The following is a 136,596-nucleotide window of genomic DNA, read 5'->3' on the forward strand; positions in this document are numbered from 1 at the left end:
TGAGCGATTATGTGTAACTTTCGTAATGAGAGGTCGATAAAGTTGGCACCCCTACTTTGCCCAAATCAAGTAAAAATATGACTATAATTTAGGACAAATCCAAGGCTAATTTGTACCCACAAAATTAGAATTTGTGCCCGAGTTTGTGCCCGAGTTTGTGCCCGCTTAGTTCTGCCGGAAAACCGGTTTTTAAAGTGGGGATGCTAACTTGAAATCAGGTTAGCACTCCCACTTTTCCCGATTGAAATTGTTTTAGTGGCCGCAAAAACGAATGAAAGACTAATTTATAACCAAATTAGATTTTCATTGTTTAAACAATTTATACATTTTTTTAAAACAATTTTACTATAAAATGGAAATTCTCAGAATTAATAAAAAGAAATGGAACGTATAAAGTAAAGACTAATTGGTATCCTTAACATTAGAATTTGTACCCGCTTGGTTCCGCCGGAAAACTGATTATAAGGTAATAAACCTGGCCGCCTGGCATAAATTCAAAATATCCGCTATATAATGCCAGAAGATTTTAGAAAAATTACTTCCGTCGACACTCCATTTTAGAGATATTCACATTGCAGATATTGGCAGTGAATGTTCTAACATCACGAGCAGATGTGTCTCGGTCAGACGTTCCCCTTGCCCTTTATGAGTATCCCCTTCTGATACTTTGCGAGATATTCGCTCTTAACTTTGACATCACTAATGAAACGTACCAATCGCCCTTTGTGAGTACCTCCTCCGACACTGCACTCGAGATATTAGTACCAATCACGTTATGGGTTCGAGGTGGAGAAAAGTGGTTGTTAGAAACTAATTCCTTTCATTGAGACATTTCATTAGAACACCAATGAAAGATAAAATAAATTTCTAACTAAAAATTACGTAAAAATAGAATGGACCGTTCAATAGACGTATGATATAAGTTTACACGCTAGTTCTAACTTATGTAAAGACAGACCGCTAAAAATCATCTCCTAAAATCTGTCAAAATCTCTCATATACAGTTATAATTTTAGTTTTTATGTGCTCGATTTTCCGTCGTGTGTCTGTTCGATCGAGACTCGGCTCCTCGGCCACCTCGAGACTTCGGGTTTTTGCTATCCATGTGAGTTTGTCATCAACTTTATAACCTCCAGATCTTCACGCATCCATCATTTTTATAATAACTTTTTGGCCCAATAGTATACGTTGCTGAAAAACCATAGCGACCTTTCTTATATTCTTAAGATCATGTTTACCAATTTTCAAGGCGATCGGGCGTTTCTAAACAGTTATTGTTATTGTGCACAACTGCACATGGACAGAGATACAAACGGACAGATAGGCAGACCGCAATACAAAATTATAAACTATTTCGAGGATCGTTACTAATTCAACACACTACATTCTTTCGACCTGGATATTCTCTCCCAATATACGCCCTGGCTCAGACGACTTCCTAGCAATATAATTTGTTTACAAAAAAATGTTAGTTCTTAATTTATACGTTGCATTTCTTTTTGCTAATTCCGAGAATTGTCCTTTCTTAGAAAAAAAATAATTATATAAATCGTTTAAACAATGAAAATCTAAGTTGGGTACAAATTAGTGTTGAATTCATAGTTTTTAATGCGACTAGTAGTCTAGGCGATAGAGACTGTAAAATTGGCAAACTGGACATTTTGAGGTGGAAAAGAAAAAAATGGTGGAATATGTTCAGTTAGGTGTCAAAAACAACATATTAAAAATCCCACCCTCCAGACCCTGTGCTAAAGGCTCCAGCCTTGAAATTTTTTTAGCTGAAAATATTTCTCGGGAAATTTCATACAAGGTAGATACTCAGAAGTTAGCCTAGGTGTACCTCTTAGCCTAGGAAATTCATAAAAGCGGCGAAAATCATCAATTTTCGTGTTTTTTTGCGGTGTTTTGCAAATATATCGCGACCTTCTGGGCTAGATGAAATAATATGTTTAGCTGAAAATGCTCTTCGTGCAATTTCATACGAGGTAGGTAACTGAAGAGTTGGCGTAAAGTCACCTTTCACCTTCAACTTTCATGTGTGAGGAAATCATTCATTGCAAAACAATGCCTGATTGCTAATTTTCTCAGGTTGTCTTCATATCCCCCCCCCCCCCCCCCCCCCCCCCCCCCCCCCCCCGATTACAGAATTTACAGTGTCTACAACCCCTTACAAGGTTCCTAGCAGCAAATTGATTTTTTCCAATATCTCTATGTACTTATCTAGAATTTTAACTAATCCAATGTCACGTGTAATATTGTGATTAATAGTAAGAAATATGCATACACTCACTGCTTTTCATTTGCAAAAAAAAATACGTAAGCATTTGCTAGCGTTACCTTCCTTCCGAGGACTTACCAGGTTTTCTTTTCTAATCCTTTGTCGCGATCTGGTAACGGAATTAGGGATCACTCCTGCGTTCTTTGTCGTGCAACATTTAATATTATTTAGCGATATGGCATACTTTCGACGTTTTCCTAAGTTGTGGAAAGGGGTGGTATTTTAATTTTATTAATTTCATAAATGCTTAGACTACAACTCCTTTTACTTTATTTGTCGCCGCGCTTGCTTAGTTTGGAAGATTCTATGCGACCTTTTGCTCTCTGTAAAAGTTGAGTAACGGGAAGCTTCAGCAGTCAGCACTGCTTAAACCACATAACACTTAAAAAAACAACACAAGAGACACATAATCTATTAGCATTTTACTTTATTATGAGAATCTATGACCGTGCCCTACACTTAAGACAAAGTACAGTTCTCCAGGACAAACTCAAATACTGTTTATTTCCTTCTGCCTTGTCCCCGCTGCGGTCTAATGCAAATGTCAATTTAACTACAACATACGACAATCAAAAACGATTAGAAATTTTAAACGGCGTACATTCAAAGATTAAGTGTGATCTAATAATGATACTTCAAAAATTAGGAGAGTCCGTCAACCGTCGGCGCCGATCTTCTTAACGCAATGTACGAAGGATGACCTCTAAGCGTCGGTGACCACCACATGTTTCTTCTCGGATCGCTCTGAAAAGGCGCACGATACTGACGGTCCGTCCAGCCATTTGTGGTTGTTTGATTTCTTGAGTGCATAAACCATCCCGAAGTTAAATTGTCCTAAACGTTGGTAAACTTTAATTATCCTTTGAAGGTCTATACACAGAAAGGTAACACCAAAAAATGTGGAAGAATAACATTATTTACAGTTAATTGTAAGCATGCTTCAGGCTGATTGAAAACAGGTGGACAGATAGTGACATTTTGTTCATTTATTCTTGTAAAGGTGACATGGTTAATATGTACACTGAGTGAAGACAGAAGGAAATAAAACAGCGATCAAAAATACACATGGTTTATAAATGCAAGAGGTATTGGTCAGCTGAAAAATTTCAGGGGAATACTGCTTCACACCAAGACCGTAGCCACATTTAAAGCATTGAAGTGTCGTTGTGTCCACCGCAGCTCAGTTTAAATAACAGGTTATCCAAATATGCTTTTTATTTACTTCTCTTTGTTTTAATTCTTTCTCAATTTACATCATTTGTACTTCCAACTTTATTAATGCATCATACTATTTCCAGCATAGTAATCTTACATATATTCTCTAAACTCTCTATTTACATTGAAGAAGATAAAAAATTATACAATTTACAGTTATTCTTGTTAGAATTTGATATGAATAATAGTTTATGTTACAATGAACATTATTGACATGTGATATAAGTAGTAAACCGGATGTATAGAGTGTTAATATTGAGAGATTGTCGCTTGTCGAACATACATTACTTTGAAATCGAAATTTTTTACGTTTTTTTTTCTTAAATTTTTTATATTTACATTTACTGGAGACATAAATTAACGACGAAACAATTAGTAGTATTTTAATGTAACATGTAGTCAATTGTGGTGTCAATGGATACGGTCCATTATGCGAATCTAGGAATATGTGGAATCTGATAACCAACATGGACTATTGGGTTTAACTATAAAACAAGAGTGGCAGCTAATAGAGCTTATTTAGGTTTTATGTCGGTACTTCCTAACCACAAAATGAGTTTAGCATTTATAAGATTTCTTTTCACACTTCAATCACCATGTTTAAAACAACGGAAACACTGCATCAATTTTTGAGCCTACCATTTAGTGAGAAGTCACTCAGTAATTGAAAATTACTATCAAACAGTTACTACAATGTACAGATAAAACCAAGAAAATCAAGATTTAGTATTGAGAGGTACAACCTTATTATTTTGTGAGCTCATCAAAGATCTAGGTTCAACTACTCCAACAATCCTTACTCAAAATCCCGAAAAAACTGACTTAGTACATGAAACAACCAGGAATCCTCGAAGGTCTTCGGATACGTTTACTAAAAATTAGTTGCATTTTGGACATTTTTAATCGTCCCTCTTTCAAATATAGCAACTATTGGATATTCTTGGATAAAATAACGTACTACATATCTGTTAAAAAATTGTCGGAAAATGGGTCGATGGATGGATCGCCTCGAAAGCTGATGAGGAATTCTTCCGATAGCTTTGCCTGAAAGACGGGTCAAAGTAATGGCTAAAGATGGAAATTATTTCGATGATTAAACTTTATTTGGTCCTTAAGAAAAAAATATTCTTCTTTTGGAAAAAAATAACCGCACTTACAACTTTCCTTATCCCTTTTTTTGGATTTGAACGTGCAGCTTTTTCTTCCTGAATTTGAATTCCATAGGAGCGAATATTCTGGTGATTCTTTTTGGTGATAAATATATCGACAGGGAGCTTTCAGGGACAATTTTTGAGTGGAATTCTCTTTTTGGACTTGATCAAATAATATTCAGAGACGAACAATACTTCGGCATTCTTGACATGAGCGGATTTTCTGGATATTCTCCAATATTTTATATTTCTATCTTAGTTTATGAGAAGAGAAGACAGCGACAAGTCAGTCTTTTTCAGAAGCGGCATGAAAATACCACAATTCCCTCAAACGTACGAGGACCTGGTAACAAGCACATGGTCGAATAACGAAACCGACTCCGAAAAACACCTAATAAAGTCATATTTCCCTGCGGCAATAACCTAGGCATGTTAATTGATAGTGAAAGGCACAATACTTCGGGAGACGATCCAGGCATGACAATGGGCGACCTTAGCTCAATACTTAGGTATATCAACAACCACAAAGCCCCTAGCTACGGGGACACTACGGCTAAAAATTTTCGTTCCGACATTAAAGGCGACGCGTCCCCGGAGCTTACGCTCAAAGACGGTAAAACAAGACCAACGTTAGGGGTAGATATTGCTAAAACCAAAGTTTACATTTATTGACCACGTAAAAATGGTAAAATAGAAAACGGCGAGGGTGTCAAGTCGACTTTTCCACATAACCGGAGAAGGTTGGGGTGCCACGCAAAATACGCTAACAACAATATATCTTCGCGCGCTGCGATCAGCCATAAAAAGGTTGATTCTCGCTTGCACTGCACTCTCCAAATGTCGTTACACTAGTGTGCATTCCCACTATATGGGGCAGTAGAAAGCTGTGACGCTCGAATAAAGGCAATACTGGACTCCGTCCAGAGGACATTCCGCATCTTAAACACCACCGCCACGCGGAGCCCCCAGGTTCTAATTAATATTAATATATTAATATTAATATTAATATTAAAAGAACACAGGACACGAACAGGACACTAAGGCGGCCATGGTGCCGATGCCAAATACGAAAGGCTGTGTAATGAGGGTTGTGGAATTTTTTTAATACGAGTAAATAGGATAAACGATCTGTTTCTACCTTACTTAACAATCTTTGTTCATCAAAAGGGCCTCGGACTTTTCCTTGAATCGCCCAAATCATCGCCCTAGATTTTTGTACTTGTAGGGGTTTTTACTTTGTTTATTGGGACGGGGTATTAAGAGAACAATGCGCGCGTGTGAAATTTCGTATTATTTGGAGTTAAATGCAACTAAAATGATTTTGATGCTCTAAACTGTTTTCAAACGCCTTATTTGAAAATGTAGGTACTAGTGAAAAATCAACAGCAAAATAGCATTCTTATAGTTTTATATAAACATGATCTTTGTCTGCTTAAATTCACCTGATTTCAAGGTATGACACACTAATTTACCTAGATAGTAATCTAGGTCTCTGATGAGCAAAAGTGAAATTCAGTTTCACTTATGAAACAGCCCCTTTTAAATTTTTGGAGAAATCGTATGCATACACAAGCGTCTTCTCTTAAATTTGAAATACAATAGTGTAGGAATGTGAAAACGTCGAACCATTTTTAGTAATAAAGCATCCTGTCGTTATCCTTCATAAATTATGTAGCCTCGGGCAAAATACATATTCAGAAGCAACCCAACCAATCCAATCTACAAAATAACTACTGATGTAAGGACGATTCAAAATTTATTTAATAACAGTTTAAGTTCAAGGTTCACACTACGATACAAGCAAAGCTCTGGTGCAGTTGTTTTAGAATACAGAGTGGCCCAACGAGAAGTACACAGAGGGCTTTTAGGGTATTAAATTTAGAAATTTCGAAAAATCCTCGAACACGTCAATTTTGTATTCGAGGGGGACAACTTTTAGAATACAAATCACGAACCCAAGTCTTTACCCCTCTACGTAGGGAGCTTAACCCCTAAAATTTTAAATGGAATCCTATGGCAAATACTAATTTTTCGGAGAACTGACAGGCTCACTTAAGTTTAACAAACAAATTGAAGCACCAAAATAGAATTTTAATACAAGGTGACTTAGATCGCATTTGTTTTGGTTTAGAAAAAACCATTTCAAATGCGAATTATCTCCGAAACGAATCAATAGAAATTTAAAAAGCAAAGCAGATTAGTAATCACGATTAAATTGGCTTTCAAATAATGTGCCATTTGCCATAGGATTCCATTTAAAATTTTAAGGGTTAAGCTCCCTACGTAGAGGGGTGAAGACTTTGGTTCGTGATTTGTATTCCAAAAGTTGCCCCCTCGAATACAAAATTGACGTGTTCGAGGAGTTTTCTAAATTTCTAAATTTAAGACCTTAAAAACCCTCTGTGTACTTTTCGTTGGGCCACTCTGTATTTATGTTACTTAATAAACAAAAATTAGCGTGACCAAGAGAAGGAGGATAAAATGATGTTGCTCTGACTCTATTCCTACTCAAACGAACGTCACCATAACCACAGATAAAATCTGTGCCATAACTAAAGAACTGGAAGCTAAGTTTTGTATAATTCTAGTTAGTAGCTGTTTACTCAAAAAATGATCTAAGGTTTAACTAGCTGGAGAAAAGTAAATTTCGAAACTGACAAAGGTTTTTTGTCACCTGACGTCTTGTTTGGTCCCGCCTGCGGTTGCCAAACAACGCGCGGTCAAAGTGCCAAAAAAAACCGTTGCGGTTTCAAAGATCCACGCGGTTATCGTATTCCTCATATTCCAAGGCGAAACTGTGAAGAAACGGCGAATAAAAAATTACGTTTTTTTTCTTTCACATTATACGTTGAGCACAACCAATTTTAGTTAAAAGTTCTTACACACGAATCACAGTATAGTAATCTTGATTGAAAAGGGTGGCAATAAGTCTTTACGTACACATGAAAATTCTAAATTCGACTTGGATGTAAGTTGTCGCAATTTATAAACATTTGAATTATTTTAGATTGACATATAAGATTGCATGCATTAAGTATTTTAGACACAATGTGTTAAAAAGTAGGTGGCATGTAAATTTATTATTAGTGTGTAAACGATTGTCAAGGGATAGCTTTGTATGTAATTAGGGCACATCTTTTCAGGATTGTATGATAGTTAACATTGTCTTATCAACCCCTAGGGATCGCATAATTGAGAGGAAAACACTGCGAATGAACACACGTAACAGTGATTGATAGGGCCTCGCATTGTGTGCTGTCGCCTGTGATTGTCGCTCGATAAGCCGCTTCCGATCTTCCTCTGTATATCCACAAAATGAAATATACGTAAATCATGATAAACGAATGAACTCAAATCATCATCATGGTGATTCTTATTGGCGGCCGGAAAATAGGTTGTACTGGAACATCAAAAAACAATTAGGCGAAGGGCTGTTGTGGTCCTTTTGCATTATCATAACTATCCTTCTTTACTAATTAAGGCAACAGCCCCCGCTGGTGAGTGATTATGCACGACAGAGGTAAAATGAGTGTGGGAAAGCAGGAATGTGAACGTTATTATCGTCGTTCATACGTACGTACATTCAGCTAAATGTTATGTTCAGGGAAGGGCATTTCCTAACTGTGCTACTAGTCAACATTCTGCCGTTGGCCTGATGGTGTGAAGAGGTGAGTCTTACCATGCCGGAGCCCAGTTGCTGTAGTAGACCTGATCCTTGCGACCCGCCAAAGACGGCGGAAGGCCTACGTGATCTGATGCTCTGCATGCTACTACTAAGTAGATATGGCACGCTGCTGCTGGTGTTCGGCATCGAACCTCCCTGCAAAGAAGCGTGTAGAGCGCTGTGCGACAAAGTCTCATAGTGCACACTGTGTTGATAGTGAAATGCATGATGGTGATGGATCCTACTTGACTATATTAAACAGCAGAAGCTAACATAGGAAAAACAACGTCTAAAACAGTGTTCAGCGTCGTGTATTTTGGAGTACTACAAAAAAAATTGAACTCTCCGCCTATCGGATTACATCAAAACAGATACTCACTATCATGCTCCGTGCAAGCTGAATAGAGACAGAGCGCAATCAACAAACGGCATGTTCCAAGCGGTCGGACGGCACAAATGAGAATGAAAATACAATTAACAAGGTGGCATGAATGACATGTGATGTCGTGCAGGGGGCCGTGGGGCGGCCCGCAGGTGAGCCACGCCACGGGGTGCACATTTTTCGCGTCATTATAATAATAACAGATAAACTCACGCGACACACACCTCTGCACTTACATATGTAGACGGCACAGACAGGCTCGAGCCCCCTCGGGACACAGAGCTGTAGCCTATCGCGCCCTGTGCGAACAATCGCTATCTCAGCATCGAATTATAATGACATCTATTTTCAATTAATTACAATTGCAACTTTAGGGTACTCTCTTAATACAAACATTATAATATTTAAAGTTGAATGAAATATTACCGTTGGAGGAGAGAGGTTTACTGTTGAACCTCTCCGCTCCTGTGGTCCAATACTGGAATGGCGCCGAATAGGTAATCCACCGCCCGGAGTGCCGCCCGGCGACGAAGCGCAAGACGGAGCGATGCGAATTTTTGGTGTCATGAGCGTATTATCCGATAGTCTGCGGTTGGGGAACGCATTCACTACCCGCAGGAAGTTGCTGTCGGGCGACGAAGGTGAACCTCCGAACCACCACCCGCCCAACATACCACCTACAATCAAACCAAAACTAACACTCCTTACAAAAATTACTCGTCATTAACACACCCCCCAAATTTGATCTGGTTAACAACAAACTAGCCTTGTTTGTTGTCAAATAGATTTAAAAAATGATAACTGAGGGTATAATCTTTCTCCAAATCTACTGTCGGCGTAAAAATTATGTGGACTCAAGTTTGAAGTCTAATAAAAAATAACCGTTCGACGAATTTATAAATTTATTAACAATTAATTCTATGTTTTTTAGATTTAAAGAAATCACGGGCACATACGGCAAAAAGTGCCCTTATTTTCTGAGTTTCCCGCACCTATACAGCTTCCTAACTTTTATTACTGGCGTTATCCTTAGCAGGTGGTTTCCACATAACCTTTCAGTAGTTTTTGGAGATATTCTTCATAGACTATTCCGTGCTCAGTTTTCCTAAGCCTATCTAAAGATTCTTAAAATATCCTTCAGAATCTCTTCAAAAATTACTAAAAACTGCTCTGGACATGTTTAGAGTTTCTTTAAAAGTATCTTTAAGTAATCTTCGAGATTCCCTAATGATTCTTCCGTTACTATTGAATCTTTTAACTCTACGATGCTCACTCTCTGAATCTCTGTAAGAGTCAAAGCTCAAAGGCAAATCAACTTTAAAAAAAAGTTTGCCATTGAAATATAAAATATATAACACAATTGTTGGCTCTGGTTGTCAAATGATTCATATTCTTCGCAGTGACCCCTATACTTGATGTTGAATAAAATCTGCTCGTGCCCCAATTGTGTGGTAATTTTGTTCTATTTTTCTATCATAATGCTCTTTATAGAGCCTTCAAAACCTCTACAAAGATATTCCTCATACCATTTTTCTGATTCAATGGGAGATACTTTAATTGTACCGTGGAAAATCTCTAAATATCTCCGAAAATGTCACTCCTGGATGTGTAAATTCTGAAAGAACTTATCTCAAAGGTTCCTTACAATAAGAAGTCCCACTCGTGTCTATATATTTCAACCAACTCGACTGTGAGAGAGACGCAGCGATCGAAGCACAGTGGTAAAGAACCCTATTTAATTTTTATTGATGATTCTTTAAAAAATAAATGTCATTGCTTGTTGGCTAAAAGAGATGGGTGTAAGCAAAATCATTGCATCAGCAAAATCACTTGCTCCACTCGCTCGCAAGCTTGCTCGTGTCGCAAACGTAACTCTACTGAATAATAGGCGTCATAAGATGCTCGTAGTACTATCAAAGGATATGTGCTAGAATTTAAGATTGGAATTAACAAAGGAATTGAGCACTAGCATGTGAGTACCGTATTCGCGACTTAAATTTGCAGGAACATAAACAAATATCTGTGCTGCCACCTTAAGTACCATTTTAAAACAGCTTCGGAGGCTGCCACTAAGGATTTCCGGAGAACAGTCAGAGGTGCTTAAATTAAAAAATTTTGAGAACGTTTTAAAGCATTGATTGATTCTTAAAAGTTTCATCATATAGTGTAGGAGCATTTTCCATAAATATTAAATTAAAATCGCTCGTAGTTTAACGGTTTGAATCTTGTTGAGATGTCTAGGCCGTAGTTGATAGTTTGATGTTAATCATTTTGGCATTCCTCGTAAGACAAATTCGTCATTAAAGTTGAAAATAATTCATCCTATTTTTCAAAAATGGTCCCAAGAATTGATAAATTATTTGGTTGTAGAGAAAGAGTATTTTATATGTAACGCGTTTTATAAACTTCTCTAGGAATACGATACTAACACTCGCTGCTCTCGTTCCTCACATAAAATCATATCTAAATTGTCGTTTATAAAATTTGATGCATAATATACTATTTTATGATCTTTAAAAATCCATTCTATTCTTAGCTCTTTAGAACATTTAGACGTTCTTTGGTAATTCTTAAAGAATCAAGAAACCTTTTTCAAGGACCCGTTAAAGAATCTTTCGACACGTTCACTTAATGTTCTACGGAGAATCCTTAGAGATTCTTTACCTACTTATTTATCAGTATGGTTTACACACTGTTCAGAGCTTGATGATCTTTTCATATTCTTACAAACTCAATAAGGGTGTTCATTTTTTGGTCCCTGCTGAATATCGGCAAAAGATACTTTATAAAATTGTGATTGGTTCATAAGTGAGTTTCCGAATATTCTTCATAAATTATTTTATGCTTCTGCTGAGAGCAGAAAATGTGGTTTATGTGAGAAAAAGCACGAAATAAGTACAATAATTAAGGTGGGTACTTTAATTTCACAATATCGAGTATAGGCCCCTTTCAATAACTGTAATAACCCGAAATTTAAAAAAAAGCACAAAGTTTCAAATTTAGCACTTTGTAAAGCTAACAAAGGGCGCTTTTTGTCGTTCGAACCAATAATAACTTTGTGTTTGAGTTTGAAAATTGTTTATTCCACATAAATACCGTATTTGAGTTTTCAATCCGTCGAACGGTTATTTTATTAGTAGTTTGAAATTTAGCTTTAAACGTATGGTATAAAGCAGGCTTTACAAACCTGTCGAATTCTTTCTGGCCATATCCTCCGCGCTAGACGTTTTCCGCTGCTCTATTCGTAAATTTGGTATGTTGAACGGCGGAACGTGCATATTATCCGAACTATACTGGTGCCTTAAGGGCCGATGCCTTTCCGGGCTGGGTAACGATAAGTTATCCAATTTTAATTTGTTACGCTGATTCCTATCTATCTGATCTAACATTTCTTGAAGCACTTCTAATAAAGTCGTAAATTGATCTAAATTCAATGAGGGATTTACTGTTTGTGGCAGTAACGATGGCATTACCTTCGTCGCCATTAAATTTATCGAAAGCCCATATTTTTTATCGCTAAGCATGAGCCTGTAAATATCTAAAAAGAAGCACGCCGTTAGCAATGTTCAAAATTGAATTTGTGGCAATGGGGGCTGATTGTGTGGTGGTGTATACTTACTAACTACACGAAGAATAATTTGCGGGTCCGATAAGCGCACGTCGTAAAGTAACGGTAGCACCTCGTCGATAATTTGACTTTTGTCGAATCGATCTAGTGTCTTTTCCACGCAGGAGAGCACGTTCGATACAATTTTTAAATCGTTTTGATTTTTTTCGTATACCATTTTCGTTTTTGGAAGAACCATACGCCGCACCGACATTTCGTCCAGGTACTCGGAGACGTTTGTAACTGCGACTAGTGCTGCACTCTGAAAAATAAAGCAAGTGGTTAACTTTACTGCCTATTTTGGATTCTGATTTAAGGGGCATATACGATCCGTAAACAAAGAGAGCTCTAAGCCCAAAACATATCACTAATTACAGTAGCTCCGTGCATTTAAGGGTAAACTTGGAAAACATGCTGCAGAAGTGCAGAATACTCAAATACTTTCGGTCCTTTTTAGGGTTAATCAATGATTACAAATATTGGAAGGTTTGGCCACCTTTAATTATAAGTTACGGTGTTTGTTGGTTTCAACAGGATGCGAGAATAATTATGCTGGAAAATGAAAAATATGTTCAATAGGAGAAAGTGTTTTTAATTTTTTTGTGTCTGTTCAAATAATATCAGAAAAAAATAAAATCGAAATCTACAAATCTCGGTTTTGTGGCATATATTCGGTAAGTGATAGGAATTTTCTGGCTTTCTTTACAGCATGAGAATTACTCTTTAATTGCACAACTTTTGCCTAATTTGATTATTGTCGCATCTTGTATATGGTTTCGGAGATCCCCATTGTATACTCGTAGACATCTTATTTTGGCTACAGTGTATTCCCATCGTACCGTAAGATGTTCTTTTCGTAAACTACTTAAATGAATCTATAAATTGCGTCTTAAATATTCAGAGAGGGCACACTTTTCAAGCGATGTCTTACTTTCTCTGTTATGCATTTGAAATAATGCAGAACGGAGTTGCTGCTAAAATCCTCTGGGAACCCGAACTTATTGTTTTTTTTTAAATTCACTTTTAACGACCCGAAATAAGCTCCATTTCCATTTCTTACTTAGTAAAACGAGTTCGTTATATTTACATAGAATATTATACAAAACTATTCATGCAGCTAAATACTAGTATACTACTGAAATACTACACACTAATAGGAGGGATATATGGGATCAGTGTATTACCTGAACTTGTATTGTGCTGCTTTCGAACGCATTATACAGCATAGGCAAAACTTCAGTACGTATATCGTCACGTGGAGTTTTCTCGAGAATAACGTGTAAATTTTCTAACAAGGTAACCGTTGCTTGAATTGATTTCGGAGTCGAAAATACGCTCCTGAAACATTTTCCAATATAGAAATAATCTTTAAACGTTCCATTGCTCACCTAAAGGACGGAAGGATGATGGACTCGTATTCTTCTATTGTTGATTCCTGTATTAAATATAAAATTGGTTGCAAAACTGCGGCTAAAACTTCTTGCGTCCGCATCTCCTGCTGTAAACTAGGCCACACGTGTTGATACCATAGTTTCTGAAAGATGAAAAGCAGAGTACCGATGTGTAGAAACCGTAAACATTTAAAATTTGTCTGTTTAATGAAACGATATAAAATTGCGCAGGAAACGAGCCACATTTGGAAAAATCACTGAATTGAGAAATGCCTTTATACCCACAAACGTATTTGTAACGATTACAACTGTCGTCAAAGGACACTCCGCGATTTTGTCACAACGAGTTGATACTGTAAACGGATACAAAAAAACCATCAAAAGGTTTTAAAAGCCGGATTTTTCCCTTTATGCATTTAGGTTACAATATACTCCGCATAATCAAATACTTTTTCTGTTCCACAAAAACGTTTCCATATTTTGAAGTACAGCCTAGGGAAAAGTAAGTTGTAAAAATAAAAGTGAGTTGGGTGTCAATCCTGAAAGACCACCACTTATGGCAGTATACGAAAACTCCTGTGATGTTACTTTTGTGTCTGCGGGTATATGTCAAATTTACTGTATATTTACGACTTTTAACAAAAGTTGAAAATGTCTGATAATACTGAAATTGATGAAACCGGATTATAAAAGGTTTTGGATTATGAAATGTCGGAAAACTATTGAATGTGTAAGAAGGAATTGCTTTATGCGTTAAAGACATGGAAGTGGAAGTCCATCTACCCAATGATGGTGTGCCGTATGCGCGTGCATGATGAGGCCACTCTTCCTCAAAAGCAAGGAATGTTGTTTTCACTAGTGCGGTATATCAAGATATTCATCCAGAGGTGGTAACGCCCTTAAGTACCGAAAGTTACATTCAATCATTGACGAGATTTATTGCTATGAAGCGGAAGACTGCTTATAATTTAGGGCGACAGTGGAATCAATTGAAAAAGAATGGAAATTGCTATGAGAGATTTCAAGATACAGAAAGATTACAGTGGAAATTCTATCCACCAAGTGCTGCTTGGTAAGCAGAGTTGATGGAAACAAATTTTACAAGAGATGATAATATCTATTATTATATTGCATGTTGTATCAAAGAGTATGCCTCTTTGGTTGTATGTAACCTATAATGTAGGTACTATACAGTCAATACCCGACAAATTTCGCACACCTATGTCTAATGCAGGATATACAGAAACGTTAACATTACTAATATTCCCGCAAGATCAAAGGAAGATATAACGGAGAGTTGTGGTTTCGAAAGACGGTTTCAATTTATTGATTATTGAGGATATGACTAGGAAGTGAGTTAGTGACATTAAACTAAGTGCAACTCTACAAACGTATGTCGGAAAGTTTTTCAAGGTGAAGAAAAATAGCATCGTATACGGACAAGCAAGGATTGAATTTTTGACACACGAAAATTGTCGTTTATGGTGTTTGTTCAGGTGAAAAAGTTAAGCCAAAACTAAAAATCGGAGAAAATGATTGAAAGAAAAACCTGGTTACAAAAGGATGAAAATGCGTAATCCTTGATGACGCTTTCGATAACTGGTGAACAAATTCAGTAACCAATCCCTTGTTAGAATCCGGGTTTTGGCATGGATATTTGTAAATGTATAGTGAGTTGGGTTGGTAGAGCCGCCTTGGCTGAAACCCCGCCCACTCAAAATAATAATAATAATAAATAATAATAATAATAATAAGCTTATTTAATGTTTCGTAGAACAGCCTACATACATTAGTCAATACAAAAGCAAATTAAAAATATAACAAATGTAAGAGCAAACAAAAATTATAACACAATACTTAATTGTCACTCTGTACTGAAAAATGCTTTAGTTAGATCTATGAAAATTGCACAAGCGTGTTCACCTTTTTCAAAGCAATTAAGCGTAAGTGTTACAAATTTAGCGATAGCGACAGATGTAGACCTCCCACTACGAAACCCAAATTGATTATGACTGAAGAGATCTTCAAAATAATAAGCAATTCTTTTATTAATCAGCTTTTCAAAAACCGTCGAGAAAACTGGTAAGACAGAGATGGGCCGGTAATTGGTAACATTATCTACGTCGAGCGAGTTTCAGTTGATCGGGAAAAATGCCATTTAAAAACGACTCATTAATTAATTTGGTGAGAGGTTTTAGAACATAAACACTAACGTTTGTTTTTATAAGGGTCGTGGTCACGCCGTATATATCTTTGCATTTACTATTTGATAAAGAAGGTATAGTGTCTCTAACTTCAATCGGTGATACAGGAGTAAGTGAAAATTTTAAATGCGAAGCTATCCTAATGTTGCAAACCTCCGAAGTATCACTTAAAGTTTGATTTAGGTTAATTATCGCCAGATTTGTTAACGAAATGTCTATTAAAAGTATCACAATGTATGTTTAATCACCTTATTTGAATTTCTATGAGAATTAACAATTGACCACATTGTACCAATAGAGAAAGAGAAGTTTATGGCCGCACAATTAGCAGAAATTTTAGCATTTTTAATTGCTGTTTTATATTTATTAAAAACATTTCGTTTGATATTACGAAGCTCTTCGGATTTATCTCTATCATAGATCTCACATATGAGCTGATAAACACCGCGGAGTGAACCATTTTATGTTAGTGTCTTTGTTTCTTCTCAGTGTTAAAGACTTTAACTTAAAGTTTTTTTCCGGAAACGCGATGTTAAATGAATCACAAAAATTTTTAAAAAATACACTGAATTTTTTGTTCAAATTAATGCTTGTGTCGTTAAGATAGCTCCAGTCGCACTCGTTCAAAATTCTAAATAAGCTGAGGGTTCCGTAGCTAGTAATCGGTCTGTAAGTCTTAACACTATCTACACTTTCATTACATTCAGTTTTACCACATTGCACAGTAATTACCTGACCATAATGATCAGAAAGATTTGTGTCCAAAATATTACACTGAAAGTTATTAACCCCGAAGTTGATAAAAATATTGTCTATGCAATTTTTTTTGCGTGTAGGTACGACAATAGTTTTAATAAAACCATAAGCACTTAATAAGTTGCATAATTGTGTGGCATTACTATCACCTGTTTCATTAAATGATACATTAAAGTCTCCTGCGATTATTATATTATTGTATTTACCTTGGTTAGAATTCCTTCGAAGTGATTTACGAAAATTTGAAAATCACCCGAGGGAGAACGGCAACATGAAAGAATAACCAAAGCGTATCCCTTGATTAATAGGTACTGAAGTGACTTCACAGTGCACCTCTACAGACAAATTGTTGATTACCTCAAGGGGTTTACAAACGAGATCATTTTGTTTGATCAAAATTAAAGCTCCGCTGTGTATTTTGCACTTTCGACAAAAGGCAGATGCCACTATCCAGTCGTTGATTCTGAAACCTTCAACTTCATCGTATTTCAGCCAGTGCTCGGTGACGCAGATGACATTAAAATTTTTTCCTTGTAAATAGGCTTCAAAAAGACCTATTTTATTTCTAATGGATTGGATGTTTATATGAAATACAGTCAAAATAGTATTTACCCGGTTGGGTTTAACTTGGGAGTATTAAAAAAAACCGATTAATAACTGCTCCGGATGGCGAAGTTGTGGGCAAAAATAAAGGCAAAAAAATAACAATAAAAAAACTGCAGAGAATTCAAGTGACGCAGAGCCTACTAAGAAAACCAATAATGATCAGAAAGTTGGCAGTAACTAGACTAGAGGAGGGAGAGGATGTGAGAAAACATTTATAAATGATCTGTTTACAACGTGGCAGAATCTCGTTTTACTAAGTCTCCCACTAAGTTTCGAATATTTTGCACCACGATTGCGTCTCAGGACACACCGCAATAGACCCCGAGAAACGGAGAACTAAGATTACTGAGTGTCCCGATTCAAGGAACTTCCATACAGAAACAGGAATTTAGTACGCCATGGTCGCAAAGAAGACCTTCGAGAAAAAATCATAGGGGAAAAGTGATAAGTAAAAGAAGGAATTTTCTTAACCGATATATATATGAAACAAAGGACACATGGCCAAATTTTGCAACCTGAAAGAGAAGAAAGACAACACCGCTAAGGTAACTTCTCCAATATGGAAGAAACAATTGGTGTATCGACTGCGGATACATGCCACACTTGTGCAAAGACGTAGAGAGTTTCACAAAAGTACAGAATATAAATGGAGTGAAATTAAAACTCGCCAGCAATTCGTCGACGGAGATCAAAGGAAGTGAAATCGTGGGGATTAAGTTGGATTTTAAAGGACAAATCACGGATGTCCAAATTCAAGATGCGTTTACGTTCCAAATTTGCGAATGAATCTCCTATCTGTGGGAAAAATAATACACGAGAAGATGACAGTCACCTGCGATGACAAAACCGCCAAGATCGTGGACAGAAGACTGGAAAGAAGATCTTCGAGAAGAAGCGATTCAACGAAGATCTTGCAGAAGAAGCGATTCAACGATCTGTGCATAATCCAAGACGGAAAGAACTAATGCAATTCAGTACCAGGAATGGCAACGGCAGAATGAAGACTGAGTGAAACTGAATATGGCAACGAAGACCGGGCCATCTAATCTTTAAGGATCTTCAAGAAAGGTTCATGAAAAAGCAACATCAAAGGTGTAACCACCGATGTACCCAGGGGAAGTTTCGAATGCGATGCTTGTATCCAAGGGAAAATGATGAGAATCCCTTTTCCTGTACGAGAGGAGAATTTTGCAGTATTGATCGACGAGTACTCTGGATGGTGTATCTCTAAACTCTTGAAGAATAAATGTATCGTTTTCGAGGTTGAGAATCAGACAAGGAAGAAGATCAAGTACTTACAATTCGACAAATGAGAGGAATACGCGAACAAGGTGTTCCATGAGTGTCTGAGAACAAACGTAATTGGGAAGAGATTGACCGTCACAGACATACCACAACGGGATGGGATCGCCAAGGGAGGAAATCGTAGACGTATTGAGATGGATGTATGTTGACCGAGTCTAGATTGTCTCAATGGCTCTGGGGCGAAGCCATCAATACAGAAAACTGCACCAGGAATAGTTGTGCATCAAGAGGTGTAGGAGGAAAAACACCACACGAACTATGGATTAGAGAAGTACCAAACTTCAGTTATTTCCGTGAATTTGGATGCAAGATACACACGAAACAGGGAGCAGACCAGGGGAATTTGTACCTCTTGATCCAAAAAGGGAATATTTGTCAGATATGCAGAGATGTACAGTGTGGATCCCAGACGAGAGGAAAATCGGCATCACACGAGATATAAAATTCGCTAACGAGTTCAAAGAGAAGACGAATTTTAAATCAGAAATCAAGAGAGGCGAACAAAAAGCCGCCCACTGTAAAACTTATGTCTTTTTCTTTCCATGGGCAAGATAGAAATGAAACTATAACAGCATAATTTATGTAGGTACACTTCACAGGCGACCAATTTTGTAGTGGGCGGCTACCTGCAATGATTGACCTGACTGTATTTACACTAGAAGAGCAACAATATTGCACTTAGCTTCACTATTGCGGCAACAAAAGTGTGCAAGGTTAGCAGAACATGTATAAATCGGGATAACTTTCAAAAAGCTACGGCAAGATTTGTATGGCATAAACATGATGATAACTCGCTTCGCGTTAATAGTGCAAAAGTTGGTGTCTTCAAAAAGACCCACCAAATCCGCCTCGCTCCGCTCGCTTCCTGGAAGTGCCATCACGGCGGAACTCTGGAAACTGAGGTCGGTTTTGAAATACCACCTAGTCCCGAAATTTGTGCCGCCAATGTTCTGCTAACTTCACGGACCCATTGAACTCTTAAGATTTTGACAGTAGGTAAATTAATTGTTTCGATCAGTAATGGTTTTTCTGCTCACCGAATGAATTTTGGTTTGTTTTTCGTTTCCCGACCAGCCGTTTGTTAGCACCAAACGTTTTCTTTTCAACTTATTCAAGCAGCAGACCCAAGCTTATTGGGGAAAACTAAACCGCAGAATGTCAATCTAATCTCTCTAATCAACGCAGTATCGGAATGAAACTGCAAACGTAACGCGAACTCTCACTAGAAATTTTCATAATTTGAAAAATCGAGGAGACTTAACAATGATTTTAAAACATTTCCGTTGGAAGTTTTATAAAATGACACAGAAAACTAGGAAAAGGGGATGCATTTGGTGTGGAGAGACAAGAGGAGCTATACTTATTACTTATTCAAATTAAACAATTTTCTTACGGCAAATTAATGTGAATCACGTAAATATAATCCTCCTCATATTTGAGTAAATTATTATAAAAATGTTTCCTTGTTATAATCGTATTTAGGTACTTGATCTAAGGGTTTCGTTAATTAACAACTGACGAGATCACAATTTTCGTAGTGCGACCAAGTGGTAAAGAGAAAAGCATGTGTTTTTTATCCAGGTTGATTGAAAAAACATTCTCGCTCGATAATCGCGTTTGTAGTCGCAGTTGTTCGTCAAATTCTAAAGTTTCGAGTTTGTCAAAAACGTGGGAACAAAGAAACGAAAGCGTAAAGTCTAAGAACATCCCAAAAAGCGACAAGTCTTCATGCGGGCTCTACAGCAACAATTGCGACGTTTTTATACGAATTGAGCGCAGAGAAAACAATACCAATTTAATAACGTTGCGGTTTGCACTGATCGGAAAATGTAGGGAAAGGACAAAGAGAATCGCAAAACTGGCATACCTTTTCCGCTTCAGGTCTCCCAACTCGAACGACCAGAATGATAGTAGGTATCTACCTACGTAAACATCTCAACCTACCTTTGGTATGAAAGGTAAAGCCTCCTTTAACGTATTGCGATAAAAATGCGATTTTTGCGTGGGATCCTTCATATTTATAACGTCGAGGAACTGCAGTGCGTGTACAGCCGAATCACTATAAAATAATATAACAGATCGATTCGTTTTTCCGACAAAAAGCACATTTAATTTACCTGAAATACTTAATTAGAGATAATAATTGAGCGGTGGGGCGTTGTCTTGTATCCTTACTTAATAAGCGTACGGCGGCCTCTTGCAAAGGAAGAGGAATTCGAGGAAGAATATTGTGGACTTGGTCTTCTAACTGAAAAAAATCAACATAATTAGGTTTGATGGGGGAAGATCACAGGCAAGTAGTACATAAAGCAACTGTTTCCAAACGGTAAAAAGGTTCGCTCGGGAACGGCAATGAATTAGCATGAATAATTTGCATTTGAAGCTTAGCACTTACTTCATAACAAATGTATCTCGCTTTTATGTACGTTAATTAAGTTTACATTTCTACTATTAATATTAGATTGAATGAAATTAATTAACTGGTTAATTTAAATGCCTCCTTCACAGCCGTCTGCAAAGTTCTAGTCAGACATTCAATTAGAGTGATTTCGAATTATTGTACACTACTCACCACTTCAAGCTGTTTAAGATATGCGGAACTCGAGTTTCCAGCCTGAATTAAAGGGCGCCCTTGATTAAATATTGCACACACAACCATCCCCAAAGAAAACATGTCACTCAGTATACTGCATATCGATTGAGTTTGCGTTTCCGGAGCTGCAATAAAAAAAATACCTTAAATTAGTGTGTTTTAAACATTTTTTGGGAGAATAATAGAGGTAATCGCCAAAGGGTTTGTTAGATTTGCACGCCCGCACGTTAAATCAACCCATTTCCACCCGGTGCGTTTTAATTCACTGACTAAATTACACCTACTGCTGTTGCCAGAAGGGTATACACCAAGGATTGACCCTTTGCGTTATTGAAACTAGAGAAAATCTCCAAATTACTGCATGCCCTAGACAAAATTTGGTGGTTAACTTGGTAAGACATATTGCATTATATAATTAGAGTTTCCAAAGTTGTCACAAGTTCTAAATCAATTTATCAAACTTAACGTCTGACATTTGACCTGTTGGTTAATAATATTTTTTGTGGCTGTAACAGAAACTTATCCCATTGAGATGGTAATTCTTTTACACAAAATGCACTACTAAATACCTACATTTACATTAATTGCGCGCAAATACCCTATTCCATTGCCAGAATGGAAAGCTTCAAACATTTTTATCTGGAATTTCTTGAATAATCAGAAATTTAATCATTCTAGCAGTGTAATAGCTTGGAAAATGGGTTGGAATTTGTTTCCCGTATAAAATTTTTTCCGTTTGACAATATTTTACTCAGTGATACAACCATAAATTACCGAAGATTTCTTCAGTAAGCCTCGAACTCGTAGTTTGCTAGCAGGGATAACTCTCAGCTAAATTTTATGACCGTGATTTTTTCTTTATTTCTTTGGAAAATAATCTGTTAAAGAGAAAAATTGCAGGAACGTTTATATTTTAGTATCACGTCAACGTTTTGTAGTGGTCCTGGGAAAATTGTGTTATCCCATACCATAGGTCCCTGGTTTCATATTACACCAGTAGCCGTCAATATATAATGCAGGTTTTGGCTTCTTTAAGTTCCTGGACACCGATTTAAGCGTTTGAACCTTTGAAATTGGTGGTACATGAGGTACATATTAAGTACATAAGATGCTCAAGTGCACCTTTCAATCCGACGTGCTTCTGCATTTTCATCTGCTCAATTTTCAGTATTATATAAGTTGATTTGTCTCGCAAATGAAAACACGTGCGAAATACTTTATGTGTTTTAGATATTTTCAGTAAATTTGAAACCAAAATGAGTTAAAAGCAGTCTATTTAAACTTATACTTACAAAAGTGTTACCCACATCAAAGCCTTTTAACGGTACAATTAGTGTGGCGTTTATCGTTTAGTACAAGATGTATATTTATTATAATGGAAAGAAGGCACCCTTTTAAGGTATAAAAGTACTCAATGGCGACATATGCACACTGAAAACCTCGCCGCTACGTGACAGTTCTATCTTTAGAATTCCTGTTTAATATTAAATTTTGATACATACATTGTAGTAACGTTGCTTTGGCTGGCAGGAGTTTCCGAACTGTGCTTTGTTATCTATTTAGTGAGTGGAGAGAGTGCTTTATTAGTTTGTGGTCCCAAATGAAAACATGAACGCAATTATTTATGGGAATATATTATAATGTACTGTTTAATGTTTATATTTGTTGGGTCGACGTATCCATACTTTCCTTATACAAAAATATTCTACGCCATTTCTAGCAAATGGACTTAACTCTATAAACGAGCATTCTGTATCCATCGTTACTGCCAAATGTGATTACCGTAAAGCGAATGTAGCGTTGCGATTTATAAACTCTATTTGTATGCAATGTGTGTGACTATGCGAGCTTGGAAACGCGTACTTTCAGCTGGACTACGAGTATAATGGAATAGTGTCGATCGTTACTGTTCTCGCCGATAAAAGAGGGCACTTGTCAAAAACTAAATTGGTTCACAAAAATTCATAAACATTAAAATCGATTTTATGTACAAAAATTTTTCCATTTCAAATTTCCATCGCATTAGTCTATAGAGAGGCTCTATATTTTCATATAGCCATTTTAAGAAATATAGAAAAAAATAATTCGTGTAGGTAATTCATATTTTTTTATTATACCTGAATCACAATCTCCGTTTTAAACACTCAAATGCGTGCGAAAAAGGGCCTTTAAAACACACGTGCTTTAAAGTTGCTAAGTAACGATACTTCAAGTATGACTTTTGAAACTGTCATCTGGATGAAATAAAAACTCCTCTTAGGTCGCTTTCTGTAAATGCAGAACATTTCTTTGGCTTTTGTATCTATCCTTTGGTTGAAGCTTTCACAAACGCGCGTAATTTAGGGTATGCTTCCAAATCTGTTCCACTTTTTAATCGCAGCATTGCTTTAAAGTTTTGAATGAATGCACCAAAATATAGAAGATTTTAAATACCTTTGACATTTCCTTCATATATGCCAGCATTATGGATGCATTTAAGACTGTATTCGTAAGTAACTTCCTATTCATCCATGGAAAACAACTTTTCATATTCTTTATAATAGGCTTTACTGGAGTTGGATTTTACACCTACCAACGTTTGTTTAGATTTTACAACAATCGATTTAATGGGCGGTGTATTATCTTTTTCAACGGAAATCGTTTTATTCACAAAGACGATGATTTTTATAAGCAAACGTCAAGTGACATTTCCATGGCAATCGTGAAATTACGAACACCCAGCCCACTTAATTGGACATGTATTCGAGTATAACGTCAATATGACTTCATTGTATTCTCTATTTTTAAATTATACTGCAGGTATAATAAAAATACTATAAGATACACGTGTATAATATTGGTCTTTAAAGCACTTGCAACGTTAAAGGCACTCCGCTTTGCGTCGTGCCCTTAAACTCGTTGCGCGTGCTTTAAAGACTTGATTATACACTTGTATCTTAATATACTATTTAGGGAATCGGCCGTGTGATTATCAGAGTCAAATTTAACGTCCAGGATTTGTTTTGTATTTTCTTACATCTAGGAAGGTTGAAGGGAAGCAATACCCCCGCAGGAAAAGGAGGGCGTTGAAGGTACAGTTTTCCGGTTTTTCTGTTTGGAATAAAATAGTGCAGGGGTTAAGAGCCAAAATAGGTTTCAACCTTGCATTTTGTGATAACTTTATGAAACTTTCAGAGGATGTTCTAGACACCCTAAGGTTCAATTTCAGCTATGCCGCCACCCCCGCAACACCGGACGGCACTTGCTATAGCGGGTTTCTTAAGCGCAGGGTAGCATTTCAATACCCGCCCATAAAATGGGTCAAAGATGTATGTCCAGGATTTGTTTTGTATTTTCTTACATCTAGGAAGGTTGAAGGGAATTGTCAAATACCCAAGGAGAATTTATTTAGGGCATTTTACGTGGTTTGCCTATTTTTAAGGCGCTTTTCACAGTGCGGACTAGGGAATGCAATCCCGCAGCAAAATCTCAATGCCGGTATTTGCGGGATTGTTAGATGTTAATCCCGCGGGATCCCGGTATTTGCGGGATCTCGCAAAACTTTAAATAAATTGGCAAATAAGCAATTCTGTGCGGTTAAATTCTGTATTAAAATAAATCGCTAATTATCACAATATTTAACAAAAAAGTACCTTCGGCCTAATTAGAACTCAAAAAAACCTTACCTGTAAAGCACAAAAAGTCTTCTAAAGTGCCTCAAAAATCATAGTATATTTTTAACGAAAAAAGTTTAACAATTATTTAAAAAATAATTCGCCGTTATCAGTTTCATTAACAAAGTAAACACAGTTGTCCCCTTGGTCGACAAATTCCTCAGTCCCGCAAATCCCGCGGGATCCCGCTCCATTTATGTGCGGGAATAATCTCGCAAAAATGCTGCGGGTTCCCGGTATTTCGGGTTCCCGCAATCCCGGTATTGCATTCCCTAGTGCCGAGTGACGGAGACCTCTTTTGGCTGCTCTACTGAATTTTATACTGTGCTTTAAAGTATTTATTGAGACATTACAATGCTGAAAGGAAAGTTAACAATATCTACGGCACTAAAATTATTGAGCCCTATCTTGAGTACACTCGCCTCCGCAGTCGCACAATTCGGTGCAGGTCACATCGGACTTGACAAAGCTGCATCTTTGTGTGCAACCTTTCTTACATCCACATTTTACTAAGATTACAAAAGCTTATGGAATTGGAGGTTTTAAAATCCAGACAGGCTCCCATTCTTGATCTTCACTCGAGTTTCTCCAACCCCAATCACATGGATCCGGAAGTTGCTGTTGCGCCAGGAGGCAATGTCCCCATACATGTCCTGCGAATGTATGTAGATTAAGTTTGTTTGTTGAATATGGATTCAATTGTAAATTCATCTATTCGCCTACTTACCGCCTCTCTTAAGAAAGGTTGCACACAAAGATGCAGCTGTGCCAAGTCCGACATGCCCTGCACCGAATTGTGCGACTGCGGAGGCGAGTGTTCTCAAGATAGGGTTCAATAATTTTAGTGCCATAGTTATCGTTAACTTTCCTTTGCATTGTAAAGTCTCAATAAATACTTTTTTGCGCGATCGGTCATTTCTGACTATTTACCATGGGTATTTCCATGACAGTACGTAGAATTTACCAGTTGCTATGATTACGACGACGCCAAAATTACTTACCGATCTAAAAACAGAACAGCAAAAATACTTACCGACGCCTTTTTAAAAATCAACAGTCTGACATTACATTTAATCTTTAATTATTGTTAGGTACATTAAACGTACAATTTGTGCTGTTGTTTCCTATAGCAAGACGCTCATAAAGTCATAAAGGAAGTGCAAAGCTAGTAAACTACATCAGACACATGCACATTTTTATGAAATTATTAATTTCAATTTTGACATTTAAACTGGTTGCCTAGTGATGTACACCATACCACTTCGAACATTTCGATTTATTCTGCTCGTTAATTTCTTAGTGCATAGTTATATTGGTTGGATAATGTTAATTTCGATCGCGCAAAAAATGTTATAAGCACGTCGAACGTTAAGGGTTACCGTTCTCAGACAATAATTGGAGTCGTCGCTTCGCTCCTCCTCCAAACAATTGTCTTCGAACGGTAAAAATCCCTTACCGTTCTCCATACTTAATATACTATAGAGCATAGTTAACTATATAATATTCAATAGAGCAGCCAAAAGAGGTCTCCGTCACGATTTTACTTCCCGCACTGTTAAAAGCGCCTTAAAAATATGTAAACCAGGTAAAATACTCTACATAAATTCTCCCTGGGTATTTGACAATTCCCTTCAACCTTGCTAGATGTAAGAAAGTACAAAACAAACCCTGGATGTACATTTTTGGCCCATTTTATGGGCGGGTATTGAAATGCTACCTTGCACTTAAGAAACCCGCTATAGCAAGTGCCGTCCGGGGTTGCGGGGCATAGCATAGGCATAGGCATAGCTGAAATTGAACCTTAGGGTGTCTAGAACATCCTCTGAAAGTTTCATAAAGTTATCACAAAATGCAAGGTTGAAACCTATAACCCCCGCACTAGAATGACTGGTCTAATAGTTTAGCCTTCCATGTGAGAACCGTGCTGAAATAAAAGATAATGACATATGTTCAAGTTTGACTATTCTGTGCTTAAAAGGTTTTACACCATTTGCACGGTATGGCGGTGAACGGATATCTCTTATAAAATATTGGAAACCACTGAGAGAGAAACCATACGGCAATATTGTTTTAGTAAAACCCCCTTTCGGTTTTATAATGGATGGGATTTTCAAGTGATTTACGGTTTACGTAATTGAAAAATCCTTCGAAAATTCCTAGATATCTATTTTTATTATACATAGACCCGCAAGATGTGGACACTTGTATATTATACTTACTTCTGGTGGTTCAAACTAGTACGAAGTTTTCGCTATTAACTTTAAAAAAAATGTAATTATCTACACAGGTAATATCTCGAAATACTATTAAGCAGAAAATATGCGTCCTTCGCTTTATTTTCGCGAAGTAAATATTTCCTTTTAGTAACACGAAGTAAAACTCTGGGAGTGATTTAGCAGTGGCTTACAGTGCAGTGTTGGTGAACTTAGTTCTTGTAAGGGTGAATCATCAAACATGGATAGAAGAGAAGATTTGGTGGCTAAAAGTATTTCTTCTTGGTCAACAAGAAATAATCTCTACTATAGAAATAACTCATGGTATTAAAATTCAATTTTGTTTCTTGAATATCATACAGGTAAATTTCACGGTATTTTCTTTAACTTTTTTCTTTATAACGAGTGGTGGCTATATGTTGAATTATAAAGTAGCAATTAAAACAAGAATAATTTAATTTTTATGATTTATTTATTCGGTCAGCGGTGGGTTAATACTAAACGACTGTCAACAATTCCCAGCACTCTATTCTATAAGCAACAGCGTCATAAATAGCACGCAGTTTAAAATTCAACATATAGATGGCCCACCATTTATAAGCCACCAAGAGAAATTACTGGAAATTATTTATTAATAAAAATAATTTCCAGCAATGTCTCTTGGTTGCTTTTATCAAGGAAAAAATTTTCCCAAAGTTGTGTCATTATTAGTTTCTGACTCGGTTTCTGATATACAGCCGCTTACCTCACTTATTTGGCCACTCTGTACAATCGATATACAGGAAACCACTGGGTATGTACCCAAATTTCAAGTCAAAAAGAAAATTTTAGAAAAGTAGCTTACGTATTCTATAACCTATAACAATAGGTAATATTTACTATGTCATGGGGGAATGATCGTTTTATTTGAACTCCTTATTTTACAGAGGGAGTTGGATATAGTAACGTTGGCCTGGAATGTCCACAGACTTCAACATAGCAGAAATAATACGGCTGGAACTGGACGTTCTATTTTAATGTTTCAAACTCCAGCTTTATATGCTGCAAATACTTACTTATATACTATATCATTGTTTTAAAAAAGTATAAATACTTAGCCAAGCAGTAATTTTGATTTTCTACTCCTATATTAGTTATATAGTTGTTACTTATACAAGGTGATCCGTTAAGGATGACGACCGGTTACATATCAGAAACTAATAAACCTACAACTTGAGGAAATTTTTTTAAAATAAATGTGACCAAGGCAAATTGCTAGTCATTTAAAAGAATTTTTCCTGTTTAATGAGAAGCATAACGAAAATAAAAAAATTAAACAAAAGTTGTTGAGTGTTCTTCGTGCCCCCTAGCGGCCACCCCACAAACTTAAATATAATTTCTAGCAATTTCCCTTGACCACTTTTATTAAAAACATTGTTTTCTCACAGCTATAGGATTATTAATTTCTGATATACACCCGGTCGCCACCCTTAACGGATCACACTGTACAGTACCAATGTAAAGTGTTCCCCCCTTCCCCCTCCCTCCCACGAACGTTTGAACAGTAAAATATTCGAGAAAATGCTCGGAGAGGTTGATTTTTGATTTTACTTTATTGTATTTTTTCTTGAAATTTGAATAATATAGGTACAGAGTAAACCATCTTAGAGTGACGATAAAATCGGGGACACCCTGTAATTCTTTTTATTTTTAGACTCTTCTCCACCAAATTTTATCTCCTATCCATCTTTGTTGATTCACCCTTCCTTAGATGTGGTTATAAAAATTAAGCTACGTAAACGAGCAATTAATTCAATTCTTGTTCATAAACATTAAACAAGTCCTTCCGCTTTACAGAAAATGAGTATTTCGTGTATCTAACGCAAATGGTTTGGTGTATTCCAATACCTTCCGGTAGATTAGACATCTGCAAATTAATTGTTATGTGAAAAAATTTCACCATTTCAATTTTCGGATTACAGTGGAGGTTCTTAAAATCCTTCCTCCATTACACTACTTTTACTCTGTTCTTTCTTCCTCTCTCTCTCCTCGTTGGGTTCATCCTGGTTCGTTCTTCTACTCATTTCCCTCTTTGTTGGGATTCTCGCTTCTTTTCTGTCATCGCTTTCTTTTCGTCTTCGTCTAATACTTTTTTGTCCTGGTTTCCTTCTGATTTCTTTCTCTACATTCCCAAATGGTTTGGTTAAATATTGCACATTGAAATTAAAAAATCTTTGCGCTTTAGATTCTCTACAGCTTTGGATACGTCCAAATCTGTTTGGTATTCTCCCGTGTAGGGGCGGGAAAGAATAACCCTACTGCAGAGACACTGCATGTCGTAAGAGGCGACTAATCAACGGTGGGTTAACTCAATGGTTAACCTTTTAGATACGGCGACTCCCTTTTTAGATTTAGTATTTCGCCGACTCCCCTATACATTATATTTTTTTTTTAATACATCGACAATAGTTGTAATTTTAAATATTGCACATAATATTAGATAATACAAGTAATAAATCCAGTTAATTTTACAGTAAAAATATGTCAGTTTAGCAACATGCGGCGAGGAACATTAAGGATAGGGCGAACAATGAGGCAATTAGGTAGTAAGAGAGGAATTTAGTTCATAAAACCCCAAGAAAAATCAGGGGGTACTGGACCATTTAAAAATCTTTTTGCTTTCAATGAGCTATCTTCAGAAAATTGAGTTTTATTTCTCGATAACGTTCACAGATACGAAAACATTGCAAGACACCAGAGTTTCTAAAAAAATCATAAAATTAAATTCTTGTTTTAGAATCTATCAGTGGCGCACCCAAAAAAAGTTCAGGGGTAGAAAATGGTACATGCCCCCTGAAAAAAGCAACACGCTCCAGGTTCTCACTACTATTGACATGACCTAGGACATGACCCTATTCTAAATTTGGACCTTGGTGCAATTATTTTTTCTCTCAAATTTCAGAAATCTTGTCCCACCCAAAATCACGCCCATAAATCTTACGTATCGGAATCTGGATTAAAACCGAGCTGTATTCGAGCATTCGCTCACCTAGATTACCATTTTAGTGACCTAGGGTATTTCGTATAACTATTTATTTCGTCGGGCCACAAAATTCAAGTATATCGCTGAATACATTTACACCCCACGAATAAATGCTTTAAACTCCAAATGTTGCATGAAAATTCGGAATTTCGTCTTTGACTAAACTTCAACTGTGAAACCCGGAATTCCGATCTAAGACTTGTAATTCATAATCGTACCTTTACGCCTAAATTCTGGGCGTAATGCTGAAAGTAGGAGGTGAAGGGCGATGTACAGAATTTCAAGTTGGAATTCCGGATCCAGAGTTGGTATTTCAAAAAAACGTGCCCGTTGGTCTTCCTCACTTTGAAGTGAAAAGCACGTTTGTAGCAATAACGTTCAAAAGCTAACCACCAAAAGCATATAAATTGTGTAGATACAGTTTAATTTCGTTAGGTAAGTGTAATTTGGGGTAGTTTATAAATTAACAACTTCGGCTCGACTCTAATTATATTTTAAACGAGTTAATGTTCCATGAAGTTGAAAACGAATAACTCGCAGAATATAAAATTGATTTACCACCCGATCTATATACTAGATTGACATTTAGAAAGCTTACTTTACCTGTGTAATCTAAATTAGGCTGCGCCATTTTTGAGAGTCTCGAAGTCCAAGGCTGACAGGGAATTGGTTCGACGCCGTCAATGTCGTTTACTCGATCTGAAAAAGAAAGGTTTTCGTTACACAGTTTTCAGCCAAAAAACTTAATGAATTACAGTACTTCGCCGGGTTTCCGGTGTAGTTATATTTTCTTTCCCCCGGTAAATCTTATACAAGTAAAAGCGAAAATGTAAAATAGATTGTAGCCATTCTGACCTTTTGTTCTATAAAAAGAAACGTTTGGAAGCGCGTCGGAATAGGGGTAGAAAAATGTTTAGACGAGTTGAAAGCGCACCTGTTGATCTAATGAAGTTGCCATTGTGCAGTGCTTCACTTTAAATTTGCATAATGCCACTCTGTTAAGTAAGGAGAAGTTGTATGAAGCAATCGCAGAAACGGGAATCCGCCCTGGCACGTGCAGGTGAATTTTCTCTTTGAAGGCTTTCCGTTTGTGTTGCGGAAACGTGCAATTTATTTGCAAAAACAGTAGCTTACCCTTCTGAAGGTAGGTATATTGATTTACAGGTAGAAACACGCGCACAAGATAGGTCAGATTATTCTATATTTAAAAGCTGTTTTAATGCAAGTTAAAAATTCAGTTCCGTTTGATGTTGGTTAGGGTTTGTCGAAATACAAGCCCTCATTATTTTTCCTTGTACATGCCATTCTTATACTTCGACCTTGCATATACAGGTGGCTTGCGTTTGTGGCACCGCAAAAATCAAACACTAAGGTCCGATGTTTTGATATTTCAGTTAAACTTACCTCTTCTCCTTTGTAAATACGATTGTTTCCACAGACTTCATACAAGTTCAACTGAAGTATAAAGACCGGCCCAAAATTCTATATGATACTTTAACTGTCAGTATAACATGTTAATTTTATCTGTGCAGAATTATTATGAAATTCAACAAAAAAAAACATTTCATTCAGTTAACCCCATGCATTTGTAATATTTTTGAAAGCGATTAATCTCTTATCAATCGATGACACTTCTGTTTTTGAATTTTGTTTTGTTTGCCCTTACAAAAGCATTCCTGCTGCGCCATTATCGTCTTTTACAATTCCCATCGAATAACCTCAAATTATGCAAATTTATTCTAAACTACAAGTTCATTGCTTACTGTTTTAAGAGGTTTATTCCAAGATAATAAAATGCGGTTGCAGTTTTGGAAAAGAAATAAAGACGAAAATATTAAAAAATTGCCTTGCGGAATGCCACAACTAACGAGTATGCATGCTAACACCAAAAAGTAACCATTACTCTTTGCTAACACGAAAATTTCAATCTGAGCCAATATAATAAAGCATATTTTTTACATACAGAATTCTACCCTCGATCTCACCCCTACAGGTCTGCGGAAAACAATACATCGGAGTAGTGCCAACAAACTTTACTAAACAATTTTTTTCCCTAAGATACATATACAGCTTCATCAACTTGCAATAAGATCCAAGGGATAAAATCGACCCCTAAAGCGTTTAAAAATTCATATCAAAATTGCGATGACCTACTTTTTCAAATTAACCCACTTTATAAAATGTCTCATTTGGCGGCCACATTCACGTCCCCAAAGAGTCAAGAATGTGCGTCACTTTCATCTTCTTTTAGCAATCGTATATCATAGAAGGGTAGGAGCTACCGAGGTTTTTTAGTACTTACACCATTTCCGATTTTCTAAAATAGTTACGAGATTCCTGAAGTGAAACGGCGCATTCCTAAAGAGAGTGCTAAAGAATTCTCTCAACTCAATGCATCTCCCCAGGAAGAATCGCTCAAGGAAAACCTGTCCCGGTAAATTCGCGCCCAGGAAGATTCTTCCGCATTTTATCAGAATTGCAAAAAAATGTAGATGTGACTGTCCCCCTAGTCGTTACTGAAAATGACATTAAAATTACAAATAATCTAGACTTACAACCAAATTTAATCGCATTTATGTTTACACGCCATTTTTGAATCACACACTCGGCTCGCCCAAATTACAAGAGACTTCAAATTCACTGCTGGGTTCGTAAAAGCACGTGACAAAATTTAAATCAATTGCAAATCCTTCAAATCTAAACTTAAACCCTAACCATACGTTATGGGGACTGTTTTTCACATGCTATCTTATTAATTACTGGTTCGGCGGATTTGATTAACGCAAATGGATACCGGTGCAACTCACACACTATTCCATGGCCCTCACAGTACCTAACCAGACAGCCTCAACGATCATTTTTTGTCAAACTTCCTCTTCTTCTGCTTTGGTACGGATTTCAACGAAATTTGGTATCTGGAGGTTTTTGAACATGAAAATCACTGTACTGAAAACATGCCTGTGTACACGCACATTATGCTATTGCAGTTAAACTAAAAAAATAAAATGTTCGGCCCTCTTACGAGGTTGATTAAACATTATACATTTATTGTAATTTTAAAAATAAAAAGTTTACTTTTTGTAAGCAAATTAAATTAATTTTTCAAAATCAGCTTTGGGTCCCCCTGGGGCTTTCATTGCGCCCGCCTTGGGGGTCGCCCCACACTTCGAGAACCGTTGGAGTAAACAAAACCTTGTACTTGTAAACGTAGCACTTCTCACTATTCAAAACCCAATAGTACCCTTTATCCAGACCAGAAGAAATCGAGAACAAATTGTTACCCACTTTCGGAACAAACCTCACATCCTCAAGATAACCCTTTTCAGCCTTACGAATGTTGACAATACCCTTCCCAAGCGCCGTGATTGGTCACTTCCGACGTACTTCTCTGGGAAAGACACCTAAAAAGTAGAATTTCCTTAGATCAGTTTCGAGCATTTTGCCGGCTACTCCGAATTAGGTGTTCCTGCAGTTTTCCTAATTCATAAGGTAAATACCGGAGTAGTATTTTTTTTAACCTTCTGTAGAGCGCCTCTAAAAAGTTGGTTAATATGCGCATTCAGACATTAAATAATAGAGATGCAGTTACAGGACTCAATTAGGACTATTACCTATGGATGTCGGGTTTATTGTAAAGGGAATTTAGGTTGACGCGCTGTCGATAGGCGCCATTTTGATCGTGTATCATGTGAATGTAATTTGCTGGATAGTGCATTCAATGTCAATTCCATTTCCTTTCTATTCGAAAATGGGTTTAAAAAAAATTCCTGACCGATTCTTTATTTATTACGTGTTGAGGGCCCAGAAGAAGAGAGGGACAATAAATAGTAATTGCACTGTGGTTTGCAATCCAAACATTGGAGCACAGATTTAAATATACTAATTGGAGGCATCCACAGCTTTGTCGATTAGTGATTGGCTAACAAACGCAGACCCTTCCGGACTTTTCTCAAACTTGGATTGCTTAAAATTGAGATTTTAATGCCTTTTGTTTTTTAAGTTTGGCCCTGTAGATTTTTGGCCTGATTTGCCACAACTCCGGAAATCCTTCAAAAACGTGTTTTATTTTGACCATACACTTTTTCCTTCCATGTACCACAGCACTTGCTCAACTTTCAACAAGACTGAACTTATGCCAACTTCCCATAGCGCTGTAAAAACTTGTGCAGTTGTGCAAGGTTTTATTGCAGCAATTAGCGGCCAAATTGTCGACTTGCTGGGAGAGAAAATGGGAACTCTCTATCACTTATGAGAGGTATAGATAGCCTACATTCAAATTAATAAAGACGTAATTTCTAGTCTTTCTAGTAAAACATAAAGTAATTAGGTAAATTAAAATTGTGCGTGGTATCACACCAATACAATTTCCATGTCTTCGATGATTCTGTACACTTTCAATATTATTGCGTTTTTTAGAATTATGTTAATATAAGGGAACGTCAGCAACGTAGTTAGGGTAGAAAAAGAATGAAAGAAATACAGCTGGGAGTGCGACTCACACCACCATCTACTACCATACGGACTGATACGGAGCTACTCATCTAGACACCAGTCACGCGTTAGCTTTGAATTACAAACTTTCCGTAGAGGATCGTAAAGTGCCAAGATATGACGGAAAACTCCGCTTTGGTAAAAATATTCCAATGCCACCTTCTGAAATCTCCCAGTTGAGCCATGGTTTCGTCCCTCCTTGAACAGTAAAATAATCAGAAACAGTATGCAAAGTACCACGCGTCACTTTAAATACGAACGCTTCGCAATTGATGCGCATTAGTGTTCTGCACGTGCGATTTGAAATAGCAACAGTATTTGCTGTCACTTCCAAAAAAATGTGATGCCGGGATATATTGGGAAAGGAACTGCATGTGGACTGCGGCACGTTTTCTCCCGGAAATTCGTAATTTTCACGATAAACGCCATTTCGTGACCTCTTCAAATTTATTGCCATTAAAAAGCTCTCAAAATGTAAATGCAGATGGCGAATTGTTCGTTGTGTCGGCGCAATACACATACGCATTTTTCCAACTGCCAATCCAAGTTTCCTCATTTTCAGTATGCAACCCTCCGCGTCTCGTAATAGATAAGCGCCTTACAGTTTTAAAAGAATTACAGATGGAAGGAAACGAGCTTTAGGCAACTGTCTTGTTTCGATTTTATAACTTTTTGTGCACACTTACTAAAGAATCTCTGTTCTGTTAACATAAACTTCGCCATTCAAACCCAATCAATACGGCAAAAGAATGAAAGGTGTTACAAAATGAACTGTGAGGTTCGATCAAGGCTTTCAATACAATTTTCTTTTGAATCGCTAAGAAGGATTTCTGTAGAGGTTTTGTTGTACGCTTTTATGTGCATTCGTTTGTCCGACTTACAGAACCGAATCACTTAGAACAACTTCCTATTTAGGTATACCTCGAGCCCATTTTCTATCTACTTCATAGTACATTTACTAGAAGAACGATTGTTTTTAATTGGACTAAGTATGTTCCGGTTTTAAAAGGGATGTACCAGGGGATGTACTTTAAACAAAAGCTCACATTAACAGTTAAATTTGTTCGCCACTGTTAAAAGCTTCTCTGCGGCCTCTAATGTAATAATACTATAATTTCTATTATTCATATTAGAAGGTGTAGAAAAGGTGAAGCAGACACGTTTACATATGTAACCCGGAAGTTGGACTTCCTGCTGGGAAGTTGTAAGGTCGTCCCTTGTTCCCCACCTTAGACACTATTTCCGACAAGTCCACCGAAAATACAGTAGGTAGGTCTTGTTTCTAACCAACCTCAATACAAATTTATGAACAAAATATGATTATGGAAACCTAATACTTTAGTCTAACCTGTTTCCCACACCCTAGCAAGTTTTTAAATGATGCTTTATTTGCAGCCAATTAAAAAATACAGTTCTGGCAGGCATCTCGCGGTTGCGTCATCATCCTTTAAATGTTTGAAGTTTACAATGTACCTACATTTCTTATGGCAGTAATAATTCCATGGTCATGTTGATGCGACAATAAACGAATGAAAATTGGTTTCATTCACAATCACCCATAAGAAATATGTACATTGTATCCTCTCCCCTTTTTCAGATCGTCTACGATTTTCACCCGTCTTCTCCTCTTTTCCTTGTACCCTCCACGGCTACTTCCATTATGTCTTTCAGTAAAATATTCCCCCTTAGCACATGACCAAGTCACATTCTTTACCTTCTCAAAATTGTGTTATACAAAGATCTTCCTTCTCCACATCCATATTTCCATAGCTCCAATCCTTTCCTCATCTTTATTCAAAATTGTCCACGTTTCACATCCGTAAAACACTTCGCTATTCTTTTTCTTAGATTCATGTACAACTTGCTGCGCAGTATTCTATTTTTCCTGTCCAATATTCTCCAATCCTTCAAATACGCCTCTCCAATTCTCATTTCCTTGGTCTTTTTCTGATTTATAACTACCTTTTACCCATCTTCAAGTTGTTTAAGAAATACTTTCAGATCTTCTGTATTTTCTGCAAACAGAAAAATGTCATCAGCAAACCCAATGGATAAAACCCTTCTTCCTGCAATATTTACGGCTATCCCCTTTCCAACACTTTGAAGCCACGTACTTAGCGTAAATATTAAATATCCTTCCAATCTACACCTTTTTCTTTTAAAATGTCCATCAGTTTTTCCCACAGACCACAATCAAATGCCTTTACCAGGTCAACAAAACACAAAGTCAGATTTCTTCCTCTTTTACGTATTGTTTTTACACATCCAATCGAATCTCTTGTTCCCATCCCCCTTTTAAATCCGAATTGCTCTTCGGCCTCATTTTCTTCCATTATTCCTCACTCTCAACAATATTGTCGCTGCATGTCCTACCAGGCTGCTCACTTCTTTGTTCCTTTCTTTTTAGCCAGAGGTATCTTCAGAGACATTCACTGATTCGTAGATCTCATTACGTAGAGATGTTTCCTTCATTCCTTCTTCGCGAAGACACTTCAATATATCTACTGGATTACCTTCTATCCCCATAGTTTTACCCGATTTCATATCTTTCATTGCTCTTTCTACTTCGACAAACATAATGCTGGCTATATTGTGAGGACGGACGGATTCTTCGGTTTCCAGTTCCAATTGCCTTTGTTTTTCATGCGTTTTATAGGGATGTACTCTTTCGATCGACTTTCCCTTCTTTCGCAACTTTTCTATTCCTGTCTTCCACCTCATTGCTACAAACAGCTTTTGGTGATCTAACCCAGGTAACCTCTTTAATCCTGTTGTAAATAATATCGTACCTTCCTATCCTATGGAGGTTTTCTATAGCATTTGCATCGTTTTCCTAACTCAGTTTCTTTTCGCAACTCCGTATTTAGCCTCCGATATTGTGTTCTTTTTCCTTCGGTAATGGTGTTTTTGTACCTTTTTCTCTCTTCTGATTTATCAAAGGCTTCTTTGATCTTATTCCTTTTTTATATCCAAATTTCACCTTGGTTCCAGGTTTTTTTCAAACAATCCGTTGTATTCGGCCTAACCATGACGGATCTCCCACCTACCAAATACAGGCGGCGCTGAAAGAGTGACTATTTTGGGCATTAACTAAACCACAAGGGCAACGGAAAGGATTATATCAAGAAATGCCATTTTTGTTATACTAATATACCATAACAGACGATTTCAAGTGCTTTAGGGGTAGACGCCCTTCGGTGTAGGGAAAAACACCCCGGAACTAAATCATGAGGGCGGCAGACGTTCTCTTAGAAAATAATAAATTGGTTTTTCTACCAGTCTATCGCCCCTCTCATTTCTGTTTCCAAGTTCATACATGCCAATAATAATAATAATAATTCTCGGCCTATGGCTAAGATCAAAGTGTAGTATCTGTTCTTATCAGCTTAATATCTGATACGACCCACATGCGGGTCCAGTATATTAAACTGATTTTTGGAAATTGACGGAGGTTAGGGGCTTGCTCCACCTCCGTCGCGGGTTGACCCGGTCTTGCAGTACCTCCGGAATCGGTTGAATTACATACTATCCCTAGATTTCCAATGTGAGTGTGTGCATATTTATTTTATTTTTATTTTTTATTTTATTTTATTTTTTTTTTAGAACCCTACATAACTTCACCAGACACAGACACAGACACTAATCGTTACTTTATTTTAATCCGTGCGATTAGTTAACCAGGCTAGACCTGAGTTCTCACAAGAAACACCGACCATAATAATAATAATAATAAATGCCTTTAATTACAAAGAAATAAACAATATATGGATTACATAAAACTGGGGCGAGATTCAGTTAAAAGGTGCATTACCTCCCTCCTGCTCTTCCATCTAAACCCCAAAAGTAGATATATTTATTTAAAATAAATAATATTGAAGGCAACCAAACACAAGAAGAATCTTGACAAATGCGTGCAGGTGTGGCATTGCATTTAATGCTCCAAACAATATACGACCATGAAAGTATTTTATAACCAAAACCAAAAGGATTCTATTCAGCGTATAGATAGCTCATCAGTTTACGTTTAAAGGTATTTATCGGTAGACTTTTGAGTTCTGAAGGAATTGCGTTATAGAGCTTTGAGATTTGTTAGGTGAAAGATCGCTCGAAAGCGACCGTTCTATGACAAGGTGTTGAAAGTAGCCCCCTATAACGTAAATTTAAATTGTGGATATCTGTACGAAACGTAATTTTGTTGTACAAATAAGCAGGTGTTTTTGTAATTAATACTTTGTGAAACAAACAAATTGTTCGAAACTCGCGTTGCCTATTCATACTTAACCAACCAATCCCCTTTAATTTATAAGAAATATGTTCTCTTCGTTTCATGCCAAAAATCAGCCTTAGACAAGTCACAAGAGTTCACACTCCCATCACTGCATTCCAATTCCAATCGCCCATTACCACTTTACAACACAACCACCTCCTTCTTCCTCGATTATACTTTCTATCCTTGCGTATACTTCTTCTACTTCCTCATCCTCATAGTCAGTGGTTGGCATGTACACTTGAATTACTAAAATTTCCTTTCGCACAGAATTAAGGTTTTAGAGCTATCACTCGATCACAGCCATAAATTGCTTTGGCTACACATCTGGAAAGTTCCTTGCTGACAATATTCCTCTTTTTACCAAAAGAACTTTGCATCATCACAACTTTCCTGTCCCGTCCCTTTCGTCAATTGTTTCACTTGCTCCAATTAAATCCAGTCTGTGTTTAATAATTTCTCGTCGTAGATTTTGAAGCTTTTCCTCTTTTAGTGGACTTCTGATGTTCCAAATTCCGATTCCAATTTTTTCATTGTTTTTCTTCAATGTATTCTTCCTATTGGGACTATTTTAACTCCGAAAAATTTAATATTCGAATCTTTCTGTGGCACTTCTCAAGGGAAATTAGGTCTTTAATAAAGTGATTTTCCCTGACCTCGTACCTGACCCCGTTGATTCCGAAGAATTCTTCCGCCTTTGCAGTGATTTCTCACTTCTTGGACAACAGGGTGCTCCGAACGTGTGTACCCGTTCAGCTGCCCTTCTAGAGGCCGGTGGCACTTGATATAGCGTTGACTTCTTATCCCGGAGGTCTCTCGGGCGTCATCATCATCAGTGTAAACAGGCAAAGAACTACATAAAGTCAGCACTAATGTAGTGTAAACTCAGAAATTGAATATTGCCATATCGGTTCACGGCCCTAAGAAGCCCAAAATTTTAGACTTTGCGACGAGACGTAATTGCCAGACATCCAAAATGCGGATTTTTGATCACACGCAAAGCACTCACTTCAATCTGAAATTTAAGGCACCTTAGTAAAATTCTATAAATTTTCAAACACACTGAGTGCAAGGGTTTTCGTACTGACTTCAGAAGAGAAGAAGAATTTTATGGGATTTCAAAATCCTCGCTTTTGCTTCTGTTTAACCCTAAGATTTTCCTTCGCTGATGCGACTGCAGCATAATGGTTGTCGAAAAATATTGCACTAATTTTGTTTTTATTATAGAATGTTAGTCGCTATCGATTTCGGACTTTATTTCTCGTCCATCATCAGGCGATACGTCGGAATTGCTAAACGAATCATGGAATGTGGTGAAAGTATGTATTTACTGAATATTATTTTGAAAATTATTTTGGATCTGTATAATTTATGTGACGAATGATCCTGAAGAATTATTTTATAATTATTATATTTATATATTTAAAACAACGAACAAAAAAAATTAAATAAAGTTATTTAAAAAAAAAATAAAAACAAAATTAAATATATAAATATAATAATTATAAAATAATTCTTCAGGATCATTCGTCACATAAATTATACAGATCCAAAATAATTTTCAAAATAATATTCAGTAAATACATACTTTCACCACATTCCATGATTCGTTTAGCCATTCCGACGTATCGCCTGATGATGGACGAGAAATAAAGTCCGAAATCGATAGCGACTAACATTCTATAATAAAAACAAAATTAGTGCAATATTTTTCGACAACCATTAGACCACACACTAATTCAATATGGAGCCATTCATCAACAATATCGAGACTGCAGCAATTTTGTCCAAGTTCTTTGGTTTGCGTAATTGTTTTCCTGGGACGAATCTCCGGCACATCGGTTTTGTTTCGATTAACATACGAAAGTGGGCCGTATTTACCACACAATTGGATCATTCGCACACTCTACACGCTCTTCAAATTTGTCGACTTCGACATCAGAATGCAATGCTATCGTTATCAACATCCGATAGCAATTTGTGTCAATGAAGTGTGTGGTTCAATTAAATTTAGTCTTTTGGTATTCGACAAACACTGGAATGTGCCAATTTTAGGAAACTTGACTAAAAAAATACAACCCAAGGGTGTGGAAAGGAAAGATTTGCCAACGAGATGTCACATTCCCTATGTATAACCTCATTTAAAATTTGTTTGCATATTTAATTCAAAATTTCGAAATGCAAGCCATGAGTGACATATTGATAAACGATTTGAACAGTCTGAAAGGCAGCAAAGGTAAATACAATCCAATAAAGCGCAGGGTTGTGGATTACCCTGTTCGCAGCGGATGTGATAATCAGTGAAGGAAATTGGGAGGTTGTGAAATCATAACGTTAACAATAAATAGTGGAACAACAATAGATCTAATCCTACCTACCAAGATAAGTGGAATAATTCGACTATAAACTATACGCGTCTTTTAAAGAAATACGATCGCCCACATATTTTTGCTCAAAAGATTCGTTCTAGACTAAACAGAAACACTTTGTTGCGATGTGCAACACTTTGAAATTAGGATACACTAATTAATAGTCGCAAGGGGCGTAAGGAAGCGCTCGGCGACCACTGTCGGAGTAAAATCCACTTTCAAGATTGAAATAGATGGATTACAGAAACACCTCACTATGTTGCAAGGCGCCATAAATTTTATAGTTAATAGGGCGCTTGCGTTAAAAAGGTAATTTAAGAGAAACATAAAATATTATTGCCCTGAAACTACCCGTTTAAAAAAGTAGGGTTAGTAAACTGAAAATGATGCCTTCAAAACCATAAAATTAGTTCGAACGATTTAATCCTGCATCGTTCGTAACGTAAGAACGCCCGAGGGCTATTTCTAAAATTCATTAACGCCTTGTTATGTCTAGGTAGCTAGTTATGCAGATTAGAAATTAATTTCGCACAAGGGCGCTTGTAAATGTCCGAGCTTTCGTTACGAAACCGCCCAGTCGGCCCCAGTAGGTAAAATTCATGTAAAGCTCTTAGTTTGGTTAGTATGACATTTCTTCGTTGTTAAGGAAAAGAGTCTTTGGCGTTTGAGGTAAGTGAAAGAGCCCTCAGTTCCTTGTTGATGGTACATCAAAATTGTCCACAGAAAGGTGAGGGTTCTTTGAGTTACTTAACTTCCCGAAGGTACAATTGGTTATAAATAATTAAGTTGGCTTACCTGTGAACTCTAATCCCGCAAGCTTCCACGTTCCCTTTTTAGTAACGAGGATACTCGCAGGGCATACGTTTCTGTGCAGTACATGTCCCGAGTAATGTAAAAACGATAACGCCTCGGTTATCTGGAAAAAAAGAGAATCTAAAATTAATCGTTTTTGTTTGGAGTAGTTCTTGACTGGGGGAGAACGCCTTAATTTTTTTTCGTATTAGTATGCGTCGCAGACCCTTCGGCATTACCGCACCCAAAATCGCTTTACCATACTAAATACGCGACAAAGCCGTGGAATTATTAACAGATCTACGTACTCGCACATTTATATGCTAAATCTCCGGGCGTGCGAAATTATACATTACGACCGCGAATGTATTTGCACATAAATCAAAGATACATTCGTAAGATCGCGATGCCTTATTTGCCGAATAAATCCCCCTTTAATATTTAAAGCTCGCTGTGAAAGTGGAGTGGAGAATCCAGGTAGATTTATATAAGGATGTCGCAAAAATAACAGCAGTGCAGGGAAGAAATAATTTAAACGCTGGTGGAGTATAGGAATTCGCGGGATACGTCGCGAGGGAGTCACGTGCGGGAATTGAAATACAAATTCATTATACCAACAGCAGTGAGATAGCATGTCACATAAACATATTAGCCCCATTTATAACACATGTAGGGCTGAATTGGATTTAGGGCAAAGAACGTATATGTTTCCATCTGTTCTTTAACGCTTGAAGTAATGCCAAACTTACCCCATTACGAATTAGAAGCGTATACACGAACATTTCAAATTACAACTCACCCTTGAATTGCTACATGATTCTAACTGCTTTCCAAAACTTCTAAGACAATGGGCACAACTTCTTTTTCCAATTGTTTCTACTAAATACCTAAATTTCAGGATGGAAAGATATTTCATTTCCAAAATTTTAAATTTGCCACCTTAAATTTTAATTGAAGACTAAATTTACAAAATTGGAGGGCTTAAGGATGTACAAGGAATATTGTAAATTGGGCCTAAATTTCTTGAATACTGGAATACTGGAATTTTAAGATCTCGACGAGAGTAACACAGAAAAGCTCGATTCTGGCCAAGATTCCTAACTTTTAGATCTCATTTGTAAATTTTAAATTGACAGTCAAGCATTTTTCTAAATCTATCTGAAAAAATGGTAAACTTAGAGTAAGCATGTTTAGCTTCATACCTACTTCAATGTGAAATTTTACTTGAAACCCACATTTGTTTGAAATGTAGGTATGCATCGGAGAAATTTCGAATAAATAATCACCTTTCGCTTATCATTTGGTTTCGCGGCTTCGTTCTCAATAGGTGAATCTCCCTCTATGTCTGGAGGAAGTAATTTTATATATAAAAATCGCATTTCCCATTCAAAGCGAGATGAACTTTTACGATTTTTTATCATAATCCTAATCTTAAAGAATAAATCGAAATAAGCATCGTATGCAATTTAAATTTACGGACGCATGATTGACGGATATTGGGGTAGTAAAACGCGCGAGCGGACACTAAAATCGCGTCTTGTGGATTTATTCGGAATGTGTACGGGAAGTTGTTCTAATAATTTTGGGGTTCAGCCTCATTATTTCTAAAAAGCGGTACTTTTCTTATTATTAGTACTCATGATATTATGTGTATTCTAGATTAGAAAATATATATTTGCGTTACATCCAGAAAATCACAATGACACATCAAATTCGATACATTCATAATTTATATAACAGAAGCGCCTTAAGATCATTAAAGGATTTTCAATTACCTCCCCAACTGAAAAAAATTAAACTTGCAAGTCTCCGCTATATGGAGCGCGAGAGAATCAAACTTTCTAAATTAAAGCAGCAATCTCATTAAGCTCAAGTTGCAAAAAAAAAATTATCCGGTCTTTACACTGGATTATTTTCGATCCAAGTATTAAAACATTTGATTGACTCCATAGCGAGTGTGTTTGTATCGTGCTCGTGTTTCTTAACACCAGGATCAGGAATAAACCCGAATAAAATATGTTTGTGCAACCGGCCCTAAGTCTCTCAAATTCACTATCCACGCCTCTTTATTGGATTATCCAAAAATCAACGCTGGTTACGCAATTATATAGTAGTATATGTAAATTGATTCGTCCCTTGTCTACTTTTCATACTTTCCACCCTCTATAGACATTCGATTGTTTTCTCACCAGGTTTTCATCAGACGGGATATTATAATCTTCATAGCGGTTTGGGGAGGTTTCACCAAATCTCGATTAGAGTTAGTTTCGGAAACAAAAGTTCGACAAGAGCCAATTGTTACATTATAGCGGTGTCTGAGCCATGAATGGGACTGAGGTAATAGGTTTTTTCAGCTTTTGGCTTGAAATTTATTTATTTCTATAACTTGAATCTCATTGAGAAAGAAGATCGCCCTAATACCCTTGAAGTCTTGATTTTGTAGCCATCTTCGAATCTTATCTTGGATTTTTTTGTGTTCGAAATGGTTTATCCAATATCTCGGAAGCTATTGAAGGTCGGGTTAGAACAAATTGGAAGTAAAGCGACTATTAAACTAAAAATGATCCCTCTTCGTGTAACGGGAGCCCTTTTTTTCGAATTTTTGTAGGGTAGCTGAGTTTCACGGGTACACATGGTAGTTCTGTTAGAGAACCGGTATGATACAGGGGGGGATTGCGAGTCAGAAATTCGATTTGGGCCCTCGTACGCTGGTGGTTGCAAAAAAGTAAAATTCGTAAGCTCTAACAATATTATACGAGCGGTGAAAATAATACGGTTAAAAGAGTTCCATTGAGTGCCAAGAAAGTTGAGATTGTGTAAAATGTGTGTTGAACCAAATAGAGTTTTCCATGCGCAACACGTGAACTCGAATAAAATCGATCTGCCGGAAAATGGAAAAATTTGCGCGTACCCACAACTATTTCATTTCAGAGGAGAACGCTTAGGTTTGCAACAACAATAACAAGTCAAAAAGTCATTACGCAAACCACAAATTTCTGTAATTGATTGGAAACACCTATACATTCAAACACGCGGCTTTCACTGGAAAAGTTCACCCTCCAAGTTGTGTCCTGATGTATATTTAAAATAGAAATTACATTTCAGCGTAAGTCCCACTTAACCAAACTTGCGCAATAAATACATAGAGGGACGTGACTATATTTCATTTGAGGTAATTCAATTTCTCATACGATTTCGGTCGTCCCACCTACTAATACCAGCGTTTACCGGTGCCTTCACTTGAAAACTGAACGCGTGAATTAATAAGCAGCGAGTAACGGAATTTTAAATTCGAAATGCGAATCTCTCGATAACGTTTCCGACAACGTAGAAATGTAAAGGTAAATAGATTACTGACTATCCAAATTGAATATAGCCGCTTCCTCCGTTTCAATTCGTTTGGCAGGTATCAAAAAAATAAATCCGGCGCGCTAATTTTTACGAGCACATGTCAATATGAGGGACGTTAAATCGGATGGATGAAAACGCTTTCACTAAAAGAATTCGCGCTTCATTTTATATAATGTCACTATAAAGCATCTGACATTTGTTTTTGTACCACCAAAAAAGTTGTTAAGACACAGGAATCACTAGGTATATAATTACATCTTGCCCAACGAGCAGCGCAATAGCAATATTAATGCTCTGTATTTACTTCTTCCAATTTGATAAATATATATTCCAACTCTATGTTTATATAATGTGTAATTAACATGACAAAAAATGAATGTTAGTATGTATTTAAAACCCCCATAACTTGTTTTTATACTTATGGTGGGTTTATACAATCATTATATTAGTTCACCAAGCTCAGGATGGTTTCGTTGGTTAGCAACGCGCAATAAACCTTTGTTTCTATTGGCAATTTCTTAATGATTTTTGATAGTGAACTAATGAGGGTGAACTAATGCCGGTGACAAAAACGGAAAAAATTCCATAGTGAAAAGAAGGAATTAATGTTTGTGCTAAAGTCTGGAGGGTGTGGAATACCTTCAATAAAAAGGAAGTCTTCAATTTTCTTTTCTCATCAACTATCATAAAGATTTTCATCTAATGGGGTATTTCTAAACCCCCCGAACTTGCGGTTAAACATTTACTAAACTGATGGTGTAACGGCTCTAATGGATTTTGGGAAATAATTTAGAACCGGGGGGTTCTGGGGGGTATGGAATACGCCAGTAACAAAGGAAATGTTCAGTTTCTCAACAACTATCACAAAGATCTTCAAACTCAATTAAATCATAACCTGAAAATCACTTACTGCCTATTTTTGTTTTTGGTTTCTACTTCTTTAAGAGAAGCAGCTGTTTTGAGTATTAAAATTTTGTCACTCACTTTCAATCATTCCACTTTCACTTATAAACGTCTTGCACTTCACACTAGACTAGAGTGCCAATTGGATCATTCGAAATTGAACTAATAATTTTCAGTTCCACTTAACTTTTGAGTCAGATTCATAATAATTAAGGCTTTGGGTTCGAGTTTGAGCTTTAAAAAATATACATCATGTATTGAGCTTAAATGAAGATCTGATTTTGAAAAATAATCGTAATTTAAGCAAATGTTTAGGTCAAAGTTGAACTATACACAGGCTCTCAGTCGAAACTCAAAGCAGCACTTTCAAGGGTAAACCAAAGCTTACATTTTATGCACTCATTAAAAAAAAACTTTTGCATTTAATTTCAAGGTCCTACTTGGAAATCTGACCTATCTATTTTCAATTCCCAATCTGACAACTATATTGAAAGTCAATCGCTGTACAGGGTTTCTCAGTATATTTTGACCCCCACGTATTGTTATTAACTTTGGGAACACAGGAAAGAGTTTCAAATATACATTTTAGTAATTTATCTGTACCGACTAAAAATTATTAACTGATTGAATTTTACTTAGTGCTCCACAAAATACATTTTCAATATCTTTAGTGGGACACCCTGTATATTTTTAGGTTTCAGTAGCCATGTATTTCCTGATTACAAGTATATTATAATTTAATGACTTTCGGCCTTATTAAAAGATGGTTGGTGCAGTTACAAATAATTTTCCAAAAATAAATCGAAAATACTTTTGCTTTTTTACACTTTTCAGAAATGGAATGTAGCTATTATTATACTCACTTTGTCTATTTATTTTTTCAATGGCTGATTTATTCGTTTATCTACACTCTGTCTCATGATTCAAAGGTTACAGCAAGTTAGGCATTAGATATCCAAGAAAATTTACAGGGTGTCGATATTTAAAGGGCAGATTCTCCAGTAAATTATTTGACTAGTGGAGTTGTACGAATAAATATGTAAGCATTTAGGGGAAAGGAACATTGTCTTTTCTGCGTGTTCTAATTTCAGCTGTAGAGCATTTTTTTCATAATCAGTTTCGTATGTATGGAGAGGAATCGGCATATTAATTTGAGAAATATGTGGAAATTGATTTAGCCGCCTAGGTTTTATTTAAGTGGTACAACAAAATAAAGTAATCAAATCAACGACTAAAGAAGTCCGATTTTGATAACACGAAGCCATTTTGTAGGCATTCATTATCTAATCTAATCTAATTTCGTGATTAAGAGCGAGATCGCGATAAGAATTACTAATTGGGTACGGTTAAAGAATAGGCCCATTGTATATTTCGTGTAACTAGTAATTACATTGGCAAACTCGAGGCGACAGTTTACTTTTATTAAATGACGCAGGGTAAATCTCTGCGATAATCTATGAAAAAACGAATTGCCCTTTGAACATTATTGGTTTGGTTTATTGATACGGAAACATTGACAGCACTAAGGTGATTTTCACTACTACACAAGTGTATAAGGTGACGAAACTTTCCTGGCTATACAGTGCGTTCTAGATAAAAGGGTTACCTCACTATCTCTTTTAGTTGGCGAGATGCGAAAAATATGTCAAATATAATTTTATGTGTCATTATGATCTATACGATCCGGAACCCGATGCAACTTTTGATATTTCAAAGAAGCAGTCAATGCACGACGACATAAAGTATGAATGTGATTGATATACAAAAAGAAACTGATTCAATATTTAGAAAGCTAATGAAATCTAACATACCATGTGCCACATCACACAGAAAAGACCTTCGCCAACTCGTTCATTGTTTCGATTTGGATATTCTTTGGTGCGATAACATATCCCCGCTTCCAGCAGCAGGGCAAATTCAGGCACCCTTACATGAACTTCTAAAAGGGAAACCAAAAGGGAATCACCCCGTCCATTGGGCAGAAGATGCAGTGAAAGCCCTAGCAAAGCTCAACTACACGGATCACAAACCTCTAACGTACGCTTTTCAACAGAACCCATAATTTTGAAGCAGCAAAACCATTGGGCTTGGGTTTTCCACTCCTTAATAACTTTAGTTTCCGAATACCATTGTTAACACAATCGTTGTACTTATTTGCCGAATAAATTTGTCAAGAGCTGGCCCTTAAACTTATTTTGCTGCAAAATGGATTTGAAAATTTTAACATATTTTTAAATGTTTCGGAATTTTTTTTACCTCGATCTGCTCCAACAATTTTACTCTACAATTATGAGTAGGTATGTCTTTCACCAAGTAGATATTGGATTCATTACTTCCCCCTGAGACGAATCGATGTTTGCTGTTACTAAACAAATTGTTTCAGATATGAAGATTTACAAATTAAAATTTCATTGGCACTGTAACGCAGTGTTAAATTTGTGTTTAAAGTCTCTAGAACCCTGCCGCTCGTAATAAAAGTTTGCTAGAAGAATTCGAACTTTAACTCGATTCTAAAAGCTTAGATCTAAACTTCAAGCTGTGGACCTCATTCGTACAAAAGCAAAAGATAAAGACAAATAAAATAACAGTACAGTGTTTTATTAGGAGTTGGAGTGATATTTTTGTGACGAGTCTGTAAAGTTTAACTTTGTCCAATCTCTCTGATTCAGTTAACTCTTTTTTGGTTGGTAGTGTGTGCTCTTTTTTAAATTTTAATGGAAACGCTAGAATTTGAATGCAAGCATATTTTTCCTCTGGTTAATACTAAAAAGAGAACTGAACTTTAATCCCGAGTTATTGCACAAATACGTAAAAATTTATCTGTAAGCTTTAACTATAATTTTATATTCAAAGCTGTAAGTAAACTAGGTGTACTATAGCCGCTGTAACTCGCAACAAAGCCTGCAGGAACCCTCTTAAATGTAAATTGTTTACGTGTCTTAGCAGGGTCGATGGGTTTAGATAGATAGTGTCGTTCGCGAGTAGATCCTTGTTTGAGGAAATTCCTATGAATACAACCCTAGCAGCCGTTTAGATTTAAACAGAGAATTTTGGCTCCTTGCCTTCGAAAGCACAAATCAGGTCCTACATGTAACCGCCTTACCTGTCCTAAAGAGTATGCTTTAATTAAAAATTATCCACCTTTTACGCTTTAATGACGCAAATCGTACCTAATCCCACCAGCCCAACCTCGCCGTATGCCACGTAACGCTTTGTTCCCGGATTTATGAAGGAATCAAGAAAAGGCTCCTGCACGCACTTCCTTGGGAAGGAAGAGGATTAACCTCATTGTTTAATTAGTATTGTTAATTCCGCAATTAAGAAAAAAAGCATTTTTAAATTTGCCTAATCTAAATTGAACCGATTCTAGGGAATAATAAAATCTTAATTAAAACTCCATTTTCTTCCTCGCTAATGTTTGTCTTGCTTTACTCTCCAATTCTCGGGCGCCGTAGTTACCGCTAAATTGAACTAATAGCGGATATCATCGCAGGAGATTAATCGGAATAAATTGTTGCGTCTATATCAAGTGCAGTTGTGCAGAATGAAAGGTTGTTGAGAATTAGATCCTTGGAGAATCTGATCCAATTTTATGTAATCCATTAACCCCAAATGCATTTCCTTTACGTTTTTGAATTTTTACACAACGCTCTAAATCGGCATATCATACTCAGAAGTGTAATCGAAATTTTTAACGTCTTTTTCTAATTTCCCACACCGTTTTTACGCACTATTGATCTAAAGCGTTTGCGGACTCATTATTATACCGATGACTGTCGTACGATAAAATATCTCCAGCTTCCGAGCCGAGTTAATTTTGGAGAACCAAAAATATTTCGAGTAGTATGGGAGAATTTGTTCGACATAGCGTGAGGAAATTCTCAAGAAATAAGAAGGGAGCTTTTGGAGGGTAAAGGAAATCATGATATTCGCTTTGCACAGACATTCGGGAAATATGAGGCAATGCAAGGAACTTATAAGAAAATTACATCTAATTCTGAAGGATTCTAAAAAGCTATTGAAAAAATTAAAAGAAATTTTTAGAGAATGCGGGGTCTGGGTCTGGACAACATCCTTAAAGGTGGCAAGCCAATTTTTAAGTAAGGAAAAGATAAGCTCTGGTGCAAGCAGAATTGGCGAAACGAGAGGATAGTGGGGTGAACTAAAGGGAGAATCAAAGAATTCCAGACACACATGAGGGAACTTTTCGGATGTTCTTACACAGTAACTACTGGTGATAAAAGGAGAAGATCTTAGGGTCAATAAAATAAAATAAAATGGCATCTAGAATCTAGAAAAATGAAAGGAAATGGGATCTATAGGAATAATGGTAAAGTTTGTGTACTTGAGGATTATAAGAAAATGTTGAGGAAATAGAAGGAAAGTCTAAGGAAATGAAAAAGAAACTGTGTGTTGATGGAAAAATCAAATAACCAGCATCAGAAATATAAATGACAGATACTGACAAACGTCATGTTGCCTTTTTCCATGTTAAATTACATTTATTTTTATCATCAATTACAGCCATTTACCATTCAATTGGCGCGCAAGACTTGTTAATCTCATAAGGATATGGGCCCTGTATTGCACGAATTTATTTTTAATGGAACTTCGTTGTGAATAGTGAATGCAATACCGGGATTGCGGGATCCCGAAATACCGGGATCCCGCAGCATTTTTGCGAGATTAATCCCGCACATAAATGGAGCGGGATCCCGCGGAATTTGCGGAACTGAGGATTTTGTCCACTCTGTTTACTTTGTTAATGAAACTGATAACGGCGAATTATTTTTAAAATAATTGTTAAACTTTTTTCGTTAAAAATGTACTATGATTTTTGAGGCACTTTAGAAGACTTTTTGTGCTATACAGGTAAGGTTTTTTTGAGTTCTAAGCTAGGCCGAAGGTACTTTTCTGTTAAATATTGTGATAATTAACGATTTATTTTAATACAAAAGTTAACCGCACAGAATTGCTTATTTGCCAATTTATTTAAAGTTTTGCGAGATCCCGCAAATTCCGGGATCCAGCGGGATTAACATCTAACAATCCCGCAAATACCGGGATTGAGATTTTGCTGCGGGATTGCATTCCCTACTAGAAACCGAAAAATTTCCGGGTCGATCTGAGACATTTTTTTTGAGGGACTCAAAAAAAGGCAGTGTATAACCTTCCTTTTTTACCAAAAATCGACTGCACCAAAATTTCTCGGGAAAACACACTTTCTTATTAATTTTTGGGGCGTAGAATCCAAAACAATTCGTACTTATTTGATCAGACTTCTCAATCAAGGGTTATAGACTAGAAACCAATTTCGAAAGAAAATTCAAAGGGCTGTAACTTTTGAACTAGTAGCCCAATCTTGGAACTGTTTGAAATTATGAATTCTACAGGCCACATTCTATAAGAAATTTTTTTTTCGGGTCGATCTGAGACAATTTTTTTTGAGGGCCTCAAAAAAAGGCAGTTATAACCTTCCTTTTTTACCAAAAATCGACTACACCAAAATTTCTCGGGAAAACACTTTTTCTTATTAATTTTGGGGCGTAGAATCTAAAACAATTCTTACTTTTTTGATCAGACTTCTCAATCAAAAGTTATAGACTAGAAACCAATTTCGAAAGAAAATTCAAAGGGCTGTAACTTTTGAACTAGTAGCCCAATCTTGGAACTGTTTGAAATTATGGATTCTACAGGCCACATTCTATAAGAAAATTTTTTTCCGGGTCGATCTGAGACAATTTTTTTTTCGGGCCTCAAAAAAAAGGCAGTGTATAACCTTCCTTTTTTACCAAAAATCGACTACACCAAAATTTCTCGGGAAAACACTTTTTCTTATTAATTTTGGGGCGTAGAATCCAAAACAATTCTTACTTTTTTGATCAGACTTCTCAATCAAAAGTTATAGACTAGAAACCAATTTCGAAAGAAAATTCAAAGGGCTGTAACTTTTGAACTAGTAGCCCAATCTTGAAACTGTTTGAAATTATGGATTCTACAGGCCACATTCTATAAGAAAATTTTTTTTCCGGGTCGATCTGAGACAATTTTTTTTTCGGGGCTCAAAAAAAAGGCAGTGTATAACCTTCCTTTTTTACCAAAAATCGACTGCACCAAAATTTCTCGGGAAAACACTTTTTCTTATTAATTTTGGTGCGTAGAATCCAATACAATTCTTACTTTTTCGATCAGACTTCTCAATCAAAAGTTATGGACTAGAAAACAATTTCGAAAGAAAATTCAAAGGGCTGTAACTTTTGAACTAGTAGCCCAATCTTGGAACTGTTTGAAATTATGGATTCTACAGGCCACATTCTATAAGAAAATTTGTTTTCCGGGTCGATCTGAGACAATTTTTTTTTCGGGGCTCAAAAAAAGGCAGTGTATAACCTTCCTTTTTTACCAAAATTTCTCGGGAAAACACTTTTTCTTATTAATTTTGGTGCGTAGAATCCAAAACAATTCGTACTTTTTCGATCAGACTTCTCAATAAAAAGTTATAGACTAGAAACTAGGGAATGCAATACCGGGATTGCGGGATCCCGAAATACGGGGATCCCGCAGCATTTTTGCGATATTAATCCCGCACATAAATGGAGCGGGATCCCGCGGGATTTGCGGGACTGAGGAATTTGTCGACCAAGGGGACGACTCTGTTTACTTTGTTAATGAAACTGATAACGGCGAATTATTTTTTAAATAATTGTTAAACTTTTTTCGTTAAAAATATACTATGATTTTTGAGGCACTTTAGAAGACTTTTTGTGCTTTACAGGTAAGGTTCTAAGTTAGGCCGAAGGTACTTTTTTGTTAAATATTGTGATAAATAGCGATTTATTTTAATACAGAAGTGAATCGCACAGAATTGCTTATTTGCCAATTTATTTAAAGTTTTGCGAGATCCCGCAAATACCGGGATCCCGCGGGATTAACACCTAACAATCCCGCAAATACCGGGATTGAGATTTCGCTGCGGGATTGCATTCCCTAGTTGTGAACGATCGTAACAGAAGTGTGTCGTGTGCGTAGTTTTAGTAGGCAAACTTAGTTGCTATCGTCTGGGTTATTTGTCATGGAAGTTTCGCGAATCTTGATAGTAGTCAGGAATCTGGCTAAAGCCGCTTCTAAAATTAATAGTGCCACCTGCACTCGAAGATATACATTTTGAAAAATACGTATCTTGTGCAGAATTAGATGCCGATTCTGAATCAAGAGGACGCGATGGTCGCAGGGATTGCAAATAGCCAGAAAAAAATAATTTGTACAACATTTCGCACTTCCCAAAAGTTAGAAATTTTACCTTTACATCGCATTTCCGAAGTTATTTATGAATATTTTTCAAGAATTTGTGCACCATTCAAAAGATCATTTTATTTGCCGTCTCACAGAACAAAAAGAAAGTCAGTGTTGTCTTTAACAACCACTCTGTAAACTGTTAAAGCTGTATATGCGCGAGAAGTGTAATAAAATTTACCGAAGAATCTGAATTCATTATGTTGAGGGATCTGATGTTCGAGACGACGGAAAAGCAGTCGACTGCCATGAAAAATTGAGGAAAACTACATGGAATCTCCGAGACATCATTCAGATTCCAGCTAGTATCAATAGGATTCAACATTCTAATGTTCCTGAGATCCTTTAGATTGTTAAGTTTCCTATAATTTATTATAAACGTTCTAAGATTACCCAAGATACAGAAAATCGCGGATATTCCTAAGATTCCCAAGATTTAAACAATTCAAAAGACTTTTAAGGTTTCCAGATTTGAAAATAATCTTAAAATTTCCGAGTAGTAGTAATGGATTTATTAAATCTCGAACAAGTAAATGAAAGAAGTATGGAAATATGAAATGAATAGAATAATATTACAATTGCAAAAAAGGACACAAAAGGTAATGCGTATTGTATTAATGTGTCAGGTCACGCTTTCTCGATTAGGAAAAGTTGAAACTGGATATAAATTGCCAATGTCTTTTTTAGCGCGCAATCGTCCGTCTCGAATAAGCCATGAACTAAAATTTGAAATTAAATAATGTACCCAATGAAATAGTGGGTAAGCCTGCTACGGGAAGTAGACAAGGGATTTGTGTATAAATAACGCGGTTCAGTATTGCGCCGCCTACATTACTTTCATATTTGGGAATTTGGAAAACTACAATTCCGAAACATGCATTTCAAGTTCGATTTACAGTACAGATGTGTTTTCTACGTCTCGAATAAAGGTTGAATCTATTCCTTGTTACTAGATAATAATCCAGTTAAATTGTATTTTTACCAGGAAAGTTGTGGGATAGTTTTGATTTCTTTGATTCCATATGTTTTTTGGGGTGCTGAATCCGAATCTGAGGTTTGCTAACAAAATTTCATGACGCAACATTGAAAAAAATACAAAAGAAGTTGAAAAAGATATTTTTTTGGCAGTTTTGTACTTACAACTGGAAAACTATCAACTTTTCGAAAATAACCTTCCTATTCAAAATTAAAGTACATAAAATTTCCTACAGATTCCACTATTTAGTTTTTTTCCTAGATAAATCGTTCGGGCTCAAGCGCCAGTTGGAAATTGGCGTATTTCGGCGATCTCCACAAAACATAGTTTTTTCGCACTAAAACCCTAATAGTTATTTGTGTACCAAGGCCGTAAAAGTGATCTTTTTTGGCCGAAGCTGCTGTTTGTGGCCGAGGCGGTAGCCGAGGCCGCAATTCAGATGAGGCCTAACAAATCACTTTTGGCCAAGGTGCACACAACATTTTTTAGGCGATCATCAAAAAAGAATTCAAAAATTTGCTCATAAACATATTTTTTCTGAAAATCATAGTTATCTTAGACAATTAAAAACAAAGCATTTCCCTGTCATATGTAATTATAATTAGCATCTTTGCGTGTGTTTCGTGCGTATCAAAATGGGTGATAGCGACAGTTCAGATACCCCAAATGAAATTTTGGAAGCTGCAAGCGTTGCGCTTGCGACCCTAAGTCATATATGATATAAAAGCAGGCGTTTGAGAGTAAAAGTACAATCGCAACTTCTTCGGTTGCACAAGATTTTAATAATGTCAAATGCAATAGGTCCTTCGTAACTGTGGCTTCCAAGACCTTATAGTTAACGTACAATTATTAGAAACCTGATTACCTACTTTGATGGTAGGTATAGGTAGCTACTTGTGTTCTCGGTTAATTGCTGGTGATTCTTCGTATAATCATGTAAGCAATAACATCTTCCTCATGTTTTGGTTCTACACTCCAAAAAGGTCTCTGCAAGCAGCAAAGATTGAAACGTCAAACTATAATTTTAAATGTGAACATTGTGATTACGCAAAATAGTGTGAAACATTCCTACAAGTCTGAAAATGAAAAAAAACGCACGTGGATGGACCCAATCCTTGATGAGGACAGACCAGATAGACGCTTTCTATCAAACAGATTACTGGTTCTCACACATCAGTTTCAAATAAGTACAGTTTGACAGATGTGTACAATAAAGTAAAGTTTGACAGAAGCGTACAATAAAGTGAAACTTTATGGCCGCAAAAGCGACCACAAAATCAACGTTTTTGTGATGATAGCCTAAAAATTAATATTAAGCGTTGTCAATAAGTGAATTCCTTGCATTTACCTACTATTATTTGAATTCTATATGTAAGGGTGGTTTTTTCTCATTTTCATAACATTCAAGGTGTTTATTGTAGTCCAGAATTGTATGAAAAGTTAATTACTAACGAACAACAGTATATCATATTATTATATTATTTATAATATATAATACTTATACTGTGCTATATAAAATTATTCCCACTCTCTTCCGAACCAGATAAAGAAATCACAAAACCCTACCGTAGCATGTTTGGATACTTATTGTTGAATTTGGGAAAAAATTCAAATGGCAAAAGGGGTATATTGATTTCCTATTCAACGGCATTATCCCTCTTGCTCCGGTGTTCTGAAGAATCACGTACACCTCGGAGTGGGGTAACGCAGGTTACCCCAGCTTAAATTTGGCTGCTACAACTGAACCCGATTTATTTCTTCTTTGTTTACATGTTAACCAGCGACAAAACGCGAGTTCATGATTTTGGACTGTCCGTCCGTCCATCTATGTAACTTTGTGCGCTTGTGTATGTATGTGTATAGGAGGAGGGCCTCGAGACTGCAAACATAGGTACTACGGGGACGTAATGGGCCTTGGCTCATCTGTGAAGGAGTGGGGTGGGTACCAGAAGGAACAGTTATAAAATCTTTTGAGGAGGCCGGTAGACAATGGAAAGTACGGATTTATATTTGCACAAAATAATAATAAAATAATAATAAATGATGAGTATTTGCGGAAAAAAACTAAATAGTGGGGTCTGTAGGAAATTTTAAGTACTTTCATTTTGAATAGGAAGGTTATTTTCGAAAAGTTGATAGGTTTCAAATTGTAAGCACAAAACTGCCAAAAAAATATCTTGTTCAACTTCTTTTGTATTTTTTTCAATGTTGCGTCATGAAATTTTTGTTGGCAAACCTCAGATTCGGATTCAGCACCCCAAAAAACATATAGAATCAAAGAAATCAAAACTACCCCACAACTTTCCCGCTAGATGCCCGTTTGAGCACAAAGGGCCTGTATTATAAGGAATATACTAGCTCATACGTTAAAAAATCGAACTTCTTTTGTTAGCACCGATGCTACTTGTTGAGCCACAAAATATTTGGACTACATAAAAGGTATTCATTTTTTTTAAACCGTTACAGCTGCTAGGACTATTAGCGGTTCAGGTCAGTATTAGATCCATATTTATTTGACTTGGGTAAGTACATTATCCATTATCCTTTTTCAGCCTTTAGTTCCTCATCTTTTCCTTCTTGGCATAGTTCTAGTACAGATTTGTTGTTTCTTCCATTTTCTAATGCTTTTTTGTTTCCTTTCAGGTCAATACCGAAGAATGTGCTCAACTGTTTGGCCTCTTCCCCGCACTTTGGGCATTGCGGAGCCGAGGTGTCCACGCGTTATATGTGCGTTTCTGATCCTCATCCTACTAATTACCACTTGGTCCCTTTATTAAGTTGTTTCTCGTAGCATTTCGCCATAGTCCACCAGTTGTCTTTTCCCCTTAAACCGGAAAGACGTATATTAAAAAAATACGTCCAAATCCGATGAATAGTTTACGAGAAATCAACTTTCGACTTTGGAGCTGCTTTTCGAGACAACCAAAAATAAGTTTTCAAATCGGGCCGCACCGAGCGATTCTATAAACCGTTAACAATTGAGATGCTTCTATTTTATCAAAATGAATAATTTTTGTTAATCAGAGTGCCAAGGGCCTATTATAGAGTAATAGCCAATTGTTAATTTTCGGGATTATTTTTTGATATGAAAATGAAAGTTCCATAGCAACTGTATCTTATAGAAAATTCGATTCTCTTCATTTTTTCTCTCACACCAGTAATTGACGAGATAATTGAAGTCAAATGCGAACAAAAACGACATTTTCCCATTTTTCTTCGTTTTCTGTTTATAACAATATGTTCCGGGAGTTTCTGGCCAGGGGGACTATGATTTTCGAATTCAACCCCATGTATGGTGACCTATCGTTCTTATTACCTGAAGTGTGTTCAGACTTTTGCAGATTTCTTGAACGTGCACCTCCCAGTTTAAGCTTCGAGTCCCACACACTCGAAGCTACAGGTTTTCTCCACTTCGATTATCAAAGCTCCACCTTCACAAACCTCTTGAGCAGTCGCTAGGAGCAGAAATTAAAAGTAAAATTCTGGTACTGAATATCGTATGCGATTCTTTGTATCTTGTTTTATTTCAAACGTTTAGTTTACAATAGATTCCACAGTTCGATTGTAGGTAACAGAATGCCCATGTACTATTATACAAAATATTTGTTAAAAGTTACATTTAAAAACAGCGAAAAGGCAAAAGGAAGCGTTAATAGATTAGCTCATATTAGTGAGAAACCTATAGCAAACATTACCATTAATCACTTTTGTGAAATTTCATTATTGAACAACTGAATTAGTACAGATCATTCTCCAATATCGACAAGTTTGTAACATACGTTTCTACTTACGGATAGTATTATTCGATTAGCGTTTACCATTGAACTATATACTCTGTAACTGGAACGGCATCGAGCGCCAAAATCGCGTGCCGCAATGATTTTAGGCAACCAGCATAACGTAGGTATTCTCATCCTTGTCTGGCACGTTGTTTTGTATTGCATATGCAGGACCGATCACACGTATTTGGTTAAAAATACAGATAAGTAAATAAACTGGGAGGTTGGGGCCTTAGAAAGATAAAGATAAATGCTTGTCGATGCTTTTACAAGTGCCAATATCTATTTGTTAATGGAATATCTTAAAATATATACTTAATAATGTGGTAAACTGCGCCATTTCTCACTCACACACTCACATACTTGATTCTTGAATCTTGAAGTTACAAAAGTATAATGTCAATAATGTCATTCATGGTGGCTCAACGCAATATTTCGTAGGGAAATAAAAAAAGTTTTTCATATGTAACTGCTTCTACACCATTAAAGCATAGTGGATGGATATGGATGTAGAAAATGCAAACTGTGATATTTTCTACTCTAACTTTTGTGATATACCTGTGTATTATGTGTATGCTTTTAATTTTTATATTTTATCTGTACACTTTGACGCCTCCTAATGTATACGTTCATTGTAGGCCGAAGGAATCGGTACTCGAATCGGTAGTAAATAAAAAATCAATCGTTAAAGGTATTTTTCGCCCCATTAGTGAGAATTATCAATAATAACGTTGAGTGAAAAATTAAATAATAAGGAACTTCATATTCAAATTAGTAAGTCAAAACGGCTTTATAGGTTTTGGCGGCGCTCACGCTTTTCTTCATATGATGCTCTCTAGAGAGTGGAATGCCCTATTGAATTAGTATTAAAGAGTGCGAAATAAGAATTATCATTCATAAGGACAGTATAAATGAGTGTGAGGTACTTTAGTAAAGAAATCTGAGCGGTGCAAATGCCGTCATGCGCAAAAATATTAAATGCGCGCGTCGAGGTTGAAAAATGTTATCAAAACGTACCCATGAAATTGAATATTTGAATTTTTATTATAAAAATGATTGCACGTGCAACACAATTCATGACCATTCTTGCAAATCTCTTAATAACTTTAGACAAAAATAAGCAAAATGTAAGACGTAGTATAAACCATCCCATAAGCCCACATGAGTTGAACAAGGTAAGGGATACCTACCTCTACCCATCTCTCTCTCACAAAAATTCGCCACGGCCCCTGGCAATGGCTGATTACGGGCGATGCCGTTCCAGTTACAGAGTATATAGTTCAATGGCGTTTACAAAATAAAGTATCGGTTGAAATGCTAATTTACACTGCTATCCGTACGATTAAATCTAAAATTACTGTCCTAAATTCAGGTTCATCGTCTAAAGTTGTCACAGTTTCTGCGTGATTCGATTTTGAATCTGTATATCAGCCCTAGTATAACGCACTTTTGTTTTCTTTCAGTAATACAACAGACTGTGGTAATACTAATCAAATTATGCGCCTTTTTAATAGCAATAGTTTTCTGCATTTGACTTTTGACCTAATTTTCAACAACAGTTATCGACACAAATTTATCTGTATATCTTCATATAACTTTGCTTCTAAAATTCACAGAAGGGAGTAAATTAAGGTGGAGAGTGAATTGATATGACTTCTGACAGTTTTTCATCTAACTTACGTGGCCCTTAATTTTAACACCATATAAGTAGTATTATAGTATAGCATAGTATAACTAGATTAAAAAGACATTAGATCATTTAACGGTTTATGCAACAAGGAAAAAGGACGTATTTCTTGAGGCGTTAACCAGAATAAGGTTACCTCTCCTACATTTTCAGCGAAAAAAGGTTACAGCATTAGCTTTGGGAATAAGAGGATCCCGTTTACATGTACCGGATTTAAATGACGTTAGGGACTACTCTTGCGAATTTTCGAAACGGCGCATTCGGAACAGGCCAAAAATGTGTGTGCGCCATTATGCAAAACTGAAAGCAAAAGACTCACCTGTAAAATTCCATATTTATATTCTATATCCAAAAATTGGTACTCCCTAGCGTGCGCCGGCCTTTGCACGGTCGGCTGTTGCGAAGCACCGGATGGTAATGTTGAACCCTGATTTCCAGAAGTCTCTTGAAAGGCTAATATGTTTGCGAGACTCGCAAACACAGGTTCCGATGCGAACGCCAGCGTCTCCGAGCATTCCTCAATCGGATGCAACACGTGAAGTATTTTCGGATGTCTAAATCTTTCGAGCTGTCTCACTGAGCTTCGCAGGATTTCCGTCACCGTTTCCTTGCGTTTCGGCTTATGTAGTTTTTCGGCGCTTCGTTTCTCAAACAAGAAAATTGAACATTCCTGCAACAATCAATGAAACGAATTACTTCCTCTCGCTTTATTCCATCTACTACTAGTCGATTTTGCTTTAAATTTACGCTCTACACCCATTAAGTTTACTCTTTATTTACGGAAATTAAGCGTCTCAAAGGAGCCCTTTGTTCTCGGTTTTGAGATAAAGCTCTGTTTTTCTTAAATCGTTAAGACCGCGTCGGCCCAAAAGCGAAATTTCAATTTAATCACTCGCGATGCGGTAATCAAATGTTGCGCGAAATTAAACATCTATCGGACCAAGTTAATCGAAATTAAATTCACAACGTCTGTTTTCTACTGCAGGTACATTCAAGGAAACCCCGTCTCATACTCGCATCATTAAGCTTTAGACCTTAATACAGTTTGGAAACAAAGAGAAAACAATTGGCTCGACGGGAATAGAAATTAAAGACCTCGTTCCTTGGCGAAAATGAGATTTTAAGGATTTATTGCTAACCATTTCGGGAGTCGTAGTTGGTACCTGTATAATTACGGGTGGTTGCTTGTAGGAAAAAATGTGGAAGTAGATGTATCAACCATATCATCGAAATAGAAACAAAGATTGGACATTAGCTAAGGAGCTTGTTTTTGATCTTTTTAAAGGTAGCCTACCTACTGTACGTTTCAATTTAGAAATAAAACGATAAATTTGCTTCATGTTTATTAATAAATAGTTGACAAGTATACTTAAAAGCTAACATTTAAATAAAACGTGAACATAAAATTATTTGACCTCTGCAAATTTAGCTTAAGAGTCATTTGATAAACAATGGGCCGGTCGCGGAATCAGTTATCCGAATTTCTTTAGACAATGCGAGCTCGGAGGAAATTCCTACGGACTCGACACTCGAGGATTTCGTTTCCTGTTTTATTTGACACGATTTCGCATTAATCTCTGCAGATCATGGGATAGTCGAATTACTTTGATTATCGTTGTCCTACCAAACAAATTTGGAAAAAAACTCGATCCCTGGTACAGCTATAAGATTTACGGGTGGTCAACGGTTTCGAATATTTCAATAACAGATCGATCGATTTAAAAAAATAAAACTCAAAAATGTGGGGTGAAAATACCTTCCAAATGAGGTATTACTCGATTTTTATGAAGGTATCCTCGGCGACAAAGGGTCAGAGTGGGATTAAGAAGGTGACACAAAACCGGAGTTAATTATTTTTAAATATTATTATGTAGTGACACGAATAAATAATTACTAAAAATTAAATCACAGTAAATGCTATCAGATGTAGGTATTAATTCACATAGTAAAGGAATTTTAATAGTAATACGTCAACGCAATCCTTTTCCGACACGCGACCGGATTGATTTGCGCCAAGAATGCTAGTGCTTTAAACGTTGCTAAGTAATGTACCTCAAATATGACGTATGACACTGTCACCTGGAACTGAACTAAAAAATCTTCTTAGGTCGCTTTCTGTAAATGCAAAAGATTTCTTTGGCTTATAGCTGTGGCATATGCTGCCAAATCTGTAAGATGTTTCTTATTTATTCATCGCAACAACTTCACATATTCTTTTTCAATCATTTTACTGCCTTTTTTAAGTAGCAACTTTTCTTTTGCTTCTGCAATAAGCCACTGAATGAACGGTCTATTATATTGTTATATCAAATTCATTTTATTTCTAAATACGGTAATTTCGTAAACAAACTTAAAGTGACATTTTCATGGTAATTATGAAATTTCGAATATAAGTCCATTTAATGACGGGATTGGAGCTCAAATGGTTAAACTATGTACACCCTATATCTTACCTCATTTAGCCCACATATTTAATTATTGCCTATCTAGATCAATATTTCCCAACGCCTGGAAGGACGCCTTAGTTATACCTATACCAAAACAGAATCATGTAACTAGCTACAATGAATTGAGGCCTACGTATTTATGGCTCAGTGGTAGAGCATTGGGTTATAAATCCGGAGGTCGGGTGTTCGAACCTGAGTTGAGGTGAATTTTTCATCTGTGGCGGAGATGGAAATTACCTTAGACCAGTTCCGAGCATTCTACCGGCTACTCCGAATTAGGTTTTCCTGCAGTTTTTCTAATTCGTAAGGTAAATACCGGAGTAGTATAGACCAACTTAAGACCTTCTGCAGAGGCACCTCTAAATAGCATTTGCGGGTCACTCTGTAATTGGGCGTATGCCTGTTGAGGGCCCAAAACAAGAGAGGGATAAAATTAAATTAAATTAAATAAGTATTTTACCATTTTTGTCTAAAATTTTTGAGAAATTAATTGAAGTTCAACTAAAAGATTATTTGAATAGGCACAACACTTTGCCCATGTTCCAATCGGGATTTCGTAAATTGCACAGTTGTCAAACTGCGTTATTAGACGTAACTGATAATATTTTTAAAGGGATTGATGACAATAAATTAACTATTTTGGTTTTGCTCGATTTTACACGTGCGTTTGACACTCTTGATCACAAAGTGCTTTTTGCTATCTTTAAACATATTGGGTTTGATTGCACAACAATCACATTTTTTAAATCATATTTATCGTACCGGTCGCAAATTGTGCAATTGCATAACAAATTGTCAAACAAAAGCTTTGTTTCAGGGAGAGGTGTACCGCAGGGGTGGAATTTAGGCCCTCTGCTATTTCTTATATATTCCTCGCGACTTTTCTCTTGTTTAAAGTTCTGTAATTATCATAAATACGCAGAGGATCTGCAGATTTATTTAACGTTTGATGAGAAAGAGGTTCTTACAGCTTGTGACAAGATTAAAGAAGACCTTAATAATGTATTTAGTTTTTCTCAGAAGCACTCTTTGTTAATCCTAACAAATCTTGTGCAATCTTATTTGGGTATGAAAAAATTTAATATCCATAGATATTAACGGCACGCCTATCTCGTTATCTACCCGCGTTAGGAAATTAGGATTGCTCATGGATGAAGGTTTAAGGTTTAACTATCATATTTCAAAGGTCTTACAAAATGCATATTGTAACTTAAAAATGATATTTATGAATCGCCACGTACTGAATAAGAAGATCAAAACCTTACTATGTGAATCTCTAGTATTATCCCATTTAAACTACTGCGATACACTTTATGATGCTTGTATACTATAAAGGATAGTAAGAGAATACAAACATTGCAAAACTCCTGCGTGCGTCTCATATTTGGTATGAAAAAATTTAATAGCTGTGGAGATCAAATTAAAGAAATTAAATGGCTGACTATGAAGGATAGGAGAGAGTTACACAAAGCCTGTTTATTCCACAGTATAATATTGTTTAAAACCCCTGCTTACCTGTACAATAAAATTTCGTACCGAACGGACGTAGGTACATAATGTGAATATTAGGTTCAAAGGAAGCCTATCAATTATTAAACACAGAACGTCCCTTTTTAAAAGATCTTTCAGTTATCAAATTGCCAATCTTTATAATAGTCTTCCGAGTTCGCTTACATCGCTTCATATGAAACCGTTTAAAAGAATATTCAAGCAAACATTAAACTGTCGTTCTAGGAGATAATGCCAAGTTTCGTTTGGTTCCAGTTTTATTTTATTTACTCTTTATAGCATTTTTCTTTATTCCCACTGTGTGTTTCTGTATTGTTCTTCATACTTTTTCTTTCATCATCTCGCCAGGGCATATTATACGTAATTTACATTGTCTAAGTAAACCTTGCAACTTGTCATCTTTTTCTTTTCTTTTTGGTTAGTTATGTTTTCGTGGTTAGGTGGAAGATCAGCAAGAGGAGCTGTCTCCCAATGCTGAACCTCGCCACTAGGTTTCTTTACCTTAATTGAAATTTTTGTTTTACATTTTGTTTTACATTTACTTTATATATTTATGCAAGGTAATGAAATAAAGGCATTTATTATTATTATTATTATTATTATTAATCAGAAATGTATTCGGGTAGAAAGTCGATATGTCGATAATTTCCCTTATTTTTAAACTATATTGCAGGTACAATAAAGAGACTATAAGAAACACGTGTATAATTGGTCTTTAAAACACTTACAATCTTATTATACACTTTGTTTCTTAATATACTATTAAAGCACAAATTTTGATTTTATAAATTCTTAGAAGCCTCTTAAGTATTTGAAAAGTTGTCAATTTCTAATACTCGCTTTCAATGATCCGGCTTTTGAAGACGAGGGAAAATTTGAAGATCTCTCAAAGCTTCGGGAAAGCTCTTAGGAACCCTCTAAGACTCATTTTGAGGTCTAAAGACATTTAAGTGCTCTTAACTTGCGCATTCATAAAGCGCGTGAACATTTTTAAACGTTATTGATAACTTTGAAAAAGTAAAAGCCAATGAAAGACCCTCAAAGCGGGAGAGCTGTTGAAGTCTTTGTCAGACTCAGAGAACCAATAGAAATGGTTGCGATATTAGATCTCTCTTGCGAAAAGGACGCGTAGTAAATAATTTGCTTCACACTAGTTCAAATTTGTTTTTTGTTCGGTATTTAAAAGCAGAGTACATTGCCGACGCACAAAAAAGTGTTCAAAGACACCGCAAAAATTATTGAAACAATTGTTTCCGAGAGCACTGTTAGAATAAGTTACGAGTAGTTGCACAAAACTTACAATTACACATTTAAAACCTGCCACCGTTACCAAATTTAAATATTAATCAAAATACAAAATAAAAAAAAATAAAAAAGTGTTATTGACAAGACAATGGCCGCTACAACCACATTGACTTTTAAAACACGCCAGTATTTTTACTGCCAGTCCGAAGCCTGGATGAAATGTGAAGGAAAATAACTATGCGTCCTTTTGTTGCGCGTCAAATTTTACATGTGCCCAAATTTGATGCATCCTAATATCTGCGTCCTTTTGTCGCGCATCCAAATACCCGTGTCCTTTTGTCGCGACACCTAAGGACAGTGTTAAATTAACAGATAGAGAGTAAAGAAAATCGAAAATGGAAGCTAACTTTAGTTCCATTGATATATTACCTTAAAAAATTTCTAAAAGTGGATGTGGGATTATAGCTGTTAATTAATTTTTAACATTCTATAGAATCAGGAGCTCGTTGCGCAATAATAAAAAATATGTTCATTATTTTGACAGTTTTAGTCTCCCTACAAATCAAGACCTGATTATTTACAATTCATCGCATGTACACAAAGTCAATGTGTGCATTTCATTGCGTAAATTTGATTAATAGATCTAATTTAATAAAGCTAGTGTAGGGAATGTTCTAGAAATCCCGATAGACATTGAGGTACCATAAAGGACTAGTCATCGGCGATAAGAAACGAGAACGGGTGTGACGCATTCTTTCCGGAAAATATGACGTGCTTGTTCGAAAACATTCTAGAATATTCGGGAGAAAGATGCTTATGCAAATCGTGTTCTGTTTCGAGGCAGTCCCAACATGAATATACTCGTGTTATTATATTATAAATTGTAAGTAATAAATAATAATTACTGTTATAAATTAAACCATGTCAAGAATATTATGACATTTTGTACAGTTTTAAGCAAACAGATAGCGATTTTAATGAAAAAATTCCTTCTAAATCTAAATTTATTTTATTTTGTTTTAGTAAATCTTTATTCGTTGCTTACTGTTTTTATGATTATGATTTTTTACCATTGTCTACTCTACCTTTGGGTGCGATTGTTGTCAAAATTATTGAAAAGTTTCCAAATATTGGAGTGAAAACAAATGTATAAAACTTTTTTGGAGAAATCAGGAGAATTAACCAAAGATGAAATTTATGTTAAAGAAAGAGTTTACAAAAAATAAAAAACTATTTATCTAGAGAGAAATAAGTAATAAAATTAAATTAAATAGATCTATCTCTATACCAAACTACGGGGGATGAAAAGAGCTGCATACGGAAATACCGCATTTTTATGTCAAGTTTCGCCTCAACCACTACTAAGCAGAATTATTCTTTATATTTTTCTCAACGACTCGGAAATTAGCACAGTCACAAGCGGATATGCAGGATTAAAAAGACTACCATTGAGTTTGATTAAAATCCATAACAACTATGACTTCACTTAAATCTCTTTGGTTTCGTATTTTCGTATTTATGTACAAAACTCATTTTACGTAACGCAGGCATGCGAAACAAAGGGCAAAGTAATTAATTGGAATAGATCTGATTTTCAGCTATGCATTCCAAATGAACTCTAACACAAAACTACAGAATCTGGAAGTTTTAAATACGTAGCGTTAAGTTAGTAAACAAATATTTCCATGTATTTTCTACACTGCACTGTAAAGATCCTTTTGAAAGATTTTATTTATGTAATAAAATGATATTCCTGAAAACCATCCTTACTGAGCAGTATAGTGAGTGCGAATTGAACTTAATAAATGATAGGGAATTGATTTGAAAGTGAAATTTTACTTTTACCCCGTACTTCTTAACACCTAACCACAAAATTGGTCAGCCTCTAGTTAGTTGTGAACATTTGTACATAAGCGAGTGAATAATTAACCTCCATAGTACGCAACCCTAGGACCCCAACTTAACTTTCTCTGTTAAATTATATTGATAATGATATTAAAATGTAATGCCCCTTTTTTACATTGTTTGCTGCAGTTATAGGTAAAATTAAGACAATCCCGAAATTTACAATTTTCGATTTTTCCTTTTATTTCGAAAACGACAAAAATTATATTATTATTATTAAAAAAAAAGTTACAGTAGATTTTTTTTTATTCCTTATGGCAGCCATATTAGATTGTAGCATTTTTAATTAAAGCTCGTTGTTGCCTTTTCTTGTTTATTTATTACAAGTTTCTCGATAAAATGACGTTTTCAAATGAAGAAAAACGAAATATGTTAGAAATCTATTACGCTTCGCACCGAAATACCCTGGTTACTGCGCACTGCTCAAAATTATTTTTTATCTTTACATAGAAATTTGGGCGAGATTGGTTCGTCAGCTAAGAAAATTTGCGTGAATGAAAGCGAACTTCCCGTAAAATTTGAATTTCAGCTCCAAATGCAGTCACTGCCATTCTATACTTTCAAGTAAAAAAGTAGTTGGAGTTTATCTATTTTATATGACCAATTCGATTCCACTTTTATTTTTTACACTGGTTTCGTTGCCTTGTCAATTACAATTGATTTGATCATTGTAATTTGTAACAAGAGAACGACACCAGTCTAAAAAATAAAAGGCAACGAAACGAGTCTGGAAAATTAAACTGGAAACGAATTGGAAATATAAAAAGAGATACCTACACTCCAACTTTTGGGTTTACTGGATAGTATACGAGTAGAATGGCAGTGACTGCATTTGGAGCTGGCGTGGAAAGTAGGTACACGTTATATTGCCGATATAATATGTGATAACAATGCCGAAACTTTTAACCGAGTTTAATGCGCTTAATTGGAAATAACTACAAGTTCCGCGCGTTAGCAGAACTAACTTTCCTAACAACCCCCTATTTTAGTTTGCATTTCATCATTAAATGTATACCATCATTATTCCGTAATATACCCACGAATGTAAAGTACATTAAATTTCATCTCTATTGTGCATTTCTAGCGCTCCTACCTCAATTCCCGAGCATGTCGTACATATTTTTTAGATCACAATAGTGCCTTCATCTTCGTTTCCGATTTTGACTTCATGAAAAAATCCTTAGACGCGTCAGTTAGTGTTTTCATTTGCATTTACGATTTAACAAGTTCATTGGCGGATTTTGTAGAGTATGACTAGGCTGGAGTGAAATCCTCCTTGGCTACTACGAATAAAGAAGTAACTGGCGTAATGAACCCGGTAACTGCTGCTTGCTTCTAGCGATTTGCTCGAGAGTTTTGTGGGGTTTGCAGAAGGGCGAGAGCCACTTCCACTACCTCCGAAAGGATTTTCTACTCATGTAGGAAACCAATTGATGGCAAAATTATGGTGCAATGTAAAAGGTGCTCAAAATGGTTCCATGAGATCTGCGTCAACTTATCAAATGATGACCTCGATGTTCGCTGAGCCACGGCCTACTAACGTACGTGAATTTACTTCCAGCAATTGTACCACCCCTCTTATGTTACTTCTGCTAGTTACAAAGACTATAAAGTGAAGCATCAAGCTGATTATTCTGTTTTACATTTAGGAAACAAACGAAATTAAAATAAAATTTGGATTGAAATATCTCATGGAATACTCAGTCCGCCATCTCAAAGTTAAAAAACCGTGTAAGTTCTTGCGTATATAGTGTTACATGAAACACATCAGGAAGTGTAACTTGCGACAAATTTCAAAAATAAAATTGTGTGCAATAAACACCGCTTCCGACGTACTCGTATTTCGTGTTATGTGTTGTTAGACATATTCGTTCAAAGTATAGAACGCCGTATACGTGTCAGTCATTCGTTCACATACGTAAAATGCTTGAAAAGGGGTAGCAATAGAAACAATACCCCAAAAGGCAAACTGGCGTTTGAAGCTATTTTTTATGTAAAACTAACAATAAGTTTTCGTCTTCTTGTTGGCGGGTGTATTTGGTATTCAACGACACTTCTGGACTAAATCAACAAGCTATCTTGTTATAAATAAAGCGTTTTGGTATACGTGTACGCAAAAGTGTTTCCGTGTATAAGGAGTTTTCCGTATTGTGTTCGACGTGAAAGGAATAAATTATATGCCCGTGGTGACCCTCGTAAATTATACAAAGGCTGTTTTCTTTTCAGTGGGTTCTACTAAAGTAAGATATGATTTATTTATGAAAAACTAATGATTTACACATTTTCGCTCTACATCAACAATCATTGCATTTTGCTTGATTGAAAAAATCCCGGAAAATGTACGCCACCTGTTAGGCTTAATTTTTTCCTTTAGCCATCCACATCCTTCGTATCGGTATGGCATCATTGAAGTGAAAATTAATTCCATTTAGGAATTAGACCAGGCGATTTAAAAAGATGTCGCTCATTCTGCGAATGCCACACAAGAAAATGCCAAGAGAATATGAATTTTCCATCTCAAATAATATGATCTGATTACGAATAAATGGCATTTTCAATAGACGCAATGTCCAGTATTGGTCTGGAACCAATCTACGTTTAAACAGAACATTAAGATATCAACACCTTTTTGGTTTTAATATGTGACCTGGTATTTTTGGTACATGGATTGTAGGACCGCTTATTCACCACCATACTTTAACAGCTCTACTCTACTGACACTGCAAAATGATTTAGGGATAACATGCCTCTAGCGACTGTTGGATATAGCAGGATGGTGCACCTGCACATAATTCTAGAGCCGTTCCGGAATATCTTTCAATTTCGAGAAAAAGTATCAGTACCCACTTCCGTTCCGTTCACTCGCAATTCAGTTTTGATTCCACATCCACAATTTGGGAGACAGGGGCTCTACCCGGGGCTAGTTGTACATTTAATACAGCTTTCAACTGAAACTTTTCCGCAAATAAGACACATACAGCCTTCCCCGTCTGATGAAATTTCTTTTTTCTTAGCCTTTGGGTAGAAGACAGATTTTTTAAGCGCTTTTAGATTATTTTACTAGGTGACAACTTGCCCAGTTTCATTTGTGACAACCTGCCCCAGTTGACCTGTCGAAGCTTAATGTTAAATAAAAAAAACACGTTTAATAAATAAATATATCAAAATATGTGCCCGCCCGTCTAAATTAATTGTAGCTTTATTTACCGTTGCGGCGGCTCTCGAGAAATTAAATCAAATACCTGTAGCTTCAAACTTCACTTTTTGTAACGAAGCGACAAACTTAAAACGCTTCTAGATGTACAGTGTGATCACTAAAACGCGAAAAACGGGTGCTTCGTTACAATACAAACAGGGAAGTCATAATGGATGGAATTGTGAGGTCACCAATATCTTTTGTTAGGTTTCAAGGAACAGATCTCCCTAATAAACATAATGCAATAACTGATTATGAAATGAAATATTAAGATACCGATCAAAAGTAATGACGAACTTCTTTGGTAAAATATTATATGTAATTTCGCTTAGTTTAGATGTAAGTTAGTTCTATGGCAGAGTTGGTTCTTTAGTTTGCCGCTTCGAGTGTACCTTTCTGTAAAGTCACTAGATATAGAAAGTACCGCAACCTATTGGGCTCGTGTGTTAGAGAGAGAACGCATGATTTTTGCCCAAAAAAAGTTACCAAATTCTAGTAACTTTAATGTTAGGGATTGTTCCACCTGTTTGGAGATATCTGTACCTATATATTTTTATAAAACATGACAGTACTATGAAGTTAGGTTATAAAAAATTACAGCTATTCAGATTTTATTTGTCAATTTTTTTAAGTTGGCAGCAAATTTGCCCAAAAATGGCGGATGGCGGTACTTTCTATATCTAGTGGCTTTACCTTTCTGCACTTCGTTCTATCCATAAATTTTGTCTTGCGCACAAGCTGTACTTGTTCCATTCAGAGAAGATCCGGTATTCATAGTGGTTACTTGTAAATTATTTTCCTAGATACTCCATTACTGTTAGACTGTTACTTAACTTAGTAGTGGATATCATCATATTTTTTGAATAGGATGAGCGGATGGATTTATGTTTTCAAGTTCGTATTTGTTAGGACTCATTGTTCTCTCATAGTTTAGATGTTGATAATTACCCAGACTAGGAGTTGATCCCTTCGTGCTAAAATGATGGGTTAAATTAACATTAAATAACAGTTGACATTTTAGATATATTACAGTGTCCTATTTGTAATATTTTTGGATCATTTATGAAATTTCCCTCGATTATGTGACAACAATGATTGTTTATATTCTAAGCTTACAAAATCACAACGCAAGTTAGTAAGAGTAGTGTACCTATAACTACAGAAAGACTACCCCAAGTAAATCTAAAGTCACAATCAATTATTGAAATTTTTCTAAATTTTGTGAAACCTGCCCACGTTAAATGAACGACCGACTATTGGCTTACGCAAGCAGGAAATTAAATTAACCAGAAATTAATTATGCAACCATCGAAGAGGAACGATCGTTTAAGCGGTTGAATATTCCCGATCGTATTGATATGACAGAAAATATAAAATTTTCACAGAATGTAGACCATTAGTGAACTTATTTGATATGAATAAACCCTCATCAAGAAGATTGTCCAAATTTAGACTCGTGTTAGAAAAACCTGGTTTTACTTGTATATTACGTAAGGAGTAGAGAAAATATTGTATCTGACGTATAATTTTTGCGACCTTTTCTTACATCTTACATCCCCTTCCCACGCAGGCAGTAGGCCATAGCTTCTACGGTTTGCAATTACTCAACGCCGCAATAATGAAGCACTGTTTTGGATGCTAAAAATAGAAAGGTAAAGTTCGAAGCTATTAATAATTAAATAAATTATTTGATGGACGTAGATAAAAAGGTTAGCCCAAAAATACTTTTAAATGTAGGACGGCATCCATAAATTGCGACGTAAATTTAATTATCGATTCCCTGAGTTAACGAAATTGAAAAAAAAAGTTCTATTTAATGTAATTAAAAGTTGAGGTTGAAATTGAAGTCAAACAAAAATTGTTGTTCCCCGCCACTTGAAAAGATTACATTAAAATTACATTCCGTCTATCGGATTGGCAACTATTATTTGCGGAATTGATCAGAAAGATCACAACCCACAACAATTGAGGAACCGTAATTAATTGCAGATAAATCAGCTCCTATTTGAGTGATTTCGGAACGGCGTAAATTAGTATGGTGGCTTCTGTACGCGGCCACCGGTAATTACGTTAAACTTTTTCAATCTGATTATCTGTACTTCTTTTATAATGCATTCATACCGCCTTAATATAAGTCCTAATTGAATCTTCAGGCACGCATTTCAACGAAAGTCGCAAAAGTGGATTGCTAGGACCACGAAATTAATACTGAAATGTAATTTTGGAACAAGATTACAAGCTGAAATATACGATATTATCTAACCTAAATAATTTATAAGATTTATGGTTTCGACCCTGGTCCATCGATTAAATTTCTGAAACATTTCAGGTATTCTAACTGAATCAGAGGCTGTAAGCTAGTGTTTTGCTGTACATTTTAACTTAATTAACTTCATTAAAGTTGCCCGAAGATAGTTATATTATACAGTAGAAGCCTGTAGCATCCCATAAATGCACCACAACGCGCGGGAAAGAGTTAATTCCGTGGTTTTCTGATGTTCCCGAAGTACAACGTGGTAATAATATTCAGGAACCAAACCAATTAATATGACTACGCAATGGTGACAGAATTTTGAATCGGTCGCCCAAAAAGTAATATAGTTCTGTAATTTTTACATTGATTCGTTTTCCGAGTTGCACCTATTTAAGGAAAAGGAGAACTTTAAAATTTGGATAGGTATACTAAAAACAGTACCTACTATTTTGATATCGCTCATGTACCTGCTATTTTGGTGATTAAAGTGAAAATTCTAAATGGACAAATGAAATCGTTAAATTAGGGTCGAGTTTACTGTTACACCGAGCTACAAGTTTTGAGAGGGCACACGAAAGACAAGGTCAGAGGAACTTCAACAAGTAGCGAATTGCGGTGGTAACTGAAAGCTCCGCTCAGTGATATTCAATTGCGGCTTTGGGTTATTTAACGTAATTGGAAGACTATTACTTTTATTTCTTTTTACTCGGATTTTATTACATCAGGTACAGACGATTTACTTAATTTTCTAGTAAATAATAGGGATAAATTCAACTTTGATGAGAGATCTTCCAAGTCGAACATGAAAATTGTTTCGAAAATGTAGGTATAAATTTCTAAAGATAGCGTAATATTAAAAAGCTCTATTCATACGCAAACCTCTTATCTCTTTCCCTCCTTGCATTTTCAGGATGGTTGTGCAAGCAAATAGGAAAAACTTTGAATCTCAACGCCTACTTCATGCTTTTCAATTAGTTTCGAATTTTCCAAAGATAAGGTAATAATAGTGTTGTAAATTAGGAATGAAAAATTGTGTTGATGGGAAGGGGCTTCTATTCTAAACACCTGTTCAATTTCTTCGAATTTCTTAGGGGATTCAGCACCTAGAGAGGTTCTATTAGCTTTTTTTTCCCATGGTAAAACGTGACTGTGGCGAAATAGCTTTTGCTTCTCGATCCAACTGATAGGTAATTAAAAATGCTACAATAATTGGACAATTTTTCTTTTGCTTTCCCCTTCAAGAAAACTTTATTTTATTTTACTTTTTTATTTAGGCAAATGTATCTATCTCTTTCTCCATATAAAAGAAGTTTATGTTGCGGAGTAAAATATTGTTGTGTGAACTACATGGGGGTGTCGTTTCGCTAGGTTAAAATAATGCCAAAGAGCAAGCACCTTGTAGAGCAGAAATACGTGTTGTTAATTTCGGTCAGAATAGTGGAAATGGTAGTCTGAACATCTTGTATATAGCGCAATTGAAGTTATATTTAATAGGATCTGGGGACTTAATTTCAAATGGACACAGAATTGAAAAATTTGGTTAAATTGTCGTTTTAATGCTAACTTCTTATTGTAAATTTCTTCGGTAATTGTTTAATTAATTTCATTCTTAAATGTAAAACGCATAAATAAGGGAATATTTATCATAATATTGAAAGTTTTTAACTACTACTACAGGTGTTAGCAAAAACTTTTTATCTGACAAAAAATAATTAGTTTTGTGGTAAACAATTCCACGTGCGAGATAAGCAACGCATGTGGTTATTAGTTCTGGCGGCGTGGATGATATTTCGAGTATCATCGGTATTTTTCTTAAAATATCGCCTTTGCAGCAAACGACTACATTTTAATACATCGGGTTGGGGCATACCTTGCATTAGTAGGAAATATTCAAACTTTATTTACAATCGTATATGAAATGAATGAATGAAATGGGGCAAGATTCAATGCAGGTAATTGTTTATAAAACCTTGATTGTTTATGCACTAGGAGTTCTTGTGCGCGTTCGGAAATGCTTCAATATGAAATCTTCTGGACGTAGTTTGACGCACGCGGACCGACCAAAATTTGAAATTGGTTTCCCAGGTCGGTTTTGCACGGACCAGTCACGAAATAGCGCGTTTTGTGTCATAGAAATTCGTAAATATCTCGTTCTTAAAAATGTTGTTGGAACTTTCGTCCAGGCGCTCTATGGAGATGATATTTTGTTCTCGGTTTAGTCCTTGTTTTTCCAGGTTTTAGTCTAGAAGACGACTCGCTAGGAAAATGCACGGCTCGGCTGCGCACGACAACGGTTTCCAGTGGAATCACTTCACTTCTTAAACTGTTATCACCCTGATATCATGTTAATATGTTAACACTATCATCTTTGTGGTCAAAAACCACAATTTGGTGCTAATAACAAAAATAAAGACTAATGGCTAACCCTAACTTGACATTAAATAATCAAGTTACTGTTTCCACAGCAGACGCAAATTATCATTTAAAATAAATTCATGTAGAGTTGGTTGCATATTATAGCAATCTATTATATGCATTTATCCGTTTTTTAGAACAAATTTAAGCTTAAATGGGATCACACATTATCGGCAAAGTGGCTAGAAGTTTTACAAACGAATTGTATAGATTTTTGTCGCAAAATGCTGTATCAAGCTGCTTTGATGTTGAAACGATGAGAAAGAATATCAAATTCACGGTCGGTATAGGAATTAGTTGTAACGCACGACCTAACACCAAAAAGGAATCGCGCTTAAAGATAATAAATTATTCCTAAAGGTAGTGCCAAGGGGACGTTTCGGAGAAACTGCGCATTAATGTAATCTTTTTAAAAAGAAGACTAAATACTATTTTTTAATTCGGACACATTGCGCTAGATGCACGTATTGCATCGATATAATCATACCAATTATAAATAGCAAGTGAACGTGACGTAATCTCCTGAAAAATGAGTACCTAATTAACCTAATGATTTCTCTTGCATGAACAAATTAAATTCTACAACCACAAACCCTTAAATACATTTATGTGCAGGGTCCACATTAGTTAGCAAAGTACGCCACGTGTTTTAACATTGGAAATGTTTATGTTTTCGCAGGTATATGGGTATAAAGTTACGAGTTTCATTCAAGCAAAGAAGGTACAGTGCGATCAATATTGAGTTGCTGCGCCGCTTCAATAAATTATGACGTTAGTAATCATTTGCCGCAACAGGCCTGGTGCACCAATACTAAAACATAACCTTAAAGTAAACTTTTGACGTTTAACCATATTTAACCTAAATCAACGATTTAACCACCTTGTAAGTTTCCAAATTATGTGGAGCTACACGAATAGCAAATTACTACAAAAATTGAAACAATTTTATTTCTTTTACAACTCGTTAATATCGAAGTAATTGGATAAATTACATGCACACTATAACAACTGTTCGAAGTGCTTGCCACCATTATTAAGACAGGGATCCACCCTTTTCTTCATGTTTTCGAAGACGGCATGTAAGTGCTGTTGCGTAATGTTTCAAACGGTAGCTTCTATACCTGCTCGTAATTCGGCAATGGTGTGTAAACGGTTTCGAATACGTTGCCATCTCGTAAATTTGCATGCAATAATTTACGGTTACTTTAAAGGATAGAAGTACAATTTTCTCCAGGCAATAGCGTCACACGTTCCGTATAAGATGCCCGTTAGTGGGACAAATTGTCGCAGCTGCTTTTTCCGACTTTGCTCAAGACGAGCAAGAACATCTTTTACAACCTCTTTATTAGCAATCACTAAGCGGCCAGGTGACTTCCCAGAAGCAAGACTTCCTGTATGTTAAACCGCTCAAGTAAACGATGAGCATTTCGGCGTATATTGTTGTAATCCTCGTCATGGTTGACAATCGTTTATCGAAACTCCTGTATACACAAACGTATCGAGTACTCCCAAACTCGACTTTCGTCTTTAGTCCCATTACGGAAACAGGACAGCAAACGCATCTTATTCTCTTGTAAAGTAAAAGGCTTGTCGGAGTAAACTTATTGCCTATTACACGCTACAACTAAAAAAACGTTTGTTTGTAATTTACCCACCTTGTAAATATTCGAAACAAACTGGTAGTCTTGAAAAAAGCCGTTTTGAAAGGGACGAAAGTATTCTAATAAGAATCACAAATCATGGTTTTGGTATGTGAAATTATAGGTTATGTTTTGTATTGGTACACATATACCTGGTTGCGGCAAATGATTACTAATGTGATATTTTATAAGAGCGGCGCAGCATATGATTATTGATCTCCCTGTATTGGACCGTGATCGGTAGGTGAAGGAAAAGTCGCGGATACTGCCGACACGGTACTTACTTAATAGTGCTCAATTGTTTTGTTAATTTCAATCTAAAATTCTCGCCTTAGTATTACGAGCATGTTACGACGCTTATTATTCAGAGGAGTGACGTGTGCGACACGAGGGAGTGGAGCAAGTGATCCGAGTAAATAAGGGTTATTTGTGTTTTACGTATGGCGCATTTTTGTATTACTTATTGCCAATCAACCTTAACGATAAAGCAAGCTAACGATTTGTTTCACGTTAATTTAACACAAATTATAAGTTCTGTTACACCTCCTCCATTCGCAACATTTGTATTTTATTTCAGCTAGCAAATCGTAGGTGTACAAATAAATCCTCTGCAAAGCGAATTTCTGTTCGTCCTTTACATTCCACCTTCGAGTATGTTTACAAATCATTGAATAGCACAATTGAATAAGGAATTTATTCAATGATAGCGCGCATATAATAATAAGGGGATACACAACATCAAAAGATATTTCAGAACACCATTGCGTGGGTTACCTAACAAAATTGCTATTTACAGAAGTAACGCCCCTAAAGAACAATGCCAAAGTAAAATAAAGGGAGGGAACGCACTTTATTATCACGAACTCGGCCAACGCAAACAAAATTTCTGGAAGTTTTAAATCGGAGTGTTTATTACACAAAGACCTCGAATTGGTTCGAAAAACTCCCTAGAAAAAAATACACTTTCGAGCACTTCTCGAATTCGTTTAGGTATGCAGAGATCGTTTTCTAATCAATTAAAATTTGGAGACAGAATATAAGAATAAATTTAAGTTTAGCTGAGAATATTAACAATGCAGTGGGCGTCTAATTTCAAATAAGCTTTTTCTGTTGAAAATCCATTGTAATTAGCAAAAGTTTGCAAAAGCTGTGTAGGTGTAGGTATCTAGTGTGATTTTATTTTTCTTTCATCTTTTAGTAACAGCTTTAATCACGAGTTAATTAATATATTTCTAAGATAATATGTCGTGTTCTCCTCATCTACTATGCTTACCATAGCACAACAAGGGAAGTGCTACCATAGAAGTGAAGCAACCGTATGCTGACGTGATGATTGTCAATACCGCCATATCCAAAGCCAGCGAATTCGACAGCGTCATCATTACTGCTGAAGATGTAGACATACTTATTCTATTGACAGCATTAGTTACGTCCACAAAGAACATATATCTTCAGAAGAGTGGAAGAGGCAGCGGTCCCAGTGTCCTCGCCAAACTCCTGTTCGTTTTTCCCGAAGGGCATACTTTTCCTCTACGCATTGAGTGGGTGTGATACCACGTCATCGCCGTATGGAATGCGGAAGAAGAATTTTTGCAGCACCTACATGAAGAATACCTCCCCACCAGTAGCCCCGTTTCTCACACCGGACACTATTCCTCAGAAGTTCAGCAACGCTGGAGAAAAATTTCTGGAAGCAGTTTATGGCGGCGACATTGACAATGACAACCTCGACGGGCTACGGTACCGATTATTCCCCAGGATCGGTGACGAATTCTAAAATGCAAGTAGCCCGACGCCGCCAAGTACCACGCTACTTTATTAATAGGTGAGTTTATCAGCTATCGTCTCTGATGCAAGATGGGTATGTACAGTTATTGGAGTGAGGCGAGACTGCGATTGAATTACCCCCCAAAGGATACACCTTGTCGTGGTGGTGGGGCTCAGTAGTCACTATTCTCAGTGGCGAAGCTAAGTATCCTAGGCGGCTAAATGGCTCCATGCCTTTAACTCATAAAGTCTGATATGTGAGCTACCCAATTCCAGTAAATCTGGTTCAATGGATGCCATAACATTCAAATTCTTCATCGAGTAGAGAAATTCGCGCTTCTTAAGCGTGGTTTGGGCAACTGTATCGACATGAATAGGACAAATCACCCGTACGTTAACTCCTGAGGCGTACGCTTTAGGACTAAACGGCGCGGCTATTAGGGCGCGAAGTAAAATGGCACCTACCATTTAGGCATGGGAACGACTGGCCGCGGGACAAAAGGGTGCGCGCCATTAGGGCATGATCTGCTATCAGTAGAATTCCGTTAAAATTAATAATACTGTTGTACTTATAACTATTCAGGTGCAATAAGTACAGAATGTGCAGTGGAGGTGAAGTGGAATAACACGTGAAGTGTTTAACACTTATTTCATATTATTCCTATCATGTATAAGATGAGTTATCGTATTTCTGAGCGCAAATCACCCTAGGTGACAGCGTTTGTAGGCGCCGTTTTTCGTCCGTCCGTACAAGACAGTAACACTTAAAGGTTTTACACTTACAACCCTTCACTTTCAGGTTGATCTTTTAAAAGTATGAATTTTTCTGAATTTTTTAAGAAAGAAGCCAGTTTTAAATTTTTGTCTAAATTTTCTAATGTCTGTTGATTTTTACTTCATTTCTATGAATCTTCATTTTCATTTTCGTGGGGTTGTGAAATATTTATGAAGTTTGAAAGCATTTTTAATTTTAATTTTGCATTTTTTTTTAACATGATCCATCGTTCCTCTAAATGGGGTTGAGTGATATCAAATATTAAGAAAAGCGGATCTCAAAGCCTTCCCCATACATTTATTGTTGTACATTAAAACACGACTATAGCTTTGGCGATAATCGCCATCATCAGGTGAACTATAATAAATTAATTAAACTTACAAAATTGATTTAGATTACGAGCTGATTACTTACGTTAATTATTATTGATGGAAGAAATTGAAGATAGTGAAGATTAATTTTTTATTTAAGTTATGATAGATTTCTGACCCAAATTTCTCTACTTCATTTTTGGTTGTACTAATGACTATATCTAATTCTAGATTGTGGAGGAGTTTGTGAAGATCTTGATGTAAAAAATAGAGTTGGAGGTTTAAATCGTCTCGGACATTGTACCAGTGGTGGTTTATTTCATTTTTGAGCCATTTTAATTTACCTGAGCGTATAGCATTTTGTGCTCTCGGTCAATTGTTTCTTGTTTTGATGATGATGTAAATTGGAAAAAGTTCTTCTTATAGACATGTATTGTTGAACCAGATGTTGAGTGAAGCTCTTTTCAATTTCTTGCTAAGTTTAATGAATTGACGGATTGTTGAAGCTCGGCTGGCGTAGAATTTTTGAACACAATCCATCGTTCCTCTAAATGGGGTTGAGTGATATCAAAGATTAAGAAATTCGGATCTCAAAGCCTTCCCCATACATTTATTGTTGTACTATTAAAATACGACTATAGTTTCGAATTCCATCCATAATTAACGTAAGTAATCAGCTCGTAATCTAAATCAATTTTGTAAGTTTAATTAATTTATAGTTCACCTGATGATGGCGATTATCGCCGAAACTATAGTCATGTTTTAATAGTACAACAATAAATGTATGGGAAAGGCTTTGAGATCCGATTTTCTTAATCTATGATATTTAATTTTTAGTTTTTTGAATTTTTACCGCGAGAAACAATTTTGAACTTTTGTAACACGCAGAAATTCGTTTAAATTTTAAGTATTTTAAATATTTTCTCTGAATTTTTGCGCGAGTTTTTTGTATATCTCTAAATTTTGATAATTTTAGTTTTTTGGTCTATTTTAATTTAATCTCTTCTGAGTTTCCGAAGTTCTTCCTTGATTTGAATTAATTAAAGTTTTGGGTTATCAATTTTTTAATTTTGTAAGTTCCTGAACTTCTTAATGAACGAGTGAATTATCAATATGTATTTCACATGTTTTAAAATTGTTTGTCTTTGGAATTTTTTCAATATTTATGTTTTTAATTCCTTTAATATTTTTGTAAATGTTTACAAATTATTCCCTCTTAACACATGACCAAGCCACATTCTTTTACTTCTCAAAATTGTGTTGTATATAGATCTTTATGCTCCTAGTTTTTCTAGTACCTCTTCGTTCCTAATCCTGTCAGACCATTTTTCTCCACTTCCACATTTCTATAGCTTCAATTCTTTTCTTAGCTTTTTTCAACATTGGCAACGTTTCACATCCGTATAGCATCAAAGCACTTCGCTGTTCTTTTTCTTAGATTCATGTCCAATGCTGCACAGTATTCTACTTTTGCCATTCCAATGTGCGTCTTTATTTCTTTCCAACTTCTCCAATCATCTGTTACAGTGGTTCCCAGATATCTTTCATCTTTCACATACACTTTCATTTCTTCCGCCTCTCCAACTCTCGTAATCTTAGTCTTTTTTTGATTTATGACTAAGTATACCATATTCCTTTTCTCCATTTTCAAGTTGATTAATTAATACTTTCAGACTGTACTGTCTGCAAACAGGAGAGTGTCATCAGCAAACCGATTGGATACAACTCTTCTTCCTCCAATTGTAGCGAAGCACCCGTTTTCCGCCCCGAAGTTCGTACCCGAAGTTATGACCGCACCGCACGTTTATGAAGTTTTCTGAACACCTGGTAGCGAGTTTAGCACTTTGTTGCTGCGGAATTTAATTATTTGCTCGAGAGTGAGTTGTATGTGTATACATTTTTGCGTAGTTGTACGCAAGTTTTGTAGTGAATTCATCAGTTGTTCCAACCGTTCCGATAGGAATATTTAAATTATTGTTCTTACAGCCGCCGAATGCTCTCTTATTTATTTATTTATTTATTTATTATCCCTCTCTTGTTCTGGGCCCTCAACAGGCTTGTACCCAATTACAGACTGACCCGCATAATCTCTCAATAAATATTCTGATATTTCAGGGCCGTTAATTAATTATTAAGCATTTTAGATATCCATAATAAGCGAAAACCAGGATAGAAACGAGGTCCACATCGAGTGTTGACACGATATCAGTCTTGCAGACATGCCGGGGTGTAGATAGCGACAACAGTTGTTTCAACGGAAAATTCCAATTAACAATAGGTATTAATTGGATTGATGAGTATTAAAGTTTGATCGCGCCTAATTGGGTAGCCATGGTTAATAAATGACGTTTAATGAGTTGTAGAAAAAACCGGCAGACGGCGTCCAGAGTTATATCAAAATGATTCGTGCTTAAACCACGAGAAGTACGAGGTCCATCTTACATTTTTTCGATAATTGCAGGCCGGGCAATTACTTAAAAGCCGAATTAATTCGACTTGCACCAAATTGGGTTTTCTTTATAAGGTAAACGCTCAATTTTGATAGGATCTTTTGCTATTTTGCGTGCACATTTTCTGTTTCTGTATCTTTGTGCTACAAGTATAAAATCTATTTGCTGTCGGTGATGATCTCCAGGGGATTTCCAGGACTTCTATCTTTTTTGTTTCTTTGCTGAAATCTACCAGTCTATCGTCTCTATCTTTCCTTTTTCCAAATCCATACATGTCAACCACATTCCCATCTCTTCCATTTTCCACCACTGGATTCCAATCGCCCATTACGATTTTACAACAACCACCTCTTTCTTCCTCGATTACACTTTTTATCCTTGCGTATACGTCTTCTACTTCCTCATCCCCATGGTCAGTAGTTAATATGTACACTGGTATCACACCATTTCCTTTGGCACAGCGTTAAGCTTTAGGGCCACTACCCTATCACAGCCATAAATTATTTTGGTTACACATCTGGAAAGTTCTTTGCTGACAAGAAATCCCACTTCGTCTTTCCTTACCATTGTAAAAGAACTGTGCATCACAATGTTCCTGTCTCTGTCCCTTCTATCTTGTTTCACTTACTCCAATCAAATCCAGTCATTTCTCGCCGTACATTTTCAAGTGTTTCCTCCTTTAATAGACTTCTAACATTCCAAGTTCCCATCCTCAATTTATCCTCAGTGTATTTCTTGAATGTACTCCCTGGCGATCCGAGGGGACTATTTTAATTTAATATTTAAAGAATACACATTTCATTTCATCTTTCTCTGGCACTGCTCAAGGTATATCGTCCATCCTGGCTCTGGAACCATTGATCCCGAAGCATTCTTCCGCCTTTGGAACGATTTCTCACTTCCTGGACAACAGGGTGTCCAGAACCTGTACCCGCTCATCCACCATCCGTTGGCACTTGATAGATACAGGGTGGAGTTCTTATCCTGGAAGTTCCTCGGTCGTCAGGGCCTCATTAGTGCAAATAGGCTATACGAGGGGAAGATAGGTTGGCATTGACGTTATGCACCATTTATCATCCTTGAGACAAACATCTTTCCTAAACCGTAAAACTAAAGTAGGTTCTCAGATTCAACATTCTACTCGTACTCTACTAACGAGTAATGTTCCACATTATGTGACCTTGTGCTTAATTATCTCAAATGTAGCATCTCCAGAGTACAACTTTCCAAAGTCCAATATTCCCAAAGCGCGCATTAGACATTGAGGATACTTTCGAAATTGTTGCTCTATCTAATTAAGCAATTCTATTAAGAGGTGGTCGGTTAGCTACAATATGAATTTGATTAGCAAAATGGGAAATTAACCCCTTAACTTTCACTTAGCTTTACTTGTCGTGATTGAATCAAATGGATGAAGGCACGCATTCACGAAAACTCAACGTTGCCCTTTCCGTAACTACAGAATATTTTCATTGTCCCGTTGAGTATGATAATGAAATATGCATAGTTATTCCAAATCCCATGACCCGATGTAACTAAACGGGGATGTGTATTTCGACTGCAGTAATTTAAACCTTCCTTCACCTACTTCAAATGAATATTACATCTTTCGTTAATAATTTAATCACCGCCCTTTATGAGGTCTTTAAATTGATGACGTAAATAATTTATTGTGACAAATTGGAGCTTTAATTGCTCCCTTTGAAATAATTTCCAAACGAGTTCAGTTGCAAATCTAAGCCTATTCCCATATATTGATTGCAAAGAAACGTCTCGGATCCGATACGACCGTATCTTTGAAACGCTAAACCTTTCCCGAAGGCATTATTCCCGTTTAGGACAAGAACGTGGGATAATAAAAACATAAACCAGTGTTTCATAACAAAATTAAATTCGCAATCCAACCTACAAGTATAGGATCAGCGTTGTGACGGTTATGGAAAGTAATAGACGTCGCTCGTTATCCAGACGCGAGTTTCTGTTTTCATTTTATTTTACCTCTCTGGGTATTCTCAGTTCGTATTAAATTAAAGAGATTTTGTTAAACAGACTTCATTATCCGCACAATTTTTCGATGTAATTTCGGTTTAAGCCGCAATCTATTTATTAGTGTCGCGTAATTTATTGCCACTTAAGATGTCCTGGATGCAGCAGCTTTTCTTTTGTTAACCCACACATAATTACAAATGTTGTTGGTTAAATTTAGGACCCAATGTACATCGAAATTTGTTCTGTGTTTAAAATTAATGTTCCTAATCAGAAATGGGTAGAACATCTCCTTTTTTAGGGCTATACGTGGGTTTCGTAAAAAAGAAACATTACTTCGGTAAACTTAGGTCTCTTAGATTTGCTGTTGGTATTACACTTCCACATTGTAACAGGAGATTTTTAACAAGATTGAATTCTTTCGAGGTTTATAGAGATAGATCAAGTTGAATTTTTGAAATTTTAGATATTAGAGCAGTTTCGGCATTACATTTCATAGAGAGTATGCAGGGTGTCAAAATAAGAGGGTTGATTTTTTTCCAAAAAATTGGAGTTTTGGAGTACAACGTACATGCGATTTTAAGTTATTGCACTAGCCTAGGCCCTAGCTCTCATGTAATTGGTACGACAGAAACGAAGCAAGCGAATCAATGATTAAAGATGGCCGTTTTCGTTAACAAAGTTCTATGTGGGGTGTTAATTAATTTATTAATTATTAATTAAACATAGGTAGGGATTAATCCGAAGAAGAGTTTTAGGAGTTGTCGGGTTTTGGCTGTGCGCGAAGAAAGATCGCGACTACTAAAAGCGGTCGGGAATCCAGTTTCTTTTTTAATTAAAAGTTAAAAGAGCTTCCGAGACATGAACTTGTTTATATAGCTAAAAAACTAATAGGTAACAGACTACTGTTTGCAAAAACTCTGATTTAAATGATCTCTTTTACTTTGGATCAAAATAGAAATGAAAACTTTAAATATTTCACACCATTATCGTGAATTTTTTAGTTAAATTTACTACATGAGGGTTATGCATCCACACCACTTTTGTTTTTTTTACAATAAAAGCGAACACTCCAGAAATTTCGATAAGCCTTTGATAACAAAAATTAAGGGACAATTTAAATACAGCAAAAAAATCGTTTAGGAAAATATATGCACGCAAGCTGTGCTCATCCATAATTTAACTGAACGAGTAAAACGAGCGCAAATGTAACGCCCGTTGTCTAAATGGCGATCTTAATTGTTTCATTTTCCAAATTACGTGTTGGTACGACTTTACGTGCGCCGACGGTATAATAGTTCGACAAAATGGTATAAGTTACGTGATTTGGTAAGCGCCAAGTGGCGAATATTGTACAACAAACAATATCCTCTAATAAAGTATTAATTGATACCGAGGCCTTTAACCGCTTACGCATTAATTGCGCCTGATAGGTCCTAGCTGTCCCTTCTGAATATGTATTTATGGTAATGCAAAACATTGGAATTATGAAAACAATTTCGGATCTAATTCGGTATCGCATTATAAATATTGTTGCTAAATTCGACGGTCGAGAAGGTGTCTCGTAGAGCTAAATTTCCCATTTGCAGATTTACATTTTTTGCGTTTGTAGAGGAAACTGAAGTGTTGATTACTCGGTCTTTACGCCTCTTCAAACCGAAGGCGTGGAACATTAAGAAAGCTCCAACTTTAAATGAGAACCAGTAGATCTAATGCGATTGTAGGCGAAATCGTGTGGGAGTAGTATTTTCGGAATAATTGCTCGGCCACGTGTGGAGTAATTTGGTTGCGAGTGTTAGATATTATTATACTCCATCAAAATGGCAGAGGTTCCTTTTAATTTATTGAATTGTATCTCTGTATCAATTACAGAATTGGGCAAGAAAGTAATTTAATTTTAGGGGTAGCATGAAATACTAAACACAGTTGACCGGAGTGGATCACCTTCTCGAATTTCCACTCAACTGTACCTTCTATTTGTTACAGTAAAAACGGAGATGGGGGGATAAAAGGGAAGAGAGGACTGAAGGAATACAAAGAAAGTATTACAAATGCGTACTGGGACTAAACGGATATCATCTTAGAGGAGGAAATTAACATGGAGAAGACAGGGATATCGGATCGGATAATCGGAACGCAGGGTGGTAAGATTCTAGGAAAGGAGTGAGAGAGAGGTTGAAATATTGTTTTTTCAACGAGGAAGAACACAAAAGGAAAATGTTGGAAACAAAGAAAAAAAATATTATGAAAGAAACGGATACGGATGTGCAGAGGTTGAAAGAGGGAGGGAAATGGGGAAGAAGAACTTACAAGCAGGCACCCAGATCGACAATCGAGAATTCCCATCAAGTACAAGGAGCTAATAACGGAAGGAGTGCCGAATATTTAAGGGAGGAAAGGAACATCAACTAGAGATGGTATAGCGGATTCCAGCAAAAAAAGTCGTACTAATTGTTGTACTAATGTTATGCTCATTTGTGCCCAAACTCTGTGTGTTTCTCGTTGTAGACATTTTAAATTTGTACAAAACTAAAAGCGCACAAAGCAAACACAAAACTATGGTGTTTGTATCATGTCGATACGAGCATGTCATTGTGTAGCATTAAGGTGGACCCCCAATTGATCATTTTGATTTTCTCTGAAGCGCACAAAACTGGGGCATTGGCGCACAAATCAGCACAAAACAGGCACAAAACTGTGACATAGATTTCAAGTCGATTCAATTGTAAGGGTGCTAGGTTAAGTTGGCATGCCTTTTAAAAATTTTGAATTATTCCGAAAGGAAAGATGCATAAAACCTTAGTATTAGTGCACAAAGATCTATAACTAAAATTGTCACCAAAAAATTTCTGCAGAATTCTTGATTTATTGACTTCGATAACAATTCTGACCTTTTCAATACAATATGCATAAGAAGAAGAGCTTACGATTTGGCATTATAGTCGTGAAACCATTATAAAAATGTCTCATGCATGATGCAGGGGCCGAGATATATCAGTGCGTAAATCTCTAACAACACAAGCATTTTTGAGTTGTTTTCTGATGACTATAAAAAATGTCATAACCACAGGAAAACGTCGTAAACCACCATTTCCTATGCAGAAATTACAATATCAATCAATCATTTAATCGTCGAATTGTTGAATAACAATTATCGATACGTCAATAAATAAATACATAGGTACACATAATAACGAAATGTTTAAAACAGGTGGCGTTGCAGCAGCTTAATGTTACAAAGAAATTAATAAAATCCTGTACCGAGTAAAACGCATGTTGGAGCAGTATATCCTTCATTTTTACCTTGAATTCTTTTATGTCGCAGTTGGTGATAGATTCGGGTAGTTTTGTCGCGTTGTAAAAGGGAGATTTTTTGTAGAATGAATGATTGTGTTTTTGAATTATGAATTTGTCTCTTGTTCTTGTGTTATATGAGTGTCTGCTTCCTATCCTATTAAAGTTATCTACATGTGTGTGCATGTAGTACACCAATTTTAGTATATATACACATGGTAGAGTCAATATATTAAATTTTTTAAAAGTGTATTTACAAGTTTGTGCGTAATTTAAGTTAAACATCAGTCTTATTATACGCTTTTGTAACACAAAGAGTTTAAATATCTACATACCTACTTGTTAAAGCTCGGAAAATTTTTACCACATTTTCGACCCGATTTCTCTCCATTATATGACGTTCAGATACGACAACGAAGAGAAAGGGACGGAAAAGTGGAGAGAAGAAGAAACAAGGGAATGCGTACTATGTGGAGAGAAAGAGGAAAATAATGACCTTTTGATATGGGAATGTAAGAAGGTAGAAAACACAAGAGAAAGTAGGAAAGAAATACTAGACTAGGAGGAAGAGGAGAAAATGGGCGAAGAGAATAATAAAAAAAGGAAAGAAATTGAAAAAATATGCTGTACACTGAATGTAGAAAATGTTTGCCAAAAAGCGTCCATAAAGTACCTATCTATTAATTTTTAAATGTTTAAATCGTAAAGGGCGATTTTTCCGTAATTAATGGTACTATTTAAAAAAAATTAAACGGTTGTGTGGTGTGTGGGGTGTTGCAAGCCATAGCACAAGGTTAAAGTTAAAAGAATTATTTCTGCATAAAAACTGAATAATCGACGCTGGTTTTAAGGGGATGCCAATTTTCGTTGGGATTGTATGGTTATAGAAACCTAATATTTTACAAACAGTGTATCCATTATCCGTTTCCAAAAAAAGTGATTTTTTAATTCCGATTAACGACAAAACTTGTAAATTTTGTCTAATGTTCTAACACATTTCCCTGTCAAAAACAAATAATGGCTTACTTTGTATCCACAATACTAATTGTATCAATGTCTTGTACGAAATTTTGGTCACTGGTGATGTTTATGGTCTATTTTCAATAAGGTGGTGATTAACGGTGGAATGGACAGTAAACAACAATGAGTTTGAACCGAAATGGCAAGTGATTTGGCACAGCTGAGCATGCTGTAAACGGAAATGTAAGGCTTGGTTTGAAAGGATGGATAAATACTCCAAGGTTTACGATCAACGACCAATATCCACGTAGGAAATGTTTAGATAACCGAGATTACTTTAAGCCCGAAAGCACAAATGTAAATCGATATGGCACCGTTCTTGTGCGGGCCTCATGAATGGAAAATCGTGATAAGTTTTTCGAATGAATATAGTACATATTCGAGATACGTCCTTTACTTTTCAACAGAATTTGTAATCCTGCGTCAAAATTCGAATGGCCAAATTCCACGAAATCCAATTAACTAAAGTGAGGAGTTACCACCACGTAATTCCATATCGCACGTAGTTTAAATGTTTTCTACTTTCTCCTCCAAAGTGTAATTGTATTTATAACTGGGAAAGCGTGCATTTTATCGTGCCGCGTCGAATTAATCTAAGTAAGTAAGACAAGGGTAAACTCACCTTTCCGTCGCTCTTCCTGTAGGCGTCGTGAATTTTCCAAATGAGCTCGGGTCCGGCACTGGCGACTTGCTTTCCAATTTCGAAAAACTGTCCAATGGGATTGTTATCTAGAGGACTTTGCGGTGGACCGCTACTACTTTTAAATTTGGCAAACATGGTTGTAGCCGGCATTGATGAACTTTTTGCAACCGACGCGACGTTAAAAGAAACCGCGAACTAAGCGCACTCTAAACGTTTTAAAGAGATATTTATTATCATTTTCTGATATGTACGTGTTATCGAAGGTTCACTTAGCGTTCTTATTTAATTAGTTTTGCTAAATTTTGATTGCCTCATAGTGCCTTATTGTCTGTGCGTGATTGCATTACATGCAGTGTTTGATTAGTCTCAAGCGGGTTCGAAGGAGTTCGGTATTGCTGACTTACTACTGAGATTGCAAATGGCACTAACCCACTTTACCGCTGACCAAATTTCCATCTGAAACAAAAAAAAACTGTTTAGTTAGGACCCAGTTTGTGAAACGCATGTTAGCAACGTTATTTACAGTGCTTTGTGCATTAGAAATGATATTTGAGGTTTAACTTCATTACAATGTAATTAAGCTTGTAAAGGAACCGCTTACCCGATCTAATTGATTGAGGTTGCCAACTTCGACAATGTATTACGTTGTTGTAAAACATGACTATAGTAGAAACGAGGAAAGCTATAGTAATATGCAAAAGTTTTACTGGGGGAAATTCTATTAAACACGAATTTATTGTTAATGTTCAGTTACAATAAAAAAGGAACATCTTGGTAGGGACCAATATCCGTCGACCCAAAATCGATTTATTTTAGTATAATTTATTGGGTCACATTTTATTAATTAAACATTCTCAGCGCTTTCCCTTACTAGATAGTTAACTAGTCTCATATTTTCAAGTCAAGTCCAACTTTTACTTGAACTGGTATGGTGGGTTTACACAATCATAATCATTAGTTCACTATCATTAGATAATTAAGAAATAGCCAATAGAAACAAACGTATGGTTTCATTGGTTAGCGATGCACAATTAAAACCTTTGTTTCTATTGGCTCATTCTTAATTATCTAATAGTGAAGTAATGATAATTATTGTACAAAACCACTAGTAATCTTGTAGATCTTAGCGTAAGGTAGAGTAAGAACGAATAAATAAAACGTTCCAAAATTTCTACATAAAATAAATAATCGTAGTTCATCAGGGCTACAAACAATTTATTTCCAAAATTTCTTCGTATTTTTCCCTTACTTCCACAAAATTCCTCTGCATTTCCCTAGTACTTTTTCCTCGTCCCCTGAAACTGTACTTTATTGTTCCAAAATGTTCTTATAATTTTCCCTAAAGTTATTTAGGTGCCGTAAAATTCGTGTTACGAAATGATGTATAGGTACTTTTTCCAGAATTTCGACTAATCTTAGCTTCTTGCGTTTCCCGAATTTATACATTACATAAGTAAAGGAGTGAGGGATTACTACCTTCTGTACATTTCTACATCCCTTCGTATTGCCTCAAAATTTTTACTACTGTTAGCAAGATTTAACTTTCTCAAAACGCCTAGCAATGCGTTAAATTTCCCATATTTGTATGCAAAATATAGAAGCAAGAATATCATAAATTTCTTAAAATGATTCTTTTAATCTCTACAAGTTCCCTTCTTTGAGAATTTCCCTGGACATTTTAATTTTTTTTAAATTTTTCTATTAATTTTATTTATCTATTGGAAAACAAAGGATTTCACCTAATTATCTTATATTATCACTAAAATAATGCTTAGCGGCTGTGGAAGCTCCAATTTTCAGTTTCCCATTTGATTGTTGACGTCAAACCTAAAACGTACAATAAAAAAAGCATAAAGAATTTTATTAGTGCGAATAATAAAATTCTTTATGTGGTTATTGGCATTTGATTCTACCTACCTACTACCATTATTAGTTTTAAAGCAATACGTTTATTGTTATCGAGTCGTCGGTTTTTTAAAAAGCTAATAACATGTTTTCATCCTCTTGAGAACCGTTTTAATTTTTTCTGCTGCACTTCGCAACGACATTGAGTATTTACTCAATGGAAACGTCTATCCACGTCAGATTCCGAGGGATTCAAACGTTTGTAGCGAAAAGGATTCGTAACATCGCGTAAAACGAATTTGTATTTGAATCTAGGACAGATAGTGTACAGAAGAGAGAGCAAAAAGAAAAAAATGGGGAGACAGAGGACAAACACAAAGAGGGACAAAAGAAAATGAAATGAAAAAAGATGAAAAAGAAATCAGAGAAATAAACAGAGAAGGAACTTTGAAAGCTGAGAGACTGAAGAAAGGGGGGATTTTGCCAGGGATAGTATCAAGGAGAATCTGAGGAGGTAATAGACAAGATTTGGGAAGGAGTACTGCTGGAAGAATAGAGGGAATGGGCAATAGTGCCGATTCACAACAGAGGTGACAAAGACTATGGAAAAATTATAGAGAAATCACGATAATGACGACTATGTATGAGAGGTTAGAAAGATGAATAGAAGAGAACAGATTGTTGGAATTAAATGTCGAAAAATGATGCAATTTGGAAAGGAAGGAGGAAAGAAAAGAGAGATGGAATATAGGTGGAGAGATGAAAGAGTACAGGAAGTAAGAGGAGGTAAATACTTATGGTGCCAAATGCAACGAACTAATGGGACAAATGAACAAATAAGGGAATTGTGAAAGGGAGAATGGCGATGAGACAGGTGCGGGACATAGGGAAGAGGAAATTCAATAACAAGTTCAGAACAAGGAAATACCTGTTTGATACGATGATGAGGAAGGAAGGAATACAAAGAAGATAGTACAAAGGGATACTGGGCACTAAACTACATATTAGAAGAGGAAATAAAAATGATATGGATACAACTGGAACGTAGGCTGGTAAGATTCGAGGAAAAGAGGGAAAAAGGAATTGGTAGAAGAATGTTAGTCGAGGATAAACCCAAAGGGAAAACGGTAGGAACCAAGGAAAAATATTTTCAACGATACAGATGGGCAGAGGATGAAAGGAGAGAAATAAGGGAAAGGATGGAAGATGAACTTGCAAAAAGGGACATATAAATGCAGTTGCAAGAAACAGGGAGAGAAAATCGAGAATTCGGAAGGAAACAGAAGGTTCAAAAAGCTGATATAATAGAGTGCCGAAATATCTAGGGAGGAAAGGAAAAACATCGAACTAATAGCGAGGTTTAAATGCGGAAACGAAGAAAGAGGAAATGAGAAGTTGAAAGAGGAAGAAGATACGACGGCAGATTTTATAGAGAGAAAGAACAAGAGATTGACTATTTGGTATAGAAGTATAACGAAGTAGAAACAAGTAAAAAAGTTTAACCCTAAGGCGAGTAGCTTTAGCGCATTTTCCATGCATTTATCAGTACTTCCCCATGGCTATGTTTTGCTTTATAAAAGCATCTATAGTTAAATTTCAACAAAACATCCCTTGCCCTTAGGGAAGGATATTCGGACCCCTACTTTCTTTCCTTCGCAACCAGATTCAGAGTCCGTTACTTTCAATAAAGGATAGGACCTTGTTTAGCCTATGTTGATTCACCCTCTCCGGTTCCATATAACTGTTGCCAAGCAGCTGATAATGGGCCCTGCACCGATCCTTTTGGTGGGTCCCAAGTTACGTAGTCCCAGAGCCTGGAAAGTGTGTTCCCAGGAGACAGGTATGAGAGCTTCACCCGAAGTAGATGCACATCTGCCGCATGGATGCCTCAGTGTCCCCACCTTTTGCCAGAGTCTTTCAAAATGTCATTGGTTTAATTTGCGTAGGAAACCTTTTGGTCGTAGATTTAGGTAACAAGTGGGCGAGTTTAGCGAGCTAAAACGCGGAAGAACTAATTTACCAAAACAGACAGCCGTCTGAAGGTCCTTGCGATACTTTGGTGTTGGTCCTATCCTTGATGCTATGAACGTAAACAGAATCCAAAGCTTTCAGAACTTTGAAGGAGTATAATAAACTTCTAGCACCCATATAAAAAAGGTGGAAAGCACCCAGCTGTGACCCCACAGAGATTTGATCCATTTTCAATAGGATTGTTACATGTAGTAATGAATCAATCTTTTTTTATTGAAAACAAATTGCCTTCTGACGATATAAGTCCATTGGGTTGCCCTGAATAACTGAGATTATTGACAATTTTTGTTTAACTCGTGTTCCGAGACATGTGAAGGATATATATTCCATCTTCCACATCGGAAAACTGACAGATTATATATTATTACATTGGTCTACTCCGGAAGCGATGAGCAAAAGATTACATACAAAATTGCAAGAGAGGGTTAAATTACTTCCTATCGTTTGAAAATATAAATACACAAACTCAAAGCATAAATTATCTGTGAAGAGAGTATAAGCTTAAAAAAGCAATTTCTATATGCAAAGGTACATTTCCATCAAAGTTATGTAATATGTCTCCCACTTCGTAAAAGTTGATATTCTCCTTTAACCGCAACGATCCCCTAATATAAAATGTTTATGATAAAAAGAATATTTCTCGAAACACGAAATTTGCATCAGTTTATATAGGTACCGCAATAAACTAGAAACCTTCTTTATTAAACGTGACTGGATATTACACCGAATTTCTGCTTTTGTAAGGTGTACGTTTCTCAAATTGAAATTTCTGCTTCCTTACATAAGTTTTAATTTGATATGTCATAGTAACGTAAAACCCTGCGCCCGAATAGATTCTATTTTGGATTAAGGGCCCGATCTTTATTTTTCTCTTTGTCTGTGCTGGTCTGAGAATTGTTCGCTCGATATAATTGTCAATTTGGTAAATTGCTTGTTAGCCTGTACGGTCTACTCATGCATAAACCAACCTTTCGTCTTCGATTTGCAAAAAGGTCGTTTTCTCAATACATTTTATTTAAAAACTAGGAAAAATTGCCATTCAGTTGGTTCAATAAAAACTTCGCGGATTCGTTCTACGAGCGTTTCGATTCGTAGTAAATAAGCGATGACCAGTATACGACAGCAGATGGGCATCGAATTGGCGGCGTCAGCTTATCGAATTTAGTGAAATTGATTTCACCAAGATACTCAAGTAAAGCGAAATAATATCGACAAAATATTCCCAGGACCTTTAGAAAGGGAGCTATTGGAACTTTCCAATCATAAACAATCAAAGGATTGATGAAAGATGCAGCTGATAAGAATCATGATTGTTAACATATTTCGTGTTCCTTGGGAGATCCAGATCCGCCTATGAGACTCTTATTTGAACTTTCTCGTTTCGAAGCGTCATCATAACGGATTTATTAGATTGCTTATTTATTAAGCTGGATTACAGTTTCTCTGCTGATTCTTGCCCATATAGAATCCAGTGAAATCGAGTTCTGGCGGATTATTTTGTATTCTACTGCATATACTTCAATCAAATATGTTCGATAGCAATTTATCCAAAACGTCTACGGGAACCAAATTACCGCTTTGATCTTGAAATGAAATGGACCCCTTCTGATGTGGTGGACATTTCCTACAAGATATCGAAACAAATATTTTCGCAGGGAAAGGTTATTTTACAACTGTTGAACCTTCGCAATAGGTGCCCGGAGGCCACACAAACCCTCTTTATATACACACATTTGAAACAGATACATTCACAGGTTTTTATACAGCCTACGCGTAAAAGTTAACTTCGACCTCGCGTAATAATAGCTTTAACAGAATTTTAGGCAAATACCGATGACTTTGAATTAAAAGCATGGACTATATAAGTGAAACGTAAATTGTAACCTTTGATGTTAATGATCGCTGCGAGTTTCATGCAAACTGAAAACACAATTAAATTACAAGTCAATTTGAAGGAAGAATGTTTGACAGCAAATTGGTTTTTCTTCGGATGTAACGAAGTACATTTTTTCCGCTATATATATCCTGCGCTTTGCTATATGAGATATTTATTTTCGTTTACCTTACATCTCCCGTACGTTGGAGTTGGTTGACGAACTGACTGAGAGGATCACGGTTATCGAATAATTTAAATCAACTTCCGCGTTCAATCTACTAAAGTAATAGACTGGCAGCATCATGTTTAGGTTTTTTCATCTCTGATAAATGACATTTTCGTATTCGTATTACATGCTGATATATCTTGTATTACAATGGAAGCGACAGCAGGAGTAACCCCCTTTTCCCTTAGTAATATCATTTAGTATTGAGTAGTCCGCAGAGCGACTTCTTAATAGGGAGATTTTTATCAGTGGACGAATGCTACGAATATAGGTACTTGTGCCTTTATCACACTAACTCATCTACAAGATCTGAATCTGAATAATTCTTGAAAATACTCCTCCCATCTCTTCATTATTCCAAGCTCGTCTGTAATTATTTTGTTGTCCTTTCCTTTGATGTGATTAACGTATAGTTTTTAGGTTTCCTCAAGCTCTTACGTACTTTATAAAATAGTTTTTGTTTACTGTGTTTATTTTCTTCTATTCTGTTTCCAAATTCTTCCCACGCCTTTTGTTTTGCTTCTATTGCCATAAGTTTTACTTTCATCCGCTGATGTTTATATTCGGAATAGGTTTATGCAGTTTTTCTACTCAAATACTATTTCCATTTTTCTTTCTTGTTCTGAACTTCTTCCTTGATATTTTAGTACTATTTCTTTAAATTTTTGCCACATTCGTTCAACATTCACCTTCTTCCATTGTTGCATGCTGTCTCTTACTTTTAGCTCAATTTTTCCGCCTGGCTGTTTCCTTATTCGTTAGCCTATATGACTTTATTTTTCTTTTATCAATGACATTTGTTCACTGCATTTCTGTTGTGAAAAACTCAAAAAGGGTATACTGATGCTGATAAAACTCGAACCAGCGTGTAAAAATAAAATGAGCGATAGAAAACTAATCATTTGCAGTTGTAGTGGTGACCTATCGATCGATTCCAGAACGATACAAATTGGCCATTAGAGCGTAACGAACTTGTTACATCTATTGGCAGTGAAATCGTTTAGTTCAATTACCATGTACATTATTCAGCCATACTTCACTAACCGGTGACTTACCCACGCTACGAGTAATAAAAGGATTTATTGCTTACAATGTATGTTATATGAACGTTTTCCGGTGATGCATCAAATAGAACATAAACCTCGTAAACCTTTTTCTCGAAATTAATGTGACCCTATAACACGCAATAACAGTCACGATGATTTAGCTTCAGAAACTTACCTGTATCTAAAAATACGAATAGAAATACCTAGTACGTTGGATAGGTTTTTTATTTCTCCACGTTTCGCAAGAAATAAAGTTTCTCGTAGGTGGAAGCTACCTTTTCCCAAAGCAATAGGTTTTATTGACAAAAATCGTTAGCCATCTGTCACCTCTAACGTAATGTATAACGTATGAAATAGGGAATTATACTAAGCGAAGATAGTACTCTCTTTTCATTAATATTCATTATTAAGTATATTGTTTTAGTTTGGGAGGCCACTTCTCTTTTGATTTGGATAATAAACTTATATTTATGTATGTACGTAAGAAATCTGACATCCTGCAAATACACCCGTTCTTCAATTTTTTAAACGCCATAATTATCTAAGAAATCTATTTTTGGTTACATGTAGCATTGTAATTATACTATTTAGGAACAATCCGTTTTACATGTTCTACACTAAGTTTTTGAATTTGAACTACAATGAATGAATGAGAGGTAAGTTTCTTAAAAAAATATACACGTAATGAACATTTATGTTTACAGGGGGTTGCTTATAGATCATTTGAATACAATCTATCAAATAAACATAAATTAATTATTAATGAATGACAATCATTAAATAGATCTAATTATTATTTAGGACTCACTTGTACACAACTTATAACATGCAAATTTATCACATACGAATGTGAAATCATTCCTCATCAATTCGGCGTTGATGATGGCACTGCCATAAACACGTTTCAATTTGGTTATATGTTACAAGGCCTTCATTCTTTCTCGGTGACTAATTTTGAGAAACTTGATGGCGCCTCGTGGCGACCCGAGGTCTCTCTGCGTTTCTAGATGTTCGTTACAGTATTTCAAATTGGAGCGAAATTGGCGGGTTGCATGTAAGTCTATCAAAAAAGTAAAAATATTTGTTGTACTTCAAAAGTTAGAATCTCAACAATTGAGGATTGTTATGAATGAATGTGTGTTAGTTACTATCATTACATACTCATACCATTGCAAAATGTAAGTATGTACTTTCTAAAATATTACTTTATCTATACCTCATTTTTGTAGTAGCCCCAGAGAAAAAATCAAGGCGAGTGAAGTTTGATGATCTTGGCTGCCATCTTACTGAACCCCCACGAAACCTTTCAAGATATCCCCAAACGGAACGGCTGTACTGCGCAGGAGCTCGCTCCATCGCGATGAAGTTTCTCCAGATAAACCTTAATAATAGAAGAGAAACTATAGATTTTCAGTGGGCGGTCGCCGTAGAAATACGATGCGAGATTGGTGCCACAGGTGGGAAGGGGTGCATAAAGACCACCGAGACAGGATGGAAGTGGTCCTAACCTTAAGCGGCCACAATTACGTGCTGTGGGACCTCAAAGAGTACTCCCCTGAGTCGGGAACTTCCAACCAGAGCCAAAGAAGAAGAGGGGTTTACTGGTGGACCGAGGGGATACCGGAACCAACGAAAATATGCATGTGAAGAAGAGGAAGACTAGTAAAAAAACAGGATGCGATAAACGAGATATATCATATAAGACAGAGAGAGGAATATAAAGAACATGATAAAGAAAAGCAAGGAACGCTCGTGGAGGCGGCTGTGTGAAGAGGTTGACAACGACATGTGGGGGAGGGGCTACAGGATCGTAACTCAAAAGATCAAAACAACGGAGAAAATTAATGTACGCTGAACAAAAGAACGCTTCCAGGAATCAACAGATATGGCCACGAAGAGCTCCCGGACAGGGATTCACAAGAAGACAATGCTTCCGGGGTTGTGTCTGTAAGTGACCCATCAGAGATATTCGCTGAGGCTTTGGTATCTCGCGGAGGTTGATGTCATCGGGTTTGCCGACGACCTCACATTTATAGCGTGCATTCAGAAGTCAGAAACTTCTTTACTGGCAATGATACAAAATGTGTGGTTTGCAACAAGTTTGTTAAAATTGTGTTCACAGTTCACAGACGTTGGGAATTGATCACTTCTAAAAATTAGTGTTTTAATTGCTTTGGATTGCATCGCTCAAGAAATTGTAAAAAATCTTTGATATGTTGTACAGAGTGTCCGAAAAACACCAAGTCGAAACATCACTTCTTATTGCATGTCACGAAGGATGGCCCAAAGCAGAAAAAAATAAATTGAATGTCAATATCCTACAAATCAGCGACAAATTCTAATTTTTACTACTTTGGTTTACTTGCATGACGAGAATGACAAACCTCATTTGGCTAGTGCTGTAGAAGCAAATTTCATAAATGAATCGTTTACTGATCTTTTGGCTCATAAAAGCAAGATCGTTATCAGCCTGTCAAGGGAATTGAATGCACCTCCGTAAAAAGTTTCTTCAAGATTCAAGCCTACATGAGGTCTCGCAATCAAGATTATGCAAAAAAGTTGTTCTTATTGTTGTCACAAAGAATCTGCCAAGTAAAACGTTCTCTGTGTGGAACATTCCTTCGACTGTGAGATTGGTTGATCCAAATTTTGGAATTCCTGGTCATGTCGATATTTTGATTGGTTCTGAGTTGGTCATGCAATTATTGCTTGATGGAAAATTCAAATTGGGTGACAATTGTCCATGGGTACAGGAAACTTGGTTGGGCTGGTTAGTTCGACGGTTTCTGAAACAGAGACAGAAAGTACTCTAAAACTACAGTGAGCCGGTCTTTCCTAGTTCATACCTGGTAAAAAATATCACAAAACCTTTTGTGCAAATGGTTGCGCATCTATTGCAATTATTTTTGAATGTACAGGGTGTCCATTTTTACGGTGTCAATGCACAGCTGATTTTCTTAATGAAACACACTGTACATTTTTAGCTGATTCGATGTCATTTTTTAATCTCTGCGCGAAAATCTATCACTTTTTGATTTTTTGCCAATGTTGCCAAATTGTTAAAAAATTTTCTGAATAATTCCCAGCTCCACTTTGATAAATCGTAGCGACCTTGATTTTAAAGTTAAGAAATACATTTGATCAATAATGTAAATCTGAATAAAAGGCAACACTTATTGGTAGGTAATGAGAAAGTTGAATTTAGGTAGTAAATAGTAAAATTTGATTCAATTTGAATACAGTCCATTTACGAACAACCACATTCCCACATGCTTAACAAAATAAAGGAATCAGTGACAACTCATCTAACATGATGAAGCGAAAGACTTGAAAATGGTATTAAATTTACTTCTCTTACATTCGAGGATCTGCTAGTGTAGATTTTCAAGAACTGAGGACTTTAGTTGAAACGGCCTAAATGCTCACTGCGCAATCTTGTCCTAACAAAATTTGTGCATAAGTATCGGCCATGACATCTTTTCACTGACAGCAAGAAATAACCACTTCGATATCACTAGCTCATGTACTTCTCGTTCTCCGGATTCAACTCCATTAGATTTTTATTTTTTCTACGTTAAAAAACATCTTCCAAAACCTTCTCCACACACTCATCATTGCGATTCAAACATATGTCACTAGTGTCCCTTTGCAAATTACAAATCAATTAACAATTTCAACCATAATATAAATAAAATGACAATTGTTCGTGTAAAAAAAGGTCGATGAGATCAAATGGGAAATGTAAATTCCCTGCAGCATATTTCGTATATTATTGTATTATTACCGTTGTATGATCGATAGTTTAATTACAATTAAAGTGTACTCTTTCGCTATCGATTTAGTAATTACACCGCGAGTTTAAATATGAAACGTTATTCAACAATTTTAGGTGTCCTTTGATGGTAGATACTGAAAGTTTTCGGATGATTGATGCAAAACAATGTTAACAGCCACCACAAGACATGAAAATTATATGAGTCGACTTGAGGTAGTAAACTAGCATCAAACGGGGCGGACCATGTAAGTGTTTTTGCTCCTTCTGTCTATGTGCCTGTAGTAGGTACTTACTATACTATCGTCATATCAGCTTTGTAATCTGTGGTCCTTTTCGACACTAATTCTAAGCAACGTAAAATGCCGCTGTAATTTTCCCATGTTGGCTCATACAAAATATTTGAAGTTCGGCTTTGATGTTTCCACTGGCGGAAAAAATAAGCTACATTTCCACGATTTCAAGGACAACGTGACATTGGCGATATCATTTCCAAAATTGCCTGCGTAGTTTCCGAAAACGTTATCTAGAAGTATATCGTTGAGGATAATAATAGGTAATTAAATTTGTGTACGGACTTCACCTAGGTACATTTTGCACGATATTGCCGTTATTGATATCATCTGAGGGGTAGGTTGTGTTAATGGTTAGATTTCTCCCAAAAAGCTATTTTGGGGATCGTGGGTTGGACAAGTACAAGCGAGAGTACACTTATTCCATCAAAACGACCGAGAAAGCTTTAAAAATTCAGCCAGATTTGCATGCTCCAAGTGAAACGTAAATAGAAATATATACAGCAACTAAATCCGGAATTTTTGGAAGATAAATATTTTATTAATATATAAGACGAGCTCAAGCGGACTAAAGCAAATAGTTTACATAAATGAGTTAATCTAAATTGAGAAATTGCCTGTTGACGCTAAGTAAACAGCCGTATATCACGATTGCGCTGAAAAATAAGGTAGGTAATTCTGTTAGCGGCACAGTTAATTAAAAATTTCGAGGTCGCGCGAATGAAGGTGGATTTAATAATATTGTTAAGGTCCGCCCCCGCATATCGTCGAAAGGAATTTCAATAAATTTCGAATGGTCCAAGTTGAGAAGTTTCTGTGTAAAAGGTTTCTGTGAGAGATAACTTTTATAACTCCTAGTCCTATTTAGAAAGCAGGCAATTATGTTTGGATCTACATTCTACAGCAGCCGGATTTAGATCAAATATTAGTCTGCGTGAATGTCAGAGTAAAGGAGAATGCAACAAATCTGTGGGGGGATTTCGTTTCTGATTTTCTCCTTTACGTGCCGGCATGAATAACCGTACTTTTAATAAGGCGAATCCATCATCTGACGGAAAAGTGCATTAATGCCTTTCGTGCAATATTACTGTCGAGTTTCTAAAATTTATACTTATTACTGCAAGGTTCAAAATTAAATGGTTATAACTTATAAATATCCTAGTTTTTACTAGCTCACTAACCACTAAAAACGTTCGCATAAAACTGTAGTACTTTTCTGAGCTGAGTGCTATAAACTTTTACAAGACGTAGGTTTGCTACCGTTCTCTGTGTAACTTCTACATCATGCCACATTATTTCTAGGTGGTTACCTTTATTAGGTAACCTAGTTACGTACACGCGCGATTTGGCGATAGGGGTAAAGAAGTCTATGGGATTTAATAGTAAGTTATACCTTCAACGTGTTACGGTTCATTTAGCCTTACGAGAAATGGATTTGTTTCTTTTGATATAGAACTTAATTTTCCCCTACAGTTGCTCTCTTAGGTACACTTACCTCATTAGAGAAGCAACTTCGCCTGGGACTATATGTTTCTAACTTTAGCCTCACTGCTGGTCCCAAACCCGGATAAGGGTGACCTCCAAACTACTCTACAAAAACATCACGCAAAAAAAACTAATTTACCGTCTCTAAAGGAGACATAAAGCTCCAGACGATGAACGGAACGTAAAAGAATAATGGTTCCTTCAAGTTAATTACTAGAAATTCTATACTCCCCAGTCATTTAATTCTTCAAAACTTTGCTTTTCCCCTGTATGATGTATTTTCATTACTTCCCTTCGTGTAATCCTTCATGCTACTACTTGGTGACTTTTGTCCTGAGTCTTTTCACGCTAATAATCCTTTCCAGGACAATGTAAATAGTCGCGTTGACAATGGGTCACCTTGTCCACTTTTTAGTTTTAATAACTCAATGATTTTACCCTAAATCTTTTAACAGTGCTACAAGGCCCCCAAATCAACAAACAATATGACAGTGAGGTATATTCATAACGCCTCTTTTACCATAAAAATTAGATCGGTTTTTCAGAACAAGCTTGGCACTTCTAAAACTTGATACATCCATATGCTCAGTTCTGTCGCCTTTTTTTGTACAAGGCTGTTATGATAGCCTAACCGTCATATTTCCGACATATTTTCTTGTCTCCATATTTTTCTCATTAAAAAATATATTCTGTATTCATTCATCTGCACAATATTTTATATTTTCAGCTGTTACACCGTTCGGTCCACTTTTGTTATTTTTCATCTTTGCTGATCTAGATTTCTTCTTATTAGTCTGGGTGCTTCCATTCTAAGTTGACACATGTGTTCTTTCACTCTTCCTCTTAAAATCCTTACTTGGCGCCGCGATCATTTACTTCTGGTGCGGGGGTTACCTACACAAATATTGATTACTAACGACTGGACCATTTTTGACGACTCTACCAAGTTGCATGGTTTTGAAAACACATTCAGAATATTGAGAACGAGCACTGGGGCACAGGTAAGCCCATATGAGTAGGGGTTTGCTCCCCATTCAGGTATTAACTAGCCGATTTCAATACTTGATTGATTTTTCAGCATTTTAGCTTGTGTTTTTTAATTTGCATATTAGCCACAAAGGTAAGTTATTAAATCACATACTTTTTACGGCACTGAGGGGTGTAATCTGAGTCCTTTCAGTGCGTGTGCGGGTTGCCTACCCCTTTTGGTGCTGCAAACTACTAAGCAGCTACGTCATTCACATAAGACTCTTCATGCGCAAGATGTGCAAATTCTTGTTAACTGCCAATTAGAAATAACATAGGGGTTGATTAACCCCGGGAGTTTTTAACCCTTGAGAATACTCAGTGCAGTTCACTATAATTTACCCGTGTTGCGTTTGGCTAGATAATCCAGTAATGTAAACTGCAAATTACGTACATTTGATTAGCAACATCCGAAGAGGTAGGCAACCCACACTTATGTGATTTAATTGCTTAACTTTGTGGCTAATTGTACAATTGTGGAGGTAAGACACTGAAGAAAATCAAACAAATGTAGAAATCGGTTAGCTAGCGCCTGAATGTGTAGACCACCCCCACTTATATGGGCTTACCCTTGGCTTACCTGTGCCCCAGTGGTCGACTCCAAATATTCTAAACGTGTTTTCACAACTATTGAGGCTTAGTAGAGTCGAAAACATGATTCAATCATTAACAATTAACAGCAAATGAATGTATGGCGACACGTCGGAAATTGGAGATGGCAGGTCAAAGAGCATAATATGTGCCAATTTTCATAGTTTTTTTTCTAATCTCCCAGGACCCAGGCTATGATTAGTTTACTTCCTTTTTCCTTTTCCTTTTTAATCTGAAATTTTGTTTTCTCCTGCTCGCTAAATTGCTCTTTTTTATATACGTTTAATCATTGATATAAGTTTTTTTCTTTGTTGCTCTTTGATTTTTATCATATTCTGCTGTTGTGGTATTGTCAATCTATTCCGTTGCAAATATTGCTTCATTTTTTACTCCATTACCTTCTACGTCCATTTATGCCCGTCCTCACGTGGCCCACACCACGACGGATCTCACAGCCAAATTCCAGTGGGAAATCATTGATCATTGAATCGTCCTCCGTATAAGCTTCATAACCTTTGAAAAATGTCGTATTCATTACGGTATATTGTGTTACACACGAACGAAGTATTTTTCTGTACTTTTTCTTGGTTTCAATCAACTCATCCATATTACACAATTTTTATTGCGAGCTTCGAAAATTGCATAATCAAGGATAGGTGTCAAAGTTTTTACACTGTTTATGGCCTACTTGTACAGGGTATTTAGATATCACAATTCACCTCAGTCCTGTCACGGTCACCAAAAAATGTATCCCATCAGTCCCAACAAAGATGTGCTTTTGGGCGAAACTTCCCACTCAGCTGGAATGGGTAGGAATACTAGACCTAGGCTAGATGACAAAATTATACTGGATTGCCATACGAACGACTTCACTATTTCGTCATTCAATACGCTTGTCACACACTTAGATAAAACGGAAAGAAATTTTATCAGTGAAGAAGGCCTGTTTTCATTGCTTAAAATCGGGTTATTAATCACGACATTGCCGGCCCCGAATAAACTGTTTACACATGTACCATTAATGTAACCCGAGCCCCAAGCTAATAAAACTGCAAAAGAGGAGGGATCCCTTTACTCTACTTCATCAAAGAATGAATCTTCCAGTCCCTTTAGATTTTTGCGAACCAACGTATTTGTCAAACGGGTAGTTTGAGTGGAGTACGTAACGTAAACAATCTAAGTAAGCTAGAGTTTTAGACGATCCTAAAAGCACACCGACGGAAATGTTGGATCCCTTTGTTAGAAGTGTTACTGAAGACAGCCCATAGCGCTTATGCAACAAAATGGAATTGTTAAGGGATGAAATTTATTGACGATGTTAACATTTGGTTTTACTACTGTATTGGTCGTTTTTGTTAACAAGGGCTTTAGGAATACCGCTTACTCCTTAGGAAAATAGAAACACTTCACTTCACAAACGTCACTGAGGACAGTCTACAGCATTTGTGAGGTACTGACTTATCAAACCCTTATGGAGGAGGATGACTATTGCTATTGTCCAACAGCGTTAAAATTAGTCGCAGTACTGGTGCTTGCTTCATCTTAACACTTTGACGGGTGACATCAGTACATTATCATCGCACCATCGTTTTTCTAGTGCGAATTGTACTAAAAAGAGTCTTTTATCACTTTGACGGTCCTCACTTAATCCTCAATAATCGTCATTCTCCTTTATATAGTTGTGGATTTCTTCCACAGACGAAACAGTACGTTTTAAGTCAATTTTCAGTTGAATTGAACACAAGGACTGTTTTGCGAATTCACTCATCCCGTGTTTCTACTTTACACAAATCACTATCAACGTTACCCTCATACTCATTACCTAAACGTTTTCTAGCGTCGTTACTAAAAACGTAAAACTTTTAACCACCATTTAGAGGAACATCTCCTAGTTACATGTTCAGTGAATTTGGCTTGTACATGATTTTCTATATTTGATTTGATGCTTACGCCTTCGTTTCCTGTAGTATAAGTATTATCTATCAATTCTATCAATATCCAAAGTCCCATTTCCTGGTTGCTGTTTCCTTTTCTAAAAAACTAAGGACACATTACCTCATTTTAACCTTTTACGTCTACTGAAAATAGTTCTCAGTTCAATTATAGTATTGATTTAGATTAGACGATGCAATTTTGCAAAACAATTTATCTAAAAAAATTGTACGCAGGTATTCAGTCGATCTTTGTATATTTTTACATACACACATTATTTAGTAGCTGCAGAGTTTCTATATGCAGATATGTATGCCATTGGCAGCCTTCCTTCACTGTACTCGTTCTCCTCTTGGTGCATATCTCAATAAAGTTAAATAGAATGCACATTTCTATTATTAATTCATCGCTTATTTGTAAAATCGGAAACCTATTTCTTGTACATCGAAATGCCTCTTCTTATTCAGAGCAGATGGCTAGAGGGTACCCGTGTTTACCGCAATCGTAAATTAAGCAAAAACAGCAAGCATAAATAAAGCAGCTTAATCTTTGCGTTTTATAGGTGCCGCGTTTACATAATGCTATAGCAAACCACGGGGATGAAAAGAGCTGAATAGCGAAACAACACATTTTTATGTCAAGTTTCGCCCCAGTGACTACTAAATGGAATTTATCTTTATATTTATATTTTTCTTATCTCGGCAAACGACCTATTTGTTATAATTGATGCCCAACTTGATATGTTTATATTCCCGAAGCACCCGAAAATAGTCTTGATCTGAATGGTACTACTGCTTCATTTAAATCTCCTTAATTTGTTGACGTCTGCTGCATTTGGGGACATTTTAAAACAATTTTCTTTATCCAGCGCACGATTGAGAAACTGAGAGGACAAAGTCACGCTCCATTTCCACTAAACACGTCCACGCAGGGAATGCAGCAATGAATTGGGATATAATAGGAAATTCCTTCACAAACTGACAATTTAACCTGATAGAAACACAAAGCACTTCCACAATAGTGTCAATACGTCCCTTATAATTTATTTTTCAGCTTACACTGTTCGAAGGGCTTACATTTTTAAAACGTCCTTTCTTTTAATGCAACAGTAACTTTGTTTGATTAACGTTCGTTTAGAATTATTAACGAGGGTTTACATTCTTTTGAATTCGCAGCCGAACTAATTTCTTAAATACGGCTCCTTCGGCTCTGCAAAGCTCGCTTTCCTCTTTGCTTCGTATCCCATTCTTTCTTTATAGTATACAGTTTAATTAGGAAGGAATTTTGAGCCGGATCTTAGTTGCGTATCTTTGCATCCCTAGAGCGCTACAACAACATAACCACTCCCGAAACTGGAAAGTTTCCGGGACCTTTGCATAATTTAGATAATACTTCTAGTTTTTTCACAGCGTTTGGAAAGATGATAGATTAAGAAAACTTGCGGAAAAGACTTCGAGCGGCGTTTGATAACTTTTTTTAATTTACAGCAATCTGGATTAGCTTGTAATGCATTAAAAGTTTTGTAATTCGCTTTTTTCCATTAAACGTATAGGTACTTTGTGAATGATTAATGGTCTATTTGTTGGTAATGAAATCCTATCTGATCTACATCAAACGGCACTAATGAAATTATTTACCATACATAGAGAATTGCTGTATCCATTTATTGATTTTATTGTACACGCCGATGCGCTTACTAATTACATTTTAATGTAACTTAGTTTAATGTTTGTTGAAATACATGGATTAGGTACTCCTAACGGCCGTTCGCAAAACTCATCGTCCACGGCATACCTATAGCTTTATTTTCCCAGTGTTGATTAGAACCACAAAATTGCTTAAGGGGAACAAAACACCAAATCAAATTTTATTAGGAAAGGAATCTTTTGAATCTTGAAAAACCATGACCACCTTAAAATCTTTATTTCACCCTCCCCCACTCTGATCGATTTCAATTTATATAGGTACTTCGTCCATGTGAACTATAAAATCGCAAAGTTTTATTTTGTTTACTTATAAAGTTCCCCGACCCATAGTGCAGTTAATTTGTACATTTTGCTTGCAAATGGTCCGGTAGAAGATTTTATTTTTCTAACTTCCAACTAAAGAGAGAAAAAAACAAGTTTTTCAATGTGACTGACGCCGAGAGAAATTTCTGTGGTCAAAAAATCAACGAAAATGTTACACTTTTTGCGGTTTTTCTAAAATAACTCTCTAACGGCAATACTTAGGTAAAATCATGTGTTATTCAAAATTGTAGAGTAATAGTTATTTATTATACAAAACGATAAAGGGATATTTTAACCATTGAGTGAAAGATATTGCTCGTTTTTCACGTTTTATCATTTAAAAGTTCAGTAAAATCATATGGGTCAGAAATGATCTGTACTAGTGCTATCGTGATCCAAAACTGTGTAGGTTTCTTCGTATTAACTAATGGCAATTCCAGAAGTCAACTTGTATTTCAAACTAATAAGAATCTATCAACTGCATTTTGAAACCTTTTAGAAAATCATGTTCCAAGATCAGTTTGTTTTGGGTGCCTTCTACGAGTTATAAAATTCACTTGATTTCGTTGATCATACGATATTGTTGGATAAAAATAATAAGTGCGGTACAAGAGATACTAAGGCAAAAGAAGATCAAGTTAAAAAATTATTGAAGGCTGGTATGAAGAACTCAATGATGAGCCAGGATTTTGAACCACGATGTACAACAAATGGTGCATTCGTGTTTTTAGTTTGTTCGATCTGGAAAAATATTACAGTAAGAATCTAAATAAGTACTAAATAAAAATAAACGGACTTCTATTTCAGTATATACTAAGTTAATAATATGTATATATGTGGGTAAGTCTCTATGAATCCTAAGCGATAGAATAAAATCCTAAACGTGCCCACAACAAAGAATTAAGATGTAAAAGTGACGCTACTAATAAAAATATCCCAACAAAAGCACTAATCCGATTACAGTAAATGAGGAAAAGGATAAGTATGTGTTATAAGCTTCTTTTGTAAGCCTTATATTTCATATCACAACTTTTGGGAAATAGCAATGAAAATTTTAATGAAATATAAAAAGAAGGGACTATTACGAGTCGCGTACGAATTGATTAAAGAACTTGACCCTGTGTTTGTTCAGGTAATTCGTTGTTCATGGCGTTATTTCAATACTTCAACAGTTATGTATGTTTCGCGCGAATAGAATAAACGTCAGCCCATTTACGAAAATAACTTTCCCTATACTACACAGTTGACTGTAGCATTTACCAAATCCAATGTGAACAACTTTCAGGTCAATGGGCAATTTTATTAAGTAATATGAAGCTTCAGTTATCGTTTTTAATTACACGGAGGAGGTAAATCGAAAGGTCTAGAAACTGTTTGTAAGGGTAGATTAAATCCTGCTGTATTAATTTTATGTAAGAAAATAGTCAAGTCATTTTCAGGCATTCACAACCAATGTCTTCGATATAATTATGTAGAACTCAAAGCCTCCTTCTTTGTATTTATGTTGGACCTATGGAGAACTAGTAATGTCTCTTTAAAGATGGATGCAGTACAGTGACACATTTTTTCCTGTTAGTGGTCCAAATAAGTCGCACTGTATTGTATGGATGTTTTACGTAATTATTTGAAAATGTGTACACTTCCACAAAAACTAAGCATCCCCTTCGACTTATTAAATTCACGCGTGCGATGTGTATACCTTTATACCTTCACATACAGCAGGCGTCTCTCTCGGATATCATGCGTTCAGCTATTTACATAAAATTGAAAGCGGAACCACAGAAACTGGCGTGGCTTTTAGGCAATAGAAAAATCGCATTTCTTGTTCCTTTACAAATTTCGGCCGATTCGCTACTTCCTACGATTGACAAGGTATGGTACGTTGAAAACTGAATAAAATTAATCAATTGGAAAAAACTCCTCTATGAAAAATAGGTACATTGGCATACGGGTAACACTTCCTTCAGGAAGGCGTACTGTAATTTTGGAGGTTTTCCGAGGGAAATCTTTTATAGAGTACAATTATTATAGAAGGTCAACCTCACCCCAATTCTTAAAAGGCTAGTCAACGCGCAAAGTATCAGTTAAGCAATAGCATATTTCCTTCATTCTAAAATAATGAGCTAAATATGCAACATATTTCAGCAAATGAAGAAAAAATGCAGTGGTGGATCGTCAAATGCAAAACGCGGTATATTTTATTTATTTTTAAAGAACGCGATAGAAATTTGACCATCAGTCGATATAGAATAATCAATTATTTTGGGACCTAATTGTCAATAGTGTGATTTTTTCGGGTGGGAGACTTTTAATTTTTTCTTGGTAGGAAATGCACGTCTTTTTTGTTTTATATCTTGATGTGTACACATCTAATTTAATGTTTAGTTTGGTTTCGTTCTTACTGTGACAAAAAAGGAATTCGTGGCTATGACATACACCAGCAGTTAAATGTAATTTTAGCTCTCTTACTTATTTATAAAATATAAAGTATATATCATCAGTAATTTTACATGTATAAAGTATGACCTATGTGTCTTTGGGGACGTGATATTCAAATGCAGCGTCTAAACGAACGTATCACATGCGATCATCTCCCAAAAGTGCTAATGTCATAATATATGGAGCAAGGGTACATTATCTCATTACTCCAAAGGTATTAGGCCATTATACTAACTTGATTATCTCTATGAACTTGTTTGCAAACCGTTGTAATACGTATCCATAGTCTTCTCCGTACAGGAACTGTTGAAATTGAAATGACTTACGCTAACATTGCGAAATTATACGGTGTGTTGCGAATTGTAATTATTCTAATGACAACGCCGTGCAGTATAAGAAGGAAGGGATTAATTTTTGTACGTCACGCAATGTTAGAAAAGGACTTTTCGAAATTATCATTCATCGCGTCGCTAGAATCGATCAAATTTACATTGCGGTCTTGAAATCCTCCCTTTCAAGGCACCCGGTGCAATTGACAATGAATCCGTCACAAATTACTCTTGCCTGCAGAAATTAATTATTGGTACACGAAACTAAAAGCATGGCGTTATTACTTTAGGATAACATATTTCATTTTTTCTAATATAAGCTATTCCTATCTCAAAAACGACGCAGTAATTGCTCGGGCCATTTATTTACGTTTTTCTCATTACGCCGTCCTCTGTGACGCTTGCGATTTTTCATAATTACCCCCATTTTTATTTTGTCACCGTATAAGAATACCCGCCCCTAAATCTTAATCATCCGAAATTTGCACAATCAACTTGTGCGTATATAGTATGTTGTGCAACACAACGGGGAAGCTACAAAAGTCATATATTATTTACATTAACACCACGAGGTTATGTGTACATACATGCTAAAATGTGGGGTAACATTAACGTTGCCACTGCTCGTGTATAATTAAATATTTATGCTACGTTGCCGTACTAAAGTGATGTTTGATGACGCCAACAAATCCCTAGGGAAATTGTATGATTTTGAATTAAAATTTTACGGTCGTTTAAATTAATAACAACAGAATTCGTTTACAAATTAGATTTTTTGTTCAGGTGAGCTTTTTTATTGGCAATTTTGCCGTTGTCTGATGGTACTTTCTGTTAAGAGATACAATTACTTATACTCTCTGTTCTACTATTAAATTGAGCCTGATTTTTTTACAGAACCGTGTAATAAACCTTTAAGCCTGTGAATATAGTCAAGTACATGAGAAGTGCTTCTAATCCACCAGATTTCACTAAAAAAATTCATTTTATTAATTAGATCAAAATATTAAATTGTCCCTCTTGTTTTGATGGACCCTAAACAGGTCTGCGCTATTTTACAGGAGTAACCGGTATATTGCTTTTTAGGTTTTTTTAGTTTGTCTGACAATCTTTGTGATCAAATCACTATTAGATACGTTCAAGAGCAAACTAACGTAGTGGCGATAGTGGATTTTATCTTGTTAAGTAACATTTTGGAGGTTCAACTGTTACAAGATGCAGAAAGCTGACAAAGCCAGAAAACCGGTGAAAGAGAAAGTTAATAGTACGCGGAGTTGCTGGAGGCGGCGTTAGAGGAGTCAACTGGATTGGATCATGATTGATTCCAACAATCATTTGCTCCAGGATGTTCATTCAAAGTTAGAAGAATTTGATGACAAAAGTTTCAACTTGATGGTGAATCAGGATGCTTCAGAAGGATTTAAGAGGAATAAAATGCAGCTAAGGTATATCGAGAAAAGTTCAGCCTTATTTCTTCTAAAGCAATAATAGCTCGAGAAGATTATCGGGAGAAGCTCAATTGCAAGTACCTACTTCTGTCAGAGGAACTAGTGGGAATAAGGGGTATAAACACCAGTTAAATCTACCTAGCTTCAGTGGAGATTTGAAGGACTGGTTTTGTTACTGGGGTCAGTTCAAGACTTTGCATGAAGATATGAAATCAGTACAGTTCATAAGTTCAACTATACATACTAAATTGGCTTTCAAATAATAGGATTCCATTTAAAATTTTAGGGGTTAAGCTCCCTAGGTAGAGGGTTGAAGACTTGGGTTCGTGATTTGTATTCCAAAAGTTGTCCCCCTCGAATACAAAATTGACGTGTTTGAGGATTTTTCGAAATTTCTAAATTTAATACCCTAAAAGCCCTCTGTATACTTCTCGTTGGGCCACTCTGTATATTTGAAGGTATCGATGGTGGTTGGAAGTGAATCACCAGCGATTGTCGATAGTCACTTTCAAGTAGGAAAAGCTGGTTATAAATCTGCTGTTGAAGAATTAAAGAAGAGGTGTGGACGTGAGGATCTTCAATCTGCATCACAAAGTGTATGTCAGCGAGTTGTTGAAGTTGGTGATCTCAAATGCAACAAGTAAAGACAAGCAGGCCAATCTATCACAGATGTATATTGAGCTGCAGTCTCATCTGAGATCCCTTCAGTCTAGGTGAAATTACACGATTTTTTTAAGTGCGTAATATTACGTGTAAAATTACCAATTGTTTATATTTTTTATGGTATTTTATGTAATTTATGTAACTTACCATTTTAAAAAACTGTAATTTATGTTTTTTACGTAATTTACAAATATTTTTGTAAAATTACCTGTCATTTATGTTTTTTATTTTTTTTTTAATATTCCATAAACCTCTTTGAATTTTGTGAGTGTTTGAAAACAAAAACACTTGTTAAATATATATTTTGGAGTATTAAATAAAACACCCAAGCAGTAGGTATTTCGCGTCATTTGGAAGAAGAAGTTCCAGATCGCGAATTAGAAGCTGTATCATCTTAATTAAACCAAACTAGTGAATCCTTTACGTTGGTAGTACCGTTGATGGTCTGTGCACAGAATAAGACCTTCACAGAACAGAAACATAAATGGCGCTAAATTGTCACTGATTACAGCGTTTCCCGTGGTTGTACGGAGAACTATTTATCGCAGACTCGAATATTTTTTTGCAAAACCTGTAATTTTGCTCGTTACAGGAAATATTTTTACCGTCGATTTTATACGTACACAAGGTTTTACGCATGTCAACTTTGACTGTTGAAAGATTTAAAATATGAACAAGTTATGTGACCGTAGAAAGTGTTGTGTGGCGGATTGTAACGATAAAATATCAAAAAGGCATCGTTTCCCATATTTTGAAACAGATTGTTTTGTGCTTGAAACACGAAGAGGGTTGAAATGTGCTGTTATTTCTCTCCTATTTATGCAAGGTATGGAATTTCTAAATTACCAACGGTAACGGTATAGGCGCAAAAAGGTGTAGATTTGAGTTTTATATTTATATAGACGTAGATACTTATATTGTAATTCGTTTTAGATAATTAAACCACCCTCATCGCTTCTTAAGTAACAAGTAAGCACCAGGATCAAGTTAACATTTGTTGTCAAAAACTTGTGTGACAATTTGCTGAAGCGATTTTATTACCTCTTGGAACAACAAATTTAGTTCTCAAGATATTTTTTAACAAAAATATTTAGTCCAATAAACAGCAATTAAAACCAAATACTTCGTACGATAAATCGGTATGTAACGATCTTTCTGCAAAGTGTTAACATCTACAAAGCGTAAGTTCCACTCACTTCTGAGTTTTATATGTAATTTGTAAACATGTAATTTAAGTTCTCTGTGTTAAATAATGTAATGTGATTGTACCTAAATACACTTTGATTAACAACTGTGTATTCTTTATCGATATTTATGATTTAGATCGAATTGAGGAAATGACTTCATGGCTCTAGAAGCTGGTCACTAGATGGCGCTACTCTGATTTTGATGCTTTAGTTCACAGCACACCCACCAGGGTCCGCCAAAATACCATACAAATTTGTAACATTGCTGTTTCTATTCTGAGAAGGCCGTATTCTGTGGGTCTGTGGTAGTACTGATCAAAATGTATCAAATAGGTAGCTATTACATTTATGCAAGTTTACAAAAATTACGGTTTTTTAAATAAAAAACGTAAGTTACGTAAATTTCATAAAAGGTATAAATTACATAAAAGAACCGAACTCTTAAGTTACGCGTAATATAACAGTTTTTTATGTAACTTACGAATCGTTATTTTACAATCCACATCACTACTTCAATCCCTACATTTGGACAATGCAAATCATGCAACTTGGATCTATATCCTTTAGTAGAATCGATGAAACTTTTGGACTTTGGCAAAGATATTCGGAGAAGAAAATGACTGAAGGTACTGGAAATGCAAATTCAAACAAATTGGAGGCAGTTTTAAAAACCAAGCTCGTGTTGAACAGCTGATCTCTCTGGCAAGAACGGGATTTGTCAACACTAAGGAAGAAAAGACACCCGCTCAAAATCGCACGCAAGTGTGTAGTCTGTCAACGTTTCACTAATAAACCTATGGAAGTAAGTCGGGGTCCGAGGGAACGAGTGATAAGTGCAGAACCCTTTCCTACCACTAGGATTGATTTGGCTCTTCCAGTATTCCTGAAAGAAAAAGAGACAGCTTGAATTGTAGTGTCCACTTGTGCCGTTTGTCTTTGTCTTTGTATTCCTTGGATTATGTCTTTGGAAATTGGAACATTTGAAATTCTGCACAAAGATGTGTAGACACGATGGGTTGACCCACTACCATATTTGCTAACAATGGAACTAGTTCGGGGCGAATAACCTTTTTAAGAAGCTCGATTGGAGCAAATTTGAAAAAGAAACTGGTACAAAAAAAATTATTTGGAAATTTAACGTTCAAACTGGGGCCTGGTGGGGCGGATTTTGGGAACGATTAATTCGTTCTATAGATTGAATGAAGAGGATTATAATTCAGAGCTAAACTGGATCGGGAGGAATTACGAAATTCTTTAGCAGCTGTAGAGTGAACCATTAACGAGTGGTCATTAACTACTTTGACGGAAGACCTGGATGATATTCGACATTTGACACCATCCTTGTTTACGGCTACTACTGCACGCGATTAGTACCTTTCAATCCTTGTGTCAACAATAACCATCGATGAGGGACCATTCCTCTTCAATCAGTTACATTCATTAATGTTGATCAATACTTCCATTTCTTTTGGTTTCTTCCTGTGGATTATCCCAAATCTTCTGATCAATAAGGATCTTCAGGTTCTTGAGATTTTTCCGTTTCTCCTTTTATGTTCTTGTGATCGCCAAAGTGCACAAATTTTCGCGTCTCTTTAAATCCTTCAGATTTTCGTTTCTATAATTTGCCTTCCAATTCGTTTAATTATTCTTTTCATATTCTTCAAACCTTATTCCAATTATTCATCTTGGGTTCGATTTTTCTGACCCTTCACTGTTTTGAGATTCTTTGGATTACTTTTTTTTCGGAATTTCCAGATTTTTTCGCTTCTTCTAGATTCTTGGATGATCAAAAGTGATAACAATACAATGTATTTGGGTATTCGCCAATCTCAAAATCGATGTACCTAATAGTTTACGTTATTAGTATTTGGTATAAATACACCGATTAAAAATTACGTTATAGTTTAAAGCTTAAATTTCAAATAGTAGGCGTTCATTATTACTAGACTTAATAACTTAATATCCTTTGTAAACCTATGGGGATTAGCGTAACTAATCGTATTACATCCCGATGATCAATCAATTCCGAAACTAACATTTGCATAAAAATAATACCGTTTTAATATTCTCTCGTTGCAAGTACCTCATTGCAAACCATATTACTACACGTCACTTTCTATTTTCGCTGTAGCAATGACTGACAAAATGCGGCTTAAAACGCTTTTTGTAATACCGCTTGAATATGGTAAACAGCTTTCCCGGCTCTGCAAACAGTACTTTTTATCACGTTACTGTATCATTTGCATTTTAGAACTTTAAGTGAGATTTGCAGTCGGAATAAATCGCTTTACCTCACCCTCAATTTTTTTTCCAAAGAATCGATTATGCCAATCGGCCGCCGCTCTGTTATAATTCCATCGGAGGCCCTTTCAATAAAATTTGGTTTATTCCATCCACTCACCTTGAACTTCCCTCACTTAATTACCATACGATGTGAACCCTCATCATCAGATACAACATTATTAGCGTTGAAGGTGTAGCGCAAAGTTTCCAGGGTACGACGTTTGAGGTATTCATCCCGCATACTCTACCCGCCCACTGACGATGTTTGCTAATATACAAATTCATGCAATTACGAATTAATTAGAACAGTTCTATATATTAACAATCATTTCGATTTGCAGTTAATTTTCACGGTTGAAATAAGGATCGACTAAACGTCATGTTATTTTAAACCGAAATCTCGCATGTTGTATAGCGTGAGTATTTATTTAATTCCCATACAAAACGGAGCTTCTATTTACAATGTGGGTTTCAAATTAATCGCAAACGTATTAATAGGAAAACGTTGTGTGATTCTTAAGAGACCGAATTTGCGTAATACCTTTTGTTATGGGATTTCATGCTGCGCAAATGGGCCCTTGTGGGATGCACTTTTTACTTCGAAATGTAGAGGTGCTTTAATTTACGCTGTTATTTGTACGTTAACCGCTAACTATCGAATAGCTTTCGAAATTGAGGCCGACCCTTAACTCACCATTTTTACCGCGACATCACTATTCCATTTAATTTATTCCACCACATTCAATGTGGGAATATAAAGTTACAAATACGAGACAATAAGTCAGGGGTTTTATTAAATAAAATAAAGAACCCTTCGAAATGTATCATTCATGAAATTATTTCCCCTGAAAATTGCTTGGAAGGGCGTAAACAGAAAACGAATTTGGAGAATTTTGACATGCAAAGCTTTCGCGCTTACTTCCTTTATACGATTTACAGTTCTTTTCGAATTCGTGCGTATTATGAGATAGTTCGAATTTGAATTTTCATTTTAATGTCTGGATATACCTATTATTAATGTAACATCCTTCAAAATTTAATTAAACGGGCATCATCGCTTTAATTATTCAAGTGCAAAACTTTTAGCTAAATGAAGTTGGAGTTGATGTTTGATCGCGCTTATAAAGTAGACCTTGTTTATAGCAGTACGCTTCCTTCTATATAAATTGAAGGTCTCAGCGAATGTAAAAGCAACATCTCTGTGTTTGTTTTAATTGTACTAGCTAAACGAAGTTAAAAAAAATCTACCCACGGATGTGCCATTAATCAATACAGTAAACACGTTCATTATTTATTATGCCACTGTTTTTATAATTGCAATACAGGATCATTTATTGTCTTGAATGTGCAGGGTCGGTCATTTTTGCTCGAGAAAGGTCTTTAAATGGGGTATATTGGGTCCCTTTCCATTTCTTAATTCTAACCCCAATATGGCGCACTCGTGGATCTTTTAAGATGCCAATGAAAATCTCCAATTAGTTTTTGAAAAAATACCGGTCTAAGTATCCAGATTCTGGGTTCTGGTTTACGATAGGAAGATGAATTAGGTCCACACACTCTTAGGCCTCACATTCGGGCCCTTTGTACTATCTATCCCCTCTTGACTAGAGTCACCCGACCCTCACTCGTGGCAAGAGCTGTCTCTAGATCATAAAGCATCTGTTTCGAGCTAACTCATCGACCTTCTCATTACCTTCCGTTCCAGCATGCCCTTTGATTCATTCGAGCTCAAGGGAGTTGCTGTTTGCTACCTATTCTAGTGCATGGTGACATTCGGAACCCATCCTAAAGGTAATTTTACAGTGACCAAGTGACTGCAAGTCAGCCCTGCTGTCACTTGAGATTCTGATAGTTTTATTCTTTATGTTGTGCATAAGAACTGTTCTTGCACTAAGCATTAGTGCCACCAATTCTGCCTGCAATACAGTAGGGAGTTCGCCTAGTTGTTGAGTAATGTAGATGTTCAGATTTTTGGAGTAAATACCAGTGCTTGATCCTTCCATTGTGTTAGACCCATCCGTGAAGATGAATATACCAGATTGGGATACCACTTCCCCATCAAACAAGATGTGGTAGGTATTATGAATTGAGGAGTGGGTGATCGCTTAATCACCTCGCACATAATACGGGAGTGGCCCACCTCAGTTCCCCTACTAACAACCCCTTAGTTCTTCGACGCAAGGATGCCAGAATAGCCCGCACTAGAGATCTAGTGGCGGCAGATCCCTCTCACGTAGAGATCTAGAAGGGGTTTCATGATGGCTGTGGGAGTTGTTCGCATTGAACCCGTGCAAGAAAGGCAAGCTAGTCTTTGATTAAAAAGTGCTATGATTGTCGAGAGTCTGGTACTAATAGCCACCAGGTAATTGTTCCATAACAGAACATGGGTCAAATCACGGCAGTATACAGCCCCATGACAGCCTTTGGATGATACCCAAAGGATTCCTCCCAATATCATACTACACATTATTGTGGTCTTATCTCAGTGAAAGACTATTCAGAGTCAATCAAGCGTAAGGAAGGAGCACATTGTCAAGAACCGAAAACAAATAGATTTGAAAGTGAAAGATCTGCCCTAGATGATTGAAAGATGATCCAGCAAGTCCATAGAGAACAAGTACAAAGCAATCATCAAGCCAATTTGGATGTAGGTATACATTTAAACTCTGGGGTTGTGCAAGTAAATCGAATGCCTCCGTAATTCAGAAAAACCAGTTAAACATCTTTCAATATCAATCAACGCTCCGTGATATGAAGAAGAATGCTCTGGGGTTGTGCAAGTAAATCGAATGCCTCCGTAATTCAGAAAAACCAGTTAAACATCTTTCAATATCAATCAACGCTCCGTGATATGAAGAAGAATCACAACAGAATGGAAGGTCATCCAAATCAAATGCCTCAACCATTGATGCATCCAAGGCAACACAAAAGATCACGAAAAAAACCTTTGCGAAAATGGTTTTAAGAAAGCTTTCAGAAGAGCAAAATGCATCGATTGAAAATGAGGCGCGTTTCTTTGAACTTGTCAAAAAGTGAATATTCGCTGAGTAAACAATTTCGTTCCATATCAATCAAGGGACTTCACTTTTGGAATTGATTCAAAAAGCGGTAATTGACCAGCTGAATGTCATTTCGGAATCCGAGTTCCAGCACTCCTATGACGATTGAAAGAGTCCTCCCCGGGATACTATTTACAAAGAGACAGTAATGAATTGTAATTATATTTACCTAAAATTGTCCTGAAACCTTCATTTTCATGCCTATCTGTCACCTGTCACTTCACCGGCCGAATTTTTAACATTGCTAAATGTGTATATTTGACTCCTGTCATCACTGCCAAATTGACATTAATCAAAAGTTCTATATGAAAATTGAAATTTTATGTTAAAATTTCGATTTCGGGTAAAATTTAATAGAAAACTCGTCAGTAAAATGACATTACTTGACTCGGAATTTAAAGTACTCGGTCCCAAAGGGGCCTCGTATGTCAATATTTCCTCGCCATAACGTCATTTTCCTGACTTTTATGTAAATAACTATTAAATAATAATTATTTAGAGCATCAGAACCTCGTAAACCTTATAATAATAATGAGCTGTGTAGATTTGTATAAATTTTCCTTTGCAACTCTTATTGAGTTAATTAATTCATTAATTAATGAATTTTTTAAGCAGTAATATGGCATAGAATATAACCTAGAAAGGATTGAAATTAAATATGAAGGAATTACCATTGAATAATTTCTTACTTATTTTATTTTGAAATAAGATGTAACCATTAATTCATTAAATTCTATATTATTTTCAAGAATATGTACTTGAAAACGCCGCGATAAATAACAATTTTTGACCTGTTGCAGCAATTCCTCTTTCAACTTCCTCCCCAGAAGTTTCTCGTTTCGATAACCACTGACCTCAAATAATTAGTGCAACCTACATTCCTTATTGTTGATTACCTGAATATTAACAAAACGGAAAAGTTAGACGGCGTATATGTTATTTTTCCTCAACTATTACAATGGTTATGGGAATTTATGTATTGGAAAATTGATGTCCAAAAAAAAACCACTGACACATCTTTCGCAACAAGGGGTGTATAATATCTAGTTGATTATATATTTATTAATTTGGAAATCAATTTCATCTAAAAACAAATGAACTGGTGTGGAACATTTGGATACTTAAGATATTTTTTTAAATATAGCTAGAGTCACTCTAATCCTTTCCTATAATAGAGTAATTATTTTACAGAGTCGACTATGTTTCATGTTTTGCAACATTAGGCAATACACTTTGCCATAAAATAAGTGTCGATTAATTTGACTGGTAAAAAACGCAGAAACAAAAATGAAAGGCCGCAGGCAATTAAAATACAGAGACTGCGGAAAAGTTGATATGACTCTACACGCACCGCTCACAAGGCGAAATTTAGATCGGATGGGACGCTAAATGTAGGTAGATTTTTACCGCATTGTATTGTTCTGCAAAAATTATCGCAGTTTTAATTAAGTTGTTACCGTTCTACTCTGTAAATCCAGCGGAATCACTGAAAAGAGCAGTGAGTATAAAATAACATAATTACCCGCACTTTACCAAACCCAATTTTCCTTAATACGCTGGAATCATTGGCTAAAGCTAGTCCAAAGTGTTTTTTTTTCTTTTCGTAATGTTTTCAGCTGTGGAAAGTTCTTTGTATACCCAATGGTAAACCCTCTTCAATTTCATGCTTATAACTTCTGGAGCGCATTTTATTTCGAAAGCTTTCCTGTGCGACTTCAAGCATTCAAACATTTTAATTGGTTCAAGGCCAAACTTTGTACCAATTACATGTGTTAAAAGTTTTACAACAGTAATTAGTTGGCACTTACCCGATATGTAACGTAAAAACCTTAAATTTTCACCCACACCGTTCGAAATATTGAAAGCGTCACATACGAAAAATTCGCGATTTTCCCCCCTAATTAACTGATCGCCGAAAATATCTAACTATTCATGAACTCGATTGTGGCTCTTCGCGCACATGCAAAGACTGCGCTGGCTACCTGTTGCAAGCGTCTCGACGGAAAGCGACTCGACGGAGCGATGACTGGGTGAGCTGCGCGTGTTCCTTTAGCCCGGCCAGCCGGTACCTGACGCGCTTGCCTGCTTTGCTCGCCTTCACCTGGGAACTTCTGCATTAAACTAGATTTCATATTTTCTCTTTAGGAATTCCGCAGTTTAATACTTTCATAATGCACCTTTCGAGTTTGAAAGCAGTGCCGATATTGAAGCTCGACGTTGTCTTCGGGGATCAATAGAGGGACTCTATCCAATCTTCCACACTCTTCACTTTGCTGCTCTTACAAACTTACTTTATTAAATATAATGGAGCAGATTATTTGTCATATTCGCCAGATGCTCTGATCCTCTACGTCCTTTGCTTGATCGTCAATGCCCCAACACCAATAATTCCTTTTTTCGCACACCATCTAATACTGAATCATTTATCATGCCATAAAACGAAGTGCCAATTCAAAGGTCGCATCCGAAATCATTTTCTCTCCTCAAGCTCGCGAATTATAGAGACTCTGCAGCTGCACCCATCAGTCTTTGATACATTGTTCTCACCGATGCGTTAAAATAATTCATTAATCAAAGTTCCTGTGTGGTGAATATAAAATTATGTTTGTACAACGTCCCACAGTTAAAGTGTGTGACCCACAGTGAGCTGAATTTTAATCTCTTTGACAAAAACATGAAAGGACATAGCGATTAGGTGTCGGTTTAATAAAGGAGATCGTTTAAATACAGATTGTGTTGAAAAAGGTTTTTCGCAGCACGTTAGCTTTATTTACGAAAAGCACATTACAAATGAGTTGATAACCGAATCCATAGGTTTTCTGAAAAGACATTGTGTGACAAATAAGTACGTACACTTCAAATACGTTCAATTTCCCTTGAGGATTCTACTCCTTTAGCTAGCGCTTCTTGCGTATTTATGTTATAGTGGGCGGAGGGCATCACGCATCATCTGCTATTGAGGTTATTCGCTTCAGTCACAATTTTTACAGGGTCTACTGTTTGTTTAGAATCATGAATGGATTTCTTTTTGAACTACGAGATTAAACTGTTTTCCAAAGCAAGAAAAAGAGGATTGTATAACAAATCAGGGACAGTAAACAGTTCATGATTTCCCAGTAAATACGACCCTTAAAATGACTTTATCGCTGAGCTTCTTGCTTGCATACTTTTTGTATACTGTTTAATTTGTAACGGTGTTCGTGGCTATGACAACTTACACAATTACCACGCATAAACCAGTAAATTGAGCAGGACAAGTTCTGTTTTGAGTTTAGTGTTTAAAGACGCTTCTACAAGACGTCAGTAAGCAAGAGCCTTTTATTTTGCAGTAATTTAGCGCTATTGTGCCATAGGCTTTTAGCATTGGAAATGCTTATGTTTTGTATGGGTATGAATTTACCAGGTTTGCCGAGTAGAAGAGAAGACAGTGGTGTCGCGTCTAGTGTTGATTGTACCGTACTGGACTGCAATCGGTAGATTCAGGAAAAGTCGCGGATACTGTCGATAGGGTACTTACTTAACAGTGCGCAGGGGTTTTGTTAATTCGAATTGAAAATTCTCGCACATCGCCCGTTCAAGTATTACAAGTGTATTACGTTGCTTCGCATAAAATGTAAAAACCTATGAGGCGAATACTGGAGCAGTACTCTTCCCTCTAAGCACTCTAACTTCCTTCCGTTCCCATCCCTAACGTTACCTATCCTTACATTCAGAGATGTCGGAAAAATGAAATAGCATCAAGGTTGTTTTATTAGAAAGGTTGTCTGGTAACTCTAAACCGATAGAATGTTTGCATTTTGAAAGCGGGAAAACGTCATCCAGAATACACATTTAAAATTGCTCATAGGTTACAATGCTAATAAAAGGGGTAAAAAATTTAGTTTTTGCAGTATATTTTTGGATTTATATGGGTATATGTATATAAGGGTGGATTTTATATTGGAAATCTTGGAAGTTTATCGACCTCCACCTTTGAAAGCAATCAAAGTATTGAAAAAATGAGTGTTGTGCGTAAGCTATTTTACATTGCACGAGGACTTGTGAAAATGTAATCAAATTAATTTTAGAGGTGGAAATGGATAAAATTCCGCGATCTACAAAATAGGAACCAGCCCTATGTATTAATACCTAGGCTTTGGGAATTAAAACTCTAAACATTCTTTAGCGGATGACGCCAAATAAAATGCTTTTGCGTTTTATGGAATATGTATATTTATAGTATGTACAAAATGGTAACCGAGGTGCACACGGCGAGCTCTGTCGTTGGGGTGAGCCCAGATGTAGGTCTTCTGACTGATGGAGTGTGGCACGAAGTCGAGCTGACAAGGCGACCTGGTTCTGCAGGTGGAGAGCTTTTTGTTTCTTGAAGTGCAGTCGAAGCAGAAATTGCGTTGCACTTTGCAGAGTTCGGGGCTCTGCTTTTAAACGTTTGCGGCCAGGGACGCTACGCTTTCATCCCTTGGCCGTTTTGACCAATGGGAGCCAAGCACATTTTAGTTTGCTGCCGGACGTGAAACATTTTCTTACCCATTCTTTAAGAACGGTAGGGTCTTTGGGAAACGTAAAAACTGAGATTTTATTTACACCAGGATGAGGAATTTTAGTGTTACCGCCACTCATCTAAAAAAAATACCTAATTATAACATACAAAAGTGCATATAATTGATGAACTAACCTTTCAATCACGGTTATGAAAATCCACAAAAATCACAAACTAAATGTCTTTATATTGCACCAAACATCTACAGCTAATGTCCTTATGCACTTCAAAATTCAACAAATTTTAAACAAATAAACTATAACTCAAGAAAAATAAGCACCCGGCGCGCGACTACAAACAACGTTGAACGTCAATGTCTGAATTCTCGATGACGTATACATTCCGTCCCTCCCGCTTCCGCCCACATAGTTACCAGGTAACCTTTGAAATAATATAACCTTGAAATATCATTACCTTTTTCTTGTTCATGCAAAAATCACGAAGGCATCGATGCCCCAACAATTGAAGCAACAATTGAATCTCCACAACTGTCCCTCCAAAGGAAGGCGCAGTAACGAAAACCTCGAAACCCCTAACGGAGCGAGATACCAACTTAAAGTAAAATGTTTCAGAAGTGAATTCCTCGAGGTGCTCGCCGAATATTTACCAGAATTGGTCATGGTGTACCTGGATGGCATAATGGGTCTACTCTCACCCCTGGGAGGAGCATCTCAGACACCTGCACCTCGTCCTGGATCGTCTAAAACGCCACCAACTGCGCCTGTCCATCGAAAAATGGCGTTTCGAAGCCTTGCAATACCTTGGCCACACTGTCACTGCAGAAGGAAGCCACTCGAAGGAGAGACGCCAATCCCAAACAACGCGCAGTAACGTAACCACCTCAACGAGCGGGACTCGTAAGAGACCTGTACAGCATATGGATGGAAGCCACTCGGGAAGCCATACGTTTCGTCACCACCGACATCGGGGTCAACAGGCTGGAAAACTGCTGGTAACTTTGACCCGTGTGGCGCAGTTCAGTTAAAGCTGAACTGTGGTGCTAAGGGTCCCTGGTTCGAATCCGGGTTCCGGCATGGATATTTGTAAATGTAAATGTAAATTCCCCAAACGTAGTACAACTTTCCTACAATTGTAACTACCGTTACAATATGCCGCCCAAAAGGGGGCCTTTAGGCGAGGTTACAATTGTTTACTGCAATACTTTAGTTATTACTATTTTTCTTTATATCTATCGCAAATATACGGTGCTTAATTCATTACAGGCAACCAAATATGGCCCAGATAGTAAATATACCAGCACAGTCGACTTCCATTACCTGAAGACAATTAAATGTTTCATTCAGGCATTTAATACGACGTCTAGACTGATGCTCTATTTGTGTATTATCTCAAAATGCGATCGATTCACATGAAAATAATTGTTGGGTCTATAGTTGCACAGCCTGCACCTTAAAATACGGCAACCCAAATGAACTTCGGTCACGCGAGCTACAGGAAACTTTGTTCACGTAATTCAAATTCATAAAAATGGGAGCGTAAAGTGGATAACTGGAAGAGCTTTTCATTGTATTGCGTATGACGAGGTAATTAATAATGTGTTGAAGAGAAAGCAGTACACAAATTTAACTGGCAAATGGCCGGCAAATGTACAACCATAAATCCTGATAATTTACTTATAGATCTAGAAGAATAGACAACAATTTTTTGTTAATACGATTATATAAATGCTATGTAATCATATAAATTCTACCTAAAAAAAAACTCGCCCGTGCCCATTCAAATTCGCCGCTGTGCAACGTTCGGCTAAGGGATACTTCGTTCTCGCCAGCATTGACGCTCACAGGGGACGCTCGGCTTCGAGAAATTGGCTTCTAAGGAATAAACGTATCTAGCTGATTAAAGTTCCCTTCTATTCCTGTAACCAAATTGCTCAAGTAAATTCTCCCCCGGGATGTTCGCCCTCGGAAGATTCACTATCGGACTGTTATTCTCCTTCCTCCCCTAACAAATCCTCGCTAAAGTACTTTAATGTACCCCTAAAGAGGATCCTTTACGTAGCCGATATTAAAATGCCCTTCTATTACTGTAACCAAATTGCCCAAGTCAACTTTTCCCCGGAATGATCGTCTTCGGAAGATTCGCTCTCGGGAAGTTCTTCTCCTCTGGAAGTTTCTTGCTAGGCTTCTGGAAGGTCTCCAATATGCCCCGTGTCTGCCATGATAGAGATTTTTGATGGGATTTGTCACGAAGTTGGTAATGTGTTCTGTAAACTGTAAACCAAAGGTTATAAAATTATAAGTGAAATCATTTATGCTATGCTTCGTTAACTCTCGCATCAGGAAATTGCTCTAAGGAAATTCTCCCGCAAGAATGTGAGAAAAGTTCGCCCGGGTGACACATATTTCAATTTTCCCATGAAATGGGATTTTATGTATCAATAGGTTGGTAGTGTGGTACTTGTATAACTTCGAAAGTTGGCAATGTGATATGACATTACCCTTACAGGTCCGGTGAAAGAATTGGCCCGTGGTATTCCCTACCTGTCGTGAAAGGTGACTAAAATGGTACCGAATTGTTCCCGGAATAAGGAATCAACGCCCGTCAAGTGCCAACGAATTCATGGCGAAAGGGCGGTTGGGAGGCGAGTATCCTCTTGTTCTTGTAAAGAAAAATCTCTCAAAAGGTGGATGAACGACTAAAATTAACGACATGGAATGCCGAAGGCAACCGGAAACCACTGGATTGAAAATCTATTGATATCCCAAGCTGACGGTGAAAAAAAAGTGGAGGATAATTTTTTACCCCAATCCAATACCTCCCTTATTAACGTGCGGGTGGTAAAAAGGAAAAAAAAGAGATATGTTAAGGGATCGTAGCTCCTAACAAAGACTTTCGGGTTGTTTATTTGGAAAAAAATTCATGTTTTACTTTACGTACTCATATAATTTCCACGACACTTTATCTTTTGATAATTTTCTTTTTCTAGGAAGCTCAAATATGTGCAGTACATACATCCACAACAAATATTACAATCAAGTACCGAAGAGTTATTGCCCTCTAGAGATTGGCGGAGTAAATATGTAAGCCCCCTTTGCAAATACACAGTCACACAGAGCTCTTCGTCAATCGTTCTTCTTAATTTCTTTGTTCATTGTACCATAACATTTCCTTACCTATAATGCAATGTATATTACTTTACAAGACTGCAAGTAGGGAATGCAATACCGGGATCCCGCAGCATTTTTCCGGGATTAATCCCGCACATTTGGATTTGCGGGACTGAGGAATTTGAGGAAACACATAACGGAGAAGCTATTTTTTAAATAATTGTTAAACTTTTTTCGTTAAAAATGTACTATGATTTTTGAGGCACTTTAGAAGTTCACCTTTTTGTGCTTTACAGGTGATTTTTTGAGTTCTAGGATCCCGCGGGATTAACATCTAACAATCCCGCAAATACCGGGATTGAGATTTTGCTGCGGGATTGCATTCCCTAACTGCAAGGAACAAGGGAATTCGTGTACTGCTGTCTATTTTTCGCACAATTTCCAGCATTATCTTTATGTTTGTTATTTGCGTGATCTTGACATAAAAATAGCGGTCTTGTTGGCAATTAAAATATAACTACCTGGTTCGAAGAACTTATTTTTCTGGATTATTAATACAAGATTAAATATTATCAACCTTTCCTGTGCAATGTAGCATTGCAGTTCGGGTGACACTGTATAGAACCAGACGAAATCTGTATGAGTGCTGTAGTTGATTACAAAACAAGTATCTTTTGTATTGACTGTTTCCTGTGCTAAAGCAACCGCAGCATGTGAATCAGGTACACTGAAACAAAAATGTTTTCAGCAGAACTGGTTTTGCAATTCAAACAATCTCTACCGATACGCTATTTTAGTTTTGGTATTGTGAATTCTTTTATCTACTGGTCTTGAAAATACTACCAAGGAGGACGTTTCAGCCGTGGCATAGTGTTAGAATTCTTACACTACATTGATGAATTACATTGCTCATCAGGGATTCAATGAGCAAAATTGTATATACATATCACAGAGGGCTATGCATTTACACCTGTAAGTTTTTTTATTGTTAAGGTTAAAATAAAAAAAAGGATATGTTGGATCGCAAAACCTAACAAAGACTTCCGGGTAGTTTATTTGGAAAACATGTTCATATTTCAATTTTATTTGAGCGCTCCTGTAGTCTCTATGACTCTAGACTTTTTATTTTTCCATAATTTTCTTTTACTAAGAAGTTCAAATATGCACAGTGCGGACATTTATATCAAATATTACAATCAAGCAGGGTAATGTATTGCACTCTAAACATTGACGTAGTAAATATGTACACCCTTGACCCTATTTCATATTTGCAAATATACAGTTACACAGAGCTTTTTGCTTTCCGCTCTTCTCCATTTCATTTTTCATAGCACCGTAACATTTCCTTGCCTATAATACAATTTGGTAATACCATAGACCTTTACTTTGCAAGACCACAAGGGACTGGAGGATTAGTGTACTGCCGTCTATGCTATGTCGCGCAATTACCATCCGTATCGTTATCTTTGTTATTTATGCCATCTTGAGATAAACAGCGTTTTGCTTGTCATGAAATAAAACTATATTACCTACCCGGTTCGCGGAACTTATAAATATAATATACATATTTGTGAAAAGTAGAGTTCATTTCAGTTCAGGTGACAGTGTATAAAAACATCGAAAATTTGTACGGGTGGTGTAGTTGAGCACAAGACATTAGAAGAAATGTTGAAAATGGTACTTGCACTTGTATCCTTTGTGTTGGTTGTTTCCTGTGCCACAGCAAGCGCAGCATCAAAATCAGGTAAACTGTATATCATAGCCCGTTGAAACTAAACAAAAATATTTTCAGCAGAGCTCGCTTTGCAAACCAAACAATTGCTGCCTCTAGGCAATTTAATTTCTGGTATTTTGGGGTGTTTATTTAACGGTCTTCAGAATATCACCCAAAACGACGTGTCATCCGTGGTAGGAGAATTAGGAGAAATTTTGTTCGAGATAGGACTTTGTACCAATCTTAACTTAACCGACCCTGGACAATTGGTAGCGACAATAGGATGTCTTTTGGATAACGCCGCAAGCATAACTGGAAGTCAACTTGTCGACATCGTGCGGGCACTACAAGGAATCATATTAAATACTAATGGCATAGTTGTATGTTTAAGGGAACTTGGCAGGAGCCTATGTGGATGCACGCTAATTCCATTGTTATGCGACCTTGCAGGCTCTAACATTTTACTCGGTCTGATTAATCTTTTGCTCAATTCTATTCTACTTCCACTTCTTTGCGGTATAATTACTGGTTAGTTAACATTAGTTTATGAAATTCTATCTAAGGATCTAATTAGATGTTAAAATTTCTTATAGGTGGTGGATTTTAGTCTCGTATATTAAATGTAGCTAGTTCTGAACTTAACTTTTACTTCTCAAAATCTGAAGTGAGCGAGTCCGCGAGCGAAGTGGTGTTTTTCAATTTGTGACTAAACTGCTACATTCGAAGTAACAGTTGTGAAAAAATGAACAACTTTTCTATCTTACGCTGTTTTCACATAACCTTCAAATTTTTCGAGAAAATCTGACGAAACTGGTCTTTTCGTTTTCTATCTTTATGTGCGCGAAAAAAAAGGCCGTATAGGTCTGAATCTTCAATTGGACCCGTAAAGCTGATCCGTTTCCGAGATATTCACGATTTTCGAAAAAAACAACTGATTCAGGGGGATCAAAAATCTATTTTTTTCATCGTACAAAAAAAATAAAAATGCCAAATTTTGTGGATGCGAACACTGAAATAAAAGCGTTATAGGTATCAAATCTTGCTATGTAATGAATAAAACATATTAATGAATGTAGTCAGCAAGGTATCCCAAGTAGCACGCAATATGGAAGCAATAATGGCTATAAACTGGCGCAACATTGATTTCATATTGTATTTTTATATTGCGCCAACATAGAATGTGAACGCTTTTAAAAATTGGGCCAATATAGTAAACAATATTGGTTCAATGTCATTTACAATATAAAACCAATACTGTTATACTACATTGGTCCGATCTCATAGTTACAATATCGGGGAAATATTGCAGCCTACATGGGACCAATATAGGATGTAAATGCTTTGTAAATGGGCCAATATTGTTGAACTATATTACTCCAATATAGAATGGAAATATTGGGCGAATAATGTAATCTATATTGTACCAACATAGATTTTGAAAGCTGTTAAACCTTGATTCAATATTTTCTCATAAGGCCGAATCAATACTGTTGGACGATATTAAACCAGAGTGGTTCTACGTATGTAACTGTACAACATAATAAAATAGCAGGTAAATTGAAAAGCGTAGGAAAACGGAATATCGAATTTATTCTGTAAAGAAAGAAAATGATGTAAAACTAAGATGTTACAATTAATGATTTATACTTTTCCCTTTCCTTGCGACCCCCGTCCCTGCAGCATGATGCCAAGGTCCCACTCACAAGACCCAACAGCTTGGAATTTATTCTTAACTGTAACTAAACAATATCAAAGATTAAAAAAAAACTTATGAAAATTGATATATCTGGTTATTAGCACAAAATCTACTTCGTGCCTACATCTTAATGTTTATGCAAGCATTACCAAACCAAATTGAAACTTAATCTTATAGATATACCTATATAATAGGTACTTACCCTTTATTTTCAGTTTCTCACAGGATGCACAAATAAAGAAAGTCACAAAATACTCGTTGACAATAATAACACTTGCACATCTACAAATACAAAATGAATTCTGCATGCATTCTGCGTAATGATCACACAGATCACGTAAACATTAAGTGTAGGTAGATTTGCTTAATGGCGTGCTTATGTAGCGTTGCGCACACTCTCCGAAATGATGCTATACTTAAAAGTGCTCTCTCATGTTTTTAATTATATAAAGGCCCAAGATTGTGCCCATATTATTTTTTCCTATGTTGATTAATACAATATAGGCCCAATGTCGATAATATCAATATAATAAGATATGGAATTCAAACATTAGACCAACATTGCGCCAATATTGTTTTGTTCTATGTCGATTAAAACAACATACGTCCAATACCGACAATATCAATATAATAAACATATTGACTATACAATATTAAACCAATATTGGAAATATAAGTGTGAGACTACATTGACTGACCAACATTGCGCGTACATAGTTTTTTTGTACATTGATTTAAACAATATATGTACAACGTCGATATAAACAATGTTGGTTACTTACTGTTAAACCAATATTGAACCATTATTAGAAATATCTATATAACATTATATTGGTTATTCCAGATTGCGCCCATACCAGAATTATCTATATAGAATTATATTAGATATTCTATATTGATCCAACATAAACTTTTAAAATGTTGGATTTACAATATATGTCATATATAGGTGTAACATTGATGATGTTCCATATGAATTTTGCAGAGATTTTAACATGTAGGTCCAATATAGAAAACGATATGCAATATTGCGCCAACATATTTATATTGGGCCTAGATATCCCCTTTCTAATGCCAAGATTATGTGCTACCTGGGCGACTACCACCCCCGTAGCGTTGATATAATAGCAAACGGAAAATGCTCCGGCTTGGCCATACTGCCTTGACACATGGTTTTTTGTTGGCCGGTGAAGATCGTCCTCATTGCGTAAGGTGTGATGTAAACCTAACACCGGAGCATATAGTTTGTGTTTGTCCAGAATACCAAGATGCGCGTAACATCTATCAAATAAGTGACATATGGGAAGAAAATTTTAGCACTGTACATAAATGCTCAGAAGTACTGCGATTTCTAAGCACCATAAATGTGATAAGTAAACTGTGATAAAATGTTTGTAATATGTCCTATGACTGTACGTTTGAGCTGAAAATCTGTGATATATATGTAACTAGTAGGTATGCATTTAAAACTGTGATATCTTAGCTGCTATAAGTAGGAAATAGATCGGCAAATGGCCTTAGAAGCCGAAGCCTCAGGTGGGGTTTTAGTGGGTATGCCCAAATAATGGGAGAGTCCCACACTACTCCAGACCTCCATCTGGAGTTTGCGTAATGCATTTCCCCACCTGTCAAAAAAAAAATTCATATATATATATATATATATATATACAGGGTGTTTTTTGGGAGCTTTAGTTAAAAGTTTCTGGGAAAGTAAAATAGGTAGGTTTTTGAAAATTTGTACTTAGGAGTTACTCTGAAGGCCGAATCGATGTAAAATATTTTCAAAATGGTTTTAAATCATTCGTCGACAAATTGTACATCCATACTTAGAATTTATCATCAACATCATGTTATATAAATGTGTTTGCAAAAAGGGTACGCAATGTGGGAAAGAGCAAGATGTTGATGATAAATTCTAAGTATGGATGTACAATTGTCGACGAATGATTTAAAACCATTTTGAAATATGTCAACATTTGTTGAATTACAGATGGTATTATACAGACGTTGCATATCAACAACAGGCGAAAAGGCTAGCAAATTAGTGCGGGAATAGGGCATATAAAACAGGGTACGTATACGGCGAAAGAAAGGTGGAACATAAAAATGAATTTGTGCCAAGTTGGGTGGGTTGCTTATCGTTCCGTGCAGTAATTTGTACAGATAGACGAATTGGGCTAATTGATGTCTCTTTTCGACACTTTCCATATGAAATGACCCTAGAAGTTCAGAATATGGAATAAAATATGTGTACTCTCTCCAAACTTCTTTTGTGTATTGAACTGTGAGGTTTCCAAATAACGCACGCGTATTCCAGGTGTGGTTTCACTATAGATGAGAACAGAAGCTTTAATGTCCTTATTTTTGAGAAGTTCTTACCATTATGTACCCTAAATTTTTTAAGCTAGTTGCTATGCTTTAGGAGACCAATTTTGAATTAATTTTTTGGAATATTTGTCACCATTATTACTTCTTTATAAAGGGAGAAAAAAATATAAATCAAGTTAATTTAAGCGTGTATGCAAAACTCACTTATTTGGACCAACTCATTAACCAGCAAATCAATCAATATCGAGAGCAAGCCAGTCAATCTTCAACGTCCAATCCCAAGAAGTCACAAAGATTTTTTCAAGCCCGCGGATTTAAGTATGCAGCCCTTTAGAAATCATCTGATATCAACCCCAATTGGCGAGTAAAAAGGTTAGTCGTGTTTATGCATTTTTTCAAATCTCTTCGATAATTTTAAGATGATCTGTGGTCTTACTAGTCAAATTTTTAAATGAGAGATGTTCCATAAATTTCACTGTGAGGGAAACCACGTTCAATGGTTATTTATTCCGTAATTTATCACAGTAAAATCAATTTAAGGTTTGATCAAAGTGTAAAGATACTTTTTGCGAATGTACAATCTCCAAAAATTACTTCAAAGAACTTATCAAATGTCGCCTTAAAATTTGCGGAAAGCTGCGTTTCTGTTTAATATTAATTTTTTGTATTAAAAAATGGATATATTATTTCATGAAAATTTAAGTAGCTTTAGGGGACTGAATGCGAAGAACAACATGCAATGTTTTTATTCCGTTCAAATATTTCATTATTATTTGAAATTACTTTTAAATGCTTGTACAGGTATATGGATTTTCCAAATTCCTTTAACGTTATTCTTTAATAAAAGTCTTTGGATATACGAAAAAATTAAACTAAAGGTTTGTTTGAGTGAAAGTTCGAAATTTACTTGGGTTACCAATGTTTTATTTTATTCGGCAGAAATAATTGGCTTCCATTGAAAGCGATACAACGTTATAAAAAATTATGAACTTTGTGTTTGATGAGTTTTGGTTTGTAATTAATGTAACTCTTATTTTCTCGGCGCGTACGTAAATATACAATTACAAAAGCGCGCCTGAAATATGAAATATACTTGATGAAAAGCAAATTTGAAGTTGAATTTTCGTAGGTAATCCAGTAGGTAGTTAATTTCCATTGAAACAAACGTATTCACACAGCATTTTATGTATCAGACATGTCCAACTCGACAAGAAATCAAGTCCTACGATCGTTAAAATACGAAAGACAAGATGAGAAAAAATAACAATAATCGTATCAATTGAGAATAACAAGACAGTCTATACGGAAGAGGTAATCAGTTGAATTCACGTGCAAAATCTAAAAGAAGAATATTGGGAGCAAGTACTATTTCGAAATATAATTTGTATGTTAAATTATTAATTTCGCATCATTCCCTAAAAGCGTTAAGTGGGCGTTTGTGTTTTTATAAATTGGCAATTATCTCGCATTTTGACAGGGTTTCTGCAAATGACAATTTAAATGTATACCAAACAACTGCGAAATGGAAAACGAGGGAAATTTATTGGAACACCTTCGCGAAATCGCGTTTCAAGCCATCCGCAGATAATACGTTCAAGTACGATACTTTGAAAATTACGTAGCAGTAGTAAAACAAATTTCATCTACTGGATATAAAGCGATTAAAAATGTCGAAGTGTTAGTGCTGAGACTCGGATTGAGTATTTGTAGAACAAATTTGATTTGATCACAATTGCGTATTGCTGTCAATGATATCGATACAGGACCCGCAAATAACATCACAGTAATCAAAAATTGGCAATACTAATGAATTCACATATTTCAAAATGGTTTTAAATCATTCGTCGACAATTGTACATCCATACTTAGAATTTATCATCAACATCTTGCTCTTTCCCACATTGCGTACCCTTTTTGCAAACACATTTATATACATGATGTTGATGATAAATTCTAAGTATGGATGTACAATTTGTCGACGAATGATTTAAAACCATTTTGAAATATGTCAACATTTGTTGAATTACAGATGGTATTATACAGACGTTGCATATCAAACATATGTATGTATGTATGTATATATGTATATATATATATATATATATGTATATATATATATATATATATATTATATATATATTTGGTTTTTTGTTTAAGTGTGACAGACGTTGCATATCAACATATGTATGTATGTATGATATATATAATATATATATATATATATATATATATATATAATTTTATTTGGTTTTTTGTTTAAGTGTGTTAAAATGTAAGTGGTTTCAATTAACTGGCTTAGAAAATTATTTATGTATAACATTAGTCCGTAAAGTTAAGACATAAAAAATGTATTTATTTGTGAACTGCTCCACAGTAATTGGATGATTGTTTTCTGTTGTGGAGCATGAAAATCAATAAATGAAATGAAATGAAATAGACGATGATGGTGGTGGTGGTTGGTCGGAGACGGTGACAACGATTGCAGCTCACACAATCCTGTCGAGAACTTCTGAGAGAGGAACCTTGTTCAAAGACTAATATAGTCTGCACTGCTTTTGACATTTCCTGGAGGAATAGTTCTTTCAGCGCCCGCTCGTTCACACATCCAGAGTTTTGCACGAGTTGTCGCATGTGCCTTAAGAGCTGAAATGGTTACCGGCTTCCTAGCTCTTCTCCCGATAACAAGTTTTTTAATTTCTAAGAGCTGTTCTATTTATTACCGCTTGTTGGTGTATAGTGGAGGGAGATCTGCGTTTGGGCACAGATATAAGCATAATCGTGAGATTTCCTGTGGCGCTACAGATTTATGTATAAAAATTTTAATGCCCGTCTGTTTTGTGCAGTAAGACGTGGTGGTACATTGTAGTAAATTAAGTTAATATTAAGTTTGTTTCTTTCGCAGTTAAAAATAATTGAGTAATCTTTAGAAACCAAAACCTTTATTGGAGGAACGACTCAATAAAAATGTACCTCGTCGAATAAGATAGAAATGAGGTTTAATTAACAGTTTGGGATTAATATCCAAAAGTAAACTGGATCCGCACGCCGGTGGATTTGATAAGATCAAACAGGCAATAATAAGGAATAATTAATATGTTCAAAATTCAACGAAACTGCGTCGTTAATTAACATTGTAGTATACAAAGGAAAAGCGAATAATTAAGAGATGTTGGCAATCATCAACTAACGTCGAGACAATGAACATTTAATTTCCTTTCCAAAAACACATCTGAGACCTTTTAAGACGATTTTCTTGAAATGATCTCATGTAGGAGTTTATTTACCAAACAATTCGTCATTTAATATTCGGTATTAGTACTATTACATTACAGAAACTGCCAGAAATTCTGATATCTTACCGCATAAATGCAAGATGGTTCATCAATCAAAATCTAGATCTGGCATTCAAGCAACACACAACACATTTATTCTGACTATACATTTCTAACGTATCGTTAATTTATTTTAGAACGATATTTTTCAAATCGTCTCCCAAAACAAATATATCACTGTCTTAGTGTTTTTTGCCACCCTGCAACAGTTCTGATATATCGGGTCAAGTTCAGATCTTATTTATACAAATACTAAATCTGATGCTTTTGACTGGATGCCTTGTATCAGGCTGAATCATAAACAGATCGCCGTGGATACGGAAGTTCAGTTTTAGGTGTTAAATATTAGGAAGTTTCCATTAGAGGGCTGTTTATTCAAAAATTATATTCTCTTAATGAATTTTGCGATCTATATTTTGTGAGTCTTTGGCTACCGGAAGTGTTGTGACCGGTTAACGGCCTGGGGCAAGTTATCAGCACCAGTCTGACGAGCGATAACACAATCTTAATGTCTTTTACGTGACCAAAACAGCTAAATCAGAATTAATCATAGCGATGTCATGAAGCATCGTGAGAAGTTCGAACTAAGCGATCTTGAAATCTGATGGGTTTTGATAGATGATATTTATACGCACTTGATTGGGCTAAGCTTTCACCTATTAGCGCCATTTTTCCACAAAATTCTACTACGACTTCAGCGGCTGTTTTGGTGCCAAAAGTCGTAGTATCACCAACGTCTACTTTTATGATTAAATACTGTTCAGCCACTTCTCAGGATTGCTAGTGACTGCTGGTTACTGATTACCGTCCTTATAACTTCAAATGTATATATCTTAAAAAAGACATTACATTATATAATACCCATTTATTGTGTAATGATAATTGAGCTTTTGAGCAGTACAAAAGATGATCTGAACTGGAAATTATATAATATCCAGGGTGATCCATTTTTCATCATGTCTTGTATATTCTTCAATTTATCTAAACTCTTTCTTTTTTGTTGGCATCAATTTTAATATGATCAACTATGTGATCTGATGTCAGTGTGTCACGAGATGTGTCATTTGAATTAGTGACATCCTGGGTAGTGATTGAACTCTTCTTCATTAATTTTGAGTCCGAGCCCTACGATTCAAAATTGAATTGTATTTTTGTAATTCTTATTATTTGCCTTTTTTGTAATTCTTATTTACCTTTTTCACACGATTTTGACTTGAGGCACAAATGATATACAATATTTTGTTGTGACCATCTACCAATTTGAATAATTTTACCGATCATTTTTAACGATGAATAATATTCGCTAACCCCAGATCTTCTAATAAACGTGTATTTTCTTAGGCCATTTTATTTACTGATAGGATTAAAACATTGGAGAGCGATATCCAAGGAGGCATCAACAATATCTTAAAGTGTTAAAACAATGCTGAATCATAGAAGACACCAAAGAAAATATAATAGCCAATCCAAAAATCCCTATTCGGGTAATGCCGAAATAATCAAAGTAAAAGAATGGCGTAATAAGATTCGCAAATGAAGACTATGAAAGCAGAATCTCCTCTAAAAGAACAAGAAA

The 136,596-nt window shown here is 36.1% G+C and overlaps 1 protein-coding gene and 1 non-coding gene across 4 annotated transcripts; one reads left to right on the forward strand and one right to left on the reverse strand.

Annotated features, from left to right (window-relative positions):
* Positions 1 to 2,687: 2,687 nt before the first annotated feature.
* On the reverse strand, positions 2,688 to 120,324 carry LOC116174385 (SCY1-like protein 2). Of its 3 annotated transcripts, none has more exons than XM_031492302.1 (16): positions 120,151 to 120,324; positions 88,785 to 89,261; positions 60,268 to 60,618; positions 41,963 to 42,083; positions 30,644 to 30,739; positions 21,132 to 21,277; positions 20,677 to 20,807; positions 20,504 to 20,618; positions 13,686 to 13,831; positions 13,482 to 13,635; positions 12,310 to 12,559; positions 11,878 to 12,228; positions 9,117 to 9,367; positions 8,688 to 8,705; positions 8,324 to 8,464; positions 2,688 to 3,112 (listed from the first exon to the last, which is right to left on the reverse strand). In XM_031492302.1, the coding sequence occupies exons 2-16, from the start codon at positions 88,953 to 88,955 to the stop codon at positions 2,921 to 2,923; spliced, it is 2,634 nt and encodes an 877-aa protein (XP_031348162.1). In that variant the 5' UTR covers positions 88,956 to 89,261; positions 120,151 to 120,324; the 3' UTR covers positions 2,688 to 2,920. The 3 variants fall into 3 exon arrangements, with proteins under 3 accessions (XP_031348162.1, XP_031348161.1, XP_031348163.1); XM_031492301.1 differs by lacking the exon at positions 8,688 to 8,705 and adding an exon at positions 8,915 to 8,989; XM_031492303.1 differs by lacking the exons at positions 2,688 to 3,112; positions 8,688 to 8,705 and adding exons at positions 7,042 to 8,044; positions 8,915 to 8,989.
* LOC116175226 lies at positions 37,865 to 38,054 on the forward strand. The gene has a single exon (XR_004146275.1). It is a non-coding gene; the product is annotated as a U2 spliceosomal RNA (small nuclear RNA).
* Positions 120,325 to 136,596: the final 16,272 nt, after the last annotated feature.

The sequence above is a fragment of the Photinus pyralis genome, unplaced genomic scaffold, assembly GCF_008802855.1.
Source record: "Photinus pyralis isolate 1611_PpyrPB1 unplaced genomic scaffold, Ppyr1.3 Ppyr1.4_LG6, whole genome shotgun sequence".
NCBI classification, from domain to species: Eukaryota; Metazoa; Arthropoda; class Insecta; order Coleoptera; family Lampyridae; genus Photinus; species Photinus pyralis.

What these genes read in the sequence shown, in the direction of transcription:
- LOC116174385 (XM_031492301.1), bottom strand. Translation starts at nt 88,955, where the DNA reads ATGCCGGCTACAACCATGTTTGCCAAATTTAAAAGTAGTAGCGGTCCA. An exon ending in ATCTTAAACAGCTTGAAGTG is followed by an intron (nt 20,808 to 21,131) that starts GTGAGTAGTGTA and finishes GATTTTTTTCAG; the next exon opens with TTAGAAGACCAAGTCCACAA. An exon ending in TCTCTAATTAAGTATTTCAG is followed by an intron (nt 20,619 to 20,676) that starts GTAAATTAAATG and finishes ATTATTTTATAG; the next exon opens with TGATTCGGCTGTACACGCAC.